Source organism: Trematomus bernacchii, unplaced genomic scaffold (genome assembly GCF_902827165.1).
Source record: "Trematomus bernacchii unplaced genomic scaffold, fTreBer1.1, whole genome shotgun sequence".
Classification (NCBI taxonomy): Eukaryota; Metazoa; Chordata; class Actinopteri; order Perciformes; family Nototheniidae; genus Trematomus; species Trematomus bernacchii.
The window spans coordinates 1,540,246-1,673,873 of record NW_022987646.1 but is presented as its reverse complement, the minus strand read 5'-3'; the positions used below and the strand labels follow the sequence as shown (position 1 = coordinate 1,673,873).

General features: G+C 42.0%; 3 protein-coding genes across 3 annotated transcripts in view; all 3 read left to right on the top strand.

Moving 5' to 3' along the window:
- Positions 1-33,153: 33,153 nt before the first annotated feature.
- trpc7b (transient receptor potential cation channel, subfamily C, member 7b) lies at positions 33,154-78,960 on the top strand. Its single transcript, XM_034133917.1, has 12 exons — positions 33,154-33,702; positions 38,639-39,398; positions 44,603-44,785; positions 47,487-47,651; positions 54,408-54,624; positions 55,945-56,178; positions 57,338-57,602; positions 71,793-71,988; positions 72,317-72,538; positions 77,100-77,180; positions 77,953-78,028; positions 78,415-78,960. The coding sequence occupies exons 1-12, from the start codon at positions 33,221-33,223 to the stop codon at positions 78,552-78,554; spliced, it is 3,021 nt and encodes a 1,006-aa protein (XP_033989808.1). The 5' UTR covers positions 33,154-33,220; the 3' UTR covers positions 78,555-78,960.
- A 13,864-nt stretch (positions 78,961-92,824) lies between these two features.
- LOC117485525 (small integral membrane protein 32-like) lies at positions 92,825-94,918 on the top strand. Its single transcript, XM_034134092.1, has 2 exons — positions 92,825-93,478; positions 93,835-94,918. Exons 1-2 carry the CDS (start codon positions 93,416-93,418, stop codon positions 94,189-94,191), a joined length of 420 nt encoding a protein of 139 aa, XP_033989983.1. The 5' UTR covers positions 92,825-93,415; the 3' UTR covers positions 94,192-94,918.
- A 24,500-nt stretch (positions 94,919-119,418) lies between these two features.
- LOC117485399 (protein diaphanous homolog 1) overlaps positions 119,419-133,628 on the top strand; it is a 96,189-nt gene continuing 81,979 nt past the window's right edge. The window contains 1 exon segment of the mRNA XM_034133920.1: positions 119,419-120,228. Coding sequence (XP_033989811.1) covers positions 120,130-120,228 — 99 coding nt within the window. The 5' untranslated portion in view covers positions 119,419-120,129.

Sequence of the window (133,628 nt, the reverse complement as noted above, 5' to 3'; positions counted from 1 at the left end):
ATTTCTCTGAGAACTGCAGTGAAAGTTGCAGCGCTGCATGCTTTTGTGTTGACTGTCAGTCCAGCAGAAGATGTTCTCTGTCTTCTGAAAATTCTGTGATCTCAATAATTGAAATGTAACTTCAGCTGCAGCGGCACAATTGTTTTTTTGTTATTATATCTGTTGATACTTAAAAGTAAGGTAATTAAGTTTGTGCAGGTGTGCACACTACATTTGTGGGAAACAGTGTGTGTGTGAGAATGTGAACAGACCCTATAGTTAATGCAAACTTAATGAGCTTCCTCTGTGTTAAGGAATAACAAAGCAAAACAAAAGTGGAACAAACTTTATCTGACTTGTCAATTATGATTGGAGTGGTACACAACAGAGTAGTGCGTTCATATTTCTCGCTGTCAGGTTGATGGCAGAATGGGATTGTTGTGACAATGGAGGTCTCACCAATCAAGAAAACACAACAACCCAGTAAGGGAATCTATATAATGTGTCTAACATAATTGCCTTGTGTTGAAAGGTGCGAAATAAATAAACTTGCCTTGCCTTGCCTTGCCTTGCCTTGCCTAACATGGCGACTCAAAGGACACAATACAGTGTGTGCTGAGGGTGTGTTTGTGTTTCTCCCCCTGAGAGGGTCAGGAAGAGGAAAGAAAACACTGAGAAGGGAGGACATTTCACAACACACACATTGTGCTCTGATTGTTTACGTTTCAGGTCACAAGTATTTTTAGTTTAGCATGTTAACTCCCTTCAAACGCATAACTTGTCAATATTACATTGTGGTATGATTGCATATTAAATAAACCAGATGTTATAAAGATGTTTTACTTTCCACAGAGCCATAATAATTGACTATGCAAGCATAAGCTTACATTTGTACGTTATTTTATTAAAGTTTGACACATTGGACAGTATTTCTAAATTATGCTAATATTATACATGATTTTGTAAGTTGCAGAGAAAGCTGGTATTAATTTCTTTATGCCTTGAAGTCACTATCCAGGAAAAATATTAATAAGCAGAATGATGGCACCTCATAAATCTTTAAAAGTGTGTTTTGTAGACTGCTTAATTTTTGATTACAACTTTACGTGTGTGTGTGTGTGTGTGTGTGTGTGTGTGTGTGTGTGTGTGTGTGTGTGTGTGTGTGTGTGTGTGTGTGTGTGTGTGTGTGTGTGTGTGTGTGTGTGTGTGTGTGTGTGTGTGTGTGTGTGTGTGTGTGTGTGTGTGTGTGTGTGTGTGTGTGTGTGTGTGTGTGTGTGTGTGTGTGTGTGTGTGTGTGTGTGTGTGTGTGTGTGTGTGTGTGTGTGTGTGTGTGTGTGTGTGTGTGTGTGTGTGTGTGTGTGTGTGTGTGTGTGTGTGTGTGTGTGTGTGTGTGTGTGTGTGTGTGTGTGTGTGTGTGTGTGTGTGTGTGTGTGTGTGTGTGTGTGTGTGTGTGTGTGTGTGTGTGTCATAATTGACCATTAGGTCTTTATAGGATGATAGCTGTTTAATAAGCTGCTATATTCATCCCCAGGGGGTTTATGAGCACATGCAAGATATTATTACTGTGTGTCTGTTTGTGTACTGTATGTCTGCACGCACATACTGTGTAACTTCTCTCTAATGCATTGTAATGACTGTAATATGTTCTGAGTAATGCATATAAGTGTCTGCGTACAGTCGTTTGTTGTATGTCTCAATGTATTAATGTCTTATTAATTAGTTCCTAGTTACATTTCCTTACATTTGGCTGCTTTTGCTCCAGTTTCCTGCAGGTGAATGATGAAGTAATCAATTAAATCACTGTGTAATACGGACAGGCTGTTGTGAGGTTACTTATTTATGACTAGCCATCTGGAGCACGTAAATATGCTATACCACATCAGGGCGCCAGAGGGATTCAGTATTGGAAATTAGATTTAGTGTAATCAAGGAGCCTTCTGTAATTTACTTTCATGTACAGTCCCTGCACACATGTATACCTAACTATAAAGCAACACATGTGTGTGTACAGCATGTCCTGAGCATATCTCGAGAGCCATTCTTCTGATGTACCTCACACTTGGCGGGTGTATTACTAGGAACTCAAGGATGTGGAAGTTGGTGCAACTTGGGCCTGCGGCACATTCGATAATGATAAACTTTGAATAAACAAGTGATAGCACTTTGTGCTGTAACGTGTGCAGGGTTCAGGGTTCTGTGGACTGAAACGAGCATATAGGCCGGCCTTGAAAAGACTCTGCTCAGTCACTGCAGCTAACTTTGCTGAGTGATGCTGGAAATGCTAATGTTACAACTGAACTCCTTTTCACTTCCCTGAAATCAACAAGATAGACCTGATGGATTTTCCGTTGCAAATCAAATAATCAAATTCAATTCAATTCTGCAACCGATAGGCCAATTTGAAAATGGATACCTCGGATAAGTGCAGGTCAGCGGTATTTGTGACAGCGAGTAACCATTACTCAGGCGTGTTTTTTAGGGATAGATCAAGTGATTTCGGGATCCCAGCCTTTTCTATAACTGGGCATGTTTTCTTTAGCAGTGATGGAAGAAACAGTATAGAGTCATGATAATAATGAATAAAAATGCATTTTAGTTCAATTGTTAGATATCTGAGTGAGTTTGCCATTTAATCAGACATTTTGCTGTCCGGAAAATGTATACTGTTTTCCTCTGAAGTACGAGTACATATTATTTAAGTAGTAAACAGTTGAAGTGCTTTCAATCAAATGTGTTACATGATATAATGATTTATTAATCTAATTATTTGCTATTATTCCCATATCAAAATGGGGCATTAGACCTCAGTGTGCAGTGGGCAGGCGAGATACCTGGTGTAATTCGACATGCATCAGCTTACAATGACATTTGTAATTTTATCAACATATCAATTAAATTAGATGATAATGACTGCTTACACTGTGCGAGGGAACAAAAGTGAGAACTTGTCTTTATGTTCTGTATGTGTGGCTTTTAATTTCTGAAATAGGACGCTTATTTACAATGTACAATACTGTGAGTCAGATAGCCGAGACCTGTCTGCAGTAAACTAATGAGCAGTCAGCCTAGCAGCAGCTACAGTACCCTCGCTACAGAGCTGAGCTGGCATATTGTTGTTTGTGTTTTCGAATCACTTGACAGCTTACTAATACTTTAATTTCATATTTATTCCTCGAGATCATGATATATTTTGGTTGTTAAATAGGGGTATGTAGTGATTGTTTTTGACGATGAACAGTGACTCTGAAAAGTTTTAAAACATTTTGTCAAACACATGTAGACATAGATGGAGTGTGCAGGTAAATATGATGCTAACACACACTGACACATGCAAACACATTCATATATTTGTCTGTATGTTGATGTCATTTATAAAAATAAGCATTCGCAAATACTCCCACTCATTAGTGCACATATACGCATTCATCATCATCATTAGAGATGCGATCAGGAAAGAGACCTCGGGGTGTTTTTCATAATGATTCTCTCTGATGTCTTTCAATTTGCCTCTTTCAAATCAGGAAATATTTCCCTTTCATCTTTTCTGCTAAACTACATTTGTTTCTTACATTAAACCCAGCTGACATCAGAGCAGACAGACCAGGGAGTTCTGTGAGGATTTTAAATATCTGAGAAAAACAGTCTCCATTGTGCTTTGCTGGTTATGATGCATTGCAGATGGCTGAAATGTGTCTGTGTCTGTATGATGTTATTTCAGCAGCAAATGTTACTGTTATCTTTATGTGCTGATGGCTAACTAACAATGTACAGTGTTTAGGAGTGTAGTTTTAACCATGGTTCGGTTATCATCGTCTCTGTAGGCAGTGTGTCTCAAAGGGAAGGTGTGTTAGGCTCACACGGTACCCATGGAGATTTGGGCAACAGATTGAATTTGATGCAGACATGTGTTTTAATGATCTGGCAAGCACATTCACCTGTTATCAAATTAAGGAGAATGCCACACATAGAAACAGGCATGCAAAAACACACACACAGTAACTATGGCCACCAGTTTTACTGCACATGTTGACCCCCCCCCCCCTCTTGTTAATCTCTCTCCCTTCATCAGGCTGCCTTGCCATCCGTAAACATGTTTCCAATATGAGCGCCCTCTTGCTTTGTTTGTACAACCCTTCCCAATTTCCCATTCATATTTAAACACTCTTCATGCTTTAATGATAAAGGTAATTGTGTCTGCCAGCTATCTTTGGCTCCGGTACAGCAGCACAACTGGAGCTGTCTGCAGTAAACACTCCTCCAGCAATCTGAAATGTGATAAAAAGCTTGCTCTCCCCACTGTAGCAGCTTTGCTCTGATTGCTTTTGGAGTTTGCCTTATATTATCTTTGTTGAAATGTAAATGCTCTTGGAAATATGCTAGTACATGCATTTTAATGATGTCCAGGTTACCCCAGGGTCTAGTTCAGGGCCAACTGTGCTCTGTGATTTTAGCAGTGCAGTATGCAGAGAATCACACATGCTAATGCCAGGAGGTTGTTACCATGAATGTTAGTCGCATGTTTGTTCAGGATCCATGTTCCCATATACAGTAGTACATGTGTATATGGATTGGAGAGGGCAGAGCACAGCATTCATATATCTACTGATCATCTCCAACTTTTCCAAAATCTGCACACATTAGTTTATTTTTACATTTCCTTTTACGCTATATTGATGTAAGTGTAATACCACTCATAATTTGAATATGTCTTTTCATCTTCATCATCTGTTAAAAATCAGATCTTTTTAAATATGAGCGATGAAGCCGATAGTGTTATTACATTTGGTCAGAGAGATTATACAAGGTCAAGGAATGAATACTGTTTCACTCTGCTGGGATAAATTGAAACATAAATGTTAGGGAGATCAATCGTAATCCCCTCACAATGCTTCACCTTTCATTTTGTCATCACAAGCTTAGCTGTATCTTTACCTGCATGCTCATCCTCTTAACACATTAAACGTCAGATGCTTTGTTGTTACCTATTTCTTCAAAACTTCTATCCAGCAAACAGCTTACGGATCAAATTGATTTTACGGAGGTGTCATGAGGTCTGTGAGTTGAAATACAGGTGATTGTTTGAATTGGCTGGACATTACTCTCAACAGTAATGTATTTTTCGCCCAAAACCTTTTATTTGCAATCAATAGGTTTTTAATGAGGATGTTTGTCCTCCTTCTGCTTCCTTTGTTTTTTAGGGGGGGGAGTTTATTTGCTATAAATAAAGAATTGAGTGTTGACCGTTTAATTCCAGTGGTGACAGAAATAGAAACATGGGTTAGTTTGTAATGACTTATTGAGAGAGCCATTTATCACTGTGGAAGGCTGTGATTTGGTTTGGGATTCTTTGTTTCTTATGTGTTTTCTGTCTCACTTGTTCAGATGGCTTCTAAAGTACTTCCACCCACAGTGGCGATGCGATACAGTAAACACTGCAGGCACTCTACCCTGGTCCATTCTCACCTTTTTTATTCTTGAGTGTGAACACAAACTATATCTGACCTGTCTCTTTCTAAAGGGATATTTGTGTTTATTTTCCCTGAGGAGAGTTTGTACTTTTTTTTTACTCGTTAATTACATTTGTCTGAAGTTTGAAAGAGGGAAGTGGAAGAATAACAGTGGAAAAGAGGAAAGGACGGGGGGGGTGAGTGACGGCGAATCCTGAGTCTGTGATGAACGCTAATGAAAAATAATTCTGGGTGAGAATTAGTCAGGAGGCTAGACACTGCAAGTGCCAGTCTTATCCTCCCCCTCTTCTGTCATTCCTCCCACATTCTCCTCTTCCTCCCTACTCCCATTATCAGGAAGTCCTTCCATTTCTCTTCCTCTCTCTCTTCTCTTTGAAGACTAAAAGCAGATAAAGGGGCAAACAAGAAATGAGGGTTTCCTAATACGCCTGAATGTTCTGTTATAGTTATCAGGCCTGGAGACGCTTGACAAATTTAATTAGCTGTGAGGAAAGACCCTATTCATCGCTCGGTATAACTACTTCGGAAACTCTGTTTGCAAAGACGAGCAGCACTCCACTTCCTCCTTTGAAGTCGTCTAAAAGCTTCCCTGGGTTTCTCAATGGAGCATCTGCATTGTTGCATAATGGAACAAGTGATCATTCAGAATGAAAAATGACTCTACGCTAATGACTGTCATTGTATGTGCAAGAATACAGGAGTGGGATGGTGAAGAGTAAAATGCCATTACATTTATTGCGTTTATGTCCTCTTGTGGACTTCAACATATTTGACCTGATTTGAAGGTGGGGTAGGTAAGTTTGAGAAACCGGCTCGAGATACACTTTTTGTTATATTCCATGGAATGCTCTTAACATCCCGATAGCAATGAATATCTTAAGTGCTTTGACAAAAAATCCATAAAAAAATGTCATCTGTGGAAGCCGTAGTACTGTAAAAAGCACGAACAATTATTTTAGCGGCCCGGCTAAAATAACTGGATGGCCTACCTGCCTGTCAGCCTTCCATCTGTGCACAAACCTATCTCGTGCCCTCATTGGTCATGTGCGCGTTCGTGTGTGTTGGAGGAGGGGCTCTAAAAGGAAGTGGCAGATTTTCTCCGGTTGTGTATTTTCAAATTCTAGCGATCTCGAGCCGGTTTCTCAAACTTACCTACCCCACCTTTAATGTTCTTGTAAGTGTTTCATTAAATGATTAATTAGCTTAAAATCTCATTCTGTGTATATTTGTATTATTGATTGATGCATTTTTTGAAATTGCAAAGCTAATGATGGCAATCGTGCTTTTATTGGTTGTCAGAAATGTTCATGTTATTTATAATGTATAGACTGAATTTACTTCAAGAGAGCAGAGGAAGAGAAGAAATATCCAAAGTGAAATCCAGATATATGGGTGGTGTCTACATTGGATCCCAGTCTACATAAATGAGGCGGTGAGTAAGTGTAAGGGTTTCAGCTTTACAAACTTGACATTTGTTTTCTTTATCAGCAGTTTGGAACCAGTGTCATGTTATAATGGTTGGTCTTACATACCTGAACATGACATGAACATACCTCAACCACATAATGAAAAGCGCTAAATGATATAAAGAGTGGGAAGAATAGTGAGTGGACTTTTAAGTTTGTATTTTGTCAAACTACTTTTTTCAAGGTCATGTGATTCAGTTGATTAGTGCTGCTGTATTTACAGGAGAAGCTGTCGGGTCGTTTGGTTCCCAGTGTCCAAGTAAATAGACATAAGAGTTCCGTTCATTATTTTGTATGTACTCTGTGATTGTGGATGACCTTGTGCACTCATTGCACATCCTGGACTCAATGTAAGGCAAGTCCAATAAGTCAAGTGTCATTTTCGCACATGCTTCCTTAGCCTTGGATGAGATCATAAAGATAATGAACATCTGTTGAGCCCTCTGCCAGATTGAGTGCTTTTTATATATCTTTACACTGTGGTTGAATTCATTTCTGTGTAAGTGATGAATAAGATGTAGAGGATTAATTGGGATTGCATCACCTTTTGTCCTGTCCCTTTGTGGGATAAGCCTGAAACACTTGAGAAATATAATGTGTGAGCTTGATAAAACAAGTTGAATCTCTAGCACTGCAGGGGCAGCCATGTTCATTTCAATCTTTATTTCGAACAGATTAACAAAATAACAAATGTGAAAAACAGAATACCGTATTGTTAAAATACAGTATTTATCTACATTCATGATAATATTTATATATTCAACAAAAAACTAAAAAGTCTTCATATTAATAATAATAATAAATCATATGTGTCCGAAAGGGAGTAGGAGGAAGCAAATGCTTATTAATTCCCACCCCTTACTTGATCAATGATTGTCCTTTAAATCATTATGCAAGTTATTCCTACGTACATTTACATTTATACATACATATACAATAATTTCTCATCTTCAATCACCTCTCTTCAAATGTTAATTACACTTTGTGTCTTGTTTGACACAGTTTAAATGATTTATCAAGGCTTTATGTGAGGGAGAGAAAGATAAAGAGGGGTTGAAGGATAACAATTCCTTTTTTTTTTAACATCCTGGGATTCATTGTTTTCTTTTTCTTTGCCTACAGTCATTGGTAAAGCCTGTGAGCGTAATGCGGTACGAGTGAGTGAGTTACTGAATGAACAGCCTCATTTAATATTGCTTATGAGTAGTGTATGATCAATCTTTGGTTCTCTAGGGCCAAAAGTATTATTAAAGTATCTAGTATCAATTATTAATGGGTGCATATTTGAAATATATTTTTGGTTTTTTACCTCAAACTATTGATTACATTATTGTAGTTGGTTTAGATTTTTCAGTAACTCTAAATGTTGACATTTGTTTATAATGTTTTTTAGTTTGTTTTAGGGGCAGGAACAGGGCGTCCTATAAATGCTGCAGTTGAGTAAAAAGGAATTAAAGATCTCTCTTCTCTCAGAGAAGGGACAGTCTGCATGTCTGAATGTGTCTGTTTTTCTTCACACTCTTTTCATCTGAGAACTACGCTTTTTCTCTCCTAAAATGTCAGAAGTTTGACGCCCTACAGCACCGCCAACCTCTAGAGTCATCATTACTTTGCTAGTGCTTTCTCTGCTAATCAATACAACCTTTAAAAATGTCAAACTGTGTCTGTGCCTATGTGTGTGTGTTGTGACATGTAATGTAGATATATATTTTATAGCCCTCAACCATGTTGCTCTCCCTCTCGACTCCTTTCACGTCCCCTCCCTCTCTGAAAGGGTGTTGCTTGTGCTGTCTGTCTGATGAGAGGTGAAAATGTAATTTTGAAGTTTAAAATGTGCAATTTCTCGGCTCTCTGGAGGAATTATGTAACAAATTCATGTTAGTTTAGAGAATGGGGCTTTGTTTTGTTGCAATTACTTTTTACGGCTGTATGGGAAAATAATGGAGAGATTTTAATTGCTTTCAGCCCTCTAAGCGGTGTTGATTGTGTTTCAGATGCTGTCTGTATGATGATAACAGTTTCAATGGCGGCCATGTGTCTTGTAAAAGTGCTGATGTGTGATTTGGATGTACGCAGTGAAAATAATTAGTTTTTGCAATAACTGTGTAGAGCCTCACAGACAATACACAGCTAACTCAGTCACACCCGTTGTCTTCCTTAATCAGTTGTGTAGTTTGCAATGTTATGTAGTGTTACTGAAAGATCAGAGGCAGTAGTAAGCATAAAGTAGAAGACGTTATAGAGAGACACTGACACACGTGACGGCTCTGCCCCATGAATGATAAGCCAGGCAATTCTCTGGCAGCTCTTCATATCTCCTCTTATGCTTGATTGTGGGGACAGAATAACCTTCAGGAGCAACCCCCCCCCCTTCCATCTTTATTTTCTCCCCAATTTAAACTTCAAGAGCTTTCTGGATCGTGCCTTGCACTTGCTTTTCGACACTATTCCAAATCAGCTTTTTATTCTTGTATTGAATTCTCTCTAAATGTTCGAATCCCTAATAATGTGTGAGCTGATCCAATTGTCCGGCTCCTTGGGGAGATGTGATGTGATTATGGGAGCGAGGGAGTGGAGGTGGTGGCAGGGGGGGTGACAGAACCAAAATTAGTAGATTACTTTTAGTAATTCATTACGGAATAATTTCCTCCCATGAGTAAATTGGTGCAGTTTGCTCCTCCCTGTTTCTGTGGAGGAAAATAAGATTGTGTGGTGGCATCAGATCAACTGAGAAAAGTTCATTGGATTTGATTGCATTTGGGAAAACACCTCCCTACTTCCATTACCTTTTAATAAAATGTTGAGTTACGTTTCAGGAGATTAACAATTATCATTGTAATCAATATGGTTTTCATTCTGACTTCCTTTCTTTTCTCTACCGAAGGAGAGTGTTGGTCCTGTATGTGCACGCCTATCCCATTTTCCTCATTTTCCCTATTCACACCCTTTCTTCTCGTATGCTTGCTTTCACTGCTGGACTCTTACTCAGCTGAAAGACTCCTGCAGATCACAGTATGTGCGTTCTGCTGCAGTAACTAAGTCTAACGTTCTTATAGGTTATTATTCTCTCCCTCTTTCTCTCCCTTTCAGCCTGCCCCATTTTGTGCTACAGCACACATTTTCCAATCCAGCACATTTCATCCATATTTTAAGCAAGACCTTGTCTTTTTCCTCCATTCTCCAAACTCTCAGTCTGGGGGCACATTGAAGGGGATTGACAGATGGTATGGTGTTTGAATTTGACGGACAGAGAAGGCTTTAGGCGAAACACAATGGAAGCTTGTCTCTACATTGTGTGTGAGTGAAAATAAAAGTCCTGCCTGTCCTGCCCCAGGCAATGAGGAACACCTATAGGACACCTATTGCACTTTTGTACATCTTTTATACATGAATATGTGTCCCCGGTGTTCCAGGGAACTCACCAAGTGTCAGAAAACACAACCCTCTCTATTTTCCTCCATACCCAAATCTCTAAAAAAGGGGCTGCAACGGATCTGATAAAAACTGATCCAGATTTGAACACTGTCCTGACGTCAGGACAGTGGCGCTACGGCTATTGGGCCAACTCCACCAATCAGGAGGAGACAGCCACGGCCATTGCCGTTCGAAAGTGCTGGAGACGCTGTAGTACATATGCCAGGCCTGTAAGTGGTGCTGTAGTCTGCCACAAAAGCAGCGAAGAAGACTTGGTTACCCTTCTGTTTATTCTCCGCTGTGGCTTTTTTTCTCCCTCCCCGAGGCAAGTGTTTGCTCCCGCTGCTTTAATTCAATGCAATCCCTCCGTCGAGGCAAGCACTGTAATTCTCTCCGGTTAGTCCACCAGCAGATGACAAACACCCACCTCTCCGCCTCTTCCAAGGAACGAGGGGACCGTGCGGCAGAGTTTCAGTTTCAGTTACTTTCGCCGGTCCAGATGTCCGTTAAAGTTTAAATCTTCCGGACAAAATTAGAAAAGTGCCGGTCAAAGGTCTTCTTTGTTATTTATTGAGCTTTAAAACAAATGAATAACGACTCTATATAATAAAACACGGAGGACGGAGATCTCTTTTTCTCCCCCTCTTCTGACAGCCCAGCAGCTGATCAGAGCACGTCTCCCCTCTCCTGCAGGGGAGCATGGTCAGCAAAATCAGACCCGTAGACAGCAAACAACACATAGAGCGAAATGAGGCATGGCTAAAATGCATGATCTGTTTGGTATTTTGAAAACAGAAACGTATAAATATACCTTATATAGGTATGGCCCTACAATATATCATTTAAATATAGCATGATAGGTTTCCTTTAAAAAAAAGATGATCCTGTTTCTTAGAGAATGCACTCGCAAGACTTTTTGCTTTTTAAATGTTTTTAAATATAGACAAAATGTACAGCAACAAACTCAATGGTGTACAATTAAACTAAGGTCTCACTTTTAAAAAAGTGGACACAACTCCTAAGAATGAAGCTTTCAATTAACTAAACATTTACAATTAAACAGCGATGGCCGATGTAAGTGGTGCATGGACTTGTGGGACGGCATTATCTCTGGCTTTGGTAAAGCCAGAGATCCCTATGCTTATGGAGATAGGAAAGGAAGCATTGAAGCACATTCCTTAGCATTTAGTGAACTTGAACAGCCCTTATCTTTCTATTTATAAATCTATTCTTCATCATGTTAGTACGGCATGGAGATTTAGAGCTGAACCAGAAACACACAGAAACATGTTTCTTAAATAATATGGTCTATGGCTTCAGTGTTTGCATGTACCATTCTATTTTCAAGCATATCCGTTCTTTCCCCTTTCATTTAAATGCCTCGGTCTACATGGCATGATCATTAGCTGACTCTGGCAGGCAATATTTTACCTCATTTCATGCCTAGGAAAAAGTGGACATCTCTTTTGAATTTCAGCAGTCAGTGCAAGTTAGTTTGTCACTCTGCCAGGTAGGCAGTGGAGCATTGGCTCATGCAGTTGTGCCGCTATGTGTGTGTATGTGAAACGGTTATTGAAGCTTGGCATTTATAATGGGGGCTTCTACTGAGAATATTGCCCCAGCTTTGATGTGTTTGGATCTGTTTGGCTGTAGTCAGTAATTGCATCAAATGTGTGGTTGAATGTCAATCTATATGTATTTTAGATGTAAGCCTCTTTTAAGATTAAAATGATTGAGGATGATTTGATTGTTTATCCGTGTATGACTTCTCAGTGAATGCCTTAAACAAATTATTGTCATGCATGACTACGACTTATGATGAGGAAGGACCTGCTTTTTATGCTAATTAAACAGCCTTAAATATCACAACAGCACAGATGAAGCATGCTAACATAAATGCAAGTTAAAGTTTACATACTGCCAAACATTGAGGCTTTTCATATGGTTAATCATACAGCATTAGGGTTGTGGTTTGAACAAATATATTATCTGTGGTAATAAAATATATTTCTACAGACTTATAAAATTGAGAGGAAGACATAATATCACCCTTTTTCATTTCAGAAGGAACTTATCTAATGTTGTTGAATGATAGCGTTTCATAATATGCAATATTAATAATACACTTGCACGTCTTTTCATTAGTCGATCATAATAGTCATGTTTATATCATCCGGCAGAGAGCGGTTACACTGTCATGATTAGCGACCAGTTTTTGATCTTCATGACTGTGAGTTGAGTTTGATCTTTTTTTGTTGTGAAAATATGAAAAATGTGTGTCGTTTCGGCGGTTCAGTTGTTAAGATTAATCAAATGTTACTGTCGCCGGACTTTTCTGTGTCATCACTCTTCCCTATGCTGCCCGGCTCCCCACTTAAGGTTTTCAGTTGGATTGATCTGACTGTTGATAAAGTAGTTTCATTTTGGATATCTGACAGACATCACTTCGGTCTCCTTCCTCACTTTCACAGACTGTCAGCAGTCAGAAGACAGTTATCTCACATCTGAGCAACTGCTCTTAACCACAGTGTTTCACGTAGGGACAATTAATTAATGTGTGAATGACAGAAAACAAATACCAACTTGTAACTCATATTTGTACTTATACCAGAGAGATGCACACCTTTTTGATTACTGATGTACCGTGAATTGGCTTTTGTCATGACAAAAAACATTGTGTGTTGATGATAACATTATCCAGTCCAGTGTATTTTCTTTCTGAAATGAAAATATCAAACTTTTAGAGTTCTACCGTTTTGTATTTTGTATTTTCTTATTCCCTGTAAATCAATTAAATGCATTAACTGGGCTGTTACCTTTTACAACACGGCTTGCTGTCATGGAAAGGCACTCACTACTAACACCGCAGCTGTGTGTCGCTTTCACTTCTTTCTTCAGCAGTGTGAAAAAGGAAAGCCAGTCTTGCCCTTGATTCTCTTAGGACCTCTTTTCAGTTTACAGCATGGATTTCCAGTGAATGTCAAGGCTGGGCGAGACTGAAAAGAAAGGTTTTGGCAAAGAAACCTGAGGTGCAACAAGCCACTGCTTGTGTGGGTTCAGCACAAGGCTAGAGGTGGATGTATTTTGAGCAATTTTATATTATGGGGTGACACTCCACCTTATGGTACAGTGATACTTCATCTAAAATCTATACTTTTAGGATAAATTACTTGTGTGTGTGTGAGTTGGCCTAAGAACAGCAACTGTAGTTTAAATCGTGTTGATTATACTGGAAATTGGAAGTCCAAATCTATGGCAATTAAAAAGGACCAGGCCTAGACATTATATTGATGCGTATAATCTAGGACTTAGGTTTAGGCACCAAAGTCAGAATGGTTAGGTTAAGGGCAATCCCATATAGGTATCAGAGGTCACGTTAACCGAATATTTTCCGTCTATGACGGATTTCTTTAAACAATGACGGAAAAATCTGAAAGCAGTCCGTCATTTTGACAGATTAGAACAAACTCGGAACAGCGCCAAAGTTTCCCCGCAGTGAGGCTCCGGTGTTATGCCGTGTTATGCATGGCCGCCAAAAAGGAAATGATACTGTTTCCAAACCTAACTTTGCCGTACAAACATTGAAATGTCTGTGAGTTTTGGCTTTACGCTGTGCACGCTCCCGCAAGGTGCAGTGGGCATGCATAACACGGCGCTAACAGTTCATGAGCGTGCGTCCGCCCCACCCCCCCCTGTTGACAGTTCACGAGCGTTCACCTCTTACTTGGTGAGAGCCGTTATTTTTATCGTTGGTTCACTGCCTGCCATAAATCCACTCGCCTTTAGGAACTTGCTTTCCTGAATGCAAATTGTCCCGTTGCCTGGAACATTGAGGTAGTCTATTGCACCACGGTCACCCTAAACCGCGATTTTCTAATCCTAATTGGGGAATTTCCCTCATGCTGGTGTGCAACCGCAAGGGAGAGTAGTCTGCACAAAACTTAGATGATACCAGAATATGATCTCGAAACCGAGGAATTAAAAACTAGAGTCCATTGGGACAAAGGTGACATTGTTCTAAACCTATCTAAGGATTGTTCGCTCTCAATGCTTTCCTTTTGATTAACGTATAGAAGCCATGTAAAGCATGATTAACAGATTAACTGATCAACATTAATCTATTTTTTTACAGATTTGTTAGGATGGACAAGTTTAGACGTTAAAACCATATATTCAAGGTCAGTCTAATCACATAAACACAAATACAAGCGCATCATTGAACATGAAGGTGCGCTAGTTAATATATTTGATATTAGGTGTTCCTTAGACTGAAATATTTAAGTGGCACTCAGATTTGATTGGATTGAAGGGTTTTTGGTTTTCCGTTTGAACTTCTGGTTGTACTGCTTTATGTTTTCGAGTTTAACTTTTATGTTTTTCACATTTTCTAATCAAATATTTGACTTAATATGTGGACTTCCATTTTAGATTTTAGAGGATTTCTCTTTGACTTTTATGTTTTTTTTGCCTATACATCCAGAGCTCCCGCTGTTTAGCCGAGGGAGCCGCCTTAGTCCCAGTGTTGATCCTCTCAGCATAAGCCACTGGTGAGGATAATTGATGGCAGGTATTACTCCAATGATTTGCTCTGCATGGTGAATAGAAAGCATTCCCCACTTCAGGGAGTGCTAAATCAGCAACACTCTGTCAGCAAGAGATACGCCAATGTGCATTTACTTAGGAATAAGTGATTGTTCTGGACTCACCATTTCTCAGTTGGATGTTAACATGGTGAACATCTCACGCACACCCAAGCACATTGATTCAATCAATCAATCAATCAATCAATCAATGTTTATTTATATAGCCCAATATAACAAATGTTAATATCGTTATCGTTAATAGCCGAATATCAGTATGACAATACGACACCCTCTGTCCTTAGACCCTCACATCGTACAAGGAAAAACTTCCTGAGAAAACCCCACAGTTTAAAGGGGAAAATGGGAGAAACCTCAGGGAGAGCAACAGAGGAGGGATCCCTCTCCCAGGATGGACAGACGTGCAATAGATGCCGTGTGTAAATCGAAGAGATAATACATTTTACAGCATAGGTAGACCAACTGTTTGGAAATGCATGTGTCTATAATAAGAAGATGAATCCATGAGGATGTCAACAATCCTGTGGGAGCCATCAGGGAAGTAGTATGATGAGAGTCAGGCAGGACCACAGTGATAGATTCAGCCACGACTCGAAGTCCAGGACTCAGATCCAGAACTCAGGATAGAGGATCCAGGACACAGGACCGCAGACACAGGATCAGCCACGACTCAGGATCCCGGCGTAGATAGACACCAGAAATACATTTGGGGGAAGCTGGGTTATTCGGAACATGAGAGTACACAGGTACAGACAGACAGAAGGAAGAAGTAAGGTGTCCCCCGACAGTCTAAGCCTATAGCCTATCAATTATTTTATTAGAGGAATAAAGTTAGTTGTCATTTGGTATTTTGGCCATCTAGGGGCAGTATTCATTGGGGTGAAGATGCGTTTTTTTAAATGGACTACAAGCTTTAACAGTCACTTTGGCCTTGAGAAGGATTAGTTTCAGATTCTCCCTTTGGCCTTTTACTGCACATTCAATTTAAAACATATTAAACCTTGAAATCTGCCTTCAGCTGAATTTTTTAAACCCTTCCAAGGACAAACACACTTCACACACAATCACACACACAAGCAAATTTGCACAGCAAGGAGACCGGAGTATTAATTTCATCTTAAATGTTAAATGTGTGTTTTTTTTAAAAACATATTTCAGATATATGCATTTGGGCTTCATTTGGATTAAATGCAGTAAGTTTGTATGCTGCTCACTCACTGGGGCACAAACACAAATCTGAGTGTGTGTTATATGTAAATAATAAATGGCAATTACTGTGCACCGAATGGGGAATTTGAACAATTCATGCCGTTCCAAATGCGTTTATTTCATTCAAAGTGAATATCTTAAAGGTCCCATGTCATGGCTATTTCTACTGATCATAATTCCATTGTTGAGGTCTACTAGAATAGATTTAAATTGTGCAATTTTCCAAAATCACATTGGTTTCTCATACAGCATCTCTGTATAGTATGTGTATTCACTGAATTTCACTCTCTGTCCTAAACGGCTTGTTGGAGCTCCTGCCCCCCCCTCCCTGTGAGCCCAGTGTGCTCTGATTGGTCGGGACCTTGAGAGGCTCGCTGCTGCAGTGTGAGCTCGCTGGCGGTGTAGTTTCCGGGTCGGCGATACAGCGAGACACAGCGAAACTCATCCTGAGCACACACAAACACTCACAGCCGAAGTAAAAACAATAAGTGTGGCTTGATATTGAGTAAGAAAAAGGTTGATAAACGCTGTGAGAATGGGTCTGTGGAGAGCATTTCTCCGCAATCCCAACTCTTCTATTAGTAGCGTTCAGGGAGCTCTATGCAAGTCAATGGGACTCCCTGTAGTAGACGAGATAGTGACGCCAAGGGATCAATCCGGTCATTTGTTGTTCATTTGGGTAAGGGCACGTCACGATACCCAGGAAGAAAACATTGGAAAATGAGAAATCTCCAACGAGGCGTTTTGGGGAGGTCTTTTCTGTGTTAGAGTTGTACAGGGTGTACTTAGAGGGTTTTTGACTCTGCACACCGTTTACATGCATAAAAACCTTCATAACACACAAGGGGACGGGTAATAACCGGAAAAGCATGACATGGGCCCTGATAAAACGTTTTTCCTAGAGCACTCCTAGAACATTTGTTTGCATGAATTTACATTGTTTTGTTTGGCGTGTGTGTGTTCATAATAGCTTCAGTTTTGGTCTGTGAATTAGACACCTACACACTAACACACACATAAACACACACAGTGTCTGATATCTTTAATAAAGGCCAGTTGGCAGAATACCTCATTACACTTTACCTCTGCTACATCATAGGCTACTGTATATGCATTACATTAATGCACACAATGTTCATACTCCTAGATGCACATATTCTTATTTCACATTTCATAGTTTATATTCTAAAATTCATTCATAGCATTCTATTTCCATGTAAATTACTGCTTTATTTAATTTGTATTGCTATTTAACTGTATTTTATTTTATTACGGTGTAAAAGATTTTGTGTTTTATATTAGATTTCTTGTTTTTTATATTTTATGTATGCACCATGACATCAAGTCAAATTCCTAGTATGTGCGAACCTACCTGGCAATAAACCTGTTTCTGATTCTGATTCTGATTCTAAACAGCAGCGCTCCTTAAATGCTCTGTCACAAGTCATTCATCAAACCCTGAAACAGGCATAATAAAAGTTTTGCACACTTCAAGGCCTCTCCATTTGCTCAGGACCAATAAAATATGCATAGAATTTGTATTGACTCCAATATCTTCCAGCTATTTCAGCCTCAGCTGGTAAAGATCTAAGTGGTTGGAATAGCAGAAAGAGAGAATACATTGAACATACAGAGGACACATCTGTAGGGAAAAGTCCCCGTCGTCTGCTGTCCTCGGGGGACCGCTGTCCTCAGTGAAGGTAGTCTGTGTCATTGATCAAGTGCCCAATAGAATTATCATGAGGTCGATGTAGGGTGTGAGTGATTGGCTTTCGCTCCCTCTCCTCCTGGTACACTTATTAACACTGATGGGGCTGTTAAAGTCAAAAGGACAGGAGACCAGGCTGCTCTGTGTTTTCTTGTAATACAAAGACCACAGTGACATTGTTTTGCAGCAAGAAGCCCTCTCCCAGCTTAATAATTGTCCATTGCCCTGATATTCGGATTAAATTTAAGATGTTGAAGCCAACAATGGTGGATCAGCTGACTGAATGGTATGTTTTCCCATCTCTGTTATGGATTAGAAAATGCCTTTTGTTGCTGTGTTTCCTCAAAACCACTGAATTTGCATATTCTGGCTTTCAGGGAATCCAACAGCACATCTGCAACAATAAAACCAGTGTTGGTGAAATATGCAGTTTTTCTAATCCAAACTGGTTAAGAAAACAGAAAAGAAGCAAATCTGAAATGAAATCTTCTATAATCCGGTCAAGTTTTTGAAAATGTTTTTTGCAGTATGTGACCAACCAAGACTTGTACCTGGAGACTTTTCATTCAAACCTTTATTTAACCAGGTGGTCCCATTGAGACTTGATAGATTATTGATAGAAACTACTAGAAAAAATGAGCTGAGAGTGACATAATGTTTGACATCAAAGGAATGAATAGAGGACGGCGATGAGGGGAAATAAGGACAAAAGACTCTGGGGCCCATTGGATGATTGATTTGTGTCACCTTTTCTACCATCTGCCTTTCAAACTGTTCAACCCTGTCTCCTAAACAATATGTTCACATAAGCAAGGACACATTTGCATTTAAATATCATCCTTCTTTTGGGGCAACTCAGAGCTCAGGTTAAGGCCTGGACACACCAAGCCGATTTAGGCCGACGATGAGCGTCGACACGCCCTACTCAGATTGGTGTGTCCCGCACCGTCGTGTCTTTTCAGCCGTGCCGACACCTTTTCGGCCGAAAACCCACCGATTCAACATGTTGGCCAAAGGCTGTCGGCAAAAGAAATCACTCTGATTGGCTGTTCAGCTAGCGAATCAGTGCATGAGAAGCGAAACGGAAGTGAGGGACCCAAACAAACTATTAAGAAGGCAAATCTGAGATTTCATTTAACTCCAGCTCTCGACACAGGTTCGGGAAAGCCCCATGAGCTTCTCGTTGTAGAGTGAAAATGGAACGCACACGCTATTTGTTGTTTGTTTATATCACGCAGTCTGTTCTTCTTCTCTCTGTTATCACGCAGTCTGTCTTCCGGTTGTTGCCTCTTTTGAATGACGAATACACACTACCGCCGCCTGCTGGTAAGGAGAGTTATTGCCACTCACGTATGCGCAGTTCGTACGTGCTTCTTTGCCGTCAGCTGAAGTCTTTGCGGTGTGTTCCAGTGCGACACATGGCCAAAACGCAGACACGCGAGGCGACACAACAGTCGGGGGTCCGTCTGTGTCAGTTCTTTGGTGTCAGCTTGGTGTGTCCGGGCCTTTAGGGGAAAAAAGAGTGTTGGTCTTGGTTAAATATTAAGGAAGTCAGGGCTAAGTCTGAAAACAAGCCTAGAGTCTTTTAATATTTAATATTTGTATATGTTACCCAAACCAGTCCGTTCCAAACCTTTCATAGTATTTTGCTTTGATGCCAACATTTTAACTTGAATCGTAGCTTAATAATTTCTGCTCTGTGAAACTGTCTATTTTTATAGCATTTGAAAGCAATTGTTAGACTATTACATAAATGGGACTTGAAATGGACAGACCAATGTCAGACATTAAAAGATAGGGTCTGAATACATAAGGGTAGGGTCTGCCTCAGGCCTGTTGTTCTCTAAAACAGAAGGTACTGAGGACTAGGTGAACCTGCAGCAAATGTGCAGCTTTTCTTCTTCAGCTATAAACAGCTCAGGGCTTCCTGGAGTGGCAGTGTCTGGATGCCAAAGGTGTGCTGAGGCAAACACCTGTGACATGTGGAGCCAGGACTGTGAAACTATTGGTTATATATTATTACATGTTACTTGTTAGACGCTTTTATCCAAAGCGACTTACATACTCAATACTGTGGGCAATCCCCACTGGAGCAATTTGGGGTGAAGTGTCTTGCCCAGGGACACAACGACATGCTGACTGCAGTGGGGTTTGAACCTGTGACCCCCTGATCCCAACACCAAGGCTCTATCCACTGCGCCACACGCCTCCATATCACACAGGCTCCGCCCTCTACTGGACTCTATGGGTACTACTCTCTACCATGCTATGCGAGCATTCACCTACTGAGTTGCATAAACGTAGCCGGCTTCCCATGCTCCTTAGGGACCCGGAAACATGGTGCGCAGTAAGCCCCATACAGGGCTGGAGGACTAGGCAGGCGGGGAGAGCCTTCCTCACTATTTGCCATGCACACTCTACACGAGGTAAGCGTGTGTGAGTGTGCTCTATCCAAGCTACGGCCCCGACTTCTCCACGGTCACAACCGGATGAGAGGAAGTTGGGGTGCGGTGGCTGTTAACCAAAGCCCGGTCAGGGGCAGTGTGATGGCTTGATGTTGTTGGACGACAGGGCGTTTATACATCGGGGCTCCACCCACTGTACCCATAGAGTCCAGTAGAGGGCGGAGCCTGTGTGATATATAATGGGGGGTTACGTATTTTAACCCTAGTTATATAAGCACAGGCGGAGCCCTCTACCTGGGGGCCCTGTCTTTCCTATGTCGCTCGCTGAAGAGGGTATAGGATGGCAGTCGGGAGGCGTAGCCGCCTCATATACTGTGGGCCTGCGCGTGCATTCAGTTAGGCTCACCCCGATTGGCCGGCTACGTTTATGCAACTCAGTAGGTGAATGCTCGCATAGCATGGTAGAGAGTAGTACCCATAGAGTCCAGTAGAGGGCTCCACCTGTGCTTATATAACTAGGGTTACAATACGTAACCCCCCGTTTCCTCCAGTGTAGCTGACGCAGTATCTGGCATCAACTAACCTGTCAGAGAGATGCTAGGTTTTTTACCAGATGCTACAAACAGCTATCTGGTGAAGCCACAGATGGGGAGGACAATGAGACTCCTCTATTGATAGAAACAATTAAAGAAGGAGGAAGCAGTATTTAAAGAGAAAGAGAGCATGCTGTCTTCACCACACCCTAGCCACGCTCTATTTGAATGGACAGGGGATTTGGTTTTTATACTTTAATTCAGTTTGTCCTCTTGTGTGTTCCTTAGGGGAGCAGAACAGTTTTTTGCCGATCTCAGTGTCTCTCAATGTTTAACATGTACGGCGAGAGAAGAGTACTTGAATGTTTGGGCTGCTGCAGGGGGTTCAGTGGTGTTTAATGTGACTTGACATTTGTTCTGTTGCGAGGTGTAATTTAATCGAACAACTCCATCTCTGTCTGTTTGACTTTTATCTCTGTCTTTCTTACCAGCAATTAGAGTTTATGTAATAAAAGATCTTAACTAAATGTTTTACTACAATAATAATATTGCGATATCACTAGACAATTTTGGGAAAAGTTATAGTCTTTGACATAACTGTGCAAAAAGAAAGAACCAACAATGATTTCAGAGGTGCTGGTTTCTTTCGGTGTCTTTGGAACTTTAGAAGATCATATTTTAAATCTGATTTTTATATAATATGGTCAGCACAGGTATATTGTGAAACCCCTTCTAGGAGTACAGTTTCAAAACTCAGATGTTTTGAGCGGAAACATAATTAAATGCGATGCCTACAGTACAAACCCTTACACTATGAAGAGTTTGCTATGTTTTTCTATGAACAGTAATTTCACTGGGAATCACACAGAGAAGAAAAGTGCTACTGCTCTGTTCAATGTTGATTAAAACTTTCAAAAAGGTAGCTTTTTTAACACCCTCAATCAGTGATTTCCCAGCAGGCGTTCTGCCTGTGATAGATAATAAGACTTCTGCTAAGAAAGCTGTGATTGAGGTGAGGCCAACCCACAGAGAGACCCAACATTATCCCATAATGACTTACCCTTTAAAATGACCAAAAGAGTAATTCAATTATTTTGAATATTTAAATCTGCCAAATAGAGTGTGATCTTTGTACTAATCCACAGTGGCTTGTACGTAAGTGTGAAGCAGGAAGATGAATAGTGTGCCTTGGACAACTGGAGTCCAACGTAATTGTTACACTTACTCACCAAGACACAGACTCTCCTCTTCCATGAAGTGCTTCCTTAAATGCAGTGTAAGCTTGGTTGGTTTTCAAAATAAAAATAAGTCTGGATAAATATTTGAAGCTTACGACCATCTTTCTGTAGTTCAAAATCCCAAAGAAAGATAAGAGTTACAATGGCAGACCCTAACACAAACATATGTCAGCAGTAATGTTCAGTTACATTAGATGTTCTTCCTCTCATGGTCACCAGGTTTACACTGTATGTGAAAAGCTTTTAGATCATTTGCTATGAAAGCCCAAGTCAGTGATTTACTGGCAACTTCCAAATGTAAACACACAGTCGTGAAAAAGTGGCTTGTACCAGTTCTACAGTATCATTAAAATGTTCAATTTCATTAGAGTAATTAATCCTGCAGGGCTGCTTAGCCGTTTTTTTCATTTGAATCATGTCACTCTAATATAAGAAATATGTGAAAATGTGACATTGAAATATTTTACGGGTCTCTTGGTTTGCTAATTTCATCGAAAAAAGATTTATTACTTAATAACATTCCTGAAAGTTACTTTTTTGTCATTAAGTTAATCAATTTCAAGCCACTGGAGTGAGACAAAAGTAAGTATAGAGACCCTGAAGCGTATACATGTTTTATGACTTCCAGATAAGAAATACAGGAAAGTGAACTTATTTATTCAAAAGCAAATGTGAGATGGGTAATTGACGTGTCATTGATTAAGAATAAAAAATGAGTATGGTAATAACAAATCCATATTTAAAAAAACTCAATAGCATTGTGTTTTATCTAGTAAACAAATCCAGTTATTCAGAATGAACTACAGACTTCCCCTCTCGACTCGTACCTCATTCTTGAATGTGAACATCAGTGACAACATTTTGTCATGTGCATTGTGTTTAATTAGATTTATTTTGCGTTCATGTGTGCATGTGTTGGTTGCATAAATACAAGAATAGATCAAAGCGCTGGGTTAGGACTGCTCATTGTCTGTGTGGGGGTGCAGGAAGTCTCCATCGTGACTAATAGGTCTCTGCTTCTAATTACATTGACAGGCAGACACACACACACACACACACACACACACACACACACACACACACACACACACACACACACACACACTATATTATTTTCCTTTTCATATCTAAAGACAGAGACCTTAAACTTACCAAAGATCAAGACAGGCCTCAATTTAAAATAAACAAAATAAATCCAGCGCTGAGGTAAGATGTTCCCTACTCTTAGTATTAATTGCTTGTTCTCTGAAGCAATAACAAGATTATGTCAGTACCAGTAATTGGCATACAACAGGTGGGCATGTTAACCCTTTCAATCCCGACCAACCTCCAACTCCCTCAACTGGGTGGTCTTGCTCTCTGTCTCACTATCTCTCCTCTTCTGAAACATGACTTCAAAACTAACTGCTCTGGTCACACTGCAGACTTGCCTAGGCGGTGGAAATCGTTGTATTACAGCAGTTTAGTAACATATTCGCCAGGTTCAATTGGTTTGTGTTTTTTTCTGCTACAAGGTAAAACGTAACGTGTGCAGAGTTGTAAGTATTGCTGGAAGAAGTATTCAATAAGCTGCACTAAAAAAAAAACTCTTCCTGCATTCAGAACAATAGTAAAAATATGTGTTTATATCAAAAAGAAGGCCCACCTACTGTATAGAATTAAAAGTGAAAGCACTCACATAGTAGTCAAATATCCACTGTCAGTGTTTTACTGTATAATGTGTTTAGATTATTATGCACATGTTACTGCTATGTATGTTTATCGTTGTGCATTAACTCACTCCTGGGTAGTTAAATCTACTAAACGGCATTATATTATATAAGTGTATCATGTTTGTAGCGCCACCCTCTTCTCAGAACCACATATAGGTAAAAAGTCAACTTCTTAAGAGCTCAGAAAGTAGCCGTCTGTGACGGTGCACTTGTTGGCTTAATAAGTGCTGTAGGATCATTTCTTTACACATATAAACGTTTTTTTTTTAATAAAGCAAAGGTCTAAAGTGATTAGATTCAGCCCCTTGTTTTGCTGCTATAGGCTTAGACTGTCGGGGACATCAGCCCCTGTTTCTTCTACCCCCCTTCCCCTCCACCCGCTGACAACACCTTGTCCCTCACAACCAACAAGGTGAGGAGGGAGCTACAGAAGTGTAAAGCGAGGAAGGCGATGGGTCCAGATGGCATCAGCTCGAGGCTCCTCAAATCCTGTGCGGACCAGCTGTGTGGGATTGTGGAGCTTCTATTAAACCTGAGCCTGAAGCAGGGGAAATACCACAACTGTGGAAGACGTCCTGTGTGGTACCTGTGCCAAAGACCCCTCAACCCAAGGAATTCAACAGCTACCGGCCGGTGGCGCTGACATCACAGCTGATGAAGACCCTGGAGAGGCTGGTGCTTGGACACCTTCGGCCCCTTGTGAGACCATCAATGGACCAGCTGCAGTTCGCCTACACTGTAAAAAAAAAACTCGTAAAAAAACGGTCAAAGTACTGGCAGCAGCGGCTGCCAAACAAAAACCCTTAAATTAAAGTAAAATACTTTAACTGAAATAAAGTGAATAAGCCATTAATTTACGGGAATTGTCCTTAAATATTTTACAGGAAAACACTGTAATTTTACAGATTTATCCTCTCTTTTTACAGTCAATAACCTTTAATAAAAGTACATTACTAATACTTTAACGTGCAAATACTCTAATTTTACAGATTTATCCTCTCTTTTTACAGTCAATAACCTTTAATAAAAGTACAGCACTAAAACTTCTACGGGCAAAAAACACGTAAAAAAACGGTCAAATGACTGGCAGCAGCGGCTGCCAAACAAAAACCATAAAATTAAAGTAAAAATACTTTAACTCAAATAAAGTGCAAAAGCAATTAATATACAGAAATTGTCCTTAACGATTTTACAGGAAACTTTCCTCTCTTTTCAAAATCCATTGTCTTAAAATGTTACATTCAAATACCTTAAATAAAGTTCGGATGAGAAAAACTGTTTTTTACATTTTTTTTTATTAGATTTGTATGATCAAACACTAAAATAAATACAGAACCTAAAGTTCTACAGGTAGAATACTGTTATTTTACAGCTTTTTTCTAACATTTTCCAATCAAAGACATTCAATGAAAAGACATCACAAAATGTTCTGTCGGAAACAATTACTCTGAAAACTTAAAATATGAAAACTAATGAATACAGCATTTCATATTTAAACATCATACTTATAAACAGCGAACTATATTAAGAACACTGTAATAAAAATATAGTAAGATAGCAATAAAATAAAGCAGTAATATACATCGAAATAGAATGCAATAAATTATAGAATATAAAATATGTGCACTAAGCAATATTTAAACATTGCATTATTTACCATCCTGTGATCTCCATTATGTAATGCATAGAGTCTGCGTTGTGGATGAGGTAAAGTGTCAGTGGGGGGGTCTTGTTGAGGTGGCGAGAGGTTTTGGTCCTGGTGGCGAGAGGTTTTGGTCCTGATGGAGAGAGGTTTTGGTCCTGATGGAGAGAGGTTCTGGTCCTGATGGAGAGAGGTTCTGGTCCTGATGGAGAGAGGTTCTGGTCCTGATGGAGAGAGGTTCTGGTCCTGATGGAGAGAGGTTCTGGTCCTGATGGAGAGAGGTTTTGGTCCTGATGGAGAGAGGTTTTGGTCCTGATGGAGCGCAGCCTCCTGCCAGAGGGGAGGGGGGTGAACAGTTTGTGTCCAGGGTGGGAGGGATCGGCCACTATCTTTCCTGCCCGCCTCAGGGTCCTGGAGGCATGCAGGTCGTGGAGGGATGGCAGATTGCAGCCTATCACCTTCTCTGCAGAGCGGATGACACGCTGCAGCCTGCCCTTATCCTTGGCTGTGGCTGCAGCGTACCAGATGGTGATGGAGGAGGTGAGGATGGACTCCATGATGGAGGTGTAGAAGTTCACCATCATCGTCTTTGGCAGGTTGAATTTCTTCAGCTGCCTCAGGAAGAACATCCTCTGCTGGGCTTTTTTGATGAGGGAGCTGCTGTTCTGCTCCCATTTGAGGTCCTGGGCGATGATGGTGCCCAGGAAGCGGAAAGACTCCACAGCAGTGACTGGGGAGTCACACAGAGTGATGGGGAGTCATACAGAGTGATGGGGAGTCACACAGAGTGATGGGGAGTCACACAGAGTGATGGTGAGCCACACAGAGTGATGGGGGCGGGCGGGGCTGCGTTCTTCCTAAAGTCCACAACCATCTCCACTGTCTTGAGAGCGTTGAGCTCCAGGTGGTTTTCCCCACACCAGGTCACCAGATGGTCCATCTCCCACCTGTAGGCAGACTCGTCCCCACCAGAGATGAGTCCGATGAGCGTGGTGTCGTCTGAACTTCAGGAGCTTGACAGACTGGTGACTGGAGGTGCAGCTGTTGGTGTACAGGGAGAAGAGCAGAGGGGAAAGAACGCAGCCTTGAGGGGTACCGGTGCTGATGGTCAGAGACGTGTTTCCCCAGCCTCACGTGCTGCTTCCTGTCTGTGATCCACCTGCAGCTGGGAGAGCTTGTCCTGCAGCAGAGCTGGGATGATGGTGTTGAAGGCAGAGCTGAAGTCCACAAACAGGATCCTGGCGTAGGTTCCTGCTGTGTCCAGGTGCTGGAGGAGGAAGTGAAGTGATAACTATTAGTAAACCATAATGATGGATGTTATTATCAGCAGCTGCCAATAGATCCCCTAAATCTTGTATGATGGACCACACACACACACACACACACACACACACACACACACACACACACACACACACACACACACACACACACACACACACACACACACACACACACACACACACAATTGAGAGCATCCCAAGGGCATTGATTATTTCATAAGTTTAGAAGGGGGGAACATAGTCTAACAACAGTTAGCTTTTGTTAATTTTACCTCGAGCCAAACTTGTGATACTTGTTTCTGAAATCCCTTTCTCTTAAAGTGAATAAAAAACAAAAAAAACAATGGAGCTTACCCTAAAACTAACCACTGGATTGCTTGTCTAACATGACCTAGTCCATGTTAGCGAAGTACAACTGGGATTTCGAGGGGGAAGATATGCTTGGTTGATTCTAATTTTTACTTTCTTACTTTTTGAATACAAATCATGTTTGTATCACTACACTTCCCGTATTCTTTTGCTATGTTATTTCATGCATGGCTGAGTGTTTATTTACTATACATTTTCAAAAATAATTAATTTTAGCAGTGATTTGGACCAAGCATGTATGATGTAGTAATACAACAAGTATTTTAGTTCACACAGTGTGACATTAGCTAGTCATGTTAGCTTGTAATATATAGAGCAGAGCTAACTAGCAAGTTAGCCGAACGTTAGCGGTTAGCTGTTTATGCTATGCTAGCTGTTGGCTACTGCACATTAACAAACTGGATTCCGCTGTAAGAAAGCTGTGAAACTTTACATTAAACTTGGCGACAACACTGTGACACCCCGCTGCATGTTTATGTGTAATTCTCCCGTGTTGGAGACGAGCGGCAGCACTGCAATAAGCCAGGGTTCCTGCAGGTTTCGCCAACTCAAATTTAAGACTTTTTAAGACCTTTTTAAGACCACTTCGAATAGAATTTAAGACCTATTTCACGGCAAGAAAGTATGAAGGAAAATTGCTATGAAAGAAGAAATACGTCCCATAATTACTTACAAATCAAATGTATTCATGTTCAACATAAGAACAATGACTGAACATAACAGCATAACAGTACAGAACTGTGTTAGCCAAAAAGTGTGTATGTGTCTCTGTGTGTGCTTGTGTGTGTGTTAGGGCTGTGCAATTAATCGTATTTTAATCGCAATTACGATTTTGGCCTGCCACAATTACAAAAACAACATAATCGAAAAAAACTATTATTTAGCTTTGCTAGGTTGTGACAGTGCACTACGACATATTTGATCTAATTAATTTTAGTCTAATTTATTTTTATTTATCATATTTATATATGTTTAGTAGCTTGTGGAAGTGCGCTCCAAAATATTTGTTGATCTTGTTTATTGGTATTTATTATTTTGATATTATTTATTTAAATATATCATTTATTTAATTAATTTTTGTATTGGTTTTTTCAGTTGAATTATACGTTCAGGGTAATCAACAGTTAAAAAGATACTGTTCAAATTATTATTTGTTTTAAAGTTCAATAAATGGATGTTTTCAAAAGTCAATGAATAATGTTATTTAATAATCGTGATATCAATTATTGACCAAAATAATCGTGATTTTTGCCATAATCGAGCTGTGTGTGTGTGTGTGTGTGTGTGTGTGTGTGTGTGTGTGTGTGTGTGTGGTGTGGTGTGTGTGTGTGTGTGTGGTGTGTGTGTGTGTGTGTGTGTGTGTGTGTGTGTGTGTGTGTGTGTGTGTGTGTGTGTGTGTGTGTGTGTGTGTGTGTGTGTGTGTGTGTGTGTGTGTGTGTGTGTGTGATGTGTGTGTGTGGTGTGTGTGTGTGTGTGTGTGTGTTGTGTGTGTGTGTGTGTGTGTGTGTGTGTGTGTGTGTGTGTGTGTGTGTGTGGTGTGTGTGTGTGTGTGTGGGTGTGTGTGTGTGTGTGTGTGTGGTGTGTGTGTGTGTGTGTGTGTTGTGTGTGTGTGTGTGTGTGTGTGTGTGTGTGTGTGTGTGTGTGTGACAAGAGCTATATTCAGAGCTCTGCTGCCTTGGCTACAATCTTTCATCGTTGCTGTTGTATGATTGGTGTTTAACTACGGTATTTAGCGTATACACTACAGCACCTCCGCTTTTAGGGTTGACGTAGACCCAAACGTCGCCCGGAGGTCCAACGGTGTTGTTGCGGGAGCTGCTGGACTAGCTAACGCTGCACTAGCTAACGCTACATTAGCCAAACAAACGCTAATTTCTTTTGCAAAGGGTGCAGCAGGCTTCAAACACGTTCCCCTCCACTGGTTTCAACCAAGCACTAAATTCGATGTTTTCCAACCAAATACGGTTGAACTTACACTTCCCCATATTTATTTGTAAGTAGATTCGAAGAGACATGAGTTTCTGACTGCCGCTAGCTGAAGCTTGGTTGCTAGGTTACTAGCTGGGTGTTCTCCGTTAAGGGGCCGGGGGAAACAAAGTTAGTGATTACTGGTTCCATGTTGATTTATTTCAATACAAATTGTTGGGGGGAACTGAAAGGCTATTACCGTTACTTCGCAGCCCGGACATTTCCCCCAAAACACATTTTAGACGCGATCGCAACACAGAAGTACCTTTCAAATCCCATCATTTTTAAGACCTTCTAAATCATATTTAAGACCTTTCTTATTTTTTTGGTCATATTTAAGACCTTTTTAAGGCCTTCAATTCAGATGATCAAATTTAAGACTTTTTAAGACCCCGCGGGAACCCTGTAAGCTGTAAGCTAACGTTAGCAGCCACCTTGTTAAACCAGGTTTGGGCGCAACATCTTGCAAGAAACAGCATCTCAGGGCTTCTTAACATTTAACAACCTATTAATGATGCAAACTCAGCTAACTAGAAGAAGAAACGTAACCTTAAATAAAAAATAAAACATTCACAAACTAAGGATTATCTAAATACATGTTTAACTCCATTACAGTTGCAGGACTCACCAGATCTCAAGTCTTCTGTTCTTTGTTGACGTCCCGATGCTCATATTTAACGTGTAGATGTAAAACGATCCCGATATTAATCCATTAATCCATAAACTCCTGCAGCTCCGAGCCGGAGCTGGAAAAGCGCCGGTGTGAAAGGGGCAGACAGCTGTAGCTCCGTCCGCAGGAGGAGACCCGCTCTAACTGACGTGAATGTTTCAAATGTGAACAACAGGCGCGGGCAGTTCTCATTGGCAGGTTTCTTCGATGACGTTTATATTAACCAATCAGGAGTGTTGTGGACTCATTCCAAACATGCCTGACTTGTCTGCCGTGTTATGGCTGAATTCCAATTCAAGTGCCGTAGCTCTGGCTGTCGGCCAGAATCCGAAAACCATGCACATTATACTGCATGAAAGACTAAGGCTTATTACTGTATATTGACCAATGGGAAAAAAAACACAGCAACAGAACACATAAATAAAACAAGGATAACTGTGACTTATTGTTGAGTAAATAACAGTGTGTGTTTTAAACCTGGGTCCTCCCTGCAGAGATTTCTCCACTTTCTAAGATTTTTATTTTTTTTAATGATATTGTCAACTGTAGATGTTTACAATATAGTAAGTTAGGAATTTAATGAAAACATATTTATTTACTTTTGTTTCAACATTGGATATTTTGTGTTTGTGGTGGATTCAATCGAATATTGAGAAAATGATTTATGTAAAAATATTTTACTTTACATTTTTTTTGTTTGACGCTTTTTTTTACAGTTTTATGTTTACCTTAAAATTACAAAGAAATATCTTAAAGTCTTATAATAGTAATACACTTTTATATTACGAGTTACATATTTAATTACAGATAATACTTTTTATTTTACGTACATCTGCATGTATTTTCTGAAAGTGCAAAAATACTGTAAATATTATATAGTAAATTTACTGTAAAAAAAAATGAAATAATCGTTATTTGTTGTTATTGTCAAAATACTTAAAATAATGTTTTGGGTTGTTAATTTATAGTTAATATCTGTCATTTTACAGGATTTTGCAAGTTATTTAAAAAAACATGATAATTACTATAAAATGTACAGTTATTTCCTGTAAAATTACGATCTTTTTTTACAGTGTACCAGCCTGCCATCAGGGTGGATGATGCCGTCATCTACCTTCTGCAGAGGTCCCTCTCCCACCTGGAGAAGGCTGGGGGCACTGTGAGGATCATGTTCTTTGATTTCTCCAGTGCCTTCAACACCATCCAGCCCCCACTCCTGGGGACAAGCTGCAGCTCTCGGGGGTGGATCACCACCTCACCTCCTGGATCCTGGACTACCTCACCAACCGTCCACAGTACGTGAGGACCAGGGAGTGTCAATCAGACACCATCATCAGCAGTACGGGGGCCCCCCAGGGGACGGTGCTGGCACCGTTTCTCTTCACCCTCTACACTGCAGACTTCACCCACAACACTGCAACCTGTCACCTGCAGAAGTTCTCTGACGCCATCATTGGACTCATCTCCAACGAGGACGACAGGGAGTACATGGAGCTGACGCAGGACTTCACCCTCTGGTGCCAGAGGAACCAGCTTCAGCTCAACGCAGCGAAGACCAAGGAGCTGGTGGTGGATTTCAGACGGCGCCAACACTCCCCCCCCGACACCAGTGAACATCCAGGGAGCGGACATTGAGATTGTGAAATCTTACAAATACCTGGGCGTTCATCTGAACTATAAACTGGACTGGACTGATAATTCTGCTGCTCTGTACAAGAAGGGACAGAGCAGACTCTTTCTGCTGAGGAGACTGAGGTCTTTCGGGGTGCAGGGGGCACTCCTTCAGACATTTTATGACTCTGTTGTGGCATCAGCCATCTTCTATGGTGTGGCCTGCTGGGGCAGCAGCATCTCGGCTGCTGACAGGAAGAGACTGAACAGACTGGTAAGGAACGCCAGCTCTGTCCTGGGGAGTCCTCTGGACACTGTGGAGGTGGTGGGAGACAGGAGAATGGCAGCCAAGTCCTGTCCTCCCTGCTGGACAATGTGTCTCACCCCCTCCAGGACACCCTGTCCTCACTGTGCAGCTCCTTCAGCGACAGGCTGCTGCACCCCCGCTGTCTCACGGAGAGATACCACAGGTCCTTCCTTCCTGCAGCGGTCAGACTATACAACCAACACAGCCCCCAGTAGACCCCCCCCCCCCCCCCCCCCCCCCCTACACACACGCAACACAGACTATATCACCCCTTGCTGCTAAATACCAACCAACTATGTGCAATATGTATATGCCGTTAATAACTGATACCTGGCTGCTAAATCCTTAGAACTGTTACAAGGTGTGTATTTTGTAAATTGTGTAACTTGCTGCTGCTAAATACCATCCAACTCAATATGTGCGCAATATATATATGCCGTTAATAACAGTGTAATATATACCTGGCTGCTAAATCCTTAGAACTGTTACAAGGTGTGTATTTTGTAAATTGTGTAACTTGCTGCTGCTAAATACCATCCAACTCAATATGTGCGCAATATATATATGCCGTTAATAACTGTGTAATATATACCTGGCTGCTAAATCCTAAGAACTGTTACAGGATGTGTATTTAGAAAATTATGTAACTTTTTTTATTTTTTTTTAAATTATATTTTGTATTATATCATAACTTACAGTAGTACTTTTTTTTAATGCATGTAACATATGTAATATTAAGCTGTCTGTGGCTCTTTTTCCTGCTGTAACTACGCAAATTTCCCTCCGTGGGACTAATAAAGGTATTCTGATTCTGATTCATCTTCTTATTATAGACACATGCATTTCCAAACATTTAGTTTACCTATGTTGTAAATTTATTATCTCTTCGATTTACACACGGCATCTATTGCACGTCTGTCCGTCCTGGGAGAGGGATCCCTCCTCTGTTGCTCTCCCTGAGGTTTCTCCCATTTTCCCCTTTAAACTGTGGGGTTTCTCTGGAAGTTTTTCATTGTACGATGTGAGGGTCTAAGGACAGAGGGTGTCGTATTGTCATACTGATATTCTGTACAAACTGTGAAGTCCACTGAGACAAATGTAACATTTGTGATATTGGGCTAAATAAACATTGATTGATTGATTGATGAAGTTACACAAAACGTAAACAAGTACTTCAAATGTATACTTAACTACAGTACTTGATTAATTAACAACATTCCATAATTTGTAAGTATAAGAAGACAATTGAGCTACTTGACCATGTTGTTGGCGTGCTAACAAAAAGGTAAAACGTTTCAAACGTTTAACTATAATATAGCTTGAAGAACATGTGTTGCCTTTTTGTTTCCCCCAATAGTTAATGTAATGATTACATGTAATATTATTTTGTAATGTGTAAGTTAAGCTATTTTGTGGTGTTGCCTATACTGTTCATTTCCTTCCATTTTGTAAACGGCTGGCTCCCTGCGCGCGCACTCTCTGTGCTCTCTAATTAGTGCGCGCACTCTTGTATGAAGGTGGAGGCTCGACTTGTCGCTGCTGCTCGGTTCAAGAAACTTGTGCGGTTAAAACTTTGATAAACATCGTTACATTTCTGCCACATACCCAGACACATATGCTTCTCAATAACTCTCCTAATGTTTGACGAAGGAGAGGAAACCGACAACGGCGAGAGAGCCCGGCTCCCTGAGTCTCCCTCCCCGCCTTTGACTGTATGTCTTCCCGGAGGATCTCCTTCCTCACCGCGGCCCCTGGACATCTTCTCCTCCGCCTGTCCTCTGCTGGGGGACACAGACCCGCCATACCTCGCCACTCCGGAGTGTCTTCACTTGTCTGTGGAGAAGCTGGGACCCGGGGACTCCCCGCACTACTCGCCGCTAAAGTTCTGCCGGAGAACCGGGGACACCGACTCTCCGTTTAGCTCGCGGCACGAGGTGCGGATAGATGATTTGTACGACCGCCATGACCCGTTACCCATATGGAGAGGACGAGGGGCTGCGAACGCGGAGCGCCTTCAGCACCGCGGACAGAGACAGCACGGGGCTCCGGAGCTCTCGGACCATGGGAACCACTCCACTGAGCTCATCGACACCGGGTTCAACTCCGACACCAGGCAAACGTGAGCCATCCTGTCATATTCACCCACAACTTTGGTTCATCCCCCCCAACATACATGATAAATGAGTAAAGTCACCAGTTTTCAGGCCTTGTGTAAAGTACATGTGCTTATTTATGAAGTCTGCAATGTTATGTTATGCAGAGAGACTGCTGAGTGATGGTTTAGAAATGCCAAAGCCTTTCTGGGTTGAGAGGATTCAATCAACAGCAAATAATCCACCTGGGTGTTAACAAGTAGAGGTCACGGTTGGAGAGAGTAGAGTAAAGCCAGTATTTGGACTGAGCCAGATGCATTGACCTGTCTTGATCAGCTCTCAGCTGTGCTTACAGGTCCTTTATGGATTAAATGGACCTGTAAGCAGTAAATAGAATAAAGAATAGACCATTATTATTAAGGCCGTCATGCTCTCGTGCACTGCTTGAATTGCAATCAGATGTCCCATGCAGTCACTGAAAGGACTATAGAAATGATTGCAAAACCTTAATCACACACACTTAACATGCACACAATATCATTAAACCTTTAATGGCAATTGCTTTGCCAAATTGCTGATGTGTCCTATATCATTTATTTCTATCTTTTCCTATTTATTTAACTTCCTAACTGTGAGTTAGGTGCTGATAAGAGAATTTGGTGGATACTATGCAATGCATTCAGGAAACATAAGCAAGGAAAATGGTGACACTTAATGGTTATTCATGTAGCACTGCCAGCTCAATTTTGACTTCCAGATTGTGAGAATGGCAGGACTCAGAGTTGGCTCTTTGATCTTCCCTGGTCTGTTACTTTGATACACCAGTGTTCAACTTAAAAGGCTTTGCTTGGAGAATAAGCATGTATGCTCTCATCACAGATGCCTGACTAAATGTCGGACACCTTTTTGTGTGTCTGTGTGTGAAAGAGAGCACAAGAGAGGGTGAACATGCCTGTTTCTCATTACCAGTGAAATATGGTGAGCAACTCACCTTTGATCTTAAAATTGGCAATTTACTGCTTGAAAGAGTGTCCATGTGTGCATGGTTGATAAAGAGAAAGAGGTGAGAGTGTAACTCTTCTAAGATTCCACTCACGTCTGTCACTGATAATGTAACTCCCTTCTCTACAAATTCTGAGACGAAAGTTATTTTTCACCTTTATCCTCACATTTTGATTCAAACCTGATTAATTTTCTCATCATGCTTTCCATTTCTCTAGTTCACCAGTAATTGACCTAACCTACTTGATAGCTTGAACTGAAAATAATGAACTTAGTGGCCCAACCTCCAGCTCTAGGATGAACCGATTATACAGAGTTCATGACAGAAAAGCTCACAGCTAGTGATACATATTTTATTCCACTACATCTTTCTGTGCTTTTCAAACAATTTTCCCATCGCTAGAATGTATTGATTTTTAAAAGCACATTCTACGTGCTCATATTAATCGATAGGAATAAGACTGTAAAAGAACGCAACTGCACCTTTTGAAAACTGCATTTGTTACAGTCAATGTTTATTTATGGGGAAAATACATGTAGAGAGTTGCACATGTGAGCATTTATAGATACTGCTAATATCCAGGGCCCATCCGTATAAGGGCCTTACTGCTGATTGCCATTTCAAGAAAAATAATTTCTATAGATGGGCGTACAATCCCCAATCTAGCAATGTATCACAATCATTTTACTGCAACATTTATTTTGTAGGTGGCCAGTCACAAAGTTTTCTTGGCTTAACAACATACAGTAGCTTATGATAGCAATTACCTTCTGGCTGTCAGCTAACATGTTGTAACCAGAGGCATGGCTGTAGTTTCTTCATGCATTTAAAGAGCTGTTTCTTGGCAGCTAAATCTTAAAGTATTAGAAACGAGAACTGGTCAAAGGCACCTCAACACTAACATACCCCATATTGGATTCATATACTGTAAATCAAAGTAAAGCCACTGTGATATAACTTAAAATATAATTTCATTGATAGAAAATAAGAACATGTGGCTGAGTGAGAGGGTTTTCTGCCACTGTGTTGGAATGTAGTTATACACCAGTAGCAGTAGTGCAGGATAGTTTCTCCTTTTTCTGACAGTTTGTGTTGTTAATAGGAGAGGGAGCTGCTTGCTTGGACAGGGTCTTTGAGTGATCTGCAGCAGCTTCTGCCTTATAAGGCATCAACACGAGAACTGTGTAGTCACTCAGTAACAGATTGAATTGGTGCAGTGTGTGGTTTAGGGATTAAGATGTTGCCACATAATCATATTGCAAGATTGCATCAAACCAGTCCATTAACGGTGAATCAAATGAAATGAGAAAAGGATTCTTCCCCCCAGGTGTTTGTGTAAAAGCAGGGATTAATGCCGGCTGAATATTGGACTAATATTCAACAGGTAGGCCGAGAGGTGACACTAATGGGATTGCATATAATGTAGGTGTATTTTGTAGTAAATGGTCTCTTCTCCCTGAAGCGTCCAAGTCTGGTCATCTTGGTTGCAACAATAGTATTATATGATAATTAATTTAGTCTTAAGAACATTATATAATGTAAGAATACAAACAAGCACACTTGGTATACAAACTCATACAAATACAATATATAAACAATCCCTCCTATAGTTCCTCTATCCATCTCCTACAAACACACACACTAGGGCTGCTCGATTATGGCAAAAATCATAATCTCGATTATTTGGGTCAATAATTGATATCACGATTATTAAAAACGATTATCCATTTACTTTGAAAACATCCATTTATTGGAGAAAAAAAATGTGAACAGTATGTTTTTAACAGTGGATTACCCTGAACTTTAAGTATAATTCAACTGAAAAACCAATAAAAAAATATTTAAAAATAAATAATCGTTTTATTTCGATTATGTTGTTTTCATAATCGTTGCAAGCCAAAATCGTAATTGCGATTAAAATACGTTTAATTGAGCAGCCCTAACATACACACACACACACGCACGCACACAAACACCCGTGTTTTCCATCCATCTCCATTATGTCTGCCTCCTCCTGTCTTTGCCACTGTAATTCTGCACAGATATGAGGCAGGTCAATTCTATTTCAGATCAGAATGACAAACAGTCAGAGATGGATGGAGAGGAAGATAGAGAGGGATGGAAAATGGCAATTCATTGCTGAGCTATAAGGTTATCTAAATGGGCTGGCAGCCAGGCTGTCCCCATCATGTGTGAGGAATATTCCGGATGCTTACAAACATATCTGTGAGTGTGGGTTGGCGTTGGGGGGGGGATATAAGGTGCAACCAATCATAGTGCATTATAATAAATCAACTCAAACTACGGCTTTCAAAACAAATACCTTTCAAACACTATAAATGATTCAAAGCGTATTCACTGGTTGTTGTGTTAGTTTGTTAGTTTGCATGAATATTGATCACACACGTGTTTGTCTTTCTGTCATGTGTGAGAGGTTATTAAGACATCTTGATTGGCAGCTGAAGGCTTGCAGCTGATTGTGTAAATCGAAAATCAAAAGCTGCAGACCTTTTATACCCCTTCATCGCACAACTAACTACTCTCTCTCTCACACTCACACACACACACACACACACACACACACACACACACACACACACACACACACACACACACACACACACACACACAATCTCACTCCCCTATAGTGATTTGCCTTGGTGAGCACTCTTCATCATCTCAGTTCCACATCCTTTCACGCCCCCAGGGAATATTTCCACCATGGTTTCCATTTTCACCTTTCTCTTCAATGGGCACGTGTGTTAGTATGCCTTCTGTGCATACTCACGCACGCACACACACACACACACACACACACATGCACACACACGCACGCACACACACGCACACACACACACACACACACAATTACATAAACTACAACTAAAATGGGTATTATTGTTAATTGTTTGTAAGGTCACTGCACCAATTCAGATTGCACACAAGGAATGAAAGTCTTTTGATTGGACAATACGAGCCAATTCTGCTTTAGAAGTTCTTCAAGGCAGCAAGTAGTTTATCATAATCGCATTTTATATAATTTATCCCAAGTCTCATTTGCTAGTTATTGTTCTGAGTAATAATTTCCACCAATGTTCCATTCCCACTTTTTATTTGAAAGCTTACCCATATTCAGTATGTCATCCTCTGCACACACACTGTCACTCAGTCTTTCTCCCTCTCATTTTTCCAGCTTTGGGAGACATCAAGGCATTTCTTCAGTGTGTGGGTGGGTCAGTGTGTCAGGCCACACAGCAGTTGCAGACATTGTGGCTCTTTGTGTCTCTGAAATACAATAGGAGGAGTACAATCATTCGAAATAAATGTGTTTTTCAGTGTGAGGTGTGATTACCGCGGTTCTTTCTTTTTAAGGTACAGCTGGACAATTCCCTATTGACAACATTGATTTTTTTACCTGCCCTGTCTTGCTGAGATGTGTCACTTCAAATTGGCCTCATGTTAGTAAGAAAACAAATAAAGACATATTGAACAGAACTGGAGGAACATGTTCATGCCTGTGTGTATATATGTGTTAAAAGATAATGACAGATTCACCACGGACCAAAGTGTCTCTCTGGATGGCCACTCAGTCATACTGTAGTGTGAGTTTGTTATGCCAGAGACAATTATGGTGACAGCTGAATCTCTCTTTTGCCAATCAGAGCTGTTGACCTGAGATGGCCCAACAGTAAGCTTTGATCCTGGTAACAGTTCATTAGGTTAGTGGAAAAGTGAACTGCTGATTGTGATTGACTTTTTTTATCACCAGTAGATGTAACTAATGATTCTGTCGTTTCTTCTTTTCTCTAAAATTAGCTTTTTTGCACTCAACTTTTTCTTCCACTCACCCTCCATCACTTCATCATCCTTTCTATGATTCAACCTTTCCTGCCTCCATTTTATATAATTGTTCTGATTGATTCTCCTCACTGTTTGCTCTCTACTTTACTGTCCCCCAGGGAAGCCATGCATCGCCGTCACACCACTCTGAGAGAAAAGGGGCGTCGCCAGGCCGTGCGGGGTCCGGCTTACATGTTCAATGAACGAGGCTCGGCCCTCACCGCAGAGGAGGAGCGTTTTCTGGATGCTGCTGAATATGGAAACATTCCTGTGGTCCGCAAAATGCTGGAAGAGTCCAAAACCCTTAACTTCAATTGTGTCGACTACATGGGCCAGAATGCTTTGCAGCTCGCAGTGGGCAATGAGCATCTCGAAGTGACTGAGCTGCTCCTGAAGAAGAACGGTTTGGCCCGAATCGGGGATGGCCTGCTTTTGGCTATCTCCAAAGGTTACGTTCGAATTGTTGAAGCTATTCTTGCCCACCCTGCTTTTGGCGGAGGTATCCGACTTGCTCTGAGTCCCGTGGAGCAGGAGATGCGTGATGACGACTTTTATGCTTATGACGAGGATGGGACGCGTTTTTCACACGACGTCACACCCGTTATCCTCGCTGCTCACTGCCAGGAGTACGAGATCGTCCACATCCTTTTGACGAAGGGGGCCCGCATAGAAAGGCCTCATGACTACTTCTGTAAGTGTTTAGAATGCGAGGAGAAGCAGAAGATAGACTCGTTCAGTCACTCACGCTCCAGGATGAATGCGTATAAGGGCCTGGCCAGTGCAGCGTACCTGTCGCTCAGCAGTGAAGACCCTGTGCTCACCGCCCTGGAGCTCAGCAACGAACTGGCAAGGCTGGCCAACATCGAGACAGAGTTTAAGGTAAGGAGGTTTTCATTTTAATCTTTTTGTTTAGCCATTTATTACTTTTTCATTTAGAGAATATAGAATGATAAAACAGCTATAATAGTTTTTGCACTCTTTTGTCTATTTTTTCTTTACTTTTTCATGAGGTTCAGGCAGAAAAGCGCAGAATAGGGATTGTTTGATCTTTCTCAGACAATGTTTTTACCTATTGCGTGCGTGCGTGCGTGTCAAAAAAGTTAACTAATTTGTGTAAAAGTAAATAATGTTTTTGGAGTGGTTAGATCTAAGGGCTTTACGACATTCCTTATTGCAGGCCTTCACACACTATTGGTGTAACTGAAGCTAAACATCTACATTTGTGTTAATCTAAACTACTTGGATATGCTGGCAACTGTCGAGAAGCAGGTTGATTGGCTCGGGCTGGGGGTATAACATGCCACTCACTTACACTGTGAGGCAGGTTTGGGCAGGCTTTGGTTGCAATTTTAGGTGAAGAGGAAGATGATTCCCTCCTCTGGGCCAGCTGGTACACTTGTCCAGTACCCTCACCAACAGAGTGATTCACCAAGATAAAATGTAGCTTAGTTAAACTTCACTTCATATTAAATGATATCAGCAACATTTCTGTGAAATAACCCTATTTCTTTCAAGTTTCTCGCCAAAATTGAAATATTACAAGATCACATTTAAACAGCATTATCATTCCAACGTAATGGTTTACGTTTGCCAAATACTCTACTACTATCATGATGTCATTTAATGCAACCTCCTGACTGCTATATTAAATATTGCAGTTTATTTTGTTTCATGATTTTCCTTTAGTTTCTATTAAGAGTTGTTATATTGCATATACTGTTTGTGATCATGTGACTCTTTTTATAATAAGCATCAGCAATAAAACTACAGATGTTTCACCTTGGAGTGGCCAGAAGTGCTCGGCTCACATTGATAATATATTGAATTACATTTATAGCCGAGATCATTCAAATTGAAAGCATGATCATGTAATGAAACCAATCAGATAACAAAAGTCTGATAACATTACAATTTCCGTTGCTTATTTGTCTCCCTTTGTTGGCCCATCTGTTGCTGCATTCTTTCTCCGCTCTCTGTTCATTTCTGTCCGCTCTTCCTCATCCATTCCTCGGTCTTTCTGCCCACCTTGGTATTTCCCTGTCAGGCTTTTCTGCTTGTCATTCTGTTCCCTGTCTCCAGACGAGTTAATGAGAAGGGCTCACCTGAGGGACCAGCGTTGTGTTGAAGCTCACCCGTCTCATTAACATCTCATTATCACCCCCTGTCTTCTGTCTTTATACGTCTCCTAGCCCCTCGTCACATCATCTTCTTATTACATCAAAATCCAAAATAATTTAAAGACATTTTTGCCAATAGCATTGCAACATTATTTCTCACAAGGGGAAATTAAAATGGAGATTAAAACTAGGGCGTAGCTCACATTATATTAATAATTACACCAATGTTCACTTGTTGTTTCCTTATTACTGTTTTCTGTGTTTGATGATCTGACAGCATCATTTGGAATCATAATGAGCAACCAACACGGATACATGATGCACATTCAGCGGAAAACAAACAAAATATGATCTCTCTTGTTTTTATAGATTTGACATTTTCTTGAAAAACATTCTCAAGGAATAAGTCAGATCAGTATCAATATCCTCCTATTCAAAAAATTTAAGACAGGATAAAAATATGTTAATTTTTTAAGATCAGACACCCAAATAAAAATCTGTTGCCATTTTAACATGTGAAATGCAGGAATCGAGTATTGGCCAATGTATCAAATTGTGCTTACAGAAAATAAAACATGTACACGAAGGCGAAGTGCAACCAAATACCTCAAACTGCACTTTTTAAACCACTGGCGCACGTACGCAAGCTGTCAGTGTGCACAGATAAGTGAGCTGCTGGTGATGCACGTTGGCTGCTTGTGTGGAGACTGCTAAAGGCTTATCAAGACCTCCCTAACAGCCTCACATTTATCTTGAAACATCTTACCTTCTAAGACAGCCCATCCATTTCTCATAAGAGCATTTGGACAAACACAGACACACACATACACAAGCCCTTGGGACGAAAGAAGAGAGAGATATATCCATTTAGTTTACAAAATCATTTATCTTTCTATCCTATTGTAACAATTATAGTTTAATTATGTTTAAATGGAGATGAGCAGTCACCAAGAATGTCCACTGGAGTACATTGATCCAAACTTTTAATTCAATTTTAATTGAATGTGCTTTGTCTGCACAGTGAGCAACCTCAATGATAATATATTTAACGCATGATACATTTAGGTTTTCCTACTTAAATTTGAAGGTGATGGTTTTAATTTACGATTTGATTTAATATGTTTAGTGGCTGAATAATAGGAACTGTCGTTTTTCTGCTAAACACAGTTTTATTAGTTCCTCTTACAACTCCCTCCCTCAGTGTCACACGCTGGGCTCTTGCCCCCTCAGTTCACTGATCTGTAACCATTCACACTCTGCTTCACACTGCTCTGTCCCCATTTTCAATCTTGCAACATCATTCCTTCTCCTTTATCTCAGCCTCCAAGGCACAAACCAAATACCCTGAATTGTGATTGGATTTTCACATCAACTGCATGTGTGTGACGGGTGTTCTTGATGTGTGTCCTCTGATGTCTTATGCTATGGTGTCATGATTGATTAAGAAAACATTCTTGTTCATCCCGACCCATACCCTTAAGCGTGCCTCTCCCTGAATGTTAACAGACACAAGTTTGTTCATGATTTTCCCCGCTTATCATCCAAAAGGTCAAACACACCAAATGCCAACTTCTCCTTCATGTTCCCGACGGGCCAATAGATGCTTGCTACCTTTGCTTGAAACCAGGATTTTACTTTTGAATTTGCAGATAGCGACAAGCCTTTTTAACAACCTTATCTAACATGCTGTTCAGACTTTTTTACATATGATAAATCCAAGCCTGAATGGCTAGATCTTAAAATGTATGACTTGCATCACAGGTATTAGAGTAAGAACGCACTGTGACTTCACACATCGGATTAAACCATTTGAAATTCAAGACAGATACTCTCCAAGTCATACCGGAACTACCTTACTTATAGGGTCAAACACTGGAGGAATGCAAATCATGTTCATGTTCAGTAGGCACACCCAACTACAGGACATACTTTACATACATATGTGTATCATACCTGCTTTCACACTTGCTCTAACAAAGGCAGGTGTAAAATTGTAATTTCCCACTGTGTAAAATATTGCTGAATTGATGATTTTACTGGGAAGACCTTGTGTAAAAGATGGTATGAAAGCAGGCATTATTAACATATTGTATTGTGATTGAACGCAGAACAAACACAGCTGTGAATGCACAATGAGAATCACTCCCTAGGGACTAAAAGCCTGCCAGAAGCTCCGGTCCGCTGACTGCTTACCTCCTCGGCCAAATGTTCAAACAGAACAAGCCAGAAGGCAAAGGGGCGACGGTGTAAGAAAGGAGGGTGAGACATGGGAAGACAGAGAGACAAAGGGTTGAAAACTGGAAGGAAAGGAGAAGATAGGATGAAAAGGCTGGACAGAAATGTTAGCGATGTGAGCAGAGTTTTATCCGAATACTAGGCTTCCGTAAGTAAGAGTCAAATTGCATTTTGGTGTTTGATAATGGTAATTGGCACCGTGAGCCATTTCCAACACTCGGAAGAGGCCTTTAATATATGATTTTGTATCTGCTTTCTAAGAGTTATTATCCTGTGTGCACAAGGGTGTTGAAGTGTCTTTCTGGATTTGTTTGTAATTCTCAAATATTCACATCTTCTTCATGACTTATGCAATGTGTGGCTTTCGTATTAGTTTCAACCCATCAGGAATGTCAGCAAAAGGTTTCAAATAAGATACAAATGTGATATTTTTCCATTCAACTAATAAAAAACCCTTGAGAAAACGTGTTCCAGTTAAGTACAGGCCTTGCAGGCAGACATCAAAATCAAAGTGTAAAGCCACATACTCATAACACTAATGCATTCGCTTCAGAATATAGAGTTAACATAGTTGGGATATTCAACAATTTGTCAATGTTTTTGGCTTCATGCGTTTAAAGAGACGCAACAGGACTACACCAGTAGCCAATGTATTACTCTGCTGAACCTACATGTACAGAGTTCCTTTGTTGCTTCCCTAGAAAAACAAGTATATATGTTCATTGAATTGGATTAGCCTTCTGTGTCCACACTGTGTTTCTTCTCCTTCTGTGTTTTCTCTCTCAAACCCAGCTATTATTTTTACTTTTTTCTATTTCTGGCACTCATCTCGCAATATTTGGGATCTTACTTACTGTAAGTTTCATCCATTAACAATGATTTATTTTTTTGAGCAGTGCAGAAATCAAGTTTGGTGGGAATGTTCTTAATGATAATTTAAAGTGAGCATAACAGAAGCAAATTGTCTCCCTTTATTCAGCTCTTTTGTGGGGTTTAGGTCTCTTCTGTTGAACCAGTGGCGTTTCTGGTGATGTTTGCATTTGGGAATGTAACATAGATGTAATTATTCTCCAAAGTCAGATTACTGTGAGGATGACGATTTTTGATATGTTTTAATAATTTGCCTGACGACTAAGATAAAGCAGGTCAAGTGTATCCTCTTCAAAGGAAAACTACAATTATAAAGGTAAAAAATACACTGACTATATTTGCAAAGTCAAGCTTATTTATTTAAGATGAAAAGTCATGAACAAATAACAGTATCAACCTTTCAACTTTTCACACTCAAAACATATCATAATTTCTAATGAATGAATAAATGTCTATGAAGTTGACATTTCTCAAGCCATTAAGAAAGAAGCACATACAGGTGAGGACCATAGACTGTATATATAAAGGTGAGGACGCATACACAGCACAGCTGGCAAGAAACTTTAGATGTAAAAAGGACATGACAGCATGACACACAGTGTTTCGTTCAAAGTTTGATTAAAGCTTCATGTTAGAACATCTGAGGTGCAAGGAACATGTCAAAAATAATGTAGGATATCAAGAGCAAACGAGGACAGTTAAAAAAGACAAAACAGAAGAGGCAGTTGAACGCTCAATCATATTAGTATAAAGCTTTCCTCCCATGTTCAAAGAATTCTGCAAAACACATTGTTTAAATAATTAACTCAAAGTCAAACTCAAGTCAAGTTTCTCATTCCCTCTGTGCTCTCTTCCTGACAGAACGACTACCGTAAGTTGTCGATGCAGTGTAAGGACTTTGTGGTGGGTGTGTTGGATCTTTGTCGGAACACGGAGGAGGTGGAAGCCATACTGAACGGCGACGTGGACGTGTGCCTACCCAACGCCTACAACCGACCATGCCTCAGCCGCGTCATACTGGCCATCAAGTACGAAGTCAAGAAGGTAAGATGACACAAAAACAACCGATGAATCAACTATCTACTGCATGTAAAGTCCAATGGTAGTTTTGTTTTCGTTTTTCATTTTGCTTCAAATACTATTAAACAAGAAAACATTTATAAAAAATGTCAAGAATCTATTGCTCTAGGACGATTAACAACCCACTGTTAGTATCAACTGCGTTAGTCTGACATTAGCAATGTGACAGTTAAAAGGAGTCATTGCTTCTAAACCTCACCCAACACTGGGCTTGATGTAAGATAGGGCCCTTGGCCTCAAAAGAAGTCAAGCACCAAACACTTGATCCTTTTTTCCCATAATGCAGCTTGATAATGCCTCTTGAGGAACTCTGAGTGCCTGATAAATGCCCTTTCAAACTCCATGCTTCAAGATTGTGACCTACTTTAGGCCGCCTGTTATAAATATATATATATATATCTTTAAGCTCAGGCAAGCCAAGATAACCCTGATGAAATCAATATGATATCATCATGGGTTATTCTTTCAGACGTTTGCAAGCTCTTCTAAAGCCACAGGATATTATACGACTTTTTTCAAAAGCTGAGTAGTACTCCCCACGGCAAGACGTGACAGTGTTTTAAAAATAACCTTTACTTTTCTTGTGTGTCTGTGTTTTTGCATGTACAGTATGGTTTTGTTTTTGCGTGCATGTGGCCTCAGAGGGCCCCTCTAAAAACAACAAACTGGCCCCTATTTCAAAGAGCTTATCCCTGCTGAGCAGAGGCGTGCTTACTAAATGTCAAACAGAATGTCGTTTCCCCATTTCTCTCCACCACACTCTCCCTCACACACACAAACACACACACATGCCTGTTTGACCTTCATGTACTGCATGTCTTCTCGAATCAGTTAGATCCCAAGTGTTTGTGTGAATGGTGGAGTGTGTTTCTGTGTGAGTTGGAGCTGTTTGTTTAACCTGTACAAAGAGAGCGTGACCATTACTCAGGGGGCTAATTACACAGGAGGCCGGGAGGGATGGATTGCCATGGCAACCAGGTGAAGCCTGACTGTGTAGTGCATGTGACCGGACGCAGGCAGGGTTAATTGAAGGGCTCATGAATTGATAGACTGGTCACCGGACCCCAGTGGGAAACTATGTTAAATACAATTTAGTGTGCATGGGGGAGTTTTATGGCTGTGTGTGGTTTCCCTCTGAATGTAGAAATGATTGAGTGCACACACACAAATTAGACTTGTGCGTGTTTCGATCGGCGTACGGGAGCAGATGGTTGTCATACGTCATCTCAGATAAAAGCTCCCTGAACATGATGGCCAGGGCTGATTGGTGAAGGGGTGAGAAGGATTGATGGTGGGAGAAAACAAAGAGGCTAGTGTAAATCAAGGTAGAGCTGATCTGTTGCTCACATCTTACACAAAAAAACGATACACAAACACTGTTTGATTGCTCGACTAGTTGACCTCCTACTGAGCATCGATTGCCCTGTTGTCCACATCCTTCCTGCAGCTGGAAGAAAAACATCCATCCTTTTCTTCCCCAAGAGATCAGTTTTCATTTATCACTTCCTTTCTTGGAGTTATGTCGGCAACAAGGCCAGACCAACCCTTATCTATTGAAGCGAATACTCTTGAGTAATGAATGTAAACACTTGCTGCTTCTTATTTGCTGCCTTTTTTCTTTTTGCATACTGTATTTTAAAATGATTTCACAACGTGCTTGTTGACCTTTTCTCATTCTGAATGAAGCCAAGTGGCACCTGTGAATACAAAAGTGTTTGGAATAATATATTTATTCCAATGGAAACACAATATACAGTATACGCTCTAAATTGAAAAGCATTTTGCACACTCTGCTACTTAGGCTGATCTTGACCACCACAAGTTTTATTTACACACATTGCATTGATGATATTGAAAAGCACAAGAAAGCAGGTTTACCAATTGCACTTTATGTTTAATACTGTACAGAAATAGAATAAATAAAACCAATCTTCTGCTTTTTGGCATTAACAGAATGCTGGAGTGGGACAATATAAGTGAAAATATTGGACCATAAAACAACAACACGTGGAAGAAAAGCACAGGCTACTATAACACCTACTTCAACATCGGTTACATTTGATTTGAAAGACAATTCAATTCTAGTCTATGGTATATCAGGGAAAGAAAAACTGGATTTACAGATGTTAAAAACCAACAAATTACGGCACCACCATGTTCATTCCACTATGAAACAATCACTTGTGTAATTTCTTGTTGTGTCATGGGTATAAAACTGCAGTGGAAGAAGTATTGCGATTGTTTTCAATACTTAATAAAAGAACAACACCATAATGTAATATTCTTTATGAAATCAAAAGTCATATATTAACCTCTAACTATCTGCAGGGATATCTCTTGCTAAATATTGAACCCCCATACTGCAGTCAGTCTGTCATATACTGTAAGCCATATCCTGGTTACACTGCTAGACTATTCCAGTGTATCTGTTGCACATGCACAATGTGCTGCTGCTGTAAACAGAACCCTCAATAGATCAGTTCAACAAACTAAAACCTTCCTGCATGTTTTACGAAGATAGGAAAGCTAATTTGTATGGCTTCCTGCTAATTGCTCTCCTCTTCCCCCTTCTTACTTTCTCCTCTCTCACATTTCCTCCCCTCTGTCCCCATCTCCTCTTTGCTTTCGACATTGATTTGTACTTATTGTCCGTCTCTCCTTCCAGTTTGTGGCCCATCCCAACTGCCAACAGCAGCTGCTGACTATCTGGTACGAGAACCTGCCCGATCTGAGGCAGCAGTCTGTGTGTGTGAAGACCTGGACGGTGCTGGGGGTCGCTGCAGGTCTGCCCTTTCTGGCTGTTGCCTACTGGATAATGCCATGCAGCAAGGTATGAACACACATGCACTCACAAACAAGCAAACGACACAAAGTCCCCCCTGTCCCCTGATCTCCAGCTCTTTGTCCTACCAGCGCAACTACTAGCAAAAATCGATTTCAGCCTATTGAAATTGACTTAAGCTACTTCTGTGGCTTGCTCCCTCCTCAGAGAGTTTAATTTATTTTAGATTCACCTAAGTCACAATAGTTGAAATAAATAAATAATATAAAACTGCACAAACAGCTCTCCAAAAACTGTCGCTGCATACTGTCTTCACTCTTCTTTACTGTGAATATATGTGTTTACATGTCAAAAAGACTCTTCACTAAAGTTATCGGGATTATTTCTCTGTGGACCATGAGAATGTAGACATAATAAATGGCAATCCAATGTCTATCGGGGCAAAAGACATTACTGTTATATGATTTTTAAAGGAACTGTTAAATCACTATTTGATTTGAGGACCATAAGACCCTCTATTACATGTTGTTAATACCCCATCAAGAATATTATAATCTGTAAAGTGACACACAGACAGGCGCTCAGCAAGCTGTTATGCAAATCTGCTCATTAACCTGGATAATCCTTTACCTCATGATCAAGTGCTGTGTGTGTGAGTGTGTGTGTGTGTGTGTGTGTGTGTGTGTGTGTGTGTGTGTGTGTGTGTTGAAGGTAGATTCAGAAGTAGTATTGAGGATTTTAGAGTGGTTCCTCTCTAGTGTGACTGATGAATTAGTCATTTTGTGGACTAAGAGAGTGAGAGCAGCTGGTGTCAAGAGACGATGGAGAGCAACACAAACTGCTTCTGATCACGAATACACCTGTGTATGTTAATTTGTGCACATGTGAGTATGGGTATATTTAATTATGAAGTGTAGTTCAGGAGGTAGAGTGGTTGTCTACCAATCAGAAGGTCTACGGTTCGATCCCCAGGCCCTGCAGTCAACATGACAATATACTTAACCCCAGTGATGGCTGCCGATGGCCAGCAGTATGTAAATGTATGTGAATGTGAGTTCCCCTGGCGGCACTTTGTATGGCAGCTTTTATGTGTGTGCATTCATGTGTGAATAAATAGGCGAATGCTGACACAGCCCTATGAGTGTTCGCAAAGACTGGAAAAGCGCTAAATGAATGCAGTCCAATTCATTAACAAACAAACCCGATGAGACAGTCTGTCACAGTTTGCTATTTTGTGACGCAGCAGGAAAAAGGTTTGAATCAATATTTAGGCATGTTCATTAATAATGTGATAAACAACAGAGACCAAAATAAATATTTAAAGAAACTGATAATGAAATAGATACATACTTAATTGCAGTTTGCAGAGAAGAAGTGGATGTGTTTTAGTTGAGTGTGTGTAGCTTGCCCTCCTAACCCAGACACTAGTTGTGTAATATGTCTCTCTTCATCTCATCAATTGCTCGTCTCCTACAGCTCATGATGTTTTCCATTTTAAGGTCTCCACAACAAAGTATTTTCAGAACCCCAAACATAATAGGATTTCATATCAGTGGGTATAGATTAATAAGATATTCATATTTGTGTTGCACAAAAAAAGGCTAGTAAATCATTGAAGGCAGACAGAAAAAGCAGATTGAATTGCCTTAGAAATCTCCTTAAGAAAAAAAATACGAGATATCAGAAAACATGCAGAGATTAATGGGAAAGAAACACACCTGTACACACGGCACCTGAGAAACAGATCAATTATGAAACATTCTTCAAATATTCTTAAAAAATGACCTTCTGTCAGGATGCTCTCTTTAGAGGATAAGCTTCATGCTTTTGTCAAGGAATAACTCTTTCAAAATGTGATTAAAAGGATACAGGGAAGCATACACTTTCCCTTGAACGGTCACCACTTGTAGCATTTCATTATTGAATGAACTATTGCTGACTCATTAATGATTCAGTCAGTGATGGAGGTTAACTCAAGAACTGTACATACGTGCACTTTTGAGTTACTTGTACTTTATATATCGTTTTTATTATGTCCATGTTATGATACTTTATACTTCTACTTGACTAAATATCAAAGCCTAACAATATACTATGATTGATACGATACAGCTGTAATTACTAGTTACTTTTTTTCTCCCTCCCCGAGGCAAGCGTTTGCTCCCGCTGCTTTAATTCAATGCAATCCCTCCCCGTCGAGGCAAGCACTGTAATTCTCTCCGGTTAGTCCACCAGCAGATGACAAACACCCACCTCTCCGCCTCTTCCAAGGAACGAGGGGACCGTGCGGCAGAGTTTCAGTTAGGTTTTCTTTCGCCGGTCAAGATGTCCGTTAAAGTTTAAATCTTCCGGACAAAATTAGAAAAGTGCCGGTCAAAGGTCTTCTTTGTTATTTATTGAGCTTTAAAACAAATGAATAACGACTCTATATAATAATAGGCTATAATAAAACACGGAGGACGGAGATCTATTTTTCTCCCCCTCTTCTGACAGCCCAGCAGCTGTTCAGAGCGCGCTCCCCTCTCCTGCAGGGGGGCGTGGTCAGCTGCAGCTCACAGAATCAGCCCCCTGCAAAAACAGTGCTGGAAAGAGCAAATGGAGCGAAATGAGGCATGGCTAAAATGCATGATCTGTTTGGTATTTTGAAAACAGAAACGTATAAATATACCTTATATAGGTATGGCCCTACAATATATCATTTAAATATAGCATGATAGGTCCACTTTAAATCAGTCCTAACTAACCTATACAATTGAAAGATACAACATTTAAAGGGGTCCACTCTGCATACTTTAAATAGTCGAAGATCATGTTTTTGTTAATAGTTATGTACCTTACTAAAACGACTTTTACTTGTAACTGAGTATTTTTACAATGTGGTATCACTACCTTTTCTTAATTAAAAACACCTAAATACATTCAATGCTATCTAGTTAATTATTTATTTTCTAATTGTTAATTAAGACAATGTCCTTAAGGGATAGACTAATGGAGACAAAGGGAAACTCTTCACTTAATGTTATGTTTAACATTCCAGCTCTACTATTGTGCTTCTATTATTCCAGTGTTGGGCTACTGATAATAAGTAACAACGTGAGGTTGAGAAAATCAGCCTTCATATTCACCTCCACCAAGAAGGGAATGTGTTTGCCGTCTATCCTATGTCTGTTTGTCTAAGTTACAGATTTAGAGTTAGACATTACAGTTACTTGTGAATCAAGTGTTCTGAATAAAAACATACTAAATTCTCAATACAGAAGTTATGGGGTATGTGGTTGAACATTTTAGGACACACCAATTCTTTATTTATGGTAACTACACTAGCTATCGCAGTCAATAGACAATGACACATTGCTGAATTTGATTTATTAATAGTCAATTAGAACATTTCTAAATGCCACATGCTGTTCTCACACTGATCCATCAAATCATTGTTTCTATTTAATTCCTGTTCTGCAGTCTGTCATCTATTTAATTTGCACAAGGAAAGGAAAATAAATAAAAATAAAATAGGAATGGAAAAACGTTTGGACCAATCCGCGGACTTCCTCACACACACACACTCGGCAGGACGTTGCGAGGCTCGCTGCTGCGAGGAGCGGGACACTGTGAGCTGGCTCACTGGTGTGGGGTCGGCAAGACAGCGAGACACCGCGGAACTCAGCCTGGGCACACACACACAAACTCCCAGCCAGGCTGCGGTTGTGTGTGTGTTTCGGGCTGGGTTACGCTGTGTCTCGCTGTCTCGCAGACGGCCACTGGGCTCACAGGGAGGGGGGGGGGGGCAGGAGCTCCAACAAGCCGTTTAGGACAGAGAGTGAATACACATACTATACAGAGATGCTGTATGAGAACCCAATGTGAGTTTGGAAAATTGCACAATATATATTTATTTTAGTATACCTCAACAATGGAATTATTATCAGTAGAAATGGCCATGAAATGGGACCTTTAAGACAACATTTCACTTGAATGTCTCACAGGATGAAATAATTGAGTGATGACGATTTAATATACAAAAGAAGATCAGCTTCACTGAGACATGAACATGTTCTAAAAGCCAATTTTCGAACACCATCACTCAAGAGCAAGAGAGGAGATTATGACAATATGTCACATTTTGTAGAATACTGAACTAATGACTGAAACCCACCTTGAAACTGGGTGATTATACAGATGTTATGTGCTGGTGTATTGTCGCTTATTTTCAGTAACATAGCATTGTCTTATTTGACTTGGCCAAAAAAGTTAACACATACAAGCTTCTTAAGTTTCAATAAATTGTTAGAATCGGCTTCATAATCTGTCGAGCAAATTAGATCATCTATCCTCAGCCCCTGGGCACCGATGAGGAACAACTCCCAGTCATTGAGCCTGTCCTTCATCCTTCTCTCTGCTTAGAGCTGCCACAATTTATTGTAAAGAGGGTGAGAAAGGTTATGGCATTGACTCAGTCGTCCTTCTCTCTGCCACTCCCTCCAAACCAACACTGCCGACCTTGCTGAACAGCTTTCTGAGACTGCTGACGTACAAGCCTTGTTGCCACCATCGCAGACAAAAGAGCAATGGCTGCTACACACTGCTGCAGATCTGTAAAAAAAAATGCTGTTATTGAAGATGGCTATGGCTCAGGGCCAGTGGTGCTTGTAGGCAAGATACCTAACCCCAAACAGCTCGTGTAAGCATGTCTACAGTTTTGAAGTGTATCCAAATAGATTTAAATAAAAGGGAAAGCTGAATACCATGTATTGTTATGTAAAGACAGCATTTTTCACCATGGAAATGTTGTCTATTATCACATACATGTCAATATAGGATTGCAAGTAAATCATCTATATTGGTTAATGGGATAGTGTGTCAGTTTTTTGATTCACAGTCAATAACAATGAGAACAAAAACATTTATGAAAGTGTCCCTAATTATTTATTCCTATGAATTACAAATAATACAAACATTATACCAGAAGGTCTTTGTTCATGTCTAGATAATAAATTATTAAGGGTCGATATCTATCTGCACACAGTGTACGCCAGGCTTGCTTCTCCCAGCTGGAAAGATGTTAGGGAAAAGTAAAAGACACAGCAGCTCCATTCTGGCTTTGTGAGATTTTCATTTCTCACCTTACTTCTTTATTAACTCTGGCTGTGCTTGCTGCCAGTGGCCACAGTTTTGTTGGAAGAGTGAAGCTCAGCTATTGTCACCATCACACGGATACATCAAAGTTCTCACAGCAGTGGGCCTAACCTAGGATGACCATCTCGTTTAGGCTGAGGCGTGAAATGGATCAGCCTTATCAGCACAGAGGCAGAGCCGTCCCAGCGGCAGGAGGAGGTTCAGAGGAGGCTCTGCAGGGTTAAGATTCACCAGACGACTTCCTTTTCCCCACGGTTGAGGAGTGTGTGTGTGCCACGTGGACTGCTGTTACACTTCACGTGCCACTGTGCTTCCAGAGAGTAGTGGTATCCTGTGGGTAGTTAATATCCAACACAGCAGGTTTAGAGAGCGGCAAATGTTGGCATGTTAAATGTCTGTATGAGGTTGATAGTGTGTATGTGGGGGGGGGGGGGGGTGTTTTGGCCTACTTTTCTGTAATAATAAAAAGGTGGTGGCATATTTCACGCTCCTTGTGCAGACCACCTTGCTTTACCTTATCCCCATATGGTGCATTTTCACAAACTCTGCTGATTGTTTGGCTTCTCGTTACCCTGGCATTATTTTCACATTCATGAATCACAACAGCTGCTGTTTGCCTGCTAAGATGGTTTTGACGTGATGCTGCTCAGGTTTTGATCTCTGAGGGCCAACACATTGGGAACTGTCCATGAATTACCTCTGTAAATAAAAACAGATGTTTTGTTTGGCTGCAATTTTACTCTTGTGTATAGTCACTTTTTTTAACTGTTCAAAGAAAAATCAGCTCAAAGATGTATCAACAACCTGATTCCCTGACACAAAAACAAGTTGGTGTATTGGCAAACACAAATAAACACAACCATATCAATATTAATAATCATAATAATGTCTAAAGTGAATGTGTTTTGTCATTGTACTCCACCACAGTTATTAGGACGACATGTTCACCGAATGATAATATTCCAATACAGTTTTTACAGCTTGTTGTGCAGCCCCGAATGTTCACAAATATATAAATGACTGTTGAAACAAACATTACTAATCTCTTTAACCTTCTTTTATCACTTGTTCCTTAGTGAGTATTTGGCAGCCACACATACACAATGAAACATGCATGTTATTGCAGGGTGTCCGCGGGGTCTTAAAAAGTATTAAAAGTTGATAAATCAATTTAGCGAAAATGAAGGCTATTAAAAAGTATTTCACGGCATTTTCCAAGGTATTACATGTTGTAGCTTGTTTTCAATAAGTATATAAATTGTCCAAAGAGGTTGTATTCTACAGTTTGCCTGAATGTAATCATTGCGTAGGTGTGTAGTGTGATTCTGTGTAGTTTATTTATGGCATCCCGTTGGATTTGACGTCATCTGAACAGGACATCGCACGCTCACTGCTTGATAGCGCCAAGGTCCGTTTACGCCGTTTGTTAAACAACATCGTTATGGGGAAATGCAAGTTTGCGTCCAAATGGTTGGAAGATAAGGAGGAAGGACAATCAATACTGTATATAGTAAAGTGTGTCGCCAATGTAACCGGTTAAAACTCGAAGTGGCGATGAGGTTTTAACATTTATGGAAAGGGTCTTAAAAAAGGTCTTAAAAGGTATTAAATGTAACTTCAGGATTCCTGCATATACCCTGTATTGTATGCCCTCCATCTTCTCCCTCCCAGATTGGTCAGATCCTGCGAAGCCCCTTTATGAAGTTTGTGGCCCACGCCGTCTCCTTCACCATCTTCCTGGGTCTGCTGGTTTTAAACGCCTCCGACCGCTTTGAGGGTGTCAAGAACCTGCCCAACGAGACCATCACAGACCACCCACGCCAGGTGTTCAGGGTCAAGACCACCCAGTTCTCCTGGACAGAGATGTTGATCATGAAGTGGGTTTTGGGTGAGTCGTCTTATCACACTCTGGCAGTGTTTGAAGTTATTCACAGATGCAGCCTATTCAAATGCATAAAGATTTAACACAGCCGCTGTCAAGGCAGATTTCCCCTCATGATAAGAAATAACCTTGATACAGTTGTGTCAAAGCTTTACGTTTCCTATTGGAGTTTCTTTATACATTTACTTTTCAAATCAATGTCGATGTCGATGTACTTTATCAAGATGCAAGTTTATATTGATGTTATCACCAAGGTTATCCAAAGGAGAAGCTACAACGCCCATAAATCATTGGAAAGGGTCTGTGAACCTTTTTTGCACAACTTTGATATCAGGCAGAATTACAGATGAATGCAGCACCCAAGTGAATGAAATCCAAAGTCAAGGCTAACAACAATTATTTATTTATTATTCATTCCTTTTTATCTTCCAAAGATCAAACAGTGATGTCCTAGTTGTGTGCAGCACAGTTCAGATGTGTAAAAGCAGTGTCCATACTGAGTCCTCCAATACGCACGGATGACATTTGGAAGTGGCTGAGGGAATATAAGCTATAGCGCGAAAAAGACAGGAGCTCTTGAGGCAGACGGATGAAAGCAAAGGGAGGGGTGGAGTGTATGAAACAGATAGACAGCGGTGACAGAAAGACAAAGACAAACTCAACAGATAAATAGCCCATGGCATTATCTGTCAGACCTCAGCTGCCTCCCATCTGCTAATGTTCTTCCTTTCTCACACACACACACACACACACACACACACACACACACACACACACACACACACACACACACACACACACACGCATATCATATCATTATGTGAGTTGTCTGTGTATGTTGGAGCACATATGGTTCTGTTTTTATTTGTTTACGTGTAATGGCATCATTTTCTGCCCGTCCGTGGCATTTCTTGGCAGCAGGTGCTCGCATGTGTGTAATTTCTGTGTGTGCGTATGTTTGTGTGTGCACAGTGAATGGTGGCTTAGGTAGAACTGGCTAATTGTAATTCCAGCAGCACGCTTTGAAGGCCCAGTAATTGTTACAGAGATGATACTGATCAGGGCGCCTTTTCAATAAGCAATTTTCTCCTTGTTTGGGCTCCAAATAGACAATGACAGAGTAGGAGGGATTTGAGTGTTGAGATGCACCTGAGCTATACGTGGTGATAAATGAATGGTAAAAATGATAAGCTTTGTGGACAACAACTGTGTAGATTTGTTTGAGTGCCTGTGAAAGCCTCCATGTTATGTGTATCTATCCTACGTCTATATTCCATCTTTTCACGCTGTATCCATGTGTTTGTTTGTACTTGTCTCCCTCTAAAGGTATGATTTGGTCAGAATGCAAGGAGATCTGGACTGACGGGCCCAGAGAGTACATCATGCACCTGTGGAACGTCCTGGATTTTGGCATGTTGTCCATCTTTGTGGCCTCCTACACAGCACGCTTCATGGCATTCGTGAAGGCGACCAAAGCCCAGCAGTATGTGGACCTGCACGTTCCAGACGAAGACATCAGCACCGCCTCTCTACCTGAGGAAGTCGCCTACTTTACTTTCGGTGAGCATTTATTCCAGGAATAAGATTAAAGGTTTTGAAAGTTTTTTGGCAGTTAGTTTTTTATGTTACCAATGTATCTGGTTTGGCGCACTTTTATTGTTTTCGTAGATCTTGTGACTGCCATTAATCATAACAATAAAAATCCTTTTTTTATCTGAAAGAATAATATATTTTTCACAGGAAAAAGGCCAATTTGACACCACATGATGAAATGTGATAGCTTTTATGAGTTTCTTGAATCATTGTTTTGCACAATCTGTCATCTGATAAGGTGATTCAAAATAAGTACCTCAGACAATGATTCATATCTACCTTCCCTGCTCTCTTTTTCAAATGTTTTCGAGAATTTCATAATATTTTATTCGGTAAACTCATAGTTCAAGAACATTATAAACTTTTACTTCACTTCCAGACCAAAAACAATTTATTAAAACCTGCTGCAGGTTACTGAACTGTACTCTTCTTATTAGCTTACCAAGGTAACCTTCATCAGTGCTGTCATCTGGTGGTCTGACTCGGTCATGACACGTTAGTAAATAGATTTCAATCTTTATGACTGGAGTGTCAATTTTAAGTCCATCTGACTGCTGAGCTGTTCTCACTACTTCCCTTTATCTGCACTGTGCACACATTGTGTTACATTCATGTATTCTTTGTCATAGATTGTCAACGTTTTAACAGTTTTTTTCCTTTCTCTTTGCTGTCCATTTGTCTCATAATCTGGCCTTCCTTCTCCCTCATCCTCTTCCATCCTCACTTAATCCATCTCCTTAACGTACCCTTTCCTCCATCAAAGCACATGTTCAAGATTATGCTTTCTAAGAACGTCTTTTGCAAACATTTAGATCCCACAGTTAGAAAAAGTATCATTTGTACATACCCAGAAGAAGTATCAGGATAGTAAAAACCATTCAGACCCCACAAATGCAGATGTAATTTCAACATGCATTTTGAAGCTGAACTTGCATTCCTGATGCATCAGATTGTATTTAGTGTGAAATGTGAGCTAGATAACATCCAGGGACCTATTTCCAATGGAACAAGTTTCCCTCAAAATCAGAGAATCACTCAACAATCCCGGTTGTATTATTGGGTAGCTTGTTCAGATGAAATGTTAACAGCTTTCTGCCGCTTGTCCTCTTTCTGTCTTCTCCTCCAGCCAGGAACAAGTGGCGCCCCTCAGACCCCCAGATCATCTCAGAAGGCCTGTACGCCATCGCTGTAGTTCTGAGCTTCTCACGCATCGCCTACATCCTGCCAGCCAACGAGAGCTTCGGCCCTCTGCAGATCTCACTGGGGCGCACAGTCAAAGATATCTTCAAGTTCATGGTCATCTTCATCATGGTGTTTGTGGCCTTTATGATCGGCATGTTCAACCTGTACTCGTACTACCTGGGAGCCAAGTACAATCCTGCCTTCACCACGTGAGTTATTTTGATATATGTATTCATTTAAGAAGGAAACATCCACATGAATTCCCATGAGCACTTGAGTCCATCATTTAAATGTAGCAGATGTATCCGTACAGGCTCATTTTCATCTGCAGTCCCTGGTAGGCTGGCTGCGGGAGTGTTTTGGCAAATGTGTGTGACTGTGTAATTAGATGATGGTTGTGTTTACATCCTCATGTCTCTATCATCTTTAACTATCTTACAAACATCTTAATTAACTTAGAAAAGGGAAACATATAGTGTAGCTACATGATGGCCTCACTTTAATTGTTTTATACAAGAACTGTGTCTCATATACAGTCTATCAATATACAATCTTATTCAAAGTGTCTTCATTTGGTTTCCTTGCTAATGTAATTGCGAGATAAGATCAATAGAAATGGTCAGATGTGCTCCTTTCAGACTGCTTGCTGGGAGTATTGAATCCACAGAGATCGAACTTTAATCTCGCTTTATGAAGGCAATTATTCTTTTGGTTAAATAGCTCCAACACGGTGATTGGGAATACTGGTGAGTTGTGTTTCTAGCTCACAGCTTTAACAAAGTTATGGGTAGAAAATGTAGCGACATTCTTTGTTTCTTGTACCTTTGAAGAGAGATCTACTCTGCTCTAACTCCGACATGAAGAAGCAACCATTTCTAACTGTATTTCTTATAATAAGAGAGGCGGGAAGTGTTAGTGAAAAGTGTCAATGGGATAATCTGTCTGAGCTTTGGGAGAAATGAATCAATTTTGGTTTGGTTAAATGCCTAGTCTTTGATTAGAAACATCTTTATATGACATCCTGTAATGAGGAAGCAAATAATCTTGGCCTATTGATTTTTTTTAATCCATTTCATTTTAGATCAATATAGATGTTAATGAACCCAAAGAGCAAAAGGAGCTTTGGGACGCTGTGTCAAAGTTTTGATGCCAGTCCAAACTATTTGGTAAGTTTCTCTGAGAACTAAAGAGCTGGGCTACAGTCAGTGAATTTCATCGGATCTGAAACAGGATTTAACACGCCACCAAAGTCGTTGACAGTGATATGATGGAGCCCATTGTACCAAAAGACAAAAGTCGGCCATCTGGCCTGACTGCTGACTAGTGTCAAAGGAAAGTTGATGATTGCCAAGGCCACAGTAAGCCCCATGGAGACAGTATCCACGACCGGATGTCACTGGCTCAGGCTCATTCAAAGCAATCACGTGTGGGAGATGCTAAGAGAAGTTCTGTAAAGCTCAGCAAGATTTCATATTCTAACACATAGACTTCATTCAGCACTTTAGTAGACCTTCCTGAATAGGGTCACATTTTTTCCAAGTCTATCCTTATACAATGTTCACTTCCCATATAACATAATTATTGAGAGAACAAAATCCAGTCTGGAAAACTTCCAATGGAAAAGAGAGTATTCATAGCTCTCAGTACTCCTACATTACCTTCATTATAATCAAATAGTCAATTTCACATTGAACTGAGGATTCACTATGTATCTATAGGCTGCAGTGCCATACAGTGCCTTGAATATGTTCTTTTACTTCTACTTTAACATTAACATCAGCAGCGAGAAATTCAAAGTTTGTTCTATGAATTGAACTGCTGCATTTTTACTGACAAGTTGTCATGTCGTATATCAACCTGCTTGTAAAAAAACAAACCTATCCAAAATGTCCCACAACACATCAATCTGAATATCACTGCCTCTCCCTTCTTCATTCATTTTAGCTTATCCTTGTTTCTGTGTTTTTCACATGAACTGCAGTGGTGATGGATCATTCACTGACATAGTCTGATGTATGTTGGAAAGCTTTCCATTTTTGGCTGCTGACAAAGTCTTTCAGCAAGTCTGTTTATCGTCATTCATCTCAAATTGAAAACCCTCTCTGAGGTGTCTCCCTTATCATGATTAGTCTTCTCAGAGGAAGACATCTACAGATTTAGACAGATGACATTACACAATTTTGGTTCAATCCAATAGAGCAAAGCATTGGTCTGTATTAACGTCGTCATATACTGTTCTCTTTTTCACTAACAAGGGTGGAAACATATGTTAATTTCGTTTTTACTCTAATAATGTTAAGGATCAAACGTTAGGGTTTATTATGGTAACACGTCCCCCCACCAGGTTAGAGCGATGGACAGATTCTCAACCAACTTGCATAATTTACATTACATGCATTTTATATCAGTGAAGAACACAAGTGTGACTTGCATTCTTGTCCTCAGATCGTTTTGTATTAACAGGCTTTCCAGCCATGACAAACTGCCTCCAGGAGTCAACATCTGTCTCCTCATAAGCATAAAACTTCTGCCTTTGGCTTGTTTGCTGTTTTTGGTTTGGAGTCCTCCCAGTAAACCTCACAGGGGTCTGATGCTTGCTTTATGACTGAGAACTGCCTTTTATAATGATTTACTGGTTCAGTTGTGTAAGTTTCCCATCCACAATAGAACCAAACTAAATGATTAAATAAGATGGAGTCAAGATGACCAGGGAGCATTGCCATCGTTTTTATGTCTCTACAGTAGTTGTTTTGGAAAGCTTTAGTAAATGTGATTCCTTTTTCTTATCAGACATTAAGCCTAACTGCTTGCCTGTCCGTCTGTCTGTCTGTCTGCCCATTCTTTTAATGTGGTTATGCACCTGCCTGTGCTGTGGTCTTTATGTCTCCTTCATACCGTGGCGTTTCTGGTAACGTAGCATGCGAGCAACTAAACTTAGTCTATAAACAGTGTTACATTTTGGAAACGAGAATGTGTAGTATATCACACTTACAGTTCATATGCTACATAAAAGTAGATGGGGTCAAAGACCAGATGCAATAAAAAAAAAATACAATTCTATATTATAGTCCTGCAGCCTCAGCTGTTTTATTGAAATGTACCAGATGTGTATCCTTACATATTCCATAACCTTGGAGGTATGTGACGCCTGGGAGCAATTTCCATGTTTATGAGCTGCTAAACATTCACCCCTAGATACAGACAAATCTCTGGTCGTAAAAGGTGTTATTGGACTTCTGCTGTGAGGACTCTTTACTTTTACCTTGATCCTCTGCTGTGCATATACAGTAGTTCCTCTGCTGAGCGGCAGCGCAGGGATCTTAGAAGCAGTGAGTTCTGCTCAGCTGCCCACATTGAGCCAAGGATCCAGGAAACCTGATGAGCAGACAGACAGAGCATGAGACGGAGTGAACTTACAGAAAGACAGTAAGAAACAGAGAGTAATGGCGTTGAAATAGAAAATCAGACAGATTGCGATCACAACCCGAGAATCAGACAAAATGAAGACTTGTCAAAAAGTAAAAGGACCAGTACAGAAAAGACCCCAGGCACTTCTTATGCCGGCATAAGAAGTGCCTTATCTTCTTCATCACACAGTCATTTCCATCATTAATTCAGCTTTGTACATTGTCCCCTTATCACTTCTGCTCTCTGCTTCAGAACTCCACATCAAGGCTGGTTTAAAAAAATCAGTGTTAGAACAGCTGTTAAAAACTTATATCAAATATACCCTATTTATAGTCATACAACCTCGGCTGCATTCTTTGTCAGAGTAGTGTTTTAGGCAAGAACATGTCCCTGCATCTAAATGAGCCACACTGGTGTTCCTCTGACAGTTTTTCAATTTGCTTACTGAGCTGCGTAGAGAGATGGTTCTAGTATGACTGAAAGCCCCTCACATTGTGTTGTTGTTGTGAGTCTGGCCAGCAGGGGTCAGTGTGGCTCTAAAGCCAGACCTGTCTGTAAAGTGGTTACAGAGCAAAAGTCTTGACTGAACCTTGATGAGAGGCGGTATTGCATTTATTTTCATTTCGTTTTTGTGTAAATGTAGTCAACCCTCTTGTTCAATAAGTGTGTGGGAAAGTCTGTGCACTGTGATGCAATTGTTTGTCCCTGTTTGGTTTGTGCATGTTTATTTTTACGTTCCACTCATTTAATTTGTAGGAGTGACTGCACCTTGTTCAAAATAGCTATTGGAATAGTCTTGCCTGCTGTATGATGTACACAAATTGGGAATTTGCACAAGCCGAATCTCCAGTCCATCGATTCTTTCTCCGTCACAGCAGAGAACATTAGCCTGTGTGGCTGTAAGTGTGTGTGCTCGTGCTGAGTTCTGTCTGTGTGTGTGGGCTGTGTGACTTTAACTATCTGACAGGGCATGTTTGATGGAGGGCAGAAGAAAGGGCTGATATTATGGCTCTCATAGAGGAAGATGAGGAGGGAGCCAGGTGTAGGAATTAATGATAGCCTAGGAGGAGCCACTCGGGCTGATGGACCGAGGGAGGGATGTGAGGGGACGGAGGGGGGGGTGAAGGATCGAGGAAGAGGATAGAACTCCCTCTCTCATACTTAGGCTCGCTCACACAAGATACTCGCACACATACACATACTTGCACAGCTGGATGGGGCTTAATGAAGACCGAGCAGTAATAGCCATACAAACCCAATCCCCAGGGCGCAAAGACTCAGACAGCTCTCTGACTCACACACTTTTAAAAAAGCAACACACGCCACATGGCCTTTGTTGAGTGCCCACGCATTAACGTGCAAACACACTTAAGCAGTGACACAGACAAGGGGCACACACGTATGCACATCCTTTGTCCCACTGTTTGTTCTTGCATAAGCTCTAACAGATGCTCGGATAGACGTACAAAACATTTATGTACAGATCAATTTTCACACGCTTATCAGGATTTTCATTTGGACAGAAGTGGACCTGTCTATGTTTAGGCCAACAATGCATGACAACATCGCCCAGAGAGACAGATGGAGAGGGAGAGGACGGGGGGATAAGGGCAGAAAATAAGGATAGTTAAAATAAAAAGCTGTGTTTTGAAATAGTCAGTGGTAGAAGCTGGTCAGATTTTGGGGCAGAGAAAAAAGAAAAAGACATAGTGGGGTGTCAAGGACCTTGAGAAAATGTAGGTGAAGTGAAACCGGACATAAATAAATAAATGCAGTACAATGAAAGGAACAGCTACAAGCACTGCAATAACAAGTAAGGAAGATAAAGTCAATCGGGATTAGGAGGAGGAAGACGGAGAAGATGGAGGGAATGAGGGAGGAAAAAAGAACCACAGGGAGCGATGTGTTTCTGCAGGGGAGGGTGTTTCTGGTTCAGGTGTTTGTTCAGGCAAAATATGGGAGACCAGCCAGAATGTAGAGACAAAGAAGGGAGAAAGGAGGGAGAGAAGGTCAGGCAGACTTAGGCTCAGCACAGATTTAGACTGCACACATTTTACATGTAACCATTTGAAAGGTGGTAGGAATTAGCAAATAACTCTGATCATGTGTAAAGTGTGCATAATCTGTGAGTTGTGTTCTTTCCAGCTGTTAATTATTTTTCCTGCTGTCTATGTTTTATTTTATGTTATTAGGGTCTGAGACCTAGGTCGGCGAAGACCCTATTGAAATCGGTCGCGCAGCGACCGATAAACCTTTGACCCCCGCAACATATGTGAAAACTCACCAAATGTTGCACACGCGTCAGAAGTGGTGCAACTTCAGATGTGTAATTGGTTCCGGAACTTTGCGTCAAAAATTGCGTAGGCCACGCCCACTTCCGTTTTTAACGTAAACTCCCCCCACTTTAACTTTCACGTAAACGAACGAAACTCGCTACGCATATCTAGGGTGCGGAGACAAACCAAAAAGCCTCTTGGAGGGGTATAAAATAACGTACAGGAAGCCGGCCATTTTGAATTTGGCGTCGGAAAAACGCGATTTATCGCGTTTTTCGTCCTCCGCACGAAATCTATCTTCTCCCAGGGACTTTATCCGTACGACTCGAAATTCGTCGGGTAGCGTCTCGAGACATGGGCAATTCAAAGTTATCACGTACGTTTTTTTCTTTCGCACGGCGTAGCCGTGAATTGGCGCCAAAGTTCGCGTTCGCTCCGATGCTAGGCGATCCCTCGCCATGGAACACGATGATGTCATAACGCCAACTGACATACTCAGAACGCCACCAAACTTCACATGATGGTTAACACTGCGGCCCTGAACAGCTCTTCATCAAATTTGATGTTACTTAATATGGCGTTACCATGGCAACGCATCCCTCGCCATAAAACACGGTGTCGCTGTAACTCCAATGGACACGGTCCCATCGTCCCCCAATCTTCACTTTTATATCACCGGTCCATGCCTCAACAGCTCTACGTGAAATCTGAGATCTCACCGTATGCCGTTTCCATGGCAACGCATCCCTCGCCATAAAACACAATGTTGTCTTAAATCAATGGAAAATGGTCCAAACGGCACGAGACTGCAGATGACAGTTAATGGTCCGGCCCTCAACACCTCAATATGACAATAGTGAGTTTTCCTCAAAAGCTGTTGCCATGGCAACGCATCCCTCGCCGTTAAGCACCATATTGCTTTAACTCCTGTGTAAATGGTAAAAAAGTGTTCAAATTTCACATGTGTACTAACCGTCAAGCCCTCGAGACATATACGTGTCAGTTTTTAGATTCGTCAAATGTCGTTGCCAGGGTAACAAAATGGTCGCCGTGAAACACGGTTTTCTCATAACTCCAGTTAACATGCTCCAAACGGCCCAAAACTTCACAGGTTTGATAACGATGCAGCCCTCAACACATCTAGGCGTATTATGGGGTGTCATCAAATTCCGTTGCCATGGCGACAGATCACTCGCCATCAAACACAATGTTTATGATACTGCTGTAACTCCTAAATACATTGTCCGATCGGCCTGAAACTTCCCACGTTTGCCAACGGCCGAGTCCTTGAGACACCTAGACACACACGTCGACGTGCGGACAACAGCCTGCGGAGCGTCGAAGACCCGCTCAACGCTGCTAGTTTTGGTTGAAGTTGTTGGAGAAATTAAGATTTTTTCTTGGCACTAATACATTCATGTTTGTGATTTGAAAGACACGATATGAGCACTGAGACAATGCTGGGTAGACAGCAGGTATATCAGGTTAAAGCCAAGGACAACGCAGTGTAATGCAATGTGAATGGAGAGAGAGAGAGAGAGAGAGAGAGAGAGAGAACAGTGATGCTAATACAGACACAAGAGGAGTGGATAAATGATGGGCCACAGGAATGCAGCGATGAAGATTCAGACTTAAATATGAAGTTAAAGTGGAAGTGAAGACTGAGAGGAAGATTACAAAACAAAGAGTGTGTGTTGTTGAGTCTAAAGTGACGGATAGAGTAACTCGAAGTGAACAAAAGAGAGAATTCATTAGCTCTGAAGGTGTCGGGCTCAGCCTTTTCCAGTCAGGCACATCTGAATGTCAAAATGAGGAGAGGAGGCACAATTAAGGCGAGACAGATGGAGATAAGAGCAGATAACAGGGGGAAAGTGCATTCATTTGCTGTGACCAATATGGGCTCAGTGCTTGGACAGTAGCTTCAGGATTCGTGCCATTTTTCAGTATTTTTCAATACATAATTTCATTATCATGACAAATGATGTCAAGCATTCAATTTCCCTCTTGGAGTGATGACATCCCTCTGAAATAGCACTCAGTCCATCATTTGACACTAAGTCTTTGGGTAAGAATGCATTCCTTTAGTTAAGAGGGAGTTCGAGTTAAGAGGCTCCACAGTAGGAAGATTCCCCCACATATGGTGATGAAAACACTTCAATACTGTTTATTGGACATCACATGAAGAATGAATTAACTACAGAGATATACAAAATACATATATTCGTTTTTGAAGAAAATATCTCTCAGTTTAGAGAAAGGTAGGTATTAGTATGATTCAAATGTTCTTGTCCGCAACTGAACATTTGTCAGAATTGACAATACATTAGCAGATGTTATCAGTTTTACAAAGTACTTGGAACTTTTACATAAGTAAAGTTTAACCACAGTGTAGAATTACTCTCTCACAATTGATGGTCTGTATTATTGTTGTTACTATGTTTTATTCATAGTAATGAAAACCTTGACATTTTACCAAGGGATAAATTAAGTTTAATAGTGTGATTTCGGTGAGATTATGACCATCCTGGCCTAAATAACAAGGGGGGGGGGGGGGGGGGGGGGTGCTTAATCTGGCTACAGTAACGCCAGATTTAGCACTCTTTTTTCCCCTGGCTCAGAGTAGATTGCTTTAATTTGGTTTTAAAATACAATAATGTGTTGATTATATTTTGTTTTCTTATTCTGAATCATCAGCTTCAGTATCTAAACTAAAATCAAATATCTTTAATGGAAAGAAAGTACAATATGGATCCATTCAAATTCCTTTGAAAATAAAGTAATAATATTTGTGGAGCACCTTTGTTGCCAAATGGTTACAGCACATTCCATATTACTACAATGCCCATGCTTGAAGGTTTTGGACTAAGCACTTATTTAAGAATACATACGTTTTGGCCTTACTGTATATGCTGTAGTGCAGCGGTTTTCAAAGTGTGAGGCTGGCAGAAAACGTGTGTCACTTGCACGCTTTTGGCTGTCTGTGGAGACCGAGTTCCCTTCACCTCCACCTACCTGTGTGAGTGCTGGTTTTCTGCATTGACTTTGATCAAAAGCAAGTACCGGTCAAGGCTGCAGCCAGAGGATGATCTGCGTTTATTCCTGTCTACATTGCATCCCCGCATCCCCCGCGGCTGTTCTTATGTTCTCTGAGGGGAGGCTCACCTTCCCACACTTTGAAAACCCCTGCTGTAGTGTAAACTTTCCTAATTCCTTGTATTTGTGCTTTTTGAAAGGCTAAAGACCCCACCCCACAAACTTCATTTGTACCGCTATACTGTAGAACTCACACTACTTTATCAAGTAGAACAATCCTAGCCAAGCTGTATTTGGACCACTGCTGTTGTTGGAAGGTGTTTGATGAATGGCCTGTCCACAGTTGAATTCATAGATGGAAGTTTCATCAACAAAAACCCTCCCTTCACATCTGCTTTTCTTCAGGGCCTCAGTGTGACTGGCTGATATCACACATAATAGTATCCAAAAAGAAAAAATCACAACTTAAACTTTAAAAGATTGAAGACAACAGACTCAGAGAATAAAGACAGACTGACACCGCGGAGCAGGCAAATTAAAAAAAGTTGATGACGTGCATGATTTAGTATCAAAACACTCCTAATTACTCCTCTTGTGGAGTTGTATTCCCTGCTTAATAAGATTTCTCTCACAACTTGCCTAAAGACACACACCAAAACAGCCTCCTTATGTATCCCGCTGCCTGTCACACTGAAATGCACACACCCATAAACAGGCCCGCCATAAGACACACACATCGGATTTCAACTTTTTTCCTTCTCCCTCTTTTGTTTCTCTATCAAACACACACACACACACACACACACACACACACACACACACACACACACACACACACACACACACACACACACACACACACACACACACACGCAGGCTGGCAAGCATCTCTCGGGAGCAACATTCATTCATTCACTTAAATGCGAGATGGGGAAGGCCCTCCCCTGCTGTCGCCATGGTGACTGTTCCTTTGGAGCGACAGATAGAAAGTTAAACTCATTTCAATATTTGAAGACGTTTTGACAAAAGTTGCCTGTCTGTCAGACTACCTGTCTGTCTGCAGGAGAAGAGAGGAAAGCAGAGAGGTGGGAGATTTTAATATCTTGCTAATGACTGAAGGGCAGAGGAAGTGAGGAAGCGCAGAAGGCAGGGAGCAGCCTTTCACAAAATCTACATTTACATTTACATTTGACCAATGTGAGAATATTGCTGCACATTAAACAAAGAAGAGAACAAATATGAGGGGGAAAATAATGAAAACAACTCAAATATAAATCTTAGGAATAGATTGACAGAAATAGCTAAAAGCTCTTCAGATGAAAGATGGGAAGGGCTTGAGATAGGGAGAGAGGGTGATGCTTTGAAAGATATAAAAGCAATAGAAATGGGAATATAATGAGAAAATATGTGTGAGAGAGATAGAGATGGAGAAAATGAATAAGAGAGAGAGAGAGAGAGAGAGAGAGAGAGAGAGAGAGAGAGAGAGCGAGAGAGAGAGAGAGAGATAGAGAGAGAGAGAGAGAGAGAGAGAGATAGAGAGAGAGAGAGAGAGAGAGAGAGAGAGAGAGAGAGAGAGAGAGAGAGAGAGAGAGAGAATTAAAGTGTAAAGCAAGACAGACAGAGAGTATGTCACTGGGGGGCGGGGGGGTGATTTGGGTCGGTTGGTGATTGGGTTTGGACTGCTCCTGCAGAGCCGGGTGACTCACCATTCCCCCACACACACAGATGCAGTGTGTGTGTGCATGTGTGTGTGAGTTTGTGTGAGGCGTTCATGCTGCATGCAGCCTATTGGGAGATGTCAATCTTAATAACAGATAATAACACACTGTCCACCTCTGTCTCCAGATGCACAGTCCCTGCTGATTCACTGCCTGTTGTACAATGATATTACAGTATAACACACACACAGACACACACACACACACATTTAAAATGAAATAATCTCATGCTTACATTGTAAAAGAAATCTCCCATTATGCAGTGCATCCAGTATCTCATTCATCTCACTTACAGGTTATTGCATAATACAAACATGTCCAGTACCTAGGCTCACATTAGCAAAAGACAAATTAAAATTAATCAATGTTTCTTATCTCCTAGGATGAGTTTTACATTTTGTATAATTGCACTCCCTCCCAGAGAGGCCTCTCAAACACATTTAGGTGAATGAAATAAGCCGAAAACAAGGTGAGCAAAAACAAATGATGGTGCAAAACAGCGCCGGCTGCTCTCATACATCAGCATTATCCAGAGGGGAGGAAGACCTTCTGTTTCCAAATGGAATAGTTCATCTGGAAAAACAGATATCTCTTTATTTTTGTAAATCATGGATCTTTTTTTGCTCTCCAATGTATCTCGCCATATTTTGCTGGTGCTGTAAAGAGAGTTAACTTTAAGTAAAGCTGCTAACACATAAAACAAATGTTGAATTATTATTATACTACGGATCTGCCAAAGCTACCAGATGAACAGTGGGTATAAATAGCCAGTGGTGAGTGTATAATTTTAATTGTGTGTCAGCGTTTGTCCCTGCCAGTGTCTGGTTTAATGGAACATTAATGTTGCCTGGAACCAAGCCCTCCATCATTATCTACTCTCACTTTGCGAATATAAAAATGTAAATTGGGTGAGCATCTCACACGGGTAGGAAGGAGAGCTAAGAGACAGAATGATTTGATTTAAAAGATGATTTGGATAGATGGTAATAGAGACCAGATAATTTCCCCCCTTTTTGTTTTGTTACATTTTTCAAAGCCACAGGAAATCAACTTTATCTTTTAAGAGAGGCTTCAGATAAGAGACAAGACATTATTTAAGGAGGGAAGGCTCAAAATAACAGCTTTTCAAGGCAAGGCAACCAAAAAACCCCTCCCTCAGCTCTCCTGATTGCATGACAGGCTGCTGGATGTGTGTGATGTGAATAGTGAGTGAGGAAACGGTATTGTTGATATCAGCTTTTGGTCGCTGCTAGTTTCTCAGCAATGGTCTGTCGCCTGGGCCATTTTTAAGACCAACAAAAAGAAGAACTACTATTAACACTTGTGAATTTGTTCCTGTTTACACAAGCCTCCAGTGTTGAATGTCACTGTAATGTGCATGCCTCTGCATCCATGTTAACATGATGAGGTGGTTTCTTAACTGTCATTCTAGTTCGGATTTTTTTTTTTTATAATATCAGTTTAAAACACTTGTTGGAGCAGTTAATTGAATGCCTTGTTGTACTTATTTATATATATTTTTTTGTATATCTTGCTCTGGAAAACTGGCTCATGTACTTACTTTCAGCAAAGTGGGGGTTCAGGGATAATAGGGATGCGGATGAGGGCCGTTCATCTTGGTGTCGGGAGTTTGAGTGTGGAGTTGTTTCAATATACATGACCCTCATAGTAAGACAATGATTGGGAACATAACGTTTCAAGGCTTTTGAGTCTGATGGTAAAGTCTAAATCAGCGGTTCCCAACCTGTGGGCCGTGGCCCCCTAGTGGGCCGCGAACGCATTGCAAGTGGGCCGCCAAATAATTTGCAAAACATTATGATTTGTGTGGAAACATTTCATTATTAAGATTTATTTTTTATTTGAACCTCTTTTCCTTTCCCTTTCTTGATCCTATTTAACAAAGGTCATTACAGTCCTTGACAGCGGTCTGTACTACTGGATTAACAACGTGTCACATGTTCTGAATTGACCAATCAAAACTTTATTCAGCCTCCGTATTGTTTATGGTTGAATGTGGGCCGCGAACATTTTTCCCACATTCTAATGTGGGCCCTGAGTTGAAAAAGGTTGGGAACCACTGGTCTAAATAGTTACTGATTTATAGTAGCAAGTTAACCTTTTGTATGTTCAACATTCAGCAAATGTTCAAAGCTCTGTGTATAACCTCATGTATCCAAAGTGGGCATAATATCTTGCAACTTTAATACGTTCATATTATCAGGTGAGCAGATTTTCTAAATGAAGAACATGGAGATGTCCTTTTCATGGGAGAGTATGTGTGAAATTCATAGAAAAATGGTGTGTGATCGAGGGTTAAAAGCAGTTATACATGGTACGTACAGACCGTTAATCATGCCACTCAGCTGAAGTTCAGGGCCGCACAGAGAATACTGTCTGCAGGTAAAGCAAGGCCAGCGTGATGCAGGGAGTCAAGTGTTTCTGAAGAGCAACAAGAATGAATCAGGTTGTTCTATGCTAAATCTGGTGTGAAGAAAAGGCAGCTAATGGGTTTTCATTATCTAAGTAATGACATAGTTTGACCTGTGTGTGTGTAGTTGGGAAAAGCATTGAATGATTTTTCTAGAAAGCAATGCATTAAGCTGAAGTACCAAGAAGAATTTCTGTTTTCATGTGTAAGGAGGTGAGGGTCTGTACCTAGTGTGTGTTGTGTCTTTTTTGCATGCGAGGTTGTATTTCTCGCTGCGCCTTCACCCAGCTCTCTGCCTGTCAATGCTGTTTCTCTTTGAAAGAAGTTAAGTTGAAAGACACACACCAACTCAGACCCGGAGCCTATAGATGTTCGCTCCCCACAGCCTCCTTCCATCTCCAGCCCCTCAAGCGATCCACCCAGGCGGCTTCTTCCTCCCTACTGAGCTGCCCCGCTGTCATTTCAGGCCCATGCCTTCCACTCATGGAATATTTAAAGACAGACATGTACCTGAATGTCAATGTTGACAGGTCTTCAAGCTTCATGCAGTTTCACCTCGGGTCAGGCTGAGCAGTGACTTTACTGTAGTCCTCCAGGGAGAGAACACTTCACTTTCTAAATGTAACAACATTTTCTGAGTTTTATTCTCATATGTAATTGTCAGGAGGAAAATAAAAAAAACATGTGAATGTGTGCCACATGTTTAATTCCTTATGAATGAGTTTCATGGGTTGAAATCTTTCTCCATTAATCTTTTACCCCCAAAAAGGACTTTTTACATTAAAGGTAGGGTAGGTAAGTTTGAGAAACCGGCTCGAGATCGCTAGAATTTGAAAATACACAACCGGAGAAAATCTGCCACTTCCTTACAGAGCCCCTCCTCCAACACACACAAATGCGCACATGACCAATGAGGGCACGAGATAAGTTTGTGCACATGTTATAGCATTGTCGTGCTTTTTACAGTATTACGGCTTCCACAGATGACATTTTTTTATGGATTTTTTGTCAAAGCACTTAAGATATTCATTGCTATCGGGATGTTAAGAGCATTCCATGGAATATAACAAAAAGTGTATCTCGAGCCGGTTTCTCAAACTTACCTACCCTACCTTTAAGGTTTACATAAATGAAGTGAAATACCAACATGTTTTGTTTTTTCATTAACAGCGGTGACATTCTAGTTCAACACGAGACAATGCTACATGCTTAATGAACTAACCTCTTTAAACCAAATGGTCTCTTAAATGCTGAAGTCGAGTCATTTCCTATCTTTTCAGATTTCGAGTCAACCATGTGTTTGTGTGTAAGAGGGATAAAAGGGATAATGTGTTCAAATTGGACATGACTCATCAGCTATTTCATCAGTGCTACCCCATAAACTGCACCACAATAAAAGGCTTTTTGTGTTTGTGTATGTTCATGTGTCTGACTGAGAGAGCAATTAGCCGCTACCACGGTGGGCTTTTATGTGTATGTATTCACTGTCATGTTCTATGTTGTTTCTGCCACATCTTTCTCTCTCTTACGTTGCAGGGTGGAGGAGAGTTTTAAGACTCTTTTCTGGTCGATTTTCGGGCTGTCTGAAGTGATCTCAGTGGTGCTGAAGTACGATCACAAGTTCATAGAGAACATCGGCTACGTGCTGTACGGAGTCTACAATGTGACGATGGTGGTCGTCCTTCTCAACATGCTCATTGCTATGATCAACAACTCCTACCAGGAGATAGAGGTACATAAATAAGGTGGTTAGTCGATTCGGAAAGGGTATGATGTTGTCAACAAGTCAATACGAATCATTGTATGATCACCTCTGAGCCTGCAGGAGAATTAGAGAGTGAGTTGAAATACCACCATCCTTACAGAATCGATACACTGAAAACCAAAAAAGGCACAGAATACAAAATAAAAACTGGAGCCACACTGGGAGGTTGTCACAACAAAACTGAATCATCTAACAACTAGAAGTAATAAATAGGTAACTTTTTCTACAATCTGGTGTGTTTCTGTAAGTCTTAAAAAGGCCCTGCTCATTTCTATCACACTCTCTGTATCTGCAGGAGGATGCCGACGTGGAGTGGAAGTTTGCCCGAGCAAAGTTGTGGATCTCCTACTTTGACGAGGGCCGAACGCTGCCCGCTCCCTTCAACCTGGTCCCCAGCCCAAAGTCTTTCTACTACATGGTCCTTCGCATCAAGTCCTGCCTGATACACCTCTGCAAGGCCAACAGCCGTCGCCATAACAACGAGCTGGAGCTGGGCATGCTCAACTCCCAGGCTAAGGTCAGTCCACAGTTTGATTCCTCATCTCATGACGGATTGCAGAAAGAAACCCAATCATATTTTGAATACATTACCCAATATGACAGGGAACAACTGATGGGTTGATACTATATTCCAAAATGTGATAACTAATGATTTTCCAAATCAAGTCGCTGTGGTAATTTAATTATAGTGTTTTTCTTCATGTCATTATTATTATCTCTCCAAGTGCTTTGAGTCAACTATTCCTCCGTTTCTGAGGAAGTGTGGTGGGAGCCAATAATTACAAGCTAATTAGAACATTTTACTTTTTTTTCTTGCCTTCCATTCAGTAAATGACAATGTCAGCAGGAAAATGGTATTATGAAGTGACAGTTTACACAGAATAAGCAAGTTAGAATCAGCACACTGACATACTGATTACCAGGAGGGTTATTCCCCTCCAGATATTCCTCTTTTGCAGGCTCTTTCCTAGTTTAATTTTTATCATTTTTCACCCATGAGGATTCAGTTAAAGAACTGCTGTAATTAGAAAAGGGGCAAAGGATAAGACCCAGGAAATAAATGACATTCTGCATGCAACTTTCATGTTCACACGTCCTACCTCTCAAAGATGGTCCATCGAAATAAAATTCCTTTAATTAAAAGAAAGTATTGCGTGAAGAAAATAGCATAGGCCATTTAGCACAGAATCAATCTTGGCACTGGCCTTGTCCGCAGGCATTTCCTCTGTCTGATTCCCCGGCTCATATGGCTCGCTCCATCGCCTCGGCTGAGCTATTAGCCAGGCCATTGGCTCTGCCTGCGTCTCCTCAAAAGCCTGGGCAGGTTTCGTATGGGGACAAGATGGGTTACACCCCACTGCCTCTGTGAGCACCTGAAGTTCTCTGCAGCTCTGTCAGTTTAACTGCAGAGCCAAGCAGGTGCAGCGAGCAATCGATACATAAACTCACAGTGCAGCGAAGAGAATGTCAAGAGAGATCTGGAAAAGACAGCATGGTCTTTCTAAATCAGTAATTATTTCCTCCTAGTGTTTCGGTCCATGTTTATTTATCATGTGGGATACTCACTGTTTGTGAAGATTAATACATCTAATTAAAGTTAATATGAAAGCTAGTTGTGTGTGTGTGTGTGTGTGTGTGTGTGTGTGTGTGTGTGTGTGTGTGTGTGTGTGTGTGTGTGTGTGTGTGTGTGTGTGTGTGTGTGTGTGTGTGTGTGTGTGTGTGTGTGTGTGTGTGTGTGTGTGACAGAAACCAGTAAGTATGCATGTGTGTCTTTGCTTGTATGCAATAGTGGCATGCTCAAGCAGTTTAGTGAATGTGTCTTTCATACATTTACTGTAGTTAATATCTTGCCAAAAGCAAATGAATAGAATTTCAGTTGAATGGAGGCAGCAGGTTATTGAGAGTGACTACATTTATTCTCTGCGCCGCACAAAGACATTTAAGCTTGTAGATTAGGCTTTGGTGAACTTGTGCATGAATGATGTGTTGCTAAAATTCATATTAAGTTGAAACAGTACTTGCCATCTGGTTGTGTGGTATAATAAACCGTGACTAGATAAAATGGTTAATTTGAATCCCTCTTTGTCGTAAATAGTTTGTACTCGCAGAATGTGCTCTCTGTTCATTTTGTTCTTTCAGAGGGCACAAGATGAGTTTCCCTGCAAAATGAGAAATATGAGTAAACAAATAATAGGGTCTGTCCTTTAGGTAACTCCATTCACCTCCTCCCTCCCTGACTCTCTGGACCCCCACAGTTTTCCTACAGAGCAAACAGGGCCACAGATGTCGCCCTCACCCTCCACACTGCCCTCTCCCATCTGGACCAGAGGAACACATATGTGAGAATGCTGTTCATTGATTACAGTTCAGCTTTCAACACCATTGTGCCCTCCAAGCTCGTCACCAAGCTCAGGGACCTCGGTTTCAGAAGCGCACTCTCTGATTGGATCCTGGACTTCCTCTCGGGCAGACCCTAAGTAGTGCGGGTGGGAAACATCACATCCTCTACCCTGATCCTCAACACCGGAGCCCCTCAGGGCTGTGTGCTCAGCCCTCTCCTCTACTCCCTGTTCACACACGACTGCATGGCCACTGACGGCGAAAAGATGGTGTTCAGAGAGGAAGTCAGAACCCGGATATCTTGATGCCATGATAACAACCTCCATCTCAACCTGTAGAAGTTTCAGAGTATCCTGAGCGATGACATCACGGCCTGGTGTGGCAGTTGCATCGCCCTCAAACGTAAGACTCTACAGATGGCAGTGTTGTAGTCAAGTCACCAATTCACGAGTCCAAGTCACTCTCGAGTCACCACTCTTCGAGTCCGAGTCACCAAGGGAGAGTCGTAGTCGAGTCCGAGTCCAAGTCCGAATCACCCAAGGAATGTCCGAGTCGAGTCCGAGTCCGAGTCATCATTACCTGTGTTCGAGTCCGAGTCCAAGTCCGAGTCACCCAAGGAGTGTCCGAGTCGAGTCCGAGTCCGAGTCATCATTACCTGTGTTCGAGTCCGAGTCCAAGTCCGAGTCACCTAAGAAGAGTCCAAGTCAAGTCTGAGTCACAAGTCTTCATGTATTAATCTTCGTGGATATATGTGTTGAAATGTAGCTGCTCCTCTACATTGCTTTTATCCTGTCATGTTATACTAATCTGTCTATTGAACTGCTGTGAAGCCAGTTTGGCTACAAGTCTTGTAATAGGTGCTATAGAAATATAAAGCTTATTACTAATATTATTATTATTATTATTATATATAAATAAACTATGTTTAAAATGAGTTACCTTTTAGAGAAGTGATTATATTTGTAAGCCAATATTTTCCTATGGTAAAGTTTTTGTTTTGCACTTTTATTTTGATAGTAATAAGATCGGGACTCTTATTTTGAAGGAACTTTTACCGGTTAAATCGGTTTACTGATAAAGATTTAGCCCCAGAAAGCACATGGCTACTTAGCATGCAAAATGACGTCATTCTGCATGTTAAGTAGCCATATGCTTTCGTGTTATCGGCTGAATCTTTATGTATTGATTAGATCACGTTACTCTGATGATAGTGTTCAAGACAGCCTATATGTCTGAACTCGATGTTTAGAGTAATGTGTTACGGAGCCTTCTCTTCAATATTGTTTCCACATAGAGCATTTTGCGCTGCTCTTTTCCAATGTGGAAGCAGAATGTGTGAAAGCATACAGCACGATGCGGGGTGTGTCTCTAGACATCTTTAGACTGGAATAGCGGGGCCCAGTACGTGAACTCGCCTCGCAGCCGGTGCACACGCCAGGATAGAGGACATCAGACTCCATAGAAAACTTGCTCGAGTCCGAGTCCAAGTCGGAGCGTCAATGTACAAGTCGAGTCCGAGTCATCATGGGGGGAAAAATTCACGAGTCCGAGTCTGAGTCCAAGTCAGCGTACGCGATAATTCACGAGTCCGAGTCGAGTCCAAGTCATTGTGCGCGAGAATTCACGAGTCCAAGTCCGAGTCGCGTCAATCAGTGTCCGAGTCGAGTCACGAGTCCCGAAAATCGGCACTCGAGTCCAGGACTCGAGTCCGAGTCCAGGACTCGAGTACTCCATCTCTGACAGATGGTGGTAAAAACGGCACAGCACATCACCAGGACGGAGCTGCCATCAACCTCTACACCCAGCAGCTCAGAAAGAAGGCACGCATGATTACAAAAGACCCCCTTCACCCAAGCAACTAATTGTTCTGTCTGCTGCCGTCTGGCAGGCGGTATCGCAGCATCGGGACAAAGCCCACCAGAGTCAGGGACAGTTTCATCCCACAGGCCATCAGATTCCTGAGCTTGCACTATTTTTATTGGGGGTTTTTTTGTTTGTTTTTTATGTCTTGTGTATATTTATATTGCATTGTTGAGAAACCTGTCACCCAAGTTTTTCATTACACAATGTCACTGTAGTTGTGTATATGACATTAAACCTTTGAAATCTTATAAATGACAAATATTCCACATTACTGATTCTCTGTACATAGTGCGGGTTGATAGAGATGTTATAGCATAAACTTCAGTCAGATTTAAGAATACATCTGTTTTTGATTAAGTTCAAACACATTTCATGTTTTTTACATATAACGCATGTCGTATATTCATCATTTTAAACAATTCTGTTGCTTTAATATTAAGAATTATGTAATTAACGTTAGCTTAAATTGTAAAGCTTTCATATAATCCAGCTATTAAATTGACATAGCGTCATGCCTCAGCAGCTTTGGAGCATGTTTTGTCGCAGCTGGTTGCGTGTGACCACACTTACTGTAAGTTAAAACTCATTTTGACACTGCAGCGCTGAAATGACACACAAGCTACAAAGCAAGGTCATGGACGTGAAAGGCATTTAGAAATGAGTTAACAGAGTTTTACCCTGTCAAGTGATTTTCTTTGAAGACATCTGTGAGCACTAGGCACAAACACTCGTGGCGTCTTTTCACTGTCGTTTTGTTTTGGCAATGTGTTGCCTTTTCTGATACGCTTTTCTAATTATTTCATTGTAAAACATAATTTAACCCTGAAATGTGACATTGAGACTAAACTTTTGTCTGTATCTCACCTTTGCAACAGGATGAACCCCTCAGGACTTATCCCCGCCCCGGAGAAGAGTTCATCTCCAAAAAATCTGGAAAACACCCGACCAGATATGAGGTAAAATAGGGATGGAAGTATATGTGGAGCAAAGTTTGGGAGGAAGGAAGTCAGGAAGTCTGAGTAATTAACGAGGAGAATAGAAAAATGAAAGGATAAAAGGATGACAGGAGGAGAGATGAAGCAAGAACATTTGATTGGTGGAAGAGGTTAGGAGAAACTCAGATTGAAGACAGAGGTAAGGATAAGTGAGAGAGTTAGGGAGGAAATCATATTATAAGAGTAGACAAAACACATCAACTGAAAGGAAGGAAACAAATGATGAAGAGTGAAGGAGAGGCAAAAAGAAACAGAGAGCAACGTAGCAAGGCTGAAAAGGCCTCTAATGAGCTGTTTGAGGGAGATGGAAAGCAAGCACTCAGTAAATGAGCTCCAAGTATCACACATGCTCTCCTCCTGTGTCTGCCCTTCACCTTTTCCCTCAGGGAAATCTAACTTCCTTCACTGGTCCACTGTTCCTCTTTTTTCAACATCCATCAGACAATTACACAAGATCACACACACGCCAAGCATCCTGATGCCACTTTATCAGACGTTTGTATTTGTAGTGAAATGTACAGACTTATATCCTAGCGCCTACATGTGGAGATGGACTGCTTGAGGAGCTACAGATTTTGGCTACAGATCAATACTGCACATTTCACACAGTCTCCAACAAAGAGCTGTTCTCTACCACTGTCTGCATGACCTTTTGAGTGTGTACTTAGGCATGTTTCTTCATCATCCCATCACCTACTCTCTATATGATGTTTTCTTTTCCTCCTCTGCTTAGAATATCATGAAGCGCCTGATTAAGCGCTTTGTGCTGAAGGCTCAAGTGGACAGAGAGAACGACGAAGTGAATGAAGGTAAAATGTGCTCTTCATTAAGGCCCTTTCACATTGTGTCATTATTTGCTGAGGGCATGTGTGCGCTTCAGACGTGAGGGACAAGTGTCCAAGTCAACTTTATTGTCAATCTTTCAATGTGTGTGTACAGACAGAGAGATCGAAATGCCGTTGCCCACAATCCCGAATACAATAACAAAGATATATAAAAATATGTTTTTGTTATTGCATTCGGTGGTGGTAGGGGTTTGTGTGTGTGTGAGGTCTATTGTACATCATTGTATTCTGTGTAGTGTACGTCTGCATATGCTCACACGTGGAAACTACAGCACAGTTCTGTTTTTTTCAACTTGCGTTCAGGTCTGTATTTGCTCACACTGTTGTGTCCGTGTGTGGCTGTGTTGTAGGCGAGCTGAAGGAGATCAAACAAGACATTTCCAGCCTCCGTTATGAGCTCCTGGAGGAGAAGTCTGACGCCGCCGGAGAGCTGGCTCTGCTCATCCAACAACTTGGCGACAAGTTTGGCCAGAACACCATGAGACACTGACAGGTCTCGCGGGAAGGAGAAAGAGAGGCAAGGAGGGGGGGGAGATGTGAAAACAGGGGCAGAGAGCAAGGTCGACGAAGGTATTTGAAGAACACGACAGGGAAGAAAGAGGAGGAAAAGCATAAGAGATAAATAAAAAACCGGGCATGATGAGAAATGTTGCTAACTGAAAGCAATCGACAAGTGTTTTGTATATGCAACGACTAATTAGGGAGGAATGTGAAAAAGAAGATTGATGCAACTGCGAGTGAGCATTAGGTGAAAGGGTCAAAGGTGAAGTAAACTCGGACAGAGGTGGGGTGTGTTGACGGTTAAATTCTAATTAAAAACAGCAACTACAGGAAGTGAGAGAGGAGGAGAAGACAGAGGCATGCAGGATGCGGGGGGGGGGGGGGGTAGAGGGAGGCGAATAAGGAGGAAAACACAAGCACTATGAGATATAAAGAAGAACCACAGGGCAGAAGACTGAGGCAGCGCCCCATCCACTGCCAAGAGATATCAGCACATCATCAACTCTGAGGGAGGAGAAGGGGTGAGAGAGTGAGAGAGGGAGAGAGCTGGAGGGTGAGTGGGTACAAGCGAGTAGGATCTGGAGAAGTGCCACTCTCACTTGTTCTCAGCAGACAGGCTGGCTTTGCTTCTTTGGGTTCACTTTGCCCGGACCAGCATAGTGACGCCTGTCGAGGAACTGTACTCCGCTTTAATCAGCAGGCTATCTAATTAATGCATTTCCATCCACGATGCACAACCTTTGATCAGGAGTCCCATGATTCAGGAAAAAGCGGTGAAACAATGTAGCATTTATGCACTCGTGTGAAAGTCCTTAAAGCTCCCTCTAAAATGCAGGCAGTGAGCTTTGTATGTCACTATGACACACAGTGTGTTGTGAAAACATCTATATCTATACAATATTCAGAGTATTGCAGCTCTATGTGAACTGTCGCCCAATAAATGTTATGTTAGTAAAATAGGACTTTGTAGGGTTACAAAAAAATAAAGGTTGGGATTAAAATTACTCCAGACAACATGTATTTGACCTTATTTATTTCAAATACAACTGTATGTTTTATTCACCTGGTTAATGAAATGTTTAATATTATAACAGTAGAAAATGCACATGCTTCCAGAAAGTATACAAGTGTGGGTACTTCATGAACAGCAAATACAGACAGTTTATACAGATGTGTATTTTCCACATGATAACTCCTAAACTACACGGTAGCATGAACAACTTAAAGCCAATATCAATGTTAAACAGGAACTAGAAATCTGTTTTTGTTGTGCCTTTGCAGGACAAAGTGTCTCTATTTTCTAAAAATGGTAACCAAAAAGCAACATGACTTTGACGTTTTGTGTGTCCAGCTTTAAAAAGCATGAGTGACTACTACACAACTCCGTCTGATTGCTTTAGGACAACCAGACGTCTGTGAGATGAGGAAATGTGGCAGATATAGAGCGATGGGATTTAAGACTTTTGAAACAGCAGTGCAATCATTTGGCTATAAAACAAAACAGGGATTGTGCTGCAGAAGCTGTGTGGAGTCATGTTATGCTCTTGTTTTTCTTTGGGAGACTTATTTGACATGCCCCTTCACTAGCTGACTTAGATACAATTAACCAGTTATTTGATTTACGTGAGGATCTGAAGTTGCTTTAACTAAAATTCGATTTAGAGGAAATGTGTTCCCAATAATAATAACCAGATTGATACAATTCTGCCCATTATAACTTGTATTGTGAAGTGGAATACACAGGGGGTGCTAAGGATAATGTTCACCTGTTGGATCAACCACAGTATCTGCTTTTGGGGGGTAATTTGACAACAAAAATATGATATTAAGCCATTACTTACACGTTGATCCCCAATCCTGAACAGACTCAGGATTCGGCCACTTGAAGGAGATTCTCTCATGTTATTGTATTTCTACTAAGAATGCTTCAGTCATCTCTAAAATAGAATTGATGGCATGCTATTTTCTCCTGTCTACTTCTGGCAAACAGCAACATTGAATGTTGTTCATTAAAATGGTCATGACTAAGGCAGTTTTAGTATTTTTACATTGGATCAAAAGAGCATACATTGGTTCCTCCAGGGGTTCATCTGGGGATTCAGATACACTATATTACTTTTCCTTTACACCCCTTTAAGAAAACAATTGGATGAAATATTATAACGCTATGAGATAAGGATCATACGAACACATTTAGAGGGCTTGCAATTCAACCTTGCAGGACTGAGATGAGTTATTGCCATAACAAATGTATCTATATTTGAATGCTATGGTAGTTTTTAAATGTCATAAGGTTAAAAGCCAAAGCTCACATGTAGGTGCAGTTTCCCCCACACATTTCTTTGCACCGTAAATGTTTATCGATCATTTAATCTAAGGATTTAATCTTAATTGACCGTTGACTTTTTAGAAATATGAGGTATTCAACCTTATGTGACTATTTTGTTTCAGGTACACACATGTTGTTTAGAGTCAAGTATGCATTTAAGTAAGTAGTGTGATCTGTGTCTTATTTATTTGTACTGTATGTGTCAGAGACTGAAAGAGCAGCTAACTATTTTCTGTGTGCAGAACCAGGCTACGAGATAAAAGCCTCAGAGAAGGTTTTATTATTCACACTGCTTTAAAAACAAAGTTACCCGAAATACTGTATTTTTCACGCAAAAAATATTGATTAAGCAAGATCTTGTACTGTATATTGTCATATTTTTGATCCTTGAATTAAAGACGGTACGCTCTAAACTGGTGGTTTGGATCTCTCTGTGTGTTTGTGCTGATAAATGGAGAGGGTGGTGTTTAATGAGTCCAAATATTCAGTGTTTGTCCCCATCAGTAGTCCTCAGTCGATGACAGGCGCTGGAGCAAATCCAAACATGTGGCGGCGGTGTTCGTTCTGCACTCTGACCACGGTATGCACACACACACACACACACACAAATGTCGACGTTTAGAACAAATGTGCTTCAAACTATATTTGGGCAGCTGGGATGACCCAAACTGCACCCACCATACACTTGCAAACTGTGAACCACAGGTGCTAACTGCACTCATACTGACAAACAGAACGTTTATATTGCAATATAGTTTGAAGAGTTTTCTTTCTACGTGTAGTTACAGGCCTATCTCTGTTTTACAGCCATATACACTGCTGAGCTTTTACACAAACACACCCCGAATGCACATAAACCAACAAACCACTTCAAAAATGTAATAAAAAGTCAAAGATACTGAGTTTTCTAACAAGGAAATGGTCTTGGATAATGCAGGGACACCAACGATATAACAACAGGAAGCATTTGGGTTTGAAGAGTTGTTTATTTTTTTAAAACATAAACTCCCATCCAGAAGCCAGTACATGTCAAGTTTATTTGTTTTACACGATTTTAAATACATTGTCTCAGTGGGATTTACAGGTCCACAGTAGCACTGTTTCTCCACGCTGTGCCACAAAATCCAAAGATCCAAAACACCTGTGGGAAATATTGCAGAACTTTAGAAGAGTTTTCAAAAAGAAGAGCCACAGAAGATCCTCAACAACTTCAGGATAAAATAGCAGTCATGAAGCTTGAGTTTGACCAATCAGGGCTCAGTGCTGAATCCACTCATTTACATACTGGCTCTAAGAAATAACCAGGGCAAAAGCTAAGGATCAGTAACACAAATATAAAATAGGTTCTTTTCAAAGTAAAGGTTGTGAGCTTTCTTTAAAAACCTGCTCAACAATGGGTAGGAGTAGCTAGGCTAGGCTAGCAGGTACACTTGTTAAACATAACAAACCCAGACTAAAGTGCAAACCCATTCATCTTATAAGGAACTCCTACTTCAGAAGTCATTCCTTAAACACAGTATTCTCTGCATTAAAAGCATTACACAAAGTCCTAAAAGCCAAATAACCCCTCTGTGTGTAAGTGCGTGTGCATGTGTGTGCGCAGCAGCGTCATGCACCTGTGTGTGTTGACCTCTCTAAAACACTCGGCGTGTCACAGACATCCTGAGAGCTGCCCTCTAAAGCAGCTCTGTAAACACTCGATCCAACATATGTCCAGATGTTTATCAAACCTCACGTACTCCATACCATTTATCCAGCTCTCTCTCTGCATTGTTTCAGGCTGTCACGGAAAGACCTCCTTTTATTGTAGTCTGCCATAGCCAACAGACCCTGTACATGTCTCCCTTAAACTTACCTTACATGGTCATCCTTTAGGATCTATGTGACATGGGTCGACAGATTTTGAGATATTTGTTATTAAAATCTTTTAAACCTACAATTCATACATTGATGGCCTCTTGTTACAGCTGCAGGTAGGTGATTTTTTTTGTTGATTTTGAACCTTTAAACTGTGCAAACCTTGTACTCTTCTTCTCCTTTGTGTTGACAATGGGTGAAGGAGATCTGTTATTCCATCAGTTCAGCCTTCATCAGTGAGTCCTGCTTTCTGCAGAGCTCACGAGAAGCTTCTGATCAGAATAAGGTTTGCACTTTGTACTTCAGTTCCAGTTCACGGTGAAGATTCCACAACGGCAACCATGCACTTTATGATTTTAGAAACATTGTTGCACTTTAAGGGAAAAGTATAATAATCACTAATTCAGGCATAGGAAGAGTATCATATCTTTGCTCATCACGCTCTGTTTTTATAATCTTTCTCACACCCTCTGCTGCTCCTTTTTCCTTTCTATCCTTTTTGCTGCACCATACTGTACAAGCTTGAAAAGAAGAAATGCCCAAACACTGTTTCAATAGAAAAAAGACTGAATTCAGTCCCTGAAATTCTGTACCCCAAAATATACAGAAGTTGAGACCCTTACTGGACCATCTCCATAGCAACAAAGTTAGTCCGAGGAGGAAGACAGGCTTTTGGAAGTTCACAGGAAATTCTATTATCTGATTTCCTTCAGCGCTCTCCTGCAGGCTTTCGATATGAGTGTTGGCCTTGAGGGCATGACTCAATAACACAATCTTGTGTGTGTGTCTTTATTTGTGCACGTGTGTGTGTTCTGTCAGTTATAATCACAAGATACAATTGTATAGAGGGTATCTGCTCTTGCTCGTTAGTGTATTACCTGACAGCTGTGTGTGTGTGTGTGTGTGTGTGTGTGTGTGTGTGTGTGTGTGTGTGTGTGTGTGTGTGTGTGTGTGTGTGTGTGTGTGTGTGTGTGTGTGTGTGTGTGTGTGTGTGTGTGTGTGTGTGTGTGTGTGTGGTGGTGGGGGGGGGGGGGGGGGGGGTGGGGGGGGCGGGGGGGGGGTGGGGGTGTGTGGGTGCGGGTGGGGGTGGGTAGGGGTATGTGCGCCGTTAAAGCAACACAGTATAACTGACATCCCTTCTCTGGTGTAATTTGTCCCAGAGGCCCTATAGGCAAGGAAGTGTTTCCAGCCCTCCATCTCTCTCTCTCCTCCTCTTCATCCTCCCTCTCTCTCTCTCCTCCCTCTCGTCCTCTTCATCCTCCCTCTCTCTCCATCTGTCTCTCTGTGTTTCTGTCTCTGTGTGAGCGATGTGACCTCCTGCCTCTGAAAGACAGTGATTCCAGGGTTTTGGAGGAGAGATTAGACTCGCCTGGAAGCCCACTCAAGAGACAAACTTACCAACAGGCACACGTATAATAAATATGCTTTCTTGCTTGTATAAACACAAACCTACATAGCAGCTTAGCCTTCCTGGTATATTTTTAGAAGTGTGAACACACAGTAGGTGGGCTCAAACAGTCCCACTCTGCCAGAAATCGGCACACATTATACACTCACTGAGGCGTGATTACTCACATATGCATGCGCGCTCACACACCAGACTGTCTGCCTGTGACGCTCTCATTAAAAATTGGGGATGCTAAATTGTTTGTACAGAAACAAATAAAAGCTCACAATCACATATTAATGGATGTATTAAGACGGAGGAAGTCTTAAACTCACAGGCTTGTCTTCTGTCTCACTTTCACAGATGAGAAAGTGTCACTCATCTTATTTGGCACACACTCACACACATAAAGCCCCTATCGAAGACATCAATCACGCCCTTGAGCCATCTCCGTCTCTCATCACAGTATCTCATTAGAAGAAAGCCCTCTGGAGAGGAGCTCATCAGGACAAACCTCTTAAACGAAGCAAAGGACAATTGTAGAGCGTGAAGCTGTCACGATCTTACAATCAGATCCATTCAAAGCATGTTCAAATTACAACCTTACTTATACCTATAAGTATACCACAAAATGTACCCATAAACAAGTTTTACTTTTCTGGCGTCACAGCCTTTAAGGGGGACCTATCATGCAAAATGCACTTTTTGATGTAATTTATACATAAATATGTGTCCCCGGTGTGTCAGGGAACTCACAAAGTGTCAGAAAATAAAACCCTCTCTCTTTTCCTCCGTACCCAAATCTCTAAAAACGGGGGCACAATGGAGCTGATTCAGATCTGCGTCCGATATGACGTAATATCGGAAATGTGGACCCACGGAACTATCAGAAACGGCCCTATCAGAAACGTTGCTATCAGAAACAATGCGCGACGTGTTTTGGACGTAATATGGTCTTTGTTTACATTAGCAAGCATCGCTAACCCTCAGCGCTAAGCTGTAATGGAGAGAGCATGTGTAAGAAGCAGGATATAAAAAGGAACTCACCTTGTGGTAAACACGCAAGAGAAAAAGCATTTCAGCTCCATACTGTTTCAGAAATAATCCTTGATGTGGTTTGGAACATGATATGGCGTTTAATCACGGCAACATTGAGCTGAGTATCTCGTAGAATTCTGAGCAGGCATTAGTTCCCCTTCCTCTTTTTTTTTTTTTCAAGCTAAGGACCCCGAACCTGCAGTTCTCTAACAGGGCTGAAATAGAGGGATATGAGGGATGTCTAAAATGCATGATCTGTTTGGTATTTTGAGCAAACACATGTTTTTTTAATATTTTTTTATATATCTGAGACCCATAATATATGCCTAAAAATAGCATAATAGGAGACCTTTAAAGAAATCACAGAACCATGGTGGTGACTCTTGAGTCCCATCATTGGTGAAAAGAGGCTGTAGGGGGGGCTTTCAGAAAGGAAAAAAAAGACCTGTTGAGTGTTTATGAATTTCTCACATGCACTGGTTCAAGATGGATGGAGAGTTGGATTTGACATCTCCCTGACAACCCTCCAGGTGGCTCAGCCGGCTCTCGCAGCCATGAGAGAAATTAGAGATTTTCAACCATGAGTGAACTCATAATTGCAAGGGAAGCGCATGAAAACACACACAAGATGAATGTGTCTGGTGTGCTTGTATCTTATGGGATGTTTTTTCCTGATCATCACTTTCATCCCTGTCTGAGGTTCAGAACTTCAGTATTACACTTTTACATAAATGGCTGGTGGTTCATAGAGCCTGGTTGTTAGGAGAGTCATGCTTCTTCGTCTGGTTTAATCAAGCATGTAGTCATTGTTGTGTGGTTCAATCTAATCAAAGGGCCAGTTTAGCCCTAAACCTCTAACGGGAATATCTCTTCCTTTACCAGTGGGATGTATTTCCTTCTGGAATTTCAGTGATTATTTGCTTCTGAATTCTCCTACAGATTGATTTTCAGTGACACTCTTTCCCCTTTTTCCAAATTGGGAACAGCTGTGTCAAAGTAAGAAGTATAAAGGGATATGTCTAAAACAAATGGAATCTTGAGAAGTCACTCCATGTTAAGGTTTACAATGAACAATGGAAAGTTATAGGTCATCAGGAGAGACAATTGGTCTAGCTCGAATGGTATAAAAAGTATTTATCCAGTCATCATCAACAGCAGACATTATGCGGCCTTTTAACAGCTGAATTGTAACCAAACTGATATTTGAAAATAATCTGGAAAAATGTAAAGAAATACCATTGTATATTTCCAAATCTTGCATCCCTCATAGATCATGTGAAAACCCAGAGGATATATTGGCCATATTTAGCCAATTGGAAGATGATTTGATAGAGCAGGAACAAAAAATGAACTCCAATCCCATCCCAACTGTATAAACTGCCGATAATCTGACAGCAGGCAAATTCTTTTTCAGGGCATGACTCAGTATATCATCATCAACACCTCCTGCATCATTACACCTTTGTGTCAAAGCGTTCATCATCTTTGACATCCATTTGGCAGCATGTTGCTCATTGCGACAGTTCCATCCGCATTGTCATCTTCAGTGTTTCTATCATATCCGCTTTTGCATTTTTATCACAGTGTTACCGACAGCCGTGAATAATGGCTATGGTGTACTGTACAGGAACAGCTAAATCATTTACTGGATAGCAAACACTCTTTCATTCAGTGTGTAAGAGCGCTGTGTGAGTATGAAAGGAGAATGAGTGAGACATAGAGAGGAAGTTATGTTTATAACAACCTGAGCGCTGCTGCTCGTCATATAGAGAAACAATTCCTCTCAGTGTATTTATGTACCTACAACATAGTTTCCCTTGTATGGGCTAGCCATAACTGATGCACCATCATTCATCTTCTGACTCACTTTTCCTTTCTCTCCTTTTGTTCTGCTCCATATTCTGTTTGTTTTACCTTCACCCTCTCTCTCTCTCTCACCCACCCTCCCAGTTTCTGTTTGTTCCTCTGTCATTGTTTGATCTATACTGTTAGTTTTATGTCAGTCTCAGCAACTATGTTCTTCTCTGTCACTACTTGTTTGTTTCCATCTTGTTGCTGCTTTCAACATTTTACGTGTCTTCCTCCTTGTCACGCCAGTTTTTTTCTGAATCGCAGGTGGCTGTGACCTTAGAAAACCCTGGAAACCGGATGTGGCTGAGTCATGAGTGTCATGATCCTAGTGTTATGTCACGATTTTAGTTTTGTCTGTCTTGTTATGGGTTTTATTTTTGCAATTCTGTTCTCACTGGGTGTTTCTCAATCGCGAGTACGCTTGCTTGGTAGCACATGTCTGCCGAGCATCTTGCTTCAGAAGCGAGTCAAGAATACTTCCTGGCATTCTGAAAACAAAGAGTGGAACAGGCTAGCAAGTGTGCAGGTGTGCGTCATATGAGAGGCCCCGCCTTACATCTTCCGCCACAGATTTGGGGAAATTGGTCCGTGCGCAAAGCATTGTGGGGATTTTAAGACCGCGGAGTCTACTCATGTGCAGCCTCGATATTTCTCCAAACGGAGTACGCCGGGCTCGGTAGATTTCCAAGTATGCTGGAGATTGGAACAGTACTTCGGCGGCACTCGATGACGTAGTATGCTTGAAATAGTGGCTCTGAAGCAGCTTTACTCGCGATTGAGAAACACCCCCAGTCTCTTGTCTTCCTTCCTGTGTTTTTCCCCCTGTGTCTGATTGTCTGATTGTGTTCACCTGTTGCCCTTGTGTTTCTGCCTCCCCTGCCCAGCTGTGTCTTGTCTGCCCAGCTGTGATTACCCCTCTGTGTATTTAGTCTTGTCTTCCCCTGTGTTCCGTGTCGGTTCATTGTCTTTCCTGTCTCCCTCCATGTTGGTCACGGTCAGTTTTGGTGTTGTTGCTACGTTGTGCTACCTATGTGTTTCATGCCATGTTTTTGTTCATCAGCTTTTAAAATAAAGCTCGCTTTTTGTTTCTAGACCTTTTTACCTTTTTTTGTAGTCTGCATTTGGGTCCTACCTTTTTCCACGGATTCTAACAATGAGGTGTTTCTGTGTTCTCCCCCTCCTCTCATCACCCAAACAGCAGAACGTCAGCATGTCTTACAGGGAACACTGGTTCTGTTATTTCCCTCTTGATCCATTTCATTTCCCGTCTAACTCCCCCTCGCTTCCACACACCGCCCTCCCCCTCCATCTATTTCTTCATGTGTTGAGTGTCTAGGGCTTCTTGGGTGAGTCACATGGCTACTGGACCAGAGACCCTTTCCACTCAGAAAAGCATCCATTTTCTTGGGGCACACCCTCCCTTTCCCTCCCAAGACCTCCTTCACTGATCCTGAAACAACCTCCCCCAAATGATTCACATAAATATGCAGAAGGAAAGAAGGAAACAGCTGAGGCTCAGTTTTTCCTCTCTTGCTGTTTGTTTACCGCCCTGAAGCTCACACTTTTAATACCCTGGTGGTCCGTACAGGCTGAGTCTGCTTTGTTTGCTCTCGAGCTGAGAAGCCACTTGACCTTAACTGAGGTCTGAGCATGATGCTTCCTGGTCTGGCTTAATCGAGCATGCAGTCTTTGACCTTCTGTTTAACCTAATGTAAGGACCAATTCAATGTGTTTGAAATCCTTTGTGAGTACGCCCACCTGCCTCAGCCCGCATTCTGCCCTTACCATCCGAGTGAATTTCTCTTCATGTACCTTACTGATATTTAAAGTTTTATTCTGCTTCTGAATTCTCCTACAGTGGTTTTCGGTGGCACTCTCTTCCGATTGATCTGAAAATCAATTCATCAGACACAAAATGAATCTTGAGGTATCTCTCTATTTTAAAGGTTTACCATTCAACTTAAATGTAAAGGTGAGCGAGAGAGACACACTCAAATTAATATTTAGTCCTATTAAATAATAGAGCATTCATTATTACAATTGCAACCTGTGTCAAGAATTCACAAAGATAACTGAGGGAAATGGTTTCTATTCATGTTCCTGTATGTCTGCAAGGTTGAGATATATAAGGCCCCATGACGTATGATTTGAATGATGGTAATGTTTGCATATTTAGTGTATGGGGGTTCTTTATACATGTGTGTTTCATTGGTTACATGACAGCTCCTGCCTATTCAGAGTTTTAATTTTTTACATCGAGTGATGAGGAACAGCATTTGGTGTTCTGGTGAGATAATCAAGTGACTAATTGTAGAGGGTCTGATTTCTTGTGTGTCACATTTTTTGTTTGTTGACGATTCATGTTGGAAATCGGTCAGACAGAAAATGGAATTGTATTGACATAGTAGATAAAGGAGTCCTAGCTGCTTGTGTAGCCATTAGTGATCATATTGTCTGTGCTGTGTGAGGTGTGAATGGGTTAGATTTCCTTTGTGTGTCTTTGGATGTGCCTTTGTGTGTGTGTAGGCTTTTGTGTGCTTGTGTGCATGTGTCTGTATGTTGCTGCTTGTGGTTTAAACATGACAAATGTCTCCTGTGTGTGTGTTTGTGTGTGCACATGCATCGGAGCAATCCGTCTCTCTCTGGCTTTGGGTGTTTTTGTCTGGAGAGTCTGTCTGGGAGCATCACTGTTATCAGATGCTACTGCATGTGTGTGAGTGTGTCTTCTTGTGTGTGCTTGCAAGAGGGGACGGTTTCATTATTTAGAAATATTCATCATTGATGATTTGGGAGATTTGGTACCATTGTTTTTTAGTAGCCATCCTGCAGTGAAAAGCAGTTTGTTTTGCTGACTGTTGTGGTTTATCCCACCAGTGTGTCACTGCAGCCGAGGAGAGAAACAAAACAGTATTATTCTTTCATAAAGCAAAAAATAAAATAAACTAAACTCTGTAGACCCAAGCAATTTTGTCTCAAAGGGATTAGTGATAATGGCTGAGCAAAGCAATGCTGCAAGTGCTTATTACCATTGCTTTGGTTTGTGCTGTTTACTCCACACAAACTTGACATGTTATTAACAGACAAATTGTCATGTACTTTAAATAAAGGTGCCATGTCTGCAAAAAAACAAATTAAAAGATTAATAAAAATTAAAACTTGACATGGTATGGATTGAGGGGACTGAAACGTAATAGGGTCGGTGGTGTAATTTGGATTTTTCTTTAAATATTTGTTGAAATATTGTTTACACAGCAATCAATATGTTAATTCTGATATGTTTGAATTCTTAATTACAATTTATGGGAATGGTTTTGGAGGGAGGCCTGAGGAGACTTTCTCGATAGATTTAGTGACATTTGGAGCTAGTGCTTCTGGCTACCTTTATTGGAAAAGAGTTGGCAAGATTAAGCTGTGTTTTTGGCGGAATAATTTATAGTATCGTATGCGTTACTGGAGTAAAGGAATAAGGCTTTATGGGAAGATCTTCAAATTGCCTTTCCTCCCTGGAAATAATGTTAAATAAGAGTAAAAAAATAACCCCTGAGCAGAGCCAATTCTCCAGTTAGCTGGCAGTATAGAGGAGTGTGTATCATCTGTGTGTGTGTGTGTGTGTGTGTGTGTGTGTGAAAGAGAAAGAGAGAGAGCAGAAGGAGGTTTTCGTATGTGCTACGCAAACATAATCCCTGTTGACTTGCATGACTTGCCATTTGCTTTAGCTGTGTCTCATCAGTGGGAACATTACGCCTCCGTCTTCCTTCTTCTATCCTGTAAAATAACAATATTAAAGAAATTCCCCAACTTGTAGTTTTCTTGTTTATCTACTCAGTTCTTCATGGATGAGTTGCCTTTTTCCCTATATTTATAGAAAGCAGTGTACAGAGAGGAGGGAAGACATGAGGAGAAGTGGAAGAGACGGACCACACAACAGAGGAATGAGAAGAGACGTGCGAATTAGAATAAGTGTGTGTGTGTGTCAAACACATTAAAGGTGATGTCATTTAGCATGTCATTTGTTAGACGCTTTTATCCAAAGCGATTTACATACTCAATACTGTGGACAATCCCCACAGGAGCAATTTGGGGTGAAGTGTCTTGCCCAGGGACACAACGACATGCTGACTGCAGTGGGACTCGAACTTGCTATCCCCTGATTCGAAGTCCAGCACACTATCCACTGAGCCACAGCCTCCCTTGATAGGGTCATTGTTTAGTGTGACATCATGGTTGACAGGCTGAGAGGAACGGCTGTTGGTTGAGAGCCTCAATCAAGTCGCTAATGGTGGAGAATAACAATCCAATATTCCTCATCAAAATTCCATTGTCGTGGTTCAGAGCTAATGAGCAAAGCCTGAAAACTCTTACAATTAGTCACAGAGCAAGGCATCAATAGACATGTACGTCATGGCATATCACAACCCATCTCTATCTTTCCCTTTCTCCATTTCCCTTTTAACTAAGCCACATCAACGTTATTATGAGGGGTGAGTTAGGTCATTGCAATGGAGTCTTGCAAAAATAACACTGATCACTACTTGAAGGCACTCACAACGATTTTGTCAAAATGGGTCAGATTTCCTTTGTGTGTATTTGCCTTTACGCATGTGTGTGTGTGTGTGTGTTTGTAAGTGAGTATTTGGTAGGGATGAGGGAATTGCAGCAAGCCTGTAGCAAAGCAGGGAATGAGTGCCTCATCCAAAAATGCAATGATAAATTGTAATCTCCTTAGCCATTACAACCATCGCTGTCCCTCCATGTAAACTGTAAGCTTCAGGCTGAATTTAGATTTCATGTGACATTCATATTCCACCAGACCCTACACTGTTATCCTCTTTAATGTTAAATACAGTTGGATGTGGGACACCAGGAAACCACAAGGTATTTGTAGACTAACTTGCCTCAAACTTGTTCTCGTCTGTTGATGTAATATGCGGGATGGATCCAATTTGAGGATAGTTTTTAAATGTTTGCTGTAAGTTCACATACTTCGTGTGTGTGTGTGTGTGTGTGTGTGTGTGTGTGTGTGTGTGTGTGTGTGTGTGTGTGTGTGAAAACGTCTCCTTCCTTGCTCTCTATGCCTGGCAGCCGTTCCATTGTGACAAAACAGGTGCAGATGAATATGAAACAGTTCGGCAGAGCTTTTAGGGTCTGGCCCTTTGTATGCATGCTCATGTCTGAGGCATCACGTAAGAGCAACCTGGCTTCCAATCTCCAGTCTAGCACTTTTTTACAATGTCACCAAGCACCAATGTCAAATCTGTTTCACAGAGAGCCAAATGTACGTTCTAAACAGTCAGACGAGGTCATGAGAGACACAGATGCAGAGCTGTTTGGCTTGTTAAGTCTTTCTTCAATAAAAAGGACTCCAAATGAGTCAGGCTCCAAGACTCAGACAAAGAGTTGTCGACCTTTTCTAAAATGTAATCACCCTCTATGAGTTCTTACACACACTCACCAATATCACACCCTTTCCTGTTCTCCCATCGCCCCAGTGTGAGACATTCCCCACACTGACCCAGAATAAATGGACTGACTCAAATTTCTCTCATCTCTTTGATGTAATAATATGAGGAATGGATAGATAGATAGATAGATAGATAGATAGATAGATAGATAGACAGACAGATGGATGGATAGATGGATACATCGATTGATTATAATTTGTTTTGTGACTCTTAAAAGTAACACACATCCCTGTCTTGACGTGTCTCTAGCTCCCTCCCTTCCTCCTTCTCCCTCCCTTTTCCCCTCTCACTCTCGCCCTGTTTCCTTCGCTTTGTCATACATTAGAAGACCCAGGGCGAAGATGGGAAGCTATTCACGACCGTGTTTGGTCCCTCGTTGATCCCTTCTCTCGTCTCATTTTAGTCATACTGAATCGATATTCCCGTAAAGGCAGACCCACAGCAGCCTCTATCCGACACGTATCGACCCTTTTACTGGATAAAAGAGAAGGCGACGGGTTGGGAAACGGAGGATCCGGCTTGTCCTTCCTCTGCGCTCAGTAGGCACAGTCAAAGGAGATCTTGTCGATGCGCACCAAGACGCGCAAAAGGACATGTATGCGCACCAGGGAGCAACGTTGAACTTCACCCCCTCTGACAGAGCCTAGATTCATTTGGATATCACTAGTGTAGTATATTGCAGTCTGTGCTTGACCACATGCATTGCAGGAGGTTTTGGATTTAAACAGCAACAAGTGAAATTGGTAAAGTGCTCTTTCACTGAGACGCTGGTCTGGGCTGACACGTGGATTGGATTCATTAATGTTGGGGGACGCTGCGTTAATATCCCACCTCATCGACATATGGACATTTGAAGAGATCAACCTGCCGTTTTTCCACAGCGCATCCTCTGGAGCAGGAGCGGACAGAGCTGGGCACACCGAGGAATGCGGAGCCGGGATTGTGTCTTTTCCAGCTCACCCGCGGAACTCTTCGCAGCACAAACCAAAGTAAGTAATTCTCCAACTAGCTCCTATGGTATTTCGAGAAATGTAGGCAACAGATTGCACGTAACCCTGACTCCTGTCTACTCAATGTTGCTTTCATTATAACTGTGACCTAATTTGTACATGTAGTAGGCTACTATGTGTCACTTGATGTTTATCAGTGACCTTGTAAGACATTTTGCTTGCAATGGAATGACTTGAGTTGTTATATTCCTTTATTAAAAGGCTGTTCCCAAATTTGTCTCACAGGAATTGCTATACGGATTCTTCTTTGTCGGTGCATCATCAGAGACAGGACACCCAGGCTGAACCCAGTCAGTGAGCTTCATAACCTTCTCCGTGTCTTTTTAACCCTCCAGCCGGTGAGCACACGGGGCGCAATGCTAAGGCAGATCCTCCTCAACTCGACCCACACCCCGGACTTCGACTTGGTCCTCATGGCCCAGTCCTCTACGCACGCCCCTTCCTCCCTGAACGCCTCCCATGGGGGGTCTGTGAGCGTGGCCGCTCTCCTGAGACCCACCGCGGGGCGAGGAGGACTCCGGGAGGGCGAGCTCCACAAACCGGACCTGATCACATACATAGTCATGTGCCTGCTGCTCTTCCTGTTGGTGCTGCTCATTGTGTTCTTCATCAACTGCCAGCTGCGGAACTCTTTCTTCGCTTCCATGCCATATGACAGGTCACTGAGAGAGGCCCGGACCTCCTACAAGTAAGCTAGACCCCCGGGACAAATCCCTGGGACTCTGAGGCTGTTGTTGGGGTTTAAGGACTAACTGGTCACCCAAGAACTGCTGCACGTACTGGACTAAATAAATTGTTGCCTATAGTTGTTTTGAACCCATTGGAAAGCCTAAATCAGGGCCATAATTAAAGTTTGCCCACATTTTTCACTTTAAGGCCCAAAGCACCATCCCAGAAAATGCCCTTCAGGCAATGGGTGCCATTTCAGAAGATTAATGGGGCTTGGGCTTACTTCAGGTGGAAGGATACCACTATGACTCCTGATTCAATTAGTGACTCTTATATTTTCTGGTAATTACTTAATAAAATGTGAAACAATCCATCATCCTCTGCAACCCCCCTCGTGATGCCACCACTGCACTTTGGAAACACATTAAGTATTCCTTTACAGTACACTCGCAAGCTTGTATTTATTCATATGGCAGCCTACAAATTCGACCTGGTGTCTGCAATCTGCAGATATTCACAGTATTTCAAACAGGCCCCGACAAAATGTGTCTATTTTTTCCATGGAAATATGACTTATGGTAACAGAAAGGGTATACAGCAGATTGTATAATATTTTGTATGACTGTAACTTAACTGTCTTGTCTTGTAAAATTAAGAAATCAACACAAAATGTCCCTCCTTCCATTGTAAAAATGCTGATTAAAGGACAAAGTATAGGCCCATATCGTCCCATAAATATATTCAAATGCACTTTCAAGTGGCAGTCTCTCCGTCTTTCCACCTGCTTATAAATGGCGATGCTGAAGATGATGCTGATGATTATGTGAAAGACACATTGTCCTTTAATTCATGCCTAAAGGCCTTTCCACGAGTGCCATAGGGCTGCTAACCTTACTGTGCACTTTCACTTTAATTAACCTCTAGCCAGCAATTTATACCACCAATAACCCGGAGAACTAATAACTGAGGCTGAAGTTTATGACGATATTTGGCGATAAACCAAACTGTTGTCGGTTTCAGTGCCAACGGTGATGCGCAAATCCTCTCCAATCTTGTTGTTGGAAAACATGTCTCACATACCAGGACAGATAGATGAGCCTATCTATCTAATCCGGTGCCTGTGTGTGTGGTCGCATTTGTGTGTATAGCCGATGTCTGTAAGTAAGATAAACACACCTCAGTGATTATTGTTGTCTGTGGTGCGTATTCTCAATATTTACTTAATCTTAGAAACACTGAAAATAACGCATTGCAAGCAGAGGAGAGAAGGCCAACACTGCCTGAAGTTTTGAGTATATAATGACAGACCAACTACACGCTGTTTTTGGAAGGCATTCCGCAAATAATTGGGTTGCTTCACTCAGCATGTTCAGGACAATGTGTGCCTTCTCAATTCAATCATTTGCTGCAATTGTCTTCTTTATTCTAATGTTCTTTTCCACAACTATAACAGAGGTTATAGTACAACTCAGTGCAAATTACATCTGCGAATGCTGATAAATCATCCTAAATCATCCTAGGGATCAAAAATCATCACAGTTGCTTCCTAGTACATTAACTTTACTGGACATGCTGTTTAAACTCTGGTGACACTGCGGCGGCTGCCACCACTGGGTGGCGCCCCAACCCAGTTTATTTTTTGGAAACGGATGATCACAATATAAAATAAAAAAGTTCACGAGCCATACATGTTAAAACTTCACATTTAAAAGATAAGAAACAACAACTACACAAGAAAGACAACGAAATGAAGCAGCACCCCTGGTCTTATTAGTTAAATAAGGAAGGTAATGTGACTCATCATGATTAACTACATATTTTATACATATTCCACTTCATTGGGTACGTCTTGTACATGGATCCAATGGAACATCTCTGTTTTAAAAAGAAACAAATCAGTTTTGCTTGACACTGTCAGAGAGGTTTTTAACATTTTCAAGTAAACAAAAGTATATGCTTCTTAAAGTAGAATTTATGGCACAGCTTTTGTATTGCATTACACAAGGTGTACCCAACAAAGTGGTCAGTGATCAATACAACACTTGACAAAGGAAGATATAGCTTAGCCATATGCACCAAATCCCCTTCCACATACGTCAGATATGATTACTTGTTTGTGTAATAACAATGTGCAACATAAGAAGCCCGAATGGAGGTTTTCTGGTCAATTTGACATCAAAACTTAATAGTAAAAGACATAGAAATGTACAGATATAGGATTTGTCTAATGTGGAAAGGTTAGTACAGAAATAATAGCAAGGGCTGTAGACAGTGCTGCCCCTGTCCAAATTGGGGCCCTAAATGCAACATTTTGTCATGAGGCACTGTGCATGTTCTGCGTATATGGAGGGGCGGCCCTGGCTGTAAAGGAGATGGCTACAGGCAATACATTCTCATTTCAAAAGCTTTGATTCTACTGTTTTTAATAAAACAACAGCGAAGGAAGTATATTGTCAAATTGGAAACTTGTTCTCATTTGAACTGATTTAGTTCTGCACTAAAACTATCTCCAGAAACGTCAGTCAGTAGAGAAGGGATATCTGTGATATAAGTTGTTAGCTTGATAAATGTACTGGCCTGTACTGCCTGCTTGTGGTGGGTTGTATACTACACTGCTCTTTTGACTTTGGAATTAAGCGTATGGGCTTTTTGTTGTTCTTCGTTGATTTTATATTTGAAATAACATGACATAGAAATCGTGACAAAGAACATTGTTACATCATTCATCTACACAAATACACACACAGACACACACACAAACACAAATGTGACACCCAAATATCTTTCCTCTCATTATCTGTAATTGTGTTGATTTTCTTCAAACCACCTCCCTCTTTAACCCCTGTGAAAAAATCATTGGGCAAAATAGGATTTCTCCCTGCCAGCGCATCAAACGCCCCCATTGGCAAAAAATCAGACACTCTACAATTAGTCACTTGATTATCTCTCCAGAAAACCAAATGCTGCTCCTCATCACAGGGAGGAATTAAAGGAGGGCCATTTACTTTCTATCACAGTAAAGATGACAAAGACTCAAAATGAGCAGGAGCTGTAATCCACTGAGACTCTCACTTAAAGAGCCATCACTCATATATTTAATATGCAAGTTAAATTAATTAAATAAAGTGAAACATTGAGCAAGCATACCATAATCCACAAAATCAATTCGGGAAATTATTTTTGCATTATAGGATAAAACAAAACATTTGTATTTCACTTTGTGATAGCAACAGAGCACACTTTTGATAAAGACCACTTGGGTATCAAAAGTGTGATCTTCAGGAAGGTAAACAAACGGCAGGAGAGGAGCAGAAAAGCTGCGCCTCAGCTGTTTCCTTCTTTCCTTCTGCATATCTAATGTGCATCCTTTTGGGGAGGTTGTGTTCAGGATCAGTGAGGGAAAGGAGAGGGTGCCCCTGGTAAGTGGGTACTTGTCTGAGGGTTGGGAGGGTCTCTGGTCCAGTAGCCTTGTGATAGAGCATGAGACTTGCACCAGAAGCCATAAACACTCAAAACATTAATTAAAAGATGGAGAGGGAGGCCGGAGAGTAAAAGCAAGGGGAAGTCAGGAGGGATATTAAACGGATCATATTCATGTGGGTAACAACAGACACCCACATGCATTCACAAAGGATGTAAATAGAAGAAAAATAAGACATACTTCATGAATCCCCAACAGGGAAATGTCTTATACATGCACAAACAGAACCACATGCAGGATAGGAGAGGTGCATGGCAGAGTGAAGAGGTGGCCAGTTAGCCGGCGCCCAGAGCAGTTGGGGGATTGGTGTCTTGCTCAAGAGCACCTCGGCAGGGCCCAGGAAGTGAACTGGCACCTCTCCAGCTACAAGTCCACACCATATTTTCTTGGTCCAATCGGTATGTGAACCTCTACCCAAAATAATTAACACACACACACAAAATGGTAAATGTTAGTAGGCCTTATATAGATTTAATGACTCTATAATTATAATACAAGTAATAATAATCATAATAATAATTAAAGCTGCAAGCAGCGTTGAGCGGGTCTTCGACGCTCCGCAGGCTGTTGTCCGCACGTCGAGGTATCATGCAGGAGTTTTCCGGACTCGGCCGTTGGCAAACGTGGGAAGTTTCAGGCCGATCGGACAACGTAAATGGGAGTTACAGCAGTATCATACAGTAAACATTGTGTTTGATGGCGAGTGATCTATCGCCATGGCAACGGCATATGATGACATCCCAGAATTGGCGTAGAGCTGTTGAGGGGCGGACTAGTAGTCGTCATCTGAAGTCTGGTGCAGTTTGGACCATTTTCCAATGACTTAAGACAACATCGTGTTTTACGGCGTGGGATGCGTTGCCATGGAAACGGCATACGATGACATCCCATAATTGGCATAGTGCTGTTGAGGGCCGGACTAGTAGCCATGATCTGAAGTCTTGTGCAGTTTGGAAGCTTTCCCATTGAATTAAGACAACATCGTGTTTTACGGCGTGGGATGCGTTGCCATGGAAACGGCATACGGTGAGATCTCAGATTTCGCGTAGAGCTGTTGAGTCATGGACCAGTGATATAAAAGTGAAGATTGGGGGACGATGGGACCGTGTCGATTGGATTTACAGCGACATCGTGTTTTATGGCGAGGAATGCGTTGCCATGGAAACGGCATACGGTGAGATCTCAGATTTCGCGTAGAGCTGTTGAGTCATGGACCAGTGATATAAAAGTGAAGACTTGGGGACGATGGGACCGTGTCCATTGGATTTACAGCGACACCGTGTTTTATGGCGAGGGATTCGTTGCCATGGCAACAGCTTTTGAGGAAAACTGACTTTTGTCATATTAATGTGTTGAGGGCCGGACCATTAACTGTCATCTGAAGTCTGGTGCAGTTTGGAGCATTTTCCATTGACTTAAGACAACATTGTGAAGTTTGGTGGCGTTGTGAGCATGTCAGTTGGTGTTATGACATCATCGTGTTCCATGGCGTTTGATGGGCCTAGCATCGAGCGAACGCGAACTTTGGCGCAACAGCTTTTGAGGAAAACTGACTTTTGTCATATTAATGTGTTGAGGGCCGGACCATTAACTGTCATCTGAAGTCTGGTGCAGTTTGGAGCATTTTCCATTGACTTAAGACAACATTGTGAAGTTTGGTGGCGTTGTGAGCATGTCAGTTGGTGTTATGACATCATCGTGTTCCATGGCGTTTGATGGGCCTAGCATCGAGCGAACGCGAACTTTGGCGCCAAATAACGGCTGCGCCGTGCGAAAGAAAAAAACTTCCGTGATAACTTTTAATTGCCCATGTCTGGAGATGCTACCCGACGAATTTCGAGTCGTACGGATAAAGTCCCTGGGAGAAGATAGATTTTGCGTGGAGGACGAAAAACGCGATAAATCGCGTTTTTCCGACGCCAAATTCAAAATGGCCGACTTCCTGTACGTTATTTTTTACCCCTCCAAGAGGCTTTTTTGTTCGTCTCCGCACCCTAGATATGCGTAGCGAGTTTCGTTCGTTTACGTGAAAGTGAAAGTTGCCGGCTGTACGATATAAGCGGAAGTGGGCGTGGCCTACGCAATTTTTAACGTAAAGTTCCGGAACCAATTACACATCTCAAGTTGCAGCAGTTCTGACGCGCGTGCAACATTTGGTGAGTTTTCACATATGTGGCGGGGGTCAAAAGTGCGCGCGAAAAGTTCAAATAAGAATAATAATAATAATTAAAGCTGCAAGCAGCGTTGAGCGGGTCTTCGACGCTCCGCAGGCTGTTGTCCGCACGTCGAGGTATCATGCAGGAGTTTTCCGGACTCGGCCATTGGCAAACGTGGGAAGTTTCAGGCCGATCGGACAACGTAAATGGGAGTTACAGCAGTATCATACAGTAAACATTGTGTTTGATGGCGAGTGATCTATCGCCATGGCAACGGCATATGATGACATCCCAGAATTGGCGTAGAGCTGTTGAGGGGCGGACTAGTAGTCGTCATCTGAAGTCTGGTGCAGTTTGGACCATTTTCCAATGACTTAAGACAACATTGTGTTTTACGGCAAGGGATGCGTTGGCATGGAAACGGCATACGGTGAGATCTCAGATTTCACGTAGTGCTGTTGAGGGCCGGACCATTAACTGTCATCTGAAGTCTGGTGCCGTTTGGAAGCTTTTCCATTGAATTAAGACAACATCGTGTTTTATGGCGAGTGATGCGTTGCCATGGAAACGGCATATGGTGAGATCTGAGATTTCACGTAGAGCTGTTGAGTCATGGACCAGTGATATAAAAGTGAAGATTGGGGGACGATGGGACCGTGTCCATTGGACTTACAGCGACACCGTGTTTTATGGCGAGGAATGCGTTGCCATGGAAACGGCATATGATTACATCCCATAATTGGCGTAGAGCTGTTGAGGGCCAGACCATTAGCCATCATCTGAAGTCTGGTGCAGTTTGGACTATTTTCCATTGACTTAAGACAACATCGTGTTTTATGGCGAGTGATGCGTTGCCATGGAAACGGCATACGGTGAGATCTCAGATTTCACGTAGAGCTGTTGAGGGCCGGACCATTAACTGTCATCTGAAGTCTGGTGCCGTTTGGAACCTTTTCCATTGAATTAAGACAACATCGTGTTTTATGGCGAGTGATGCGTTGCCATGGAAACGGCATATGATGACATCCCAGAATTGGCGTAGAGCTGTTGAGGGCCGGACCATTAACTGTCATCTGAAGTCTGGTGACAGTTTGGAACCTTTTCCATTGACTTAAGACAACTTCGTGTTTTTTGGCGAGGGAAGCGTTGCCATGGAAATGGCATACGATGACATCCCATAATTGGCATAGTGCTGTTGAGGGGCGGACTAGTAGCCATCATCTGAAGTCTGGTGCCGTTTTGAACCTTTTCCATTGATTTAAGACAACCTCGTGTTTTACAGCGTGGGATGCGTTGCCATGGAAACGGCATATGATGACATCCCATAATTGGCATAGTGCTGTTGAGGGCCGGACCATTAACTGTCATCTGAAGTCTGGTGCCGTTTGGAAGCTTTTCCATTGACTTAAGACAACATCGTGTTTTACGGCGTGGGATGCGTTGCCATGGAAACGGCATATGATGACACCCCATAATTGACATAGTGCTGTCGAGGGCCGGACTAGTAGCCATGATCTGAAGTCTGGTGCAGTTTGGACCATTTCCCATTGAATTAAGACAACATCGTGTTTTACGGCGTGGGATGCGTTGCCATGGAAACGGCATAGGGTGAGATCTCAGATTTTGCGTAGAGCTGTTGAGTCATGGACCAGTGATATAAAAGTGAAGATTGGGGGACGATGGGACCGTGTCCTTTGGATTTACAGCGACACCGTGTTTTATGGCGAGGAATGCGTTGCCATGGAAACGGCATACGGTGAGATCTCAGATTTCGCGTAGAGCTGTTGAGTCATGGACCAGTGATATAAAAGTGAAGATTGGGGGACGATGGGACCGTGTCCATTGGATTTACAGCGACACCGTGTTTTATGGCGAGGAATGCGTTGCCATGGAAACGGCATACGGTGAGATCTCAGATTTCACGTAGAGCTGTTGAGGGCCGGACCATTAACTGTCATCTGAAGTCTGGTGCAGTTTGGAAGCTTTTCCATTGACTTAAGACAACATTGTGTTTTATGGCGAGTGATTCGTTGCCATGGAAACGGCATACGGTGAGATCTCAGATTTCACGTAGAGCTGTTGAGTCATGGACCAGTAATATAAAAGTGAAGATTGGGGGACGATGGGACCGTGTCCATTGGATTTACAGCGACACCGTGTTTTATGGCGAGGAATGCGTTGCCATGGAAACGGCATACGGTGAGATCTCAGATTTCACGTAGAGCTGTTGAGTCATGGACCAGTAATATAAAAGTGAAGATTGGGGGACGATGGGACCGTGTCCATTGGATTTACAGCGACACCGTGTTTTATGGCGAGGGATTCGTTGCCATGGCAACAGCTTTTGAGGAAACTCACTTTTGTCATATTAATGTGTTGAGGGCCGGACCATTAACTGTCATCTGAAGTCTGGTGTAGATTGGACCATTTTCCATTGACTTAAGACAACATTGTGATGTTTGGTGGCGTTGTGAGCATGTCAGTTGGTGTTATGACATCATCGTATTCCATGGCCATGGCGTTTGATGGGCCTAGCATCGAGCGAACGCGAACTTTGGCGCCAAATAACGGCTGCGCCGTGCGAAAGAAAAAAACTTCCGTGATAACTTTTAATTGCCCATGTCTCGAGATGCTACCCGACGAATTTCGAGTCGTACGGATGAAGTCCCTGGGAGAAGATAGATTTTGCGTGGAGGACGAAAAACGCGATAAATCGCGTTTTTCCGACGCCAAATTCAAAATGGCCGACTTCCTGTACGTTATTTTTTACCCCTCCAAGAGGCTTTTTTGTTCGTCTCCGCACCCTAGATATGCGTAGCGAGTTTCGTTTGTTTACGTGAAAGTTAAAGTTGCCGGCTGTACGATCTAAGCGGAAGTGGGCGTGGCCTACGCAATTTTTAACGTTAAGTTCCGGGACCAATTAAATATAAAAATTTTGCGCACTTCTGACGTGCGTGCGAAACTTGGTGAGTTTTCACATATGTGGCGGGGCTCAAAAGTGCGTGCGATGTTCTAAAATAAGAATAATAATAATAATAATAATAATAATCGGACCAATATCAATAATGTGCTCGTTTACAGTGACGTGGGCTACGCCCACGTCACTGTAGGCCGTTGGCCTACCTACTGTCATGATTTAGGCCACTTTTAATGGGCTTTTACCCGTCTTTTTCCCTGTTTTTAGTGGGTTTTGCATGGTTATCGCTCGCTTTGCGAGCGACTAAATTGATCGTAACGATATTAATTATGCGAGTTGCACTCACGTGGGCTTCGCCCACGTGAGTGGGCTCGCGCGGACTATCTGCCGTCACTATTTCCGAACCTTTTCTGTGCTTTTGTCGGTCGTTTTCCCTGTTTTTGGGTGTTTTTAGCAGGTTTATCGGTCGCTGCGCGACCCGATTTCAATAGGGTCTTCGCCGACCTATGGTCTCAGACCCTAATTAAAGCTGCAAGCAGCGTTGAGCGGGTCTTCGACGCTCCGCAGGCTGTTGTCCGCACGTCGAGGTGTGTGTGTAGGTGTCTCGAGGACTCGGCCGTTGGCAAACGTGGGAAGTTTCAGGCCGATCGGACAATGTATTTAGGAGTTACAGCAGTATCATAAACATTGTGTTTGATGGCGAGTGATCTGTCGCCATGGCAACGGAATTGGATGACACCCCATAATACGCCTAGATGTGTTGAGGGCCGGACCATTAGCCATCATCTGATGTCTGGTGCCGTTTGGACGTTTTTCCAGTGAGTTAGGACAACACAGTGTTTCATGGCGAGGAATGCGTTGCCATGGAAACGGCATATGATGACATCCCATAATTGACATAGTGCTGTTGAGGGCCGGACTAGTAGCCATGATCTGAAGTCTTGTGCAGTTTGGACAATTTTCCATTGAATTAAGACAACATCGTGTTTTATGGCGTGGGATGCGTTGCCATGGAAACGGCATACGGTGAGATCTCAGATTTCGCGTAGAGCTGTTGAGTCATGGACCAGTGATATAAAAGTGAAGATTGGGGGACGATGGGACCGTGTCGATTGGATTTACAGCGACACCGTGTTTTATGGCGAGGAATGCGTTGCCATGGAAACGGCATACGGTGACATCCCATAATTGGCATAGTGCTGTTGAGGGCCGGACCATTAACTGTCATCTGAATTCTGGTGCCGTTTGCAACCTTTTCCATTGAATTAAGACAACATCGTGTTTTACGGCGTGGGATGCGTTGCCATGGAAACGGCATACGGTGAGATCTCATAATTGGCATAGTGCTGTTGAGGGCCGGACCATTAACTGTCATCTGAAGTCTGGTGCAGTTTGGAAGCTTTTCCATTGATTTAAGACAACATCGTGTTTTATGGCGAGGAATGCGTTGCCATGGAAACGGCATACGGTGAGATCTCAGATTTCACGTAGAGCTGTTGAGGGGCGGACTAGTAGTCGTCATCTGAAGTCTGGTGCAGTTTGGAACCTTTTCCATTGAATTAAGACAACATGGTGTTTTACGGCGTGGGAAGCGTTGCCATGGAAACGGCATACGGTGAGATCTCAAATTTCGCGTAGAGCTGTTGAGTCATGGACCAGTAATATAAAAGTGAAGATTGGGGGACGATGGGACCGTGTCGATTGGATTTACAGCGACACCGTGTTTTACGGCGAGGAATGCGTTGCCATGGAAACGGCATACGGTGAGATCTCAGATTTCACGTAGAGCTGTTGAGTCATGGACCAGTGATATAAAAGTGAAGACTGGGGGACGATGGGACCGTGTCCATTTGATTTACAGCGACACCGTGTTTTATGGCGAGGGATTCGTTGCCATGGCAACAGCTTTTGAGTGTTGAGCTGTTGATGGCCGGACCATTAGCCATCATCTGAAGTCTGGTGCCGTTTTGGACCATTTTCCAATGACTTAAGACAACATCGTGTTTTACGGCGTGGGATGCGTTGCCATGGAAACGGCATACGGTGAGATCTCAGATTTCACGTAGAGCTGTTGGGGGCCGGACCATTAACTGTCATCTGAAGTCTGGTGCCGTTTTGAACCTTTTCCATTGAATTAAGACAACATCGTGTTTTACGGCGAGTGATTCGTTGCCATGGAAACGGCATATGATGACATCCCAGAATACGCGTAGAGCTGTTGAGGGCCGGACTAGTAGCCATGATCTGAAGTCTGGTGCAGTTTGGAACCTTTTCCATTGAATTAAGACAACATCGTGTTTTATGGCGTGGGATGCGTTGCCATGGAAACGGCATACGGTGAGATCTCAGATTTCGCGTAGAGCTGTTGAGTCATGGACCAGTGATATAAAAGTGAAGATTGGGGGACGATGGGACCGTGTCGATTGGATTTACAGCGACACCGTGTTTTATGGCGAGGAATGCGTTGCCATGGAAACGGCATACGGTGAGATCTCAGATTTCACGTAGAGCTGTTGAGGGCCGGACCATTAACTGTCATCTGAAGTCTGGTGCCGTTTGGAAGCTTTTCCATTGAATTAAGACAACATCGTGTTTTACGGCGAGTGATTCGTTGCCATGGAAACGGCATACGGTGAGATCTCAAATTTCGCGTAGAGCTGTTGAGTCATGGACCAGTGATATAAAAGTGAAGGTTGGGGGACGATGGGACCGTGTCCATTGTAGTTAGAGCGACACCGTGTTTTATGGCGAGGGATGCGTTGCCATGGAAACGGCATATGATGAATCCCAGAATACGCGTAGAGCTGTTGAGGGCCGGACCAGTGATATAAAAGTGAAGATTGGGGGACGATGGGACCGTGTCCATTGGATTTACAGCGATACCGTGTTTTATGGCGAGGAATGCGTTGCCATGGAAACGGCATACGGTGACATCCCATAATTGACATAGTGCTGTCGAGGGCCGGACTAGTAGCCATGATCTGAAGTCTGGTGCAGTTTGGACCATTTCCCATTGAATTAAGACAACATCGTGTTTTACGGCGTGGGATGCGTTGCCATGGAAACGGCATACGGTGAGATCTCAGATTTCACGTAGAGCTGTTGAGTCATGGACCAGTAATATAAAAGTGAAGATTGGGGGACGATGGGACCGTGTCGATTGGATTTACAGCGACACCGTGTTTTATGGCGAGGAATGCGTTGCCATGGAAACGGCATACGGTGAGATCTCAGATTTCGCGTAGAGCTGTTGAGTCATGGACCAGTGATATAAAAGTGAAGACTGGGGGACGATGGGACCGTGTCCATTGGATTTACAGCGACACCGTGTTTTATGGCGAGTGATGCGTTGCCATGGAAACGGCATACGGTGAGATCTCAGATTTCACGTAGAGCTGTTGAGGGCCGGACCATTAACTGTCATCTGAAGTCTGGTGCCGTTTTGAACCTTTTCCATTGAATTAAGACAACATCGTGTTTTACGGCGTGGGATGCGTTGCCATGGTAACGGCATATGATGACATCCCAGATTTCACGTAGAGCTGTTGAGGGCCGGACCATTAACTGTCATCTGAAGTCTGGTGCAGTTTGGAGCATTTTCCATTGACTTAAGACAACATTGTGTTTTATGGCGAGGAATGCGTTGCCATGGAAACGGCATACGGTGAGATCTCAGATTTCACGTAGAGCTGTTGAGTCATGGACCAGTGATATAAAAGTGAAGATTGTGGGACGATGGGACCGTGTCGATTGGATTTACAGTGACACCGTGTTTTTACGGCGAGGAATGCGTTGCCATGGAAACGGCATACGGTGAGATCTCAGATTTCACGTAGAGCTGTTGAGTCATGGACCAGTGATATAAAAGTGAAGATTGTGGGACGATGGGACCGTGTCGATTGGATTTACAGTGACACCGTGTTTTACGGCGAGGAATGCGTTGCCATGGAAACGGCATACGGTGAGATCTCAGATTTCACGTAGAGCTGTTGAGTCATGGACCAGTGATATAAAAGTGAAGATTGTGGGACGATGGGACCGTGTCGATTGGATTTACAGCGACACCGTGTTTTACGGCGAGGAATGCGTTGCCATGGAAACGGCATACGGTGAGATCTCAGATTTCACGTAGAGCTGTTGAGGGCCGGACCATTAACTGTCATCTGAAGTCTGGTGCCGTTTGGAAGCTTTTCCATTGAATTAAGACAACATCGTGTTTTACGGCGAGTGATGCGTTGCCATGGCAACGGCATATGATGACATCCCATAATTGGCATAGTGCTGTTGAGGGCCGGACCATTAACTGTCATCTGAAGTCTGGTGCCGTTTGGAAGCTTTTCCATTGAATTAAGACAACATCGTGTTTTACGGCGTGGGATGCGTTGCCATGGAAACGGCATAGGGTGAGATCTCAAATGTTGCGTAGAGCTGTTGAGTCATGGACCAGTGATATAAAAGTGAAGATTGGGGGACGATGGGACCGTGTCGATTGGATTTACAGCGACACCGTGTTTTATGGCGAGGAATGCGTTGCCATGGAAACGGCATACGGTGAGATCTCAGATTTCACGTAGAGCTGTTGAGTCATGGACCAGTGATATAAAAGTGAAGATTGGGGGACGATGGGACCGTGTCCATTGGATTTACGGCGACACCGTGTTTTATGGCGAGGGATTCGTTGCCATGGCAACAGCTTTTGAGGAAAACTGACTTTTGTCATATTAATGTGTTGATGGCCGGACCATTAACTGTCATCTGAAGTCTGGTGTAGATTGGAGCATTTTCCATTGACTTAAGACAACATTGTGAAGTTTGGTGGCGTTGTGAGCATGTCAGTTGGTGTTATGACATCATCGTGTTCCATGGCGTTTGATGGGCCTAGCATCGAGCGAACGCGAACTTTGGCGCCAAATAACGGCTGCGCCGTGCGAAAGAAAAAAACTTCCGTGATAACTTTTAATTGCCCATGTCTCGAGATGCTACCCGACGAATTTCGAGTCGTACGGATAAAGTCCCTGGGAGAAGATAGATTTTGCGCGGAGGACGAAAAACGCGATAAATGGCGTTTTTTGACGCCTTTTTGGACGCCAAATTCAAAATGGCCGACTTCCTGTACGTTATTTTATACCCCTCCAAGAGGCTTTTTTGTTTGTCTCCGCACCTTAGATAGGCTTAGCGAGTTTCGTTCGGTTACGTGAAAGTTAAAGTAGGGGGAGTTAACGTTAAAAACGGAAGTGGGCGTGGCCTACGCAATTTTTTACGTTAAGTTCCGGGACCAATTACACATCGCAATTTTGCGCACTTCTGACGCGTGTGCAAAATTTGTTGAGTTTTCACATATGTGGCGGGGCTCAAAAGTGCGCTCAATGTATTAAAATAATAATCATAATAATAATAATAAATAATCGGACCAATATCAATAATGTGCTCGTTTACAGTGACGTGGGCTACGCCCACGTCACTGTAGGCCGTTGGGCTACCTACTGTCATGATTTAGGCCACTTTTAATGGGCTTTTACCCGTCTTTTTCCCTGTTTTTAGTGGGTTTTGCATGGTTATCGCTCGCTTCGCGAGCGACTAAATTGATCGTAACGATATTAATTATGCGAGTTGCAATCACGTGGGCTTCGCCCACGTGACTGGGCTCGCGCGGACTATCTGCCGTTACTATTTCCGAACCTTTTCTGTGCTTTTGCCGGTCGTTTTCCCTGTTTTTATGTGTTTTTCGCAGGTTTATCGGTCGCTGCGCGACCGATTTCAATAGGGTCTTCGCCGACCTATGGTCTCAGACCCTAATTAAAGCTGCAAGCAGCGTTGAGCGGGTCTTCGACGCTCCGCAGGCTGTTGTCCGCACGTCGAGGTATCATGCAGGAGTTTTCCGGACTCGGCCGTTGGCAAACGTGGGAAGTTTCAGGCCGATCGGACAACGTAAATGGGAGTTACAGCAGTATCATACAGTAAACATTGTGTTTGATGGCGAGTGATCTATCGCCATGGCAACGGCATATGATGACATCCCAGAATTGGCGTAGAGCTGTTGAGGGGCGGACTAGTAGTCGTCATCTGAAGTCTGGTGCAGTTTGGACCATTTTCCAATGACTTAAGACAACATTGTGTTTTATGGCGAAGGATGCGTTGCCATGAAAACGGCATATGATGACATCCCATAATTGGCATAGTGCTGTTGAGGGGCGGACTAGTAGCCGTCATCTGAAGTCTGGTGCAGTTTGGACCATTTTCCATTGACTTAAGACAACATTGTGTTTTACGGCTAGGGATGCGTTGCCATGGAAACGGCATACGGTGAGATCTCAGATTTCACCTAGAGCTGTTGAGGGCCGGACTACTAGCCATCATCTGAAGTGTGGTGCAGTTTGGAACATTTTCCATTGATTTAAGACAACATCGTGTTTTACGGCGAGGGATCCGTTGCCATGGAAACGGCATACGGTGAGATCTCAGATTTCACGTAGAGCTGTTGAGGGCCGGACTACTAGCCATCATCTGAAGTGTGGTGCAGTTTGGAACATTTTCCATTGACTTAAGACAACATCGTGTTTTACGGCGAGGGATCCGTTGCCATGGAAACGGCATACGGTGAGATCTCAGATTTCACGTAGAGCTGTTGAGGGCCGGACCATTAACTGTCATCTGAAGTCTGGTGCCGTTTGGAAGGTTTTCCATTGAATTAAGACAACATCGTGTTTTACGGCGAGTGATTCGTTGCCATGGAAACGGCATATGATGACATCCCAGAATTGGCGTAGAGCTGTTGAGGGCCGGACCATTAACTGTCATCTGAAGTCTGGTGCAGTTTGGAACATTTTCCATTGACTTAAGACAACATCGTGTTTTAAGGCGAGTGATTCGTTGCCATGGAAACGGCATATGATGACATCCCAGAATTGGCGTAGAGCTGTTGAGGGCCGGACCATTAACTGTCATCTGAAGTCTGGTGCAGTTTGGAACATTTTCCATTGACTTAAGACAACATTGTGTTTTACGGCTAGGGATGCGTTGCCATGGAAACGGCATACGGTGAGATCTCAGATTTCACGTAGAGCTGTTGAGGGCCGGACCATTAACTGTCATCTGAAGTCTGGTGCCGTTTTGAACCTTTTCCATTGAATTAAGACAACATCGTGTTTTACGGCGAGGGATGCGTTGCCATGGTAACGCCATATTAAGTAACATAAACTTTGACGTAGAGCTGTTCAGGGCCGCAGTGTTAACCATCATGTGAAGTTTGGTGGCGTTGTGAGCATGTCAGTTTCAGTTATGACATCATCGTATTCCATGGCATTTGATGGGCCTAGCATCGAGCGAACGCGAACTTTGGCGCCAAATAACGGCTGTGCCGTGCGAAAGAAAAAAACTTCCGTGATAACTTTTAATTGCCCATGTCTCGAGATGCTACCCGACGAATTTCGAGTCGTACGGATAAAGTCCCTGGGAGAAGATAGATTTCGTGCGGAGGACGAAAAACGCGATAAATCGCGTTTTTCCGACTCCAAATTCAAAATGGCCGGCTTCCTGTATGTTATTTTACACCCCTCCAAGAGGCTTTTTGGTTTGTCTCCGCACCCTAGATATGCGTAGCGAGTTTCGTTCGTTTACGTGAAAGTTAAAGTGGGGGGGAGTTTAGGTTAAAAACGGAAGTGGGCGTGGCCTACGCAATTTTTGACGCAAAGTTCCGGAACCAATTACACATCTGAAGTTGCACCACTTCTGACACGCGTGCAACATTTGGTGAGTTTTCACATATGTTGCGGGGGTCAAAGGTTTATCGGTCGCTGCGCGACCCGATTTCAATAGGGTCTTCGCCGACCTAGGACTCAGACCCTAATTAAAGCTGCAAGCAGCGTTGAGCGGGTCTTCGACGCTCCGCAGGCTGTTGTCCGCACGTCGAGGTGTGTGTCTAGGTGTCTCGAGGACTCGAACGTTGGCAAACGTGGGAAGTTTTAGGTCGATCGGACAATGTATTTAGGAGTTACAGCAGTATCATAAACATTGTGTTTGATGGAAAGTGATCAGTCGCCATGTCAACGGAATTTGATGACACCCCATAATACGCCTAGATGTGTTGAGGGCTGCATCGTTATCAAACCTGTGACGTTTTGGGCCGTTTGGAGCATGTTAACTGGAGTTATGAGAAAACCGTGTTTCACGGCGACCATGTTGTTACCATAGCAACGACATTTGACGAAATCTCAAAACTGACACATATATGTCTTTAGGGCTGTACCGTTAGCACACATGTAAAGTTTGAACACTTTTTTACCATTTACACAGGAGTTATAGCAATATCATGCTTAACGGCGAGGGATGCGTTGCCATGGCAACAGCTTTAGAGGAAAACTCACTATTGTCATATTGAGGTGTTGAGGGCCGGACTAGTAGCCATCATCTGAAGTCTGGTGCAGTTTGGATCATTTTCCATTGACTTAAGACCAGTGGCGTCGCCTGGCCTGGGCATCCGGGGCTTTAGCCCCGAATGTTTTTTCTCTAGCCCCGGACAATTCTCCCTCAATAATATAATACATTAACTGTGCTTTACGTGAACCTCATCATGACACAAGAGAGGACGGCAGCACTGTAATTTCCCGTGTTCAGTGAATGCAACAGAGGCATGACACCAGACCAATCAGAGAGTTGCATGGAAATAAACGTGTGCTTGTGTCATTCAAGCTCGGCTCTGTGTGTGTGTGGCAATAGCGCATTTAGTGTGATAGAGAGAGAGAGAGAGGGAGGGAGGGACCGGTGGCGGTGCCAGCAGGGACCGTGTTGTTAGCATCTAGCTGCACTAACGGACATAAGGAGCTGTTTGTTCCACAACAAGCTGGAGGAGAGTCCTCTCCTCTCAGACTGAGAGACTCAGGTGAGCTAAAGGACTCTCTGAGTGTTTAGATAGTTAACTTTAGTCTAAGTTATCTCAGTGGGTCTCAAACGGTTTGGTCACAAATTATTCAAAAGATTATTTCCGCGGCACACCTTCATATGATCATTATAGTTATAAAAAAAATAAGAGAATAAAGGAAAAACAGTTATGAAATACTATATGGCAGTAAAACAAGAATAGAGTTTAAAAGGGGAGTGATTAGTAAAATATCCATAAAGAAAAAGTAAATCTGTTTACAGTTCTGCTTCATATGGGTGTTGAGAGAGGTATCCATAGATCTCTTCATTTTGCTCTCAAAGTGCACCAGATTGATGCATTTAACTTCAATATTTAAAAAAAAATCTTCCCGGGGGAGCATCCCCCCGGACCCCCCCTAGAGGAGGTGAGCCCCCCACTCATAAAAAATACCACTTTACCCCTGCCTATATGCCGTGAGCTGATTATCGAGCCTTCATTGTAACAGTCGCGGGTGTACTGTGTGTGTGTGCGTGTGGGGAGTGTTGCAGTAGAATATTCCACTGTAGTGCCGCCGCCACTGTGGGCTAAGCCCCGAATGTTTTCAGGTCCAGGCGACGCCCCTGCTTAAGACAACATTGTGTTTTTTGGCGAGGGATGCGTTGCCATGGAAACGGCATATGATGACATCCCATAATTGGCGTAGAGCTGTTGAGGGCCGGACCATTAGCCATCATCTGATGTCTGGTGCCGTTTGGACGTTTTTCCAGTGAGTTAGGACAACACAGTGTTTCATGGCGAGGGATCTGTCGCCATGGCTACGGCATATGATGACATCCCATAATTGGCGTAGAGCTGTTGAGGGCCGGACCATTAGCCATCATATGAAGTCTGGTGCAGTTTGGATCATTTTCCATTGAGTTAAGACAACATTGTGTTTTTTGGCGAGGGATGCGTTGCCATGGATACGGCATATGATGACATCCCATAATTGGCGTAGAGCTGTTGAGGGCCAGACCATTAGCCATCATCTGAAGTCTGGTACAGTTTGGATTATTTTCCATTGACTTAAGACAACATTGTATTTTAATGGCGAGGGATACGTTGCCATGGCAACAGCTTTTGAGGAAAACTCACTTTTGTCATATTGAGGTGTTAAGGGCTGGACCATGAACTGTCATCTGAAGTCTGGTGCAGTTTGGACCATTTTCCATTGACTTAAGACAACATTGTGTTTTACGGCGAGGGATGCGTTGCCATGGAAACGGCATATTATGACATCCCATAATTGGCATAGAGCTGTTGAGGGCTGGATCATTAGCCATCATCTGAAGTCTGGTGCAGTTTGGATCATTTTCCATTGACTTAAGACAACATTGTGTTTTATGGCGAGGGATCTGTCGCCATGGCAACGGCTTATGATGACATCCCATAATCGGCGTAGAGCTGTTGAGGGCCGGACCATTAACTGTCATCTGAAGTCTAGTGCAGTTTGGACCATTTTCCATTGACTTAAGACAACATTGTGTTTTACGGCGAGGGATGCGTTGCCATGGAAACGGCATACGGTGAGATCTCAGATTTCACGTAGAGCTGTTGAGGGCCGGACTAGTAGCCATCATCTGAAGTGTGGTGCAGTTTGGACCATTTTCCATTGACTTAAGACAACATTGTGTTTTATGGCGAGGGATGCCATGGAAACGGCATACGGTGAGATCTCAGATTTTACGTAGAGCTGTTGAGGCATGGACCGGTGATATAAAAGTGAAGATTGGTGGACGATGGGACCGTGTCCATTGGAGTTACAGCGACACCGTGTTTTATGGCGAGGGATTCGTTGCCATGGTAACGCCATATTAAGTAACATAAAATTTGACGTAGAGCTGTTCAGGGCTGCAGTGTTAACCATCATGTGAAGTTTGGTGGCGTTGTGAGCATGTCAGTTTGAGTTATGACATCATCGTGTTCCATGGCGTTTGATGGGCCTAGCATCGAGCGAACGCGAACTTTGGCGCCAAATCACGGCTGCGCCGTGCGAAAGAAAAAAACTTCCGTGATAACTTTGAATTGCCCATGTCTGGAGATGCTACCCGACGAATTTCGAGTCGTACGGATAAAGTCCCTGGGAGAAGATAGATTTTGCGCGGAGGACGAGAAACGCGATAAATCGCGTTTTTTCAACGCCAAATTCAAAATGGCCGACTTCCTGTACGTTATTTTTTACCCCTCCAAGAGGCTTTTTTGTTCGTCTCCGCACCCTAGATATGCGTAGCGAGTTTCGTTCGTTTACGTGAAAGTTAAAGTGGGGGGAGTTTACGTTAAAAACGGAAGTGGGCGTGGCCTACGCAATTTTTTACGCAAAGTTCCGGAACCAATTACATATCGCAAGTTGCACCACTTCTGACGCGCGTGCAAAATTTGGTGAGTTTTCACATGTGTTGCGGGGGTCAAAGGTTTATCGGTCGCTGCGCGACCGATTTCAATAGGGTCTTCGCCGACCTAGGTCTCAGATCCTAATTAAAGCTGCAAGCAGCGTTGAGCGGGTCTTCGACACTCCGCAGGCTGTTGTCCGCACGTCGAGGTATCATGCAGGAGTTTTCCGGACTCGGCCGTTGGCAAACGTGGGAAGTTTCAGGCCGATCGGACAACGTAAATGGGAGTTACAGCAGTATCATACAGTAAACATTGTGTTTGATGGCGAGTGATCTACTGCCATGGCAACGGCATATGATGACATCCCAGAATTGGCGTAGAGCTGTTGAGTCATGGACCAGTGATATAAAAGTGAAGATTGGGGGACGATGGGACCGTGTCCATTGGATTTACGGCGACACCGTGTTTTATGGCGAGGGATTCGTTGCCATGGCAACAGCTTTTGAGGAAAACTGAGTTTTGTCATATTAATGTGTTGAGGGCCGGACCATTAACTGTCATCTGAAGTCTGGTGCAGTTTGGAAGGTTTTCCATTGAATTAAGACAACATCGTGTTTTACGGCGTGGGATGCGTTGCCATGGAAACGGCATACGGTGAGATCTCAGATTTCACGTAGAGCTGTTGAGTCATGGACCAGTGATATAAAAGTGAAGATTGGGGGACGATGGGACCGTGTCGATTGGATTTACAGCGACACCGTGTTTTATGGCGAGGAATGCGTTGCCATGGAAACGGCATACGGTGAGATCTCAAATTTCACGTAGAGCTGTTGAGTCATGGACCAGTAATATAAAAGTGAAGATTGGGGGACGATGGGACCGTGTCCATTGGATTTACAGCGACACCGTGTTTTATGGCGAGGGATTCGTTGCCATGGCAACAGCTTTTGAGGAAAACTCACTTTTGTCATATGAATGTGTTGAGGGCCGGACCATTAACTGTCATCTGAAGTCTGGTGCAGTTTGGACCATTTTCCATTGACTTAAGACAACATTGTGAAGTTTGGTGGCGTTGTGAGCATGTCAGTTTGAGTGATGACATCATCGTATTCGTTTGATGGGCCTAGCATCGAGCGAACGCGAACTTTGGCGCCAAATAACGGCTGCGCCGTGCGAAAGAAAAAAACTTCCGTGATAACTTTTAATTGCCCATGTCTCGAGATGCTACCCGGCGAATTGCGAGTCGTACGGATAAAGTCCCTGGGAGAAGATAGATTTTGCGCGGAGGTCAAAAAACGCGATAAATCGCGTTTTTTGACGCCTTTTTCGACGCCAAATTCAAAATGGCCGACTTCCTGTACGTTATTTTATACCCCTCCAAGAGGCTTTTTTGTTCGTCTCCGCAGCTTAGATATGCGTAGCGAGTTTCGTTCGTTTACGTGAAAGTTAAAGTAGGGGGAGTTAACGTTAAAAACGGAAGTGGGCGTGGCCTACGCAATTTTTGACGTAAAGTTCCGGGACCAATTACACATCGCAATTTTGCGCACTTCTGACGCGTGTGCAAAATTTGGTGAGTTTTCACATATGTGGCGGGGGTCAAAAGTGCGTAATAAGAGTTCAAATAATAATAATAATTAAAGCTGCAAGCAGCGTTGAGCGGGTCTTCGACGCTCCGCAGGCTGTTGTCCGCACGTCGAGGTATCATGCAGGAGTTTTCCGGACTCGGCCGTTGGCAAACGTGGGAAGTTTCAGGCCGATCGGACAACGTAAATGGGAGTTACAGCAGTATCATAAACATTGTGTTTGATGGCGAGTGATCTGTCGCCATGGCAACGGAATTTGATGACACCCCATAATACGCCTAGATGTGTTGAGGGCCGGACCATTAGCCATCATCTGATGTCTGGTGCCGTTTGGACGTTTTTCCAGTGAGTTAGGACAACATCGTGTTTTATGGCGAAGGATGCGTTGCCATGGAAACAGCTTTTGAGGAAAACTCACTATTGTCATATTGAGCTGTTGAGGGCCGGACCATTAACTGTCATCTGAAGTCTGGTGCCGTTTGGAAGCTTTTCCATTGACTTAAGACAACATTGTGTTTTATGGCGAAGGATGCGTTGCCATGGAAACAGCTTTTGAGGAAAACTCACTATTGTCATATTGAGCTGTTGAGGGCCGGACCATTAACTGTCATCTGAAGTCTGGTGCCGTTTGGAACTTTTTCCATTGAATTAAGACAACATCGTGTTTTATGGCGAGTGATTCGTTGCCATGGAAACGGCATACGGTGAGATCTCAGATTTCGCGTAGAGCTGTTGAGTCATGGACCAGTGATATAAAAGTGAAGATTGGGGGACGATGGGACCGTGTCCATTGGATTTACAGCGACACCGTGTTTTATGGCGAGGAATGCGTTGCCATGGAAACGGCATACGGTGAGATCTCAAATTTCGCGTAGAGCTGTTGAGTCATGGACCAGTGATATAAAAGTGAAGATTGGGGGACGATGGGACCGTGTCGATTGGATTTACAGCGACACCGTGTTTTATGGCGAGGAATGCGTTGCCATGGAAACGGCATACGGTGAGATCTCAAATTTCGCGTAGAGCTGTTGAGTCATGGACCAGTGATATAAAAGTGAAGATTGTGGGACGATGGGACCGTGTCGATTGGATTTACAGCGACACCGTGTTTTACGGCGAGGGATGCGTTGCCATGGAAACGGCATACGGTGAGATCTCAAATTTCGCGTAGAGCTGTTGAGTCATGGACCAGTAATATAAAAGTGAAGATTGGGGGACGATGGGACCGTGTCCATTGGATTTACAGCGACACCGTGTTTTATGGCGAAGGATTCGTTGCCATGGCAACAGCTTTTGAGGAAAACTCACTTTTGTCATATTAATGTGTTGAGGGCCGGACCATTAACTGTCATCTGAAGTCTGGTGTAGATTGGACCATTTTCCATTGAATTAAGACAACATCGTGTTTTTTGGTGAGGGATGCGTTGCCATGGAAACGGCATATGATGACATCCCATAATTGACATAGTGCTGTTGAGGGCCGGACTAGTAGCCATGATCTGAAGTGTTGTGCAGTTTGGACAATTTTCCCTTGACGTAAGACAACATCGTGTTTTACGGCGAGTGATTCGTTGCCATGGAAACGGCATACGATGAGATCTCAGATTTCACGTAGAGCTGTTGAGGGCTGGACCATTAACTGTCATCTGAAGTCTGGTGCAGTTTGGAACATTTTCCATTGACTTAAGACAACATCGTGTTTTACGGCGTGGGAAGCGTTGCCATGGAAACGGCATACGGTGAGATCTCAGATTTCACGTAGAGCTGTTGAGTCATGGACCAGTGTTATAAAAGTGAAGATTGGGGGACGATGGGACCGTGTCCATTGGATTTACAGCGACACCGTGTTTTACGGCGTGGGATGCGTTGCCATGGAAACGGCATACGATGAGATCTCAAATTTCACGTAGAGCTGTTGAGTCATGGACCAGTAATATAAAAGTGAAGATTGGGGGACGATGGGACCGTGTCCATTGGATTTACAGCGACACCGTGTTTTATGGCGAGGGATTCGTTGCCATGGCAACAGCTTTTGAGGAAAACTCACTTTTGTCATATTAATGTGTTGAGGGCCGGACCATTAACTGTCATCTGAAGTCTGGTGTAGATTGGACCATTTTCCATTGACTTAAGACAACATTGTGATGTTTGGTGGCGTTGTGAGCATGTCAGTTGGTGTTATGACATCATCGTATTCCATGGCCATGGCGTTTGATGGGCCTAGCATCGAGCGAACGCGAACTTTGGCGCCAAATAACGGCTGCGCCGTGCGAAAGAAAAAAACTTCCGTGATAACTTTTAATTGCCCATGTCTCGAGATGCTACCCGACGAATTTCGAGTCGTACGGATAAAGTCCCTGGGAGGAGATAGATTTTGCGCGGAGGACGAAAAACGCGATAAATGGCGTTTTTTGACGCCTTTTTCAACGCCAAATTCAAAATGGCCGACTTCCTGTACGTTATTTTATACCCCTCCAAGAGGCTTTTTTGTTTGTCTCCGCACCTTAGATAGGCTTAGCGAGTTTCGTTCGGTTACGTGAAAGTTAAAGTAGGGGGAGTTAACGTTAAAAACGGAAGTGGGCGTGGCCTACGCAATTTTTGACGTAAAGTTTCGGGACCAATTACACATCGCAATTTTGCGCACTTCTGACGCGTGTGCAAAATTTGTTGAGTTTTCACATATGTGGCGGGGCTCAAAAGTGCGCGCGATGTTCTAAAATAAGAATCAGAATAATAATAATAAATAATCGGACCAATATCAATAATGTGCTAGTTTAACAGTGACGTGGGCTACGCCCACGTCACTGTAGGCCGTGGGCTACCTACTGTCATGATTTAGGCCACTTTTAATGGGCTTTTACCCCTGTTTTCCCCTGTTTTTAGTGGGTTTTGCATGGTTATCGCTCGCTTCGCGAGCGACTAAATTGATCGTAACGATATTAATTATGCGAGTTGCATTCACGTGGGCTTCGCCCACGTGACTGGGCTCGCGCAGACTATCTGCCGTTACTATTTCCGAACCTTTTCTGTGCTTTTGCCGGTCGTTTTCCCTGTTTTTATGTGTTTTTCGCAGGTTTATCGGTCGCTGCGCGACCGATTTCAATAGGGTCTTCGCCGACCTATGGTCTCAGACCCTAATAAATAATCGGACCAATATCAATAATGTGCTCGTTTACAGTGACGTGGGCTACGCCCACGTCACTGTAGGCCGTTGGCCTACCTACTGTCATGATTTAGGCCACTTTTAATGGGCTTTTACCCATCTTTTTCCCTGTTTTTAGTGGGTTTTGCATGGTTATCGCTCGCTTCGCGAGCGACTAAATTGATCGTAACGATATTAATTATGCGAGTTGCAATCACGTGGGCTTTGCCCACGTGACTGGGCTCGCGCGGACTATCTGCCGTTACTATTTCCGAACCTTTTCTGTGCTTTTGCCGGTCGTTTTCCCTGTTTTTATGTGTTTTTCGCAGGTTTATCGGTCGCTGCGCGACCGATTTCAATAGGGTCTTCGCCGACCTATGGTCTCAGACCCTAATAATGTATGCAGATAAATACACATTTTGTCTGATGAGGTCATGAACCAGAGTTTTTTTGGGCCTACATGCAGTTCTTAATAGATGAGTTTTCAGTTTGCAACGTAAGATGTGCAGAGCTTCTGCTTTCCTGCGGTCTGTGGGGGGCTTTAACATACTCTGTTGTAGCAGGACAGCAAGTATTGAGACTTGTCTTCATTATACCAGGGATCCCGCCCCGGTAAATCTTTCATGGAGCTGTAATGATATCAGTACGGCTGGAGCCACAGCTCTGTGCAGGCAGAACTGTCAGCTAAATCCTCTCAGGTGTAGCTGCAGCGCACAGGCTCCTCCCAGCAGCTCTGACCCACTGTCAGAAGAACAGGAAGACTCCTCTGCCGCTAAAGCCGTAGTCGCTCGCTTCCCCCTGTCATTTAGGGGTTAAAAGTTAAATAAACTTGTAGCAGTCATGGAAACTAATTTAGAAAACAAGTCGGGCCAATTCATCCGTAATACCATCTCGTCACCCGTGTTGTAGTCGCCGAAACAACTGGTGGAAGTGGGAAGAGCGGAGTTTTTTTCTTTCCACGGGGCTTTACCTACTGTTGTCAGAAGAGCTAGCGTAGCTGAAGCTAACAGTTAGCTCACTTATTACCGCATACTTTCGAGACTCAAAGTTCACTTTGTTTAACGTATTGGTTCCTGTCACACGTGGATACTATAGGAATAAGTCGTTTTTTGTATTTTATTAACGCAACAGGAAGTTTTCGTACTTTTCCTTCCGAGGGCTTGGGCTGTGCTTTGAATTTCCCTCCTTCAGTGATACAGACAGGCGGTTTAGCGAGGGGCTCGTTTGGTGTAGTTGGCTCTCTACCAAATCATTAGCAGCATTGTGCTAATTGTGGCTAAGTTAGCCAAGGCACTAGCTTAGGCCCAAGGGAATCAACAGTTGGCTTTTTAACAAAGTTTTGAAACACCTTCTGAGGATACGTTTGCTATTTTTTGTACGATTGAGTTCGGGGAGATTACCGCCACAAGGGTTTATTCTGTCTCCCAACTCAAGGAAACGGATTAAATTATCAGTATGGATCCAAACACGGGGAACTCTGCTTCAGCGGCTGGTCCCAAGAAGGACAAGAAATCAAAGAAGAGCTACGAGGATGGAGATGGGAAAAAGAAATTTGTGAGTATCAGGTTCAACTTGTTGCACTTTTAATGATCTGTACGTGGGTTCAAAAGTTGTGCCTCTTGCTCCATAGAGGGTTAAATATTCTTCCTCTCATGTTTCAAAGTGAAGCTACAAAGCAACTAACTGCCACTATACCTGTAATTACCTTCAAACCAAGAGCTGTGCACCAGCTGTCAATAGAGCTTCAAATGTTACCCTGTAGGAATCATGATTCAGGTCAAAGCAAATGACAACATATGAGGAAGTCGAAGCTTGTTTCCAACTATGAAAACAGAAACTGTGCAATAAACTGTAAGTCAATTCTGTCAAATTGCAACACGTCAACAACTAACTCAAGTGTACTTTTTCTTTACATTGGAAACACTAAATGAAGACCCACCATTGTACTGTTGTGTTTTGTAAAGAAACAGGACTTCATGTATTGTAAACACTACAAATTGAAACTATTTAATGGAATTGTTTCAAACAAATGACCTTACTGTTTATGGTAAGGTGTGGCAGAGGGACGTTGAATGTTCCCATGCTGACCTAATCATTGGGATGACATCATATGGTGTCTACCTGTCTGTGTCAGCTTCTGTGACTCAGTGTGGTGTCTCTGTGAGAGCAGAGCAGTAAAAGTCACCTGTACTTATGTCTTTCTTCAGCCAGCGCAAACTGTTGCGTAACATAACCCCCTGGCCATGTCTAGCAACAAGTGAAAACTGATATTGTAAACGGTAACCAAAGATGATGCACAAAAGTCACATCTGGTCACACACACACAACTCAAACAGTTTCTTACAAAACACTTTTATTTGTACATACAGAACACTCCATGCTTGTTTTTGAGAACCTTTAATGTAGATAGTATGCTAATACAGGCCAATATGCTTATGGCTAGGAGATAGTTGTAGGAGAGTGTGTGTTTCTTGTTACAAGCATTGTTTTAATGAACAGACACAGTCAATAAAGTAGGGAAAAACTGCCTGTGTGGTAGTGTTAATAAATGCATGTTCTTGTGCTTCTTCAGTGTTTAAAAACAGTGACAAATATGGTTAAAAATAAATAAAGTATGTGTTAAATCGCATATTTTTACAGTACTGCAATTGCACATACAGGTTAAGTAGGGCTATAAGTAAACATGAGTCATGGACATTAATTGTGCAATGTCCTTAGAGCACTGAGTCTGGGTCATTCTGCCTGCTGGTGTGAGTGCATGTGTCCAGCAGCACTGCCCACCATAAGAAGAAGTTTTTTTTTTCACAACACCACAGTTCAGAAAGAGGTTACGGGGTGTAGACATGTGTGCTGTCATTGATCTACAGTGTGTCATCGGCTCTCTCAACTATCTTGACTTCATCACGCTCCGCTTTCACCTCTCCTCAGACATACCAGTGATATCAAGATGAGATATATAAGACTGAAGGATGTGTGTATTGTTGCCAGCCAGCTTGGTATTTGGTATACAACCCAAAATCCTTGTGTGAATGTCTCTCCGTTATGCCACCAGGGACTGAATGAAGCTGTGTGGGTGGGTTATCCAGTTTTAGTCACTGTGTCTTTTTCGAGACACGGGCACAGTTTTTGGATGACTAAGATAGGATTGAAGGTTTTTTTGTTGGAATAATGTCACTAACAAACTTCGCAATTAACCCAAATAGCTTACTATAGCCATTTTTAGCATGGAGAATGTATGTATTATTATAAAAAAACATAATATTCAAACCCCCAAAATATCATCAATAAGAAGCCAAGTCTCTATGAATTGCGTCACATTTTTCTCAACCCCAACATCACCCCTGTAGTGTGTACTCATCTTTACAAGAACATTCTGTATTGATTTAATGTTCGCTTGCTGTTTAAGAATGTGTGTAATCTTGAGCACATGGGTGTGTGTGTGTGTGTGTGTGTGTGTTTGTTCACACACACAGGTTGTTTGACATACGTGACCTTCACAGGAATGCTTACCAGGATCCACTGTGCTGACAGGTACCTCTGTAACTGAGCATGATTCATGTAGTATGTTTCAAGCCATAACCTGGTCCTTTAGCTGTGTTCTGTGAAGCACTATCTGTGTTCTTCAGAGAGAAAGCATCAGCATCCCTAAAGACTGTTGACACAAACAGGCTGGATCAATCCAGTGTGGATTAGCCACGGATCACTGCCTCGGACAGTTGCTTGGGATACAAGGTGACTGGTAGATCACAGATTTTGGCTCTGGGGAATCTCTTTGAGTTTGGCAGGTAACCTTTTATTAGGAGGAAGGTTTGCTGAAGTCTGTCATGTAGAAGTTCTTCTGGGGCTTCTGGGACATTTCTCTCAGACCTTCATTGGCTGTTTACCACTTATTGGTGTTTCATAATATTTGTATTTGAATCAATTTCTTTTTATAATGCCGTGGGTTAGCTTTTGAGCCTGTGTTGCATAGTATTCCGTTCAGGCTCTAACAGCTGTGTCAGAGGATGGACTGCAAAAATTGCCCTCCAAGTGATCAAAAGAAAAATGTATCTGATTCTAAGCAGCACATATTTTTCTCTTTTTAGTTGAACATTCATAGAGTTGAAGTATATACTTACTTGCCCATGCTTGCAGCTAGGCCTGTCACAATAATTAATTTTGTTGGACGATACATTTTCCTGGAAATTATTGCGATAAACGATAATATTGTCGGCACCATTGTAAGACCATTTTAGACCACTGACATAATGATAATATATAATAATAATAATTCAAGTACATCCTTTCAAACAGAACTTTTTTATTGAACATTGAACATTCAACATTGCAAATGAAATGTGAAATAATATTAAAATATATACATTATATATAATAAATAAACAAATAAATACAATTATAAAAAATTAATGAAATCACACACAACAATAAATTAAATAGACTCAGGCTGGAAAACAGAGCTCTCTCTCTCTCTCTCTCTCTATATATATATATATATATATAATTATATGTATATATATTATTATATATATATATATTATTATATATGCAAGGAACACCAACATGTTTGCATTGTCGGGCAAATGCATCTTTGATTGCAAACTGTCTGGAAGGTGGGGGCTCTCCATCTCCAGCTGCCGTGTTTGCTCCCAGCTGGGAAAACGGAATGGGGTGGTTGTGTTTCAGGTGCAGTTTAAGGTTGGTCGTAGGCTCTGGTCGTATTGATAGCTTTTGTTGCTACCTTTTTAAAACAAATGCGAGACACCGCCTGGCTCATTCAAGTCCGTAGGTTCGCCTCGTTGATTTGGCTTAAATCCAAAAATATTCCCACACCGGAGATGGAGTTAGGTTTTGCAACCAATTCCATCTAACTTCAAATTCCCCTCGAGTAAGTCACACGTTGTCTCCTGCTTGTCTCTATATTATTAATTTGGCTGCTACACTGCTGCACGCGGAGTGTCCTGACCTGGCTGTGTGTGAGCCGGGCCGGTAGAGTGGCCGGCAGACACAGCGCGCCGAGCTAAAATGCTGGTCACATCCTTATGTAAACAAACACGCATTTAAACGGCAATTTATCGAGGTCAGAAAAGTTATCGAGTTCATTTTTATTTATCGTACGATAAGTCAATGAATTGCTTATCGCGACAGGCCTACTTGCAGCGTCAATTTACCTGTTGGATTACTTCTGTTATCAAATCAAATGGACTGATTTCATCTGAGTGTGCATGTGGACTCACAATAAGAACATAGTTGGAAATAAAACACATGGGTGCATAACAAATTATTTATCAATTGGATTGTAGCTCTCTGAATTGAAATCAGATCATAGAAGAGATTTCAATTCAGAAGAGTTTTAGTTCTTTCCTGATGCATATTGTGACATATTGTTGTCTCATGATCATTTGGCCCATCCAGTACCAGCAACATTTTTTACATTTATTTATGTGGCACTTGTTGCTCGTTGTTAGACTAACATTTATGCAGCTTTGTATTTTGCAAAGGTGCATAAATCCTCGCCATTTGGCACGGGTTAAGGTTAACATGTTGGTGTTTATCATGACTAATAGCAAGGATAAGTGCACCTTCATTCAAGCAGGAAATCTGGTGCCTGCATGTGACTTTGTGCAGCAGTGCACCTACTTCCTGGGGGAACCACCTCAGCAGAAGCCTAATGTCAAATGCGTCCTTGAAAGAAGCCAGGTCACACGTCTTTAATCACAGTCTGACTCATGTAGTCTGAGGCAAGTGGAGTAGTTAAAATGTGCTTTGTTGCACAGTGGGTGTCTTTTGCCTTCTTTCGTTTTATTTATGTCTGTTCTAGTCCCCATCACACACACGCACCTAGGCACACACACACACCTAGGCACACACAGACACAGTTCGTGTTCTCTACATCTCGGGGGAAGAAGAGCATACTGTGAGCTGAAGAATAGGATGACTGAGTGCCAGCATGGAACTGGAGTGCTTTATGGACTGCTAGTGGCAGGGCCCCTTGGCTCGGAGTGAACGGGAGTATTTCAGAGCAAGGCTGAGCAACGGAGCTGCAGTGAGCGACTGGGAGAGAGAGAGAAGGGGAGGCAGAAACAGGGAGAGAAGAGAGAGTGTATAACAGAGAGAGAGAAAAAAGGGAGTGATAAAGAAGCTAGAAAACCCGAAATGCAGATAAGAAGATTAATGGAGGTTTAAAAATGCACAGGAGTGGGGGTGTAGTCAACGAAAATAACAAGTTACAGGTGATGGCTTTGGGGAGCTAAAATTACTGATTTTATTCTCAATAATTGTCAATAGTTTATACGTTCGTTCACGCATGTTGCTCCTGTGCACACTCCCCAAGTCAGGGATTTAGTTGCAGGTGTTATAGTTGTGGAAGATAGGTGTGACATAACTGATGAGATGTAGACAAAAGTACGACATAAGTAAAAGTTTGAATTCACAGGGAGCAGGTTTGCTCTTGTGGATCTTATACATGTTTAACTTAATGAGACCCGTGATAGATGAACATGTAGAGAATGGATTTCTAATAACACTTTTCATCAGCGATTAGTTGAAATGAAGACACTTGTTGGAATAATTATGGCTGCAAATAAATATTATATATTTTTATCTGCAGAAGAATCTTTTGGTCTGTAAAATGTCAGAATATAACGTTCAAATATCTATCCCAGTTCTTCAAATCCTCGGATAGACTAATCATTGTCAACGCAATAGTTAAAATAGGTGCATTTACTGCAGCTCTACAATAATCTGCCATGGACGAGCGTAATAATGATTAACATGTACAGAAGTGCTCTCTGTTCGCTGTGCTCCTACTGTGCTTTACAGAATGACAGACGAGCAGCTGTTGGCTGAGCTGAAGAGTTGGGTTTGCTCTGAAGCCTGTTGCGACTGGATGGTAGAGCTGAGTTGTGTAATGAAAGTGCTGTAACACACAGAGGAATGCAGAGTCACCACGCCGCTAAAATATCATACTTCGAGAGAAATCTCGTCTTTACTTGGGTTGTTTTTTTTGTTTCGGAAGTTTTTTAATTCCTCATACCTTTCACTTTGTGAGCATGTATCAATCAGACAACATCAATTGTCTGAGAGCTGTTTAGTTTTGAAACATTGTTTTGTATCTATGTAATGGTGGCGGTCCTAGCTTTTTGCTTCAGGCACTAAAGTCTCCAAACTTTCAGCAGATACCTCTCCACCACCGCAGATGCAAACGTGGAATTTCCTCGTAACATTGCTGTAATATAATTCCCACTTAAATGGACCTAATAACTCCGACTGAATAGTCACATTAACCTTGCTGAATGTTGTAATACATTTGATCAGGACTGGCACTATGGAGCTAATGTGTTATGGCAACTGTGAATAAGAGCTTTACTGAGACGATGAAGATCCCCTCCCTTTAGGAAATGTTAAGTATTTCATTCTGCTAAAAGGAGACACTCCCGTGTGGTATTTCATCTATGAAGTGTTTTTTACAAGGAATTCCAGACACGCATTAAAACATATACATCTAGGATACATCACAATGTGGACCTAAGTGCTAACATCATAAATGTATCTATTCTATTTGTTTATCAACAGAAAAATAGTAAGACAATCTCTGATGAATCCTTAATGAACATATTCATAAATTGCAGTATGGATTGCATGACATAGGATTTGACCTCGCTTACTGATTTACAACTAAAAACAAAAAAAAAACACTCACAATTATCTTTGTGAATTTCAATTACCGGGATAATCATGATTATTTTCACATGATTCACTTGAAGGAGAAGAAGCAGCTATGCAGTTAATTTTCTGTTTGTGTCACCATGAACAATTCACAGAAGGCAAGTGTTGCTGTCGAATTAAACCAGACCACAGCAACAGCATGCTGCATGCTAAGGAGGAAGTGTTTTTGTTGTTGCTACTACTAATGTCATACTGTCACCTACTAAGCTGATCAGATTCATCCTATTCTGAGACTACTGTGCAAAGCTAAGTCGTACAGTAGCACGGCCTGACATTGAGCAGACGGTCAGGAAGTATGAATAATGGTTGACGAGACGGAAAGAAAAGCTAGGCCGGTTGACAGCTAACTACTGATGAAGAACTGTCTGTGTCAGAACTCTCCATTGTCCTTGTCAGAAAGTGCAGCTGACACCCTTTGTGTTACTTGTGTGTTGTTTGTGCATAAAATCAGGTCTTGCAGTCTGTTTGCTAAGAAGTGTTACATATTGTACCATGCATGTGTTGTGCAGTGTTACTGAGACCCCATTTACACGGGAACGAAACGGGTTGTATCCGCATAGTTTCTCTTGCGTATAGCCCTTTCATTTACACGAGGCCGTAACAAAACGATAGAAACGGACCCCGCAAACGATAACGGGTCCCAAGGTGGATAGATCTGCAAACGGAACGCTCTGGGGGGTCAAACGGCTCCGTGTAATCGCCTCTATACGATCATTTCCCGATAGATGAAGCCATAGCCCCGCCTCTCCCCACCTCTGCTGCTCACTGCTGTAGCATGGTCAGTAGCTACTGTCAGTAGCTACTGCTAGTGCTACTGCTACTGACCATGCTACAGATGTTAGTGCAAAATCTACAGCTCGACCATGCTACAGATGTTAGTGCAAAATCTACAGCTCCTCTACCACAACCATCAGCAACAAGTGGACATGGAGAATTACATGAACTACTACATGCTGCTAAATCCACCGCGGGGCATAAACAGAAGGGCAACCATGGCAACCATACTCTGGGGTCTTCTTCGCTGCTTTTGGTGTATTTTGTGGCGCCACTTACAGGCCTGGCATATGTACTACAGCGTTTCCAGCGGGTCGAGCGGTCTCGTGTGAACAGACACGTTAAATGAATCGAATGCGTGTGAAAAAACGCATACGGTGCGTAAACGCAAATGTTCCCGTGTAAAGGCAGCATGAGAGGCTGTAGAGGAAACTGCATTCTGTTTCTCTGCATGTCATTCTTTGTCATGCTTGTTATTTCCCCCTATCCTGAAAACAACTTTCACCAAATGCCTGTGACGTTTGCATTTGTTGCCTCGAGCTATTTTTCCATACTCAGTTTCACTTGCTCAAATATTTGTTGAAGGATCTCATAGGTGTAAAGTCTAAGCAGGTAAAAGGAATAAACAGGCTAGTCCAGACAATGGTGTTTGATTTGGTTTGTTGTCTCATGTCTTTTACTCCAAATAAACAGCCACCTCTGTGTATCTCCTGCACTTTCTGTCAGCGTTAGAGAATGTGGCTCCCTCTCCAGCAGAGCTTTTCTGTTCTTCAGTGGAAAGCTATGAAAATAAAGAGCATTTTGTTTTCAAACTTCTCTGACCTCCTAGATGTTCACCTATTGTTCAATTTGCCAGCTGTTAAATCTTACATCTCATTGTCACTCTTTCTAGTTTTGTTTGTAAGTGCACACACACACACACGCATACATATATGTCAGCTTTTCCACCCTGTTATTATTGCTTAAATACTGCGGGCTGTGACAGGAAGTTGTGCAAAAATAACGGTCATGCTTCCGTATTGGTCCACATTATTTCTTACCCTTATCTCTTTCCTTCCCTGCTTTCCATCCATTGTACAAGGAGGTACCAGTGGTCTACTAAATATGTTTGCTCACAGCCCGCTCCCACATCTTTAGAGGCCTGGATGATGTTAAAACACAGAGCAGGGTTTCATCACAGGAGCTTAAAAGACAGATTTGAAACATTCCAGGCTGCTGTGTGAAGGTATTATTATTACTCAGGACATTGTTTGGAGAAGTGGCAGAAATGTCATCACCTTTTCAAACCTTAGATACAATAGAAACCATGGTAGTGGTCTCTAGGTTATGGGCTATGTAACCCCTCTTCTAATGTTGTGACCTCAGCTCTGTTTGGTTATCAATGAATATTGTGTTGGTCAACAAAATGGGAAAACATTTGCGATTGTGCTTCATAGGTTTACACATGACAGAGAAGGAAATCCCACAACTGATAAACTGGACCTATTAATGTTTAATTAAAAAAGTGATAGATTAGTGTGTGTGTGTGTGTGTGTGTCCCAACTTTTGTGTTTATACTGTAAAATAAGGCTGACTGAGCTGGCTAAGATATGTCGCTTCATAAGCGGCTCGTCCTTCAGAAGTGCTTGTTGGATGGTAGAATAGCTTTGAAATCCCCTCCCCCAATCGTTACCTTATGATTCTGCCAACTGTATTAAAAAAACGTAGGCCGATGTAAGTCGTCAGCTATGTAGATGAGAAGCCCCTTACATTTTAACTTAGATTATTATTTTATCAGCGATGATAAATATTCTGAAATAAAATCAGAAATGTAAAATGTATTTATTGTCACCTCATTTAAGATATTTCCTTGAACATTTCATTAACTTTGAAACTACATGTATTATATGACAAAATAGGTATTTGTTGAAATATTTTCTGTACAAGTATGGTTGTATTTTGGGCAGTGTTGTGATGGGATGTTCCCAGTATAAATACTCTCTGTTTCACTTGTAAGCAGAGAGATGGATGGACAGACCTGTAGACTGATTCTCACAGATATGAATGCTCCTACCTTTGTTGTGTATGGGGGGGGCTTAGTTAGGATTACAGTGTCAGTCCTCCTCTGTGACTCCCCAGTCCTCACTGACAGATTAAAGCTAATCTCAGACTGCTCTGTACACCACGACTGTAGACAGCACGGGCCTATGTGGCGCTCCCACAGCAGTGTCTGTAGGACAGTCTATTCCTGTAGTAATGGAGCAAGACGTTAAGCCATTCGAGGCTGTAGAAGAGATGTAGCTGCTGGACACAAATCCACACCCTGTGGTGTCTTGGCGAGGACTGTAGGAAACTTAGCTTAACCTGAAATCTGTCATTACTTCACATTATAATCACTTTGTTAGCTGATGTATAGTTGAGGCTTTAATAGCCATCGCCAGGTAACGAGTGAATGGCACTGTGTCACACCACGGCAACATTGTAAAATATGGAAACATCTTAAATAAAGATTAGTCTTATTTCAGGTTCTCATTTCAACAGAACTCTCTGTGACTTAGTCTGTACAGTAGGTTTTTATGGAGCTATTTTAAAGAAATAATGGCACTAAACTCCCTCACATTTATAGTCTACTGCCAAATTCAGCTCGGGGGATTTCTGTGGGTATCATAGGAAATGAGGATTGGATCATTTGAGTTGGTCTATTACACCATATGTTTTACATATCACAGGAGTTTGGCCTTACAGTAGCTGAAGGTGATACATAGAACAGGTATGGTTGGGTGGGCTGGGACATATCTGCACAGCAAAACGTGTGTGTGTTGCTTAAACAACTGTTTACATGTGTACGTTTAAATTGTACTGATAACAGCTCATGGTTAATGTCTACATTTAAAAGTTAGTTGAAGGTTAATTAGACTAACATGTGGTCATTGGTGTCCATTTTGAATCTTCAACGGTCCTGCTTGCATATTTGCCTGAACAAATCAAAGACAATGCACTGTTCAAATGATGCAACATATTTGTGTTGAAATGAAAAACTCCAAAATAGAATTCAGGTTGTGGAAATGACATTGGACTGTACATTGTCATGTGAGCTAATGTAACAATCGTATTGTTATTTCCCTATCCGCTGTTGTATTTGTTTAGTTAACATCATCGGTTGCTATTTGGGTAGCGGCTTGTATCAAATAATAATTAACAGCATATCTTAATAAGCTATGTGCCAGCTTGTGATTCATGGCATTCAGCTTCTGCATGAGTTCATTCTGCGGCGACACACACACAAGTGAAGAGACATGCCAAAACCCACAAACACAGACGGAGAACCTTCATGCGCGCTCCCTCTTTAGCTTTGTGCTGTTTCTTTTTTTAGGCAGTTCTCATTACTTACGCCTGTCTTAGGGCATAGGTGTGTAATGAGCTGGTTGTTCTTGGGCCTCTGAGCCACCATAGGAACAATCCCTGCCTGTGTCTCTGTGGATTCAGAAGGCTGCAGTCATCCGTAGGAGCAGTCAATGATGCACGCATATCAGCCAAGTCTCTGTGCTGTAACAGTGCACCGAGTATGTTAGGGTACGAGGGAAGTGGTGAGAATGTGTGTGTGGGAGACACTTACCAGTTTGTGTGCTAATGTGGAGGTGAAAGTTTGAGATTTGTATACAGTATGTGAACTTGTGTTAGACCCCATTTACACGCAAACGCATACGAAACGCATCTAAGAATAGTAGGGCTGTCAGTCATTTACAATATTTCATCGCGATTAATCGCATGATGTGTCCATAGTTGATCGCAAATTAATCACAATTTTTTTTTATCTGTTCTAAATGTACCTGAGAGGAATATTTTTCAAGTTTTTAATACTCTTATCAACATATGAGTGGACAAATATGCTTTATGCAAATGTTTGTTTATTATCATTGGAACAATGACAAATATTCTCCTGAATATTCTCAATACAACAACCTGGAACCTCTCTCTCTCTTACACTCTCTCCCAACCCTGTATACTTCTTTGCACTGAGCCAGTTGCTCAAACAGACAAGCCTGTTTACAGTTGTCGACGAAATGCCGCTCCTCTGTCTTCATAACAGTCAAAGCATGAGACTGAAGTTCCCCCCTAGGGTCAAAATAATGCGCTGTGATGTGCAGTCGACACGTTGGATGTAGGGTTGCAAAATTCCGGGAATTTTCAAAGATGGAAACTTTCCATGGGAATTAACGGGAATAAACTGGGAATTTTCAAAATTGAATAGGGAACTTAAATATAGTTGGGGAAAGTATATTTTAGCATAATCTTGACTAAAACAAACAGATGCCATTCAAGTACACTTGAAATTCCATGCCATAGCACACTGCTTACTGCATGGCTATTGAGACCACACAAAGGTTCGCAACAGGCTCACAAATGTGAGAGTGGAAAAACTGGTTGGCATTCGGGCAAACCTAAGGCTCTTTGAGCTTGACACAGAGCCATCCTCAACAAGGCTGGACAGTGACACTGAAGAGGAAGACTCAGAGTTGGATGTTGATGAGGCCCAGGAAGAGCCCATTGACTGAGAAGGTTTAGCAAAAATGCAGAGGATTGCTTGAAGGAAGGTTTGCATGTTTAATGAGACTTTTTGGAGGGAGAAGGGCTCTTTTCAATTAACATTTTGAATGGGACTTTGTGGGGATTTTTGGATGGGGGGTGCATTTTTGTTCATTTTTTTATGAGTGGGGTTGGGGGGGATGAGTAACATTTAACTCAACATTCCTGTTTTCGTTCTTCAATGACACAAATAATCTGTTGAAATGTGATGTTTTTTTGTTTAATTTTGCATCGAATATTTCCAAAATTCCCCAGCTTAACTTCCCATGGAAACTTTCCTGAAATTTACCGGAAACTTTCCGCCCCTTTGCAACCCTAGTTGGATGCGATCCAAATTATCTAACGCAGCCCCTCGTCCTCCACAATGTTAAGCTGTAGCCACCCATTTAGCTATCGCTGTTGAAAGTTTGCTGCTCGTAGACGCCGTGTCCAGGCGTCTCCCCGGCAAACTTTCAAGCGTGGTCTGCCGCAAGCGAGCGGCAGGAGCGGGGCTGTCAGCATCAGCTGTGTGCTTGGCTTGCTGTTTAAAACACCTTTTTTTGTATCCATATCTCTCGCTAGAATCTCCCACCATCCAACTAACAACAACAACAACGTCAAGCCTTTGGGCTCTGAAACTACGGGGCAGGTCAAGGACAAATACACATGCGTTAATCGCACGTTAAAATAATTAGTGGCGTTAAAAAATGTAACGCCACTAAACGCGTTAACTTGACAGCCCTACAAAATAGCCAAACAAAATATGTTTGTGGCGGTTGACCATATTTTCTTTTAGGGCCGCTTTTCTCTTTTCCTGACCCATATATGAATATAGGCAAGGCAATCCCCTCTTGTGGTGATGTTCCAAAGTAGAAAGTCCCAGACAAATGTAGTGTTTTTTTATTTTTTATAAACTTGTGTTATTGGTAAATGGTTATAGTCAAGGTTATATTCATGTATGTTGAAAATGTATTATCAAACTGAATTTTGAAAGTAAAATCCCAATTCTAAACACCAAATGAACACAACACTGTTGAAATTAAATGAAATGTGATAATACAAAATGAATTAAACAAATGTCATGACATTTGAATATTAAAGTTTATTCAGTCGATGTTAGGCGACAGACAGGAAGGGATGCAACAAGAGACATGGCAACAGTGGCGTCCCTTGTTTAAAGTAGAGGTGGGGGGGGGGGGGTGGTTGGCTTTTGTGTCTCCATTAACAACAGTTGACCAACTACGAGGAGCAGTCATGCAGCAAACATGCCCCACTTGCCCCGACATATACAATCATAGACAGTCAGTGCACTCAAACGCACCTTGAGTCGGTGGGTCGCTGAGGCGGGCGAGAGCATTAAGTGCGGCGTGGAGAAGATCGGATGTGAAAGAATTGGAAGAGGTCAAAGGCAGCTTGTTGTAGTGGAGAGGAGACCTGTGAAGTTTGGACCTCAGCTCTCCTTTGCCCCTTTTTCTGTGTGTTAAGTTTTCAAAGTTAATGTTTGTCATAGGTTGCTTAGAACACTGGCATGTGTCAACAGACAGGCTTCCTCTGAAACAAGATTACAACATTAGCATGGCCCGCTCTTTTAGTAGAATACTCAAATATTGTTCTTGGATAGCTCAAAAGGGGCCCATCATGTTCAGGGTGTGAAATGTCATCTTAGGGCAAACATTTCAAAGTGAATTGAAGAACCCTGTTAACCAATCAGCTTTGTTTGTGTGTGCAGTACATCTGGGTTGAACTTGTTAGTAATATCCAGCCTGACAGTATTACTAGGAAACTTTTCGGTTGGGTGTGCCTGCCCAAGTGCAGCTTCCCACTGTGTCACATCATGATTGCACTGTGTATGTAGCCATGGCAACAATTTAAGCAATACAATGACGCACACACTACCCTGTATCTCCCCA

Coding starts and splice junctions, on each gene's coding strand:
- LOC117485525 (XM_034134092.1), top strand. CDS start 93,416: ATGCGGAGCCGGGATTGTGTCTTTTCCAGCTCACCCGCGGAACTCTTC. Junction 93,479..93,834: donor TCTTCGCAGCACAAACCAAA/GTAAGTAATTCT, acceptor TTAACCCTCCAG/CCGGTGAGCACACGGGGCGC.
- trpc7b (XM_034133917.1), top strand. CDS start 33,221: ATGTTTGACGAAGGAGAGGAAACCGACAACGGCGAGAGAGCCCGGCTC. Junction 47,652..54,407: donor GGATAATGCCATGCAGCAAG/GTATGAACACAC, acceptor TCTCCCTCCCAG/ATTGGTCAGATCCTGCGAAG. Junction 57,603..71,792: donor TACAATCCTGCCTTCACCAC/GTGAGTTATTTT, acceptor CTTACGTTGCAG/GGTGGAGGAGAGTTTTAAGA.